At 39.1% G+C, this 143,589-nt stretch overlaps 3 protein-coding genes and 2 long non-coding RNA genes across 6 annotated transcripts; 4 read left to right on the top strand and 1 right to left on the bottom strand.

Moving 5' to 3' along the window:
• Positions 1-8,305: 8,305 nt before the first annotated feature.
• On the top strand, positions 8,306-25,801 carry LOC137254431 (1,5-anhydro-D-fructose reductase-like). The gene is made up of 4 exons (XM_067792090.1): positions 8,306-8,532; positions 8,611-8,753; positions 19,974-20,657; positions 25,686-25,801. Exons 1-4 carry the CDS (start codon positions 8,413-8,415, stop codon positions 25,726-25,728), a joined length of 990 nt encoding a protein of 329 aa, XP_067648191.1. The 5' UTR covers positions 8,306-8,412; the 3' UTR covers positions 25,729-25,801.
• A 6,857-nt stretch (positions 25,802-32,658) lies between these two features.
• ORMDL (Orosomucoid 1-like) lies at positions 32,659-33,441 on the top strand. Its single transcript, XM_067792091.1, has 3 exons — positions 32,659-32,972; positions 33,048-33,199; positions 33,259-33,441. Exons 1-3 carry the CDS (start codon positions 32,796-32,798, stop codon positions 33,392-33,394), a joined length of 465 nt encoding a protein of 154 aa, XP_067648192.1. The 5' UTR covers positions 32,659-32,795; the 3' UTR covers positions 33,395-33,441.
• A 2,941-nt stretch (positions 33,442-36,382) lies between these two features.
• On the top strand, positions 36,383-38,391 carry LOC137252446 (uncharacterized). Its single transcript, XR_010953561.1, has 4 exons — positions 36,383-36,434; positions 36,501-36,635; positions 36,696-36,852; positions 36,912-38,391. It is a non-coding gene; the product is annotated as an uncharacterized lncRNA (long non-coding RNA).
• An 8,826-nt stretch (positions 38,392-47,217) lies between these two features.
• Positions 47,218-50,804, bottom strand: LOC137254633 (uncharacterized). 2 transcript variants are annotated; one of them, XR_010954051.1, is made up of 6 exons: positions 50,742-50,804; positions 50,605-50,674; positions 49,409-49,710; positions 49,156-49,352; positions 48,428-49,069; positions 47,218-48,363 (listed from the first exon to the last, which is right to left on the bottom strand). It is a non-coding gene; the product is annotated as an uncharacterized lncRNA (long non-coding RNA). The 2 variants fall into 2 exon arrangements; XR_010954050.1 differs by having other exon boundaries at positions 47,220-48,363; positions 48,428-49,352.
• A 4,848-nt stretch (positions 50,805-55,652) lies between these two features.
• Positions 55,653-142,791, top strand: Atox1 (Antioxidant 1 copper chaperone). The gene is made up of 3 exons (XM_067792156.1): positions 55,653-56,490; positions 56,545-56,620; positions 140,367-142,791. The coding sequence occupies exons 1-3, from the start codon at positions 56,485-56,487 to the stop codon at positions 140,498-140,500; spliced, it is 216 nt and encodes a 71-aa protein (XP_067648257.1). The 5' UTR covers positions 55,653-56,484; the 3' UTR covers positions 140,501-142,791.
• The last annotated feature ends 798 nt before the right edge of the window (positions 142,792-143,589 follow it).

Below are 143,589 nucleotides of genomic sequence, written 5' to 3'. Positions count from 1 at the left end.
TGGTGGTAAAACGACCAATACTAAACCTATGAAAATTTAACAATAAATTTAATTTGAAAGTAAATTAACTACACAATTCAGTACGATAAACTCGTATACCTTATTGAGCTATGTGCCAAATCCTCATCAGTTCCAATCGCACGTAGTACGTACAAAGGTTCCAGTGATGCAGAAGTACATGCTGAGGCACTAGACAACGCCACATCTTTTAAGGCCATCAGTAATGATAAATTTAATAAATCACTATAGCTTTGCTCTGAATCACCTTACATATACCATGTGATAATCTTGAACTGATGCGATCATATAAACGTTTCGAAAGAAAATCTATAAATTTCTTATCATATTCCATTTCTTTGAGTGCAAGATCACATGCAGCACCAAATCCAAAAACAATAATCAGAAGGCGGAAAAGAAAAATTTTAGCTCGTTCAAAGGATATTCCCAAAAAACCCAAAAATGACCCCGGAGTGCTTCGAAACCGGGGTGGGATCCATGGTATTTTTGCGCTGGCGGCCTTTGGCCGCGGGTATAAAAAATTAACCAAAACTATATCTGCGAAAAACACTTATGTCCACAATTTTTTTTGTGGGTACAAATAACATCAACATTACAACGCACACATGAAAGTTTTAAATTGTAAATTTTCATCTTCTTTTGCAAATATCTCTTGACCAACACTAAACATTTTGCCTCCGCCTTCGGATTATTTTTGTCGAGGTTAATGCGCGTCTTTTAACACCTCTCTCGATATTTGTGGACGCGTATTATCAGTATCATGCTGTCGTATAGAATTACCAAGAATTGAAACGTTGAAAAAATGATTCAGCTGCTATATGTAAATAAATAATAACAATAAATTAAATATATATCATTTAAAAATCAGCTAATTACCTTTATTTTCCGTTAAAAATGCCTTTTTCCTCCAGCTTCACCAGCAAACCAACTTTTTTCTTTTTTTGTTTTGGCTTTGTTAACGAAAATTACATGTGACATTTTTCTTCTTCCATCACTTTTGACAGAAGAAATTGAAAGAACGATTGACAGTTTATGTACGATCGACAACAACAAAATACACAGGAGGGTTGCATTTTCACTTCTGCTTCTACCTGTTAATTGTACCATGGTCTACCCATATGTCCATACAAGCAGCGGAGAGAAAACGCACAAACACATGCATATATCTGAGATGCTCCCAAAAGTAGGTAATGGTTTGTGCAAGTATCGCTCACATGAAAAAGCTATACACGTGCATCTGTAGTTATAATTTTATAGCAGATAACTAACTAGTAAATTCTAGAAATGGAAGCGCCTAGAAGTATGCGAACGAGAAATCGCAGAGTATAAAAGCAGCAGCAGTAGAGGCACCAGTTTGATTTAAGCAAGCTATTGGTTCTGGAATATCAGTGTATTGTGAAGTACTTTAATAAAGGTCATTTTGCATTATTAAATAGTGGTGTTATTTATTCAACAGTTTAGCGATACGAACGTTAGCAGAATATTTGGCATAAGAGGAATACCAGTAAATTCGTTACAATTGATGTCAGAAGAGGAATTGTTGAATAAATTCCGAAGATTTTGAATACCACTTGGACATGGCAAAGTTGAGTGAATTAAAGATCCAGCAACTGAAAAAGGAGTTGGAGAGCCGTGGATTGAATACAATCGGAAATAAGATCGAACTTCAAACACGGCTACGAGCGGTATTGGAGTCGCAAGGAATTGATGTGGACGAGTATGTCTTTTATCCTGATGTGAAAGAATCAACAACAAAAATTGAAGAGAAAAACGAAACATCACAGACAGTTACGAGCACAGACTTGAACACTATTTTTGCTGCAATATCCGCTCAAACAACGACAGCGGCATCTCAACTAGAATCCCAGGAGGACCGTGTAACATCCAATATGGAATCCCAAGAGACACTCATAACATCAAAGATTGAAGCACAAGAAACGCGTATTTCAGAAATGTCGACACAGATTACATCTAAGATGGAAACACAGTTAGAAGAACAGAAGGCATATATTGCTGAGCAGTTGAAAGCACAAGAAACTCGCATATCCTCTCAACTGTCAGAACAGGAAGCAAGGGTATCACCAAAACTGGAAGCGCAGGATGCAAAAATCGATTCCAGAGTACGAGCGGAATCGTTATGAAGCATTGATGGCCGCTGCCGAGAGACGTTATGGAAGCGAGCATAGAAAGCAGATATACCAAATGGAGTTACTGAACCGCTTCCAGAGGCCTGGTGAAACATTGCAAGAGTTTGCGTCGGATGTGGAAAGGCTGGCACATTTAGCGAATGCGGACGCACCCGTTGAATACACCGAAAGGGTAAAAATCCAGAGCTTTATAAATGGCATACGGGACGTGGGAGCAAAGCGAGCGACATACGCAAACCCAAAACCTACATTCACAGAAACGGTATCACATGCTCTGAAAACAACTTCGCTTCTGTGTAAGCCAGTCTTCAAAGCACGCCGTGTAGAAGTAGAAAGGCCAGAGTGGGTAGACGCAATATGGGAAGCACTGAAAAGATCCCAAAAACGGAGTGAGAGAGTTATCAAATGCTTCAAATGCGGGAAGCCCGGTCACATTGCACTTCATTGCGATCTTGATCCTAGTGGTTGCAACAGCATGAGTGGTTTTAATAAGATGTAGAGATCGAGAGCTATCTCCAGCTATTGAATGTCCTGTGATATCTGTGTCGCAACTTGGAAGAAAATCAAGCAGTCTTACCATCAGAGGGAATGTCGATGGCAAGGAGCGTGTACTGACTGTAGATACGGGCGCATCTCATTCCTTAATCCTATCTGACATGGTCAACAGGAGAGTAAAACCGTTACCTGGAGCAACGTTGCGTACGGTGACTGGCGACTATAACCAAGTCCAGGGAGAGGTGATATGTGAAATCTTAATTGGAAAGGTCACAGTTCTACACAAATTGGTTGTGGCGGAGATCGTTGATGAAGTCATATTGGGAGTGGACTTCTTGGTTGACCATGAAATCAAGATCGATATGCAGAGAAGGGTGATGCGTTATGAGAACCAGGATCTGCCACTTAACTTCAGTTTGGAAAAAAGGCTCAGCAGTAATCGAGTGCTGGTGAAAGAGATTCGACAAAAACCACAAAAGTCAAAGGCAGCAGATCGGGCAAGGGTTGATGGAATGAATGGGCCAAACAAATCAGAACCAAAGGTACCTGCGAGAAAAGCACTGGCATTGACAAACCCTAATGGACGCACTAAAACGACTGAAAGAATTGTCCAGAAAGAATGCAAGGGTGGTTTCAAGACAGCGCGCACTACTCTTGTGAAACGTCAAGACGATACTGACGAAGCAAATTCAATCCGTCAAGATCAAGCTCTGCGAAGTAGTTCTTCATTGGCCAAACAACAGAAGGCGAGGGAACAATCCAGGATAATGAGTAGTAAGATGAAACGCAGGTACGATGAGAACAATAATTCGGAAGGTTTCTTGGAGGGAGATTTGGTGCAGTTGGGAAGGCCCGTACAAAGTTGTGAAGAAGATCAGTGACACCATCTACCGCATACAAACGATTGGGAAACCACGAAATAGAAGAGTGGTACATTTGGAGATGCTAGCGGCGTTTAGATCAGGAAATTTGTCTTATCGGGACGATCAGACTTAGGTGGAGGGCAATGTGACGAATACTAGCAACGCTAAGGGGTACTGTCATCTCTAAGCCGATACTAAGCAGTGACTTGTATGCACATCAACAAATGAATCATTATGTCTACCCATATGTCCATACAAGCAGCGGAGAGAAAACGCACAAACACATGCATATATCTGAAATGTTCCCAAAAGTAGGCAATGGTTTGTGCAAGTATCTCTCACATGGGAAAGCTATACACGTGCATCTGTAGTTATAATTTTATAGGAGATAACTAACTAGTAAATTCTAGAAATGGAAGCGCCTAGAAGTATGCGAACGAGAAATCACAGAGTATAAAAGGCAGCAACAGTAGTAGTAGTAGCAGTTTGATTTAAGCAAGCTATTGGTTGTGAAATATCAGAGTATTGTGAAGTACTTTAATAAAGGCCGTTTTGCATTACTGAATAGTGGAGTTATTTATTCAACAGTTTAGCGATACGAACGTTAGCAGAAGATTTGGAATAAGAGGAACTGCAGTAAATTCGTTACAATATGTATAAATGTTCGCGTCAAAGATTATACAAAAATAACTTCAAACCGCATCATACAAACCCCATGGCAGAACGATACAAGGTGGCAGCATGGTAACATACCTACAACATAAATAAAAATTCCATGTACTTTGTTTTTGTAAATTCGATGGACAAATGTCAAAGTCGTACTGCGCCGGAAGTTGATGTATCAAATTAAATTAAAAAAGTTTATAATCAGCTGTCCCATGCTGCCACCTTGAATCGTTCCGCCATGCAAATTCCCATAAATGGTTGCATCGAACATTATTTCCTTAGATGGCATCATACAGCTCTCTCAAACGCATCATACAGCTCTCTAGAACATGTCCACTTCACTCACATGTGTGTGATCGTGCACAGGTTCAAGAGAATGCTGTGCAACAATAACAACAAAAATATGATATTTTGCGGTTTGGCTAGTTGAATTTTTGGTAAGGTGCTAAATATTACCAACTATTCAAATTTGGCTAATTCAAACTACAGTGGGTATTCAAAATAAGGGACCTAAAGTTCATTAGGGGTTTTCTTTTAGCCTATTTGCTTATATTGAATACACTTAGTGCTTTCATTAATTTTTTTTTTATGAGAAAAATTCAATTAAAATCTACTATTTCTTAGCAACATTTTAGGCATACGAATCAATGTTTCTAAATATAACTTGATTCTTCTTCATACTTGTTTTTGAGTTCGAGTTCGATTTCTTTATAGTTTCTACATCCATTTTATGTATCTACATATATTACTAATCTATTATGTATTTTACTAAAACGAATTTAGATTTTAAATTAAATTATTCAAATTTCCTGATATGTCTTGGGATTTTGTTAGAAACGTCCGACGATTATGAAAACTGGCAATTTTGGGTGTTTTGGTTTGTTTAAAATATGGCTTACTGGATTATCAGCAACTGGAGAAGATTTTGAGATGTTTGCCATGATCGTAAAAGCGGGGTTAAGTAAAAGGGAGGGTTGCTTGTGATTCACACAAGTCCGATGTGAGTCGAGAAACGCTTCAAGGAACTATTCACTACTACGTGACCAATCCCCGTTATCTTTCTTCATTAGTCGCTGGACTGTATTTCCTTAGCTGGGATTCCCTTATTCGCGCTGTTTCGCTGGAGCACTCGATGTTCACACAAAAAATTTTCCATATAACCGTTTGGAAACTTTTTAACAAAAACCGATATGACCGTTGCAATAAGCCTCATTGCACGCCACTTCATATAGAAGCACACAACAAACGGCTTCAGAAAAAACTTCCATACGCTATGACTTCTTATCGGAATCAACGGGCACTATAATGTGTGGTGGCTGGGAAAACAGTTTTTCCCGCTCACTACATCAACACATAGAAGTGAAGCGTTTCAAGCAGCCCAGGTAAAGTGACTTAGAAATGCAATGCTTTCGAACATTCTTCGGAACCTGAGAGATCACAGCTTGTTGGATCGGAAATATGTTCTAACCGGCCAACAAACATAACGTAATCGGCATAATCCGTATAAAATATGGGTATAGCCGCTGTCAAACGGAATTCGCTTGTCAGGAAGGCATCGCTCCTACCCTGATGGTCAAACTTGGGGCAAGGCATTGAATTTGCCTGCTCCGAGCATACGTATCCGCCAGATACAACAATTTACGCTGATAAAATGTCGTTCATGGGGCTTAGGCTATATTCTAGAGGTTCGGTATATCGTTTCGAACCACCTTGGCAAAACTTGAACCGGGTCTTGGATATCTCCTAGCCTCCAAAACGGTTTGGTTCAATTGGCTCAATCCTTTTACCGTAAGTGGTAAATTATGAAAAAATTATCGCTGTTACTAAGGTACCATTAGATAGTTTTTCTTTTCAGATATAAGATGACATTGCCAGGGCTTTAAAAATGTCTCTAAACGGGTTATTATGAATAATCTTAATTTCATTGAAGTACTTGCAGCCTTAGCAAGATGGATCGGTTGCATGTTAAATTACAGCAAGATAACACAGCCCATCTGTAGACCTAATGACAAAATACAAGGTGTTAACAAATGCTACGGGACTCAATAGCTTGCGCCATCAAACATTGGAAAACAGACTACTGGATCCCATACCAGTCTCGAAATGATTTTGAAGTTTTCATGAAAATATACGCAAAATAATCTCGAAGTGATCATGAAATTGTTCCCAATTGGTCCCGAAATAGTCTCGAAATGATTCTGAAGTGATCCGAAATGATACCTAAAATAATCCTGAAGTTGTTTCGATTTGCTTCCGATATGATTTCGGAAGCGGTGCCGAAGTATTCTCAAAATAGTCCAAGAATATATGATACAGCTCCATCTCCTTCAAAATTGTATCTGTCCGTCAGTTGAAGATTTTTTATGATCATTTTCGATGCCAAATGCAAAAAAATATGACCATTAGCCAGACAAAAATTAAAAACAACAAGTAAGAAAGGCTAACTTCGGGTGTAACCGAACATTACATACTCAGCTGAGAGCTTTGGAGACAAAATAAGGGAAAATCACCATGTAGGAAAATGAGCCTAGGGTAATCCTGGAATGTGTTTGTATGACATGGGTATCAAATGGAAAGTATTAAAGAGTATTTTAGAAGGGAGTGGACCATAGTTCTATAGGTGGACGCCTTTTCGAGATAACGCCATAAAGGTGGACCAGAGGTGACTCTAGAATGTGTTTTTGCGATATGGGTATCAAATTAAAGGTGTTAATGAGTATTTTAAAAGGGATTGAGCCTTAGTTCTATAGGTGGACGCCTTTTCGAGATATCGCCATAAAGGTGGACCAGGGGTGACTATATAATGTGTTTGTACGATATGGGTATCAAATTAAAGTTTTTAATTAGGGTTTTAAAACAGAGTGGCTCTTAGTTGTATATGTGAAGGCGTTTTCGAGATATTGACCAAAATGCGGACCAGGGTAACCCGAACATCATCTGTCGTGTTATAAACAAATCCAATTACCAGGTTCATCTTTTTTTTCATATTTGGTATAGAATTGTGGAATTTTATTAATTTTTCGTAATTTTCGATATCGAAAAAGTTGGCGTGTTCATAGTAGGATTTCGGCCATTTTTTATACGAAGATAAAGTGAGTTCAGATAAGTACGTGAACTGAGTTTAGTAAAGATATGCCGATTTTTGCTCAAGTTATCGTGTTAACGGCCGAGCGGAAGGACAGACGGCCGACTGTGTATAAAAACTGGGCGTGGCTTCAACCGATTACACCCATTTTCACAGAAAACGGTTATCTTTATAGAATCTATGCCCCTACCAATTTTCACAAGGATTGGTAAATTTTTGTTCCACTTATGGCATTAAAAGTATTCTAGACGAATTAAATGAAATGAATGTATTTTGTTGCCCCATATCATTACTGGAGTTCAATGTAGACATAATTTACTTATGTATATACTGTAAAGATATTCAATTGTTTGTTAAAATTTGACTTTTAATTTTTTTTTTTAATGGGAGTGTTCGTCATCCGATTTTGCTAATTTTTATTTAGCACACATATAGTAATAGGAGTAACGTTGCTGTCTTCAACGACTGCCAAATTACAGCCTGCAAACTTTAAATTACCTTCTTTTAAAAGTGGGCGGTGCCACGTCCATTGTCCAAAATTTTACTAATTTTCTATTCTGCGTCATAAGGACAACCCACCTACCAACCACCAACGATCTGAGATGAGTGCCCAAGAACTTATATACCAAATTTCATTAAGATACCTCAAAATTTACTCAAGTTATCGTGTTTACGGACGGACGGACGGACGGACGGACATGGCTAAATGAATTTCTTTTCTCGCCCAGATCATTTTGATATATAGAAGTCTATATCTATCTCGATTAGATTATGCCGTTACGGATTACCGTTATGCGAACAAAATTAATATACTCTGTGAGCTCTGCTCAGCTGAGTATAAAAATACTGAAAGCAATCCGTAAATATCCTTATGAGTACCTCCCTTTTGAATTGTTCCGTATTTGGCCGACTGGATTTAGAGCTTTTTGCCACTTTGAACGCCGTTTCATAAAATATGAAACATTATAAAATGAAAAAATAAAATCTCTATTGAAATAAATCTGTGTCAAAATTTATGGTTAAAAAAAGAATGTAACAAAGAGTGCGCTTTAAAGAATTTTAATTATATATTAGCATCAAAACACGGCCTAAAAAACAGGTCTTTCGAGCATCAACGGTGTTTACAAAAGATTTGATAATGTACGCTCCTTGTGCAAAGACTTGCGTACGGGATATTTTGCCTGAAATCCCACTTGCCCGAGTTGTCGAATATAGCAATGGGGTAAAAGTGCCTGTCATAGGATTGGGTACTGCGGATGTGAGTAAAAATGATATCGCAACTGAATAATAAAACAATGATTATCTCTACATATGTACAAATATGCATACAAATTAGACTCCTGCAAATGTTGCGAAGCGTGTCGTAATGGATGCTATAGACGTTGGAATTAGACATATTGATTGTTCACCCACATTTTGTAACCAAGAGGAGATTGGCGAAGGTATAAAGCACAAAATCGATGAAGGCATCATAAAGAGGTAATTAAGGCCACTATTATTAATATCAAGACCTGATTGGTGAGCAGCTAAGCATTTGTATTTGGCTGTATGATTCGTAATCGTTTTTCTCATACACCTTACAAGCATGTACTCCCATCTGTATCAGGGAAAAATGTGTTCGGATGAATCTAAGAATTTCGGTCGCATGCTCTGGGGCATACTAGGTGAACTCGGGGTAGTGTGCCGGCCTAACTAACTAAAGATTCTAAACAAGTGTTCGAATAACTAACATTTAATTATTTAGAACTCTTTTCGAAAACGGTGTCGGCCCTCGGCAATGGTTTGGCAAGCCCTTCTCAGCAAAATTATATGGCTCAGCAGATGTGGTTGAGAGTCTTGGCCGGTACGTCTTCTTCCATAATCTAGCCTAGGTTTTTATTCCCTACACTAAGTTCGTATCTGCGGGAGCTGCGTCCCTCATCATTCTACCTTCTTCGATACTCGCCATCGGCATCACGGATAGGACCATAAATCTTCCGGAGAACTTTTCTCTCTAGCACTCCAATAGCTGACGGAAATTATAGCCGTGAAGAAAATAGCAAAAATTCAGGATAGTCAGATGGCGATTAAGGCAGTAACCTCTTCATTAAGAAGTGTTGGAAACAGGGAAGACTAAAGGTTCATTATGGGCATACTAACTGGACACGCCTTCTGGCGCACATGCTTGCAAGTTAGGCCTCGTCAGTAACAGAAGATGTAGGAAGTGCAAGCTGTAGTGAAGAAACACTTGAGCACATTCTCTGTTCGTGTCCTGCGTTGCCAGTTCAAGGCTCCAGCTGATATGGGCGCAAGAATTGCTAGACCTTGAGGCAGTAATTAAGCTAGGTCCTAGAAAGCTTACAGTGTTTGTCAAGAGGACGAAGGTATTCTATAAAAGAAGTCCTGACACCTAATTAGGCTTCTTCCGTTTGGTCGGTCGTCAAACAAATTCTGGTAGCACTATGGACACATTCAGTCTATGTGAGGTCTTTATTTACCAGCCAGGTCAACCTAAACTAACTCCAATAGCTGTCTTATCTTCTCACGATATCGTCCATGATGTCGAGCCATACATCAGGAAAGTTATGATGAGCGACTTGTAGAGCATGGATTTTGTTGAGAGAGGATTTTATTTTCAATTGCTTAGTACAAAGTAGTACTTGTTGGCAAGAGTTCTCCGTTTTATTTCTAAGCTGACATTGTTTCTATTGTTAATGATAGACGAAGCCTTTCATAGTTTCGAATTTATATCCGTCATTAGTAACGTTGCTGCCAAGGCGCGAATTCGTCGATTTTTTCATGTGCTAAATTACCACAAGACCCATTTATCTAATCTAGAGACGGCATAATCTGTGGCCCACTTCTTGAGGCCATTGATATCAATATCAGCATATGCCAAATTGTACGCTTTTATAACAGACTGTACCATCACGGCTAAGTTTGCTGCCAAAATTATGTTGTCCCGCATTAGATACAAAAATCGCTCGAAAGGGCGACTCCATGTCTGAACCTTGTTTGGTTTCAAATGTCTCGGATAGATCCTAAACTGTTCTCTACAGGATTTACGAAGTAGGTCCAGATCATGGGACCACCAGTGAGGTTTACGCTTACCGCGCGGTTTTGGCAATGGACAGGCCTGTTCTAAGGCTTTTGAGAAAGCCGATGTGAAGGTTTCTACCAGACCCTCTAGCTCCATCGTTGATGAGAGGCTTTGTGGGGGTAGTTCTGGTAGTTCTCTTGCTAACAGCTCATTATGTAGTTCCCAGTTTGTATTACGTGGGTTACGTCTCGCAATGGGCTGATCGACGAAGAACTCTAACATTACTTCAATATAGCGGTGGTCTGAAAAGGAATGTTCCTCAAGAACACGCCATTTTTTAACCCACCCATAAACGCTTTCGCTACAAATAGTGAGGTCAATAACCTCTCTACGGTTTTTAGTAATAAAAGTTGGTTCATTACCTACATTGCAAACTACAAGGTTAGTTGTTAAAAGGTACTCAAAAAGTGACTCACCCCGAGTGTTTATGTCGGAACTACCCCACTGCACGTGGTGGGCGTTTGCGTCTGTCCCAATTAACAGATGGCTTGAGTCGGCCACCAGATCCTTTACCGTCTTTTGCGGAGGAGGTTCCTCTGCGTCGTACGCCTTCCCTTGGGGAGCGGGACAGCATCTTATGACTTTGAATTTTGGAGGGTGCCGAAAACGTTTAATGATGAGCCTTATAAACCATAAGCAGTAGGGCGGGTCGATTTAAAAATCGCTCATTGCTCTGTGAAAATCGTATTCTAGGGATCAAAATAAGAAACTTTGCCGAAGGAACCATACCTCTAAAACGAATTCTGATACCCCCCCCCCCCAGGTAGGGGCAAATTTTGAAAAATCCCACTTTGACCCATTTAGAGTGCTCCAATCGAGTCCAAATGTATGACCGACCCCCACTTACTTTGGAGGCCCGACCCACCGATGCCAGTGGCACACCCCTGGAACCCCCCTGGGGGTTCACCATACAAACATTTCAAAAAATCGCCGGTTTTGCACTTTACATGAAAAAATCAGCTAAATAGCTATGTTTTTTCTTTATTTTTATTTATTTATTTATAATAATATTTATTTATATTAATATCTATTTTTTTTCTTAAGAAATTTATTTAGGTTAGGTTAGGTTGGGGTGGCTGCCCGAGGGCACACTTAGGCCAGTAGTACTAGGCCCGTTGTGATACCACGAAAAACACCGTTACCTCTCCTCTTCGAACCATTTTGAGGACCTGATGAAATCTACCAGGTCCTTGACGTCATGCTCCACAACCTGACTCATAGTATCAAGAAATGGAGCTCCCAGAAAGCGCTGCCGTGCTCCGCTTAGCGCTGGGCAGTTGCAAATGAGGTGAACCACCGTTTCCTCCTCCTCATCCTCTTTACAACTCCTACAGCAACGACGATAAGGCGCTCCTAGCCTTTCTGCATGCCTACCTATGAGGCAATGACCCGTTAGTGCCCCTACAAGTGTGGAAATTGTATCCCTTCTTAGGTTGTAAACGTGACGGGACCTTTTAGGATCCCATTTAGGCCAGGTTTCTTTCGACGTTCGACATCCCGGTGTTTGTAGCCATCTTTCGTCGGCTTGACGGTAGATGTGCTCTTTTAGCATTAGCTTGCATGTGGACAGGGGCATGCCTAAGCGTTCTTGTCCAGGAAGAACCTGCTTGGTTGTACCCTGCCTAGCGAGTTCATCTGCAATACAGTTTCCCTCGATATCCCTATGTCCAGGGACCCATGTGAGGTGTACACGGTTCTGTTGAGCCATCTCTTGAAGAGATCGGCGACAGTTTAGTGCTAGTTCAGAATTGAACGAGTGGGAGCCCAGAGATTTTATGGCAGCTTGGCTGTCGCTGAAGATAAAAATTTCTTTGCCGACAATGTATGTCCCTATCCTAGCTGCGGCTTCCATTATGGCTGCAACTTCTGCCTGGAATACACTGCAGTGGTCGGGTAGTCTGAATGAGAGCTGGAGGTCAAGGTCCCTTGAGTATACTCCACCCCCAACTCTCCCGTTTAGCTTGGAGCCGTCCGTGTATATGGAAATGCTGTTGCCCATAGCAAGGCACTTGTCCGACTCCGTCCAGTCATCCCTGCTGGGTATGTTTATCTTAAAGTTGGTTTCCGCAACTGTTGTGGTCGCACAGCGATCCGTGCTAGGAGGGAGAAAACTGTATTTGTTTAGTATACTTGAGTGTCCTGTGGTACTGTTGTTCCAGCACGACAACTCCCTTAGACGCAGGGCAGACGTTGCCGCTGCTCGATGACCAGCCAGATCCAGTGGAAATATGTCAAGAATGACCTGAAGAGCTTCGCTAGGCGTTGTTCTTAGAGCCCCGCTTATGCTTATCATGCTGGATCTGTGGACTTTACCCAACAAGTTTAGGTTTGACGCCTTGCTCAAGGCTGGCCACCATACGACTACCCCATACAGCAGTATGGGTCTGATAATCGCGGTATAAATCCATCTGCATATGTTGGGGGTGAGTCCCCATTTTTTGCCAATGGCTCTTTTACACGTATATAATGCAATGTACGCTTTCTTTTGTCGCTGGATAACGTTGTCCTTCCAGTTCAGCTTTTTGTCTAAAACTACGCCTAAAAATTTGGCTTTATCTGCCAGGCTTAGGCGCACCCCATTTAGTTCCGGTAGGTCCAACGATGGTATTTTGTATCGTTTGGTATATAAGACAAGCTCTACTTTATCGGAGTTGACGCTGAGTCCACATCGGGAAGCCCACAAGGAAACCTCTCGCAATGCTACCTGCATCAAGTCGCACAAAGTTTGAGGAAACTTGCCTCTGTAGATAATCGCTAGGTCATCAGCATATGCCACGACCTTCCCGCTCCCCCAACTAGTATCTCTTAATAGCGAGTTTACCGTTAGGTTCCATAGTAAGGGGGAAAGGACACCACCCTGGGGCGTGCCCCTTGCGACAAATCGTGTTACCTCAACCTTCCCCAGTGAGGAGAGCACTTTCCTTCCCCTGAGCAGTTGATCAATTAGTCCCACTAGGGGTCTATTTACGTCCAGATCAGTTAAAGCAATGTTAACGGCGTCTGGACTTATGTTGTTGAATGCTCCTTCAATGTCTAGGAAGGCCACAAGACAATAATCCTTTTGGAACAAGGATGTTTCTATAGTAGAGACTAGGCTGTGTAGCGCAGTCTCCGTAGATTTACCTTTGGTGTACGCGTGTTGATAGTCCGAAATGAGATTCCTATCAATGCTTGTAGTGAGAAAATCGCTAACTATTCCCTCTAGGGTCTTGAGTACGAAGGATGAAAGACTGATAGGTCTATAGTCCTTCGGCTCGTAATGAGAGGCTTTGCCTGCCTTAGGAATGAATATGACCGTGACGCTCCTCCATGCACACGGAATATAGTTCATAGCCAAACAAGCGGTATATATGTGCCGCAGCCAGTTGGCTGATACCTCCAAGGAGTAGATAAGTTGAGCGGGTACAATCCCGTCTGGTCCAGCAGCCTTAAAAGGTTTAAAACTTTTGACTGCCCTCCTCACTCTCTCCTCAGTGATGGGTATATTCACAGCTTGGTTTGCTGCAGGTACTTCCGGTGCGTTTGTCATATTTCCCGGGAAATGTGTGTCCAGGAGCAGCTCTAGAGTTTCCCCTTCTGTGCTGGTCCAGGTACCATTCGGTCTCCGCAGAAAGCTAATAGCTGTTTGCGTCTTAGAAAGCACGCACCGTAGCCTGGATGTGTCCACGACACTTTCGACTCCAGTGCAGAAGTTTCTCCATGAAGTTCTCTTCGCTTGTCTCAGGACTTTTTTGTAGGTTCTTAGTTTGTCCTTGTATTCTAGCCATTGTGACCCGTTATCAAGGAATTTGGCTTTGTTAAACTGTTCTCTACAGGATTTACGAAGTAGGTCCAGATCATGGGACCACCAGTGAGATTTACGCTTACCGCGCGGTTTTGGCAATGGACAGGCCTGTTCTAAGGCTTTTGAGAAAGCCGATGTGAAGGTTTCTACCAGACCCTCTAGCTCCATCGTTGATGAGAGGCTTTGTGGGGGTAGTTCTGGTAGTTCTCTTGCTAACAGCTCATTATGTAGTTCCCAGTTTGTATTACGTGGGTTACGTCTCGCAATGGGCTGATCGACGAAGAACTCTAACATTACTTCAATATAGCGGTGGTCTGAAAAGGAATGTTCCTCAAGAACACGCCATTTTTTAACCCACCCATAAACGCTTTCGCTACAAATAGTGAGGTCAATAACCTCTCTACGGTTTTTAGTAATAAAAGTTGGTTCATTACCTACATTGCAAACTACAAGGTTAGTTGTTAAAAGGTACTCAAAAAGTGACTCACCCCGAGTGTTTATGTCGGAACTACCCCACTGCACGTGGTGGGCGTTTGCGTCTGTCCCAATTAACAGATGGCTTGAGTCGGCCACCAGATCCTTTACCGTCTTTTGCGGAGGAGGTTCCTCTGCGTCGTACGGCATATAAACGGAGGCTAGCGTTAATTGGGTGCCTCCGCTTGACAAACTGGCCGCTGTGACGTCACCATTGCTATAATTAGGCAAGAGAAAGATATTTAGCTCAGACTTTACTAAAATGCATGTTCTCACTTTACCTTCATCTGCAGCTCGGATGAGCTTAAACCCAGTGGCCCCCAATCCGTAAATCCTTGAGTTGTTCACCCAGGGTTCTTGGATAAGGACCACTTCGACGTCGCCTTTAGAAAGGCGACTGATGAGAGCAGCCGAGGCTGCCTTACTTTTGTGCAGGTTTATCTGGAGCAACCTCAGCATGAGCTTGCTCAGACTCCCCTGCCTCCATCACCGTGATGTTGGGATCCTCTCCGTCGCTATCCAGCAGAGCATCCTCCATCGACAAATTGCCCAGAGCCCCTGCGCAATTTGACGTGGCGGAAACCAGGCTTTCGGCGTCGGAGATTTCCGCTTCCACTTCGGGTGCCTCAATGTCCGTGTCCAAAGAGGCACTCGAAAGGGATGCGCGCTGTGCGTCCCCACGGTATACGTGAATTACGACCTCCCCGAGGCCGTAAAACATTCTTCCTTTGCTCCGTCTAAGGGGCTCGAGAGCTTCCTTATTCAGGGCTAACACGACCTGTCTCCTAGGTCCTTCAGCGTCCCCGACTTGGATGACACTCCAGTCCTGCGTTGGGAGAGCCGGGTTCATCAGTTGCAGCATCCTGAGAATTCTCTCAGGTTCTGCTGGAACCGCTGGAACCCATGCCCTGGCCCTTGGCCGAGCCGGAATGTCCTTCCAGTCAACGACCTCGATAATCGCCCCGGGATAGACTTGTCCCAGCTTTGCGGCTGCTGCCTTGTACAGCGCAACAGACCTTGCGTCCTCGCAAGCGAGTACCTTGATTTGGCCCTGGTACCATCCTGCATCAGAACCTCGCGGCGGACTACCCGGAGACTCCATCAGCACGTCGAGAACGGCGTTGCCGATTTCATTCCGGACGTACGGCCACTGGTCTTTAGGGATTGCACCACGGTCATTCCCTCGGTCCAGGATTCCTATAAGGATCCGGCCCTTGGCTACCTCGGCAAAGCTGGGTTTGGCTACCGCGGGGTGATTCTGGTGCCTTTTCGGCGGTGGTTTGATATCCTCATCGGACCTTTGACGTTTATATGGGGTTGCGCTTGTTGGCAGAGAACCCCGAAAATTCGGCAGTAGAGCTCGCGCCCTTTCCACCGAATTCCTGGCGCTCTCTGACAGCGTTTCCAGCGGAACACCCTCATACCTTGACAGGACTTTTGCAGCCCTTCTTTTGTTCCTGTGGAACGATCCCTTGTGGGAATCTTCTTGAGAAGGGGTCCGACCCGTAGTTGCCCTCGCGGTCGTACCCCCGGATGATGTCTTCATTATGGCTCCTTTCTCCTTTGGCTCAGTGTGACCAGATCGTGGGACCCCTGTCACAGCCGTGGGGAGAACAGTCGCCATACCGGCGTCAGACGGGCGCCCAGCATCAGCAGGCGCGTCAGTGTTCGCCGTTGCCAGCGCAACTACCTTCGCCGCCATACTGGTGCTTGCCCCCGTCCGATCACCTAAGACTGTGTTGACTGAGGTTGCCCTCTTGTCGTCCATGGGGAGCCGACCCGTCGTTTCCAACGCAGTCGCTCCCCCGGTTAAAGTAGCTGTTGCGGCTCCGTTTTCCCTTGGCTCGGAGTGGCCAGGTCCAGAGACCCCTGCCACAGCCGTGGGAAAAAAAGGTTACCGTTCCGGCGCTTGGTCGGTGTCCGACAACAGCAGGCGCGTCAGGGTTCGCCGTTACCAGCGCAACTCCCTTCGCCGCCATACTATTGCCGCCCCCCACCAAGTCGCTCTTCACTTTAGCGTTGGTAGCATTGGCAGCCCTCCCTCGTTCACTAGGGCGTATGGATGCCAATGCTGTTGTCCTTCTCCCTGTGGAGGAGAAAGGATTATCATTTGAAATTTATTTAGTCAGAACACATGTAAATGAAAAAATTAATTTAAGTGAGTTATAGAAAGGAAACTAAAAAAAATTATTGTTTGAAGTCTTTTTTACTTTCAAGTCTGGGCAATTTCGCACGGCTTTCTAATGTCGTCGCCATAACAGCCTTTACATTTTCCGGTATAACCCGCTTGGAAACGCTAGCTAGCAATTGAACATGTCGTTCCGTTCCTTGTATGTGTGATTGAATTTTTGGATCATTAAACGGTGGATCATCTTGATTTAAATATTCTTTCAATGTATCGTACGGAATGCTTCGCGAGAATGGTGATTCAAATACGATATTTACATCATTCAAATTGACCATTTCCGTATAACTTGTGCAATTAAAGATTATATCTGGTTTTTTATAAACTCGTAAGTTCCATTGGCTCGTCAACCTCGGTTCGATAGCGTAGAATTTTCTTGATGGCACAGTCGCGCTTTTCTTTGCTATCATCAAACAACATTGATATCAAGATATTTTCCGAATGCGCATAATATGAATTATCTTTAATTACTTGATTGACAATTTTGCGTAAACGAGGTTCTAGAAACCGTGACCAACCAATGAACTTGAAAAATAATGCACTGCCGTACACGACAGAGCTGTAATACTTGATATTGAAGTACATTGGCACATAACATTTAATTATAAATTCAACTAGAATTCTTAAATTTGCATCTGGATTTTCCGTTGTCACATATAATCGCAATAATCTAGCGGCCTTGGTGAGCCACCGAGAATGTATAAGTTTGATGTTAGCCAGATCCACCGGAACCACGCCGCTAGAAATTGCATGGGCCATGTCGTATAAGTACTTCGAATCAGTGGAAAATTCAATTTTTTCTAGAGCAGGGGGCATATTTTGCAACTCAATTTTCTGGAAGCCGTCCACCACCTGAAAATATATAATAATAAAATAATTAAAAATGGTTGACAATTATAATAAATGAGTGATATCAATAACTTACCGGAAGAGTTTCACAAGTTTCGATTTGACGGCTCAGTTTTCCGGTTGTAGTGTAGAAGGCAAACGAACCAATGCAATGGTCTTTTTAACAGCAATTCGAATCGTCGTATAATTCCACCGTGTGGGCCAGTGTTTGTTGGCTCACCGTCAGTGCATATTCCAATTAATGCATCCAGTGATATATTTTTATCGTTGAAAAAACCATTTAATTTGGTTGTTTTGTATTCAGCGGTTTCATGTTCCAGTCTTACGTAACCAATCAATTAAGAATTGGGTTCTCTCAAAATAACAAGATGAGGTTCTTTTACCATCCTAGTATGATACTTCTCATCAATTTTATCTATCGTTAAAGTATCATCTATTCTGCCATCGAATGAAAACGCTAACAAATTGGTATCATCTAACCGTACCGCACTTCTTGTCTGTATTTCTCTTTTTCTCTGCGAACTTTCGATTTATCCATGATGAGAGGTTTTCCCATGCTTATCTTTAATTTTAAAATCTTGCAAAAGAGCGGTTCTCAATGCTGATGCTACTCTGTCAGGCACACCAAATCTGTCACATACCAAGGCAAAGTTAAAACAATAGTATCGTTCGCTTAAGTAAAAATAATATCTCAAGATATCCAGATGGGTTGGTAAATTAAGATCAGTTAAATCAGTAGACACACCAAAAACAGTAACATCATGCTTGGGTATATGACTCATTGGGTTTTCGATAGTTGTTGATGTAGTTGCTTCATCTTGCGGTGTAGAGGATGGTGGATTCATTGTAAACTTTTTGATTTGGAATGGTCACTTCACTTATTATTTTTTTTGAAATATTTTTTTATCGAAATTAGCACTTCACACTTTGAATTCTTCACAACGACTTAATGCATTCACAAAAACTGTTGCGTTATATGTATATGGTCTACGAGACGAGGTAATAAGAATGAAATGGTAATTTCAATTCTACCTGCTGTGTCTTGTGGTGGCTTAAAAAAACAACACAAGCAATTTTACGATCTGCAATTGTGTCACAGTGATACCTTCATTTTTAAAACGGTTGAATAAAAAACCCACACAACTATGTTTACGACATGCAAATGCATCACAGTGATGCCTTGGTTTTCAAAGGGTTGTAAAAACGCTAATTTCTAATAATTTTTTTTTAATTTCTTTTCTATTAATAAGTTAAATTCATTTTTTCATTTACAAACATATGTTCTGGCTAAATAAATTTCTAAAGAGAAAAATAAACTCCAAAAAGAAAAAACATAGGCATTTCGCTGATTTTTTCATGTAAAGTGCAAAACCGGCGATTTTTTGCAATGTTTGTATGGTGAACCCCCAGGGGGTTCCAGGGGATGTGCCACTGGCATCGGTGGGTCGGGCCTCCAAAGTTAGTGGGGGTCGGTCATACATTTGGACTCGATTGGAGCACTCTAAATGGGTCAAAGTGGGATTTTTCAAAATTTACCCCTTCCCCGGGGGGGGGGGGGGGGGGCATCAGAATTCGTTTTAGAGGTATGGTTCCTTTGGCAAAGTTTCTTATTTTGATCCCTAGAATATGATTTTCACAGAGCAATGGGCGATTTTTTTGCCTCCCCATAAATCGACCCGCCCTAATAAGCAGATACTAAAATAGCTAGTGCCGCCCCCCCCCCCGTGAGTTAGGGGTTAGAATATACCCGCGGTAGGTATACCTGTCATAAGAGGCGACTAAAATACCGTATTCCTTTGTGTAGCGAAGGCCTTTAAGGTAGCCAGCGCAATACATAGCTTCTCCAAACCCAATTATCAACCTCACCTATCTAGGGGATGGGAGGGCGGAATGGCCTAGAAGGTCGCATGTGGTCATAAAAAATCGTTCCCAAGATGGTCGGGCTTGGTACCGGAGCGTACCTAATCTGCATCCGGCAAGGGACCATCAACTCGATAACACTCCCCAAGGCCTTCGGGGAGTGTTCTTATCGCCACAACAACAACTACATTGCTAGTGCAACGAATGAAAGAGTAAACGGTTCCCTGGCTAAAACATGATATGCGAATGGATGAAGATGCTTCAGCCGGTATATGGCAGCACAGGAAGAAACATATCTACCGCTATATAATTGGTGCTCCTTGGCGCAGCAGGAAGCACTTGGACAGATTTCCACGCAACGGCCCAAAGCGCCAAGCCGGTTAAACGCCAATTGATTATGTATTATCGTGATTTGAAGAAAGAAAATTTTATTAGACTAATGAATTTGATTCTTCGTCTTTTTAACAGAGAGGAACTTTATATATCAAGCAAGCTGTGGGACTCGCGACATGAGCCCCGATATGTGCGTCGAACATTAGAGGAAACTTTAAAACAGCTTCAAGTTGCTTACTTAGACAACTATGTCTTGCAAACTCCTATGGCCTTGAAAGAAAGTGTGGAGTTTTTTCCACGCAACACTAGAGGTGAAATCATTTTTTCCGATGTTGACTACTTAGACACCTGGCGTGCAATGGAATCATTAGTTGACCTTGGCCTAGTGCGATCCATCGGTTTAGCCAACTTCAATGCTGAACAAATTATGCGCATAATGGAAATTTCAAGAATACCACCATCAAATTTGCAAGTAGAATGTAACCCATATATAACTCAAATTAAGTTAATGGATTTATGCTGCAAGCATCGAATGGTTTTTATGGCTTATAATGTGACCGGTCGTATCTCAAGAGATGAAAAAATTCTTCCACTTATGAACACTCCGGAAATAAGGTGCTTAGCAAAGAAGTATGGTAGAAATCCGGCAGAGATATTGATCCGTTATCAAACACAGCGCGGCAACGTAGTATTGGTAAAAACTGTCGACAAAGAATATATGATACAAAAGCTGAATATTGAAAAGTTCCATTTAAGTCGTGATGATATGGAGAAGCTTGATGCAATGAACTGTAATGTTCGAAAAGTGAAATTATCATAGTAAGTTACAGTATAAATATGCTGCTGTATGTCGGCTTGTCCCGTCCATGAATAAGAATTGAGCTGAGTAAATGCAATTCCATTACATTACCAATGAGATTCCTCAGTAATTGGAAAAAGTAATCATTTCCTTTTCGCTAGAGCAAAGGAATCCAATCCCCAACACCAAAAGAATTGATTTAATTTCATTTCTTCAAAGAAAAATACCAAAAGTAAATTCTTGCTTTTTTTTAGGCTCGCGTATACGGATTATTCTTTTTTTTTTTTGGTTTTTTTGTAAAAATGAAATTCATGGCTATATAATTGAACCATGATGTAATTCCTGTCCCGGTACTTTCGCAAAGTATTTGAAATTTTTTTTTCAATTCCATTACAATTCCATTACAAGAAATGGAAAACGTATTTCGAATTTCCCATTTAATTCCTCAAATTGGAATTGTGAATGTAATTGAAAAACTACAAGCTAATTTGTGCATAAAAACTAACTCCCGTTGATGTGGGTGACTTTACGAATCAAACTTTTCATTATTTTATAAGGCTTGTTTGTGAGTGACAACTGACAATTTCCTAGCTAAGTAAGGATGTCTCCTCTTCTATCATGGCTTTGTTTGATACTGGCAATTGGCATAACGTAAAACACCATAAATAATCCGGATTTTTTTTGCATACATTTCTAAGATCATATCATCAACTTTTGGTAGCGGTTTAATTTAGGAACGAAATCTCAAAGCCTATGAAAATTAAACCGGTGACTGCACGATTTTGGCAACGGGACCTCTCAATACCCCATTTTTAGTTTATAAAATAAACAGCTGTCTCCACGGTCTTTCTAGTTTCTTCACCTCGCGCAACCTGGCACTATCACCGACAAAATCCACGGCCTCTCTGTTTACGATGTGGAGGGAACAGATGTCGCAATTATTGGACGTTCACGCCGATGGTGTCACGTTACCAACTGTCAGTCACCCAAAGATTTTAGGCGTAACGTTCGATAATACTCTGACCTTCAAGGCGCATGCCACCGAAATTGTATCTAAAGTATAAAGCCGCAACAAAATCTCCAAGTCGCTTGCCGGCAGCACCTGGGGAAAAGATAAAGAAAAGTTGCTAACCACGTACAAAGCAATTGACCGGCCACTCATGAGCTACGCTTCACCAGTTTGGTCGCCTGATCTTAAAAACACATACTGGAAAAGGTTGCCGGCCTGTCAAAATGCTGCAATCAGAACTGCCACCGGATGTCTCCTTATGACCCCTGAAGATCACCTACATAGTGAGGCCAACTCAACATTAAAGAGCACAACGGAATGCTGAACAGGAAGTTTTTGCGAAACTGTTACAAACCGGGAAACCCTAGCAAACGGCAAACGACCCGCCTCCAAGAGGGTTAAGAGAACATCTCCATAAGCACTATGATGAGACACGGCACCTGTCAACACAGCCGTTTGATCCAAACAAGCATAAGGAGCCCTAGGCAAACCCAAACAGAATCGGTAAACGCTTTTGCCAGGACTCGCCCGGTGAACCCTGATATTAATTATTATTGTCTCGAATCAACACCGACATACGTAATGTATTTCCTTCATGCGATATGTCCCCTCAAGACATCAACCATCTTTTCCGCATCTAACACCAATTTCCGTATGATCCGCCTCTGTTGAAACTGCCAGTTTCCTTGGACTCCTGTTAGAAGACTTTGATGACAATTTGTGAGTAGTCGTGCCCATTCAATGGGGCGAGGTCTGTCCTGATCGTCGAAACAAAACTTGATTTCCCCTTTGCGTGCCCAATCCAAAGTATCAATCCTTGGTAAGTGCAAGTCTTCCTAGCACTTTTCTGTCAGTTCACGACGGTAAAATTTATTAACGATCAGATTTTCATGATATGCCAAATGCTGCGAAAAAACCATTAAAACTACATTTTTTGACAGGCCGGAAGAGTTGCCTATATGCTGCTACGTCTGAATTAGAGTTCCTTGCATCCCTACAAGAATTGGTAAAAATCTTTCCGATCCATTCGAAACCAAGCTAGGTTTAGAACGAGATGACTCCTTTCGTACGATTTTATTAACCTCATTCTGGAAAAGATTCTTAAAGGCAGTAAATCCAAACGGCGATGGTATAATCTAACCATACCCATCCTGTGACATGGCAAAGAAACATGGATGTTTGCACATATTGGAAAAAGATGCTCGTGTCATAGAAATATTTGGTTTTTGACCGAGAAGGCTAACTAACTATCTCAAATACACTTATAATATGCTAGCTGTAAAGAGTAATAATAGTTATCTGCAGTATAATCCCATACAATCGCCTTTTGAGTCGCAAAAAAATTGTTTAGCGCTATGCTTGGTTGGCATTAGGTCAAAATTACTGACATCGAAACTGTCATAACGTTACCAGCTCGTCGGTTGGGATCAAAGGTGTTTCCATTATGTTACATTACTGACCCGAAGTCGTTTCATTATTTCCCGTTGTTTACATTTTGTGGCATTATTTATTGATGGACCACTAGTTTGCAAACAAAAAAATATTCCAACATGTTAGCAAATGAAATTTAAATGTCGAATTTGACGAACCGTTGGGCAATTGTCGTTTTCACTTATTGGTCAATTTAATTGACACTTCGTAGTTAAAACGGACGGCAAACTCAATTGACGTCCAACGAAAAGCCGCTTTCACGGATATGACCAAGTTTTGTGTTCAAATTGACCTTGTGTAAACCAAGCATTCGAGTTTTTCAATTTCTTTGGCAATTCCTTTAAAAAATCGGAAATACCTTACAACTTTACCTTTCCAAAGTGTTTGAGCAGAAATACCAAAACACATTCGGAGGCATAAAGGAATTAAAAAGAAGTTCGAAATCGAAACGTTTAAGCTCTTTATGAGCTCATTTAGGACTCCTATTGAATGCTATCTTGTGATGGTCATCCGATATGAGCTTATTTCCATATACGATATGACACTGAATATGACTCATATGTGACACATATTGCCATCATAAACAGCTCATTTTCGGCACATATTTGACTCCGAATGGATTTCATTTTGAACTTTTTGGAAGCAATTGACGAGCGTTGAAAAGCTTATACACATCGACCGCTGAGTGGAATATCATCCTATCTCGGATGCCGTTTCGAAAACCCCTTGGTCTCGCTTTCTTTTTTGGAATTTGATGTTCCAATAAATTTTCGTCAGCTTTTCAAACTTGGTGTAATAGACAAAATAAAGTAGCGTCATATAGGTATTTCTCAAACGTTTTCGGAGATAGGACGCTTTTCAAACGGTATCTTTTTGACATTTGGATAAGGATAAGGAATGGAGAAGCATACTCAAAGCGTTGTTTGGGGAAATGTTCTAAACAGATACTTCGAATGATATCCCTGTAATAAAGAGGGGCAAGTGTCCATATGAATGGCATACCGAGTAGATAATAATGCTTTGAAAATCCACCAGAAAATGTCTTGAGTACTTACACTTCTAGAATCCAATCAATAAAGATACTCAAAAAACATAAAATAAACCAAGTCCATGTCAATGTTCAATAGGAAACAAAAAACGTCCAAAAAAATTTTGTATGTGAATACTTGTTCAAAGTTGTGCTTTGCTAGCTACAGATACCCAGGAAACGGTTAATAATTTTTATCAAAACTGAGTCATAAAAGACTCTTATATTATTATTATTATATTTCTGAGCCTTGTTTTTCTTACATATTTTGGGCTCGTTTTTGATTCTGAAGTTATTGGCGCTCCGAGAATGTTTGAGGAGACTACTTTGCGCAAAGTATTTTTTTTTTAATTACAAACAATTAATTTTTTGTATTCGATCCTCAAATGAAATTTTTTTCGTAAATGACATGTAATCACTTGAATGGAAGGAGCTAATTACTTTCCCTAAGTATTTAGGAATTGACGGTAATTTAATTCCTAAAGTAATCATTACAACCCAGCTCTGTTTAAGATACATGCGTGTATTAAAATTTCGTAATAGCATAAAAACAAGGAAAAATTAAAAAAAAGAGCATTATTCTATCGAATACTGAAGTTTTGTAATACATTTTTTTTACTTAAGTCAAATGATGTATTCTTAATATATTTAATTAACAAGGATGCAAATTAAATAACAGCCAAGCAAACATTCGGAGCCAAAAAAGAGTCATAAAAGACACCTAAATCGGAGCATTTATACTTGTTATGAGCTCATTTAATACCACGAAACGAGTGTATTTCCCTTCTTGCAATGGTCGCCCGATATGAGCCTCTTAGTTCATACATTATGTGAGCAGAAATAGGAGTCCGATCAGACGCATAAACAGCTCATAATTTGCTTATTATATGATTTTTGCTTAGTAATTATGTGCTTTATATTAGAGATTAAAGCTGGAGTCATTGGTGCCGTATGTCGTATCGCTGTATCCGTATCCCTAACGTAATCAGCTGTTTATCATTACGACGGTAAACCAAAACCCAATTGGTTGGCTACGATACGGTTACGACTTTAGCGGCACCAATAATCCATTGCATTGATTCTCATAAGGTTGGTCGAATCAGCTGTTAAAAGGTTACTGATGCGGTTACCGATAAAGCACCAATGTCTCCAGCTTAAGATTGGCCAAAACAGGGCGGTTATTGGACGCATGGCATTCAAAATGGGGAATCATTTTTATTGGCTGGAAAACAGCATTTTAGGAGAAACCCATAAAAGTAGGATATACCGAAGTCAGTTATAATTAAAGACATAGAGGCAGTTTAATGAACTGAAATACTTAAATTGCTAAAATGTCGGTCATTGTGGAGATGTTTTGAGAGAAATCGGAAACAGCGACGCGTTATGACGATGATTTTATTCAATTTTAATATGAAAGAAGTCATAAAAGACTCCAATATGATCATATTTCTGAGGCTCATATTTGGGGCCATATCGGATTCCTAAATTATGAACGCTCCGAGAATGTTTGAGGGGAAATTATTTAGGAAAAATATTTGTCAAGATATGCTAATATATAATTTTTCATTAAATATTTTTCAGTGGCTCAGGACATATCCATCATCCCTTCGAAAATGACTGCTAAAATAATTGTACTTTATATTTATATTTTAAATACTAACATGATGCTTGTACAAATGTTTACTCAACACTTTCAGGTATGCTATATTGTTACATTAAGGCCCATTGCCAGACCGGCAAGTCATTTTTTAGCTCAGAGCTATGAGTAAAAAAGTTAACTTGCCGTTCTGCAGGTAGGCCAACTCGCTAATAAGTATGCTTATATATTTAAATTATTTCATAACGTATTTTCAAAAGTAAGTGGCAAAACATTCCACTGCGTTTAAATCTATCATGGACCATTATGAAATTTTAGAACCGCTTATAGCACTTCTTGGCTTTGGTCACTAGTGACAACAAGTGATTACCCAAAAAACACAAAGTTCAGTTTTGACATACAATTTTGTAGTGACGCCATTAAAAAAATTTGTTGATCAACAAGACTGCGAAAAAGAAAAGAAAACACATTCAAATTATTTATTAAAGTTTACCACTTAAATTTACGGATTCATAGCAGAGCTGTAAAACTGTGCAATCATTTGAAATTTTAAATCATTGATTTAAGAATGCTTGCTCTTCATTCATTCAATTCTTGTTAAGGAATGTGGCTTAAAAGTTAACCCATTCTTCATTCAGCAGTGAAAAAGGAATGCATTCCTAAACTCATTCGAAGAAAGAATGAAGTAATTGAATGAAACACACATAGTGTACAAGTACAAGTGTGTTGACTTATCTGTCAAGCATTCTGACAGGCACTCGCTGGATTCGGCAGACCGAAAATGACAGCGAATTCAAAATGGATACCATAACAGAATGCGCCGAATGATTGAAAAAGTCGAGACGATTGGTAGACAAAAATGTTGTCGTTGAGACCAAAAATGCGACTCTAGACCTGAGATTTCCATCAGGTGAGCGAGGCTGTTTGTATTTTTGACGTTTATCGCTTAGTGAACACACTTGTATAGGTACACTATGGAAACACAAACATTTTTCAACACAGCACAGGCATTCAAATGAATGCAGCCCTTGCTGTGTGCACACACTTTTCTAGTACCAATCAATTATGAAAAATGTCGTACATGCACAAAACCCGCTCAAATATCACATGGTTGCATTTAATTAAAGCCACTTTAAAATAAAACAGAAATTTAATTATTGTCCGTAATGACCAGTTTTTTCGATATTTAAATGGTAACAAAGCACAAAGAAGTTAACTGGAAAAGTATTCTTATTGAAATTTTCCTAAAAATTTAATAATAACAAGTAAGGAAGGTTAAGTTCGGGTGTAACCGAACATTACATACTCAGTTGAGAGCTATGGTGACAACATAAGGGAAAATAACCATGTAGGAAAATGAACCGAGGGTAAACCTGGAATGTGTTTGTATGACATGTGTATCAAATGAAAGGTATTAAAGAGTATTTTATGAGGGAGTGGGCCATAGTTCTATAAGTGGACGCCATTTAGGGATATCGCCATAAAGGTGGACCCGGGCTGACTCTAGAATTTGTTTGCACGATATGAGGATCAAATGAAAGACGTTAATGAGAATTTTAAAAGGCGTGGGCTTAGTTCAATAGGTGGACTCCTTTTCGAGATATCGCCATAAAGGTGGATCAGGGTTGACTATAGAATTTGTTTGTACGATATGGGTATCAAATGAAAGGTGTTAATGAGTATTTTAAAAGGGAGTGATCCTTAGTTCCATAGGTGGACGCCGTTTCGAGATATCGCCGTTTCGAGTGGACCTGGGGAGACCCTAGAGTTTGTTTGTACGATATGGGTATCAAATGAAAGGGGTTAATGAGTATTTTAAAAGGGAGTGGGCCTTAGTTCTATAGGTGGACGCCTTTTCGAGATATCGCCATAAAGGTGGACCAGGGGTGACTCTAGAATGCGTTTGTACAATATGGGTATCAAACGAAAGGTGTTAATGAGTATTTTAAAAGGGCGTGGGGCTTAGTTCTATAGGTGGACGCCTTTTCGAGATATCGCCATAAAGGTGGTCCAGGGGTGACTCTAGACTTTGTTTGCACCATATGGGTATCAAATGAAAGGTGTTAATGAGTATTTTTAAAAGGGAGTGTGCCTTAGTTCTATAGGTGGTCGCCTTTTCGAGATATCGCCATAAAGGTGGACCAGGGGAGACCCTAGAGTTTGTTTGTACAATATGGGTATCAAATGAAAGGTTTTAATGGGAATTTTAAAAGGGCGTGGGGCTTAGTTCTATAGGTGGACGCCTTTTCGAGATATCGTCATAAAGGTGGACCATGGGTTACTCTAGAATGTGTTTGTACGATATGGGTATCAAATTAAAGGTATTAATGACGGTTTTAAAAGGGAGTGGTGGTAGTTGTATATGTGAAGGCGTTTTCCAGATATCGACCAAAATGTGGACCAAGGTGACCCAGAACATCACCTGTTGGATACCGCTAATTTATTTATATATGTAATACCACGAACAGTATTCCTGCCAAGATTTCAAGGGTTTTTTATTTCACCCTGCAGAACTTTTTCATTTTCTTCTACTTAATATGGTAGGTGTCACACCCATTTTACAAAGCTTTTTTCTAAAGTTATATTTTGCGTCAATTAACCAATCCAATTACCATGTTTCACCCCTTTTTTCGTATTTGGTATAGAATTATGGCATTTTTTTCATTTTTCGTAATTTTCGATATCGAAAAAGTGGGGGTGGTCATAGTCGGATTTCGGCCATTTTTTATACCAATACAAAATGAGTTCAGATAAGTACGTGAACTGAGTTTAGTAAAGATATATTGATTTTTGCTCAAGTTATCGTGTTAACGGGCAAGCGGAAGGACAGACGGTCGACTGTGTATGTTGTTGTTGTTGTTGTAGCGATTAGGTTACTCCCCGAAGGCTTTGGGGAGTGTTATCGATGTGATGGTCCTTTGTCGGATACAGATCCGATACGCTCCGGTAACACAGCACCATTAAGGTGCTGGTCCGACCATCTCGGGAACGATTTATATGGCCACATTGAACCTTCAGGCCATCCCTCCCTCCCCACCCCCAAGTTCCATGAGGAGCTTGGGGTCGCCAGAGCCTCGTCTGTTAGTGAAACGGGATTCGCCGCTCGAAGGTGAGGTTGACAATTGGGTTGGAGAAGCTATATATTGCGCTACACAACCCCTTGAATTCCGTCGACTGTGTATAAAAACTGGGAGTGGCTTCAACCGATTTCGCCCTTTTTCACAGAAATAAGTTATCGTCCTAGAATCTAAGCCACTACCAAATTTCACAAGGATTGGTAAATTTTTGTTCGATTTATGGCATTAAAAGTATCCTAGACAAATTAAAGGAAAAGGGCGGAGCCATGCCCATTTTGAAATTTTCTTTTATTTTTGTATTTTGTTGCACCATATCATTACTGGAGTTGAATGTTGACATAATTTACTTATATACTGTAAAAATATTAAATGTTTTGTTAAAATTTGACTTTAAAAAAAAAATTTTTTCAAAAGTGGGCGTGGTCGTTCTCCGATTTTGCTAATTTTTATTAAGCATACATATAGTAATAAGGGTAACGTTCCTGCCAAATTTCATCATGATATCTTCAACGACTGCCAAATTACAGCTTGCAAAAATTTTAAATTACCTTCTTTTAAAAGTGGGCGGTGCCACGCCCATTGCCCAAAATTTTACTAATTTTCTATTCTGCGTCATAATTTCAACTCACCTACCAAGTTTCATCGCTTTATCCGTCTTTGGTAATGAATTATCGCACTTTTTCGGTTTTTCGCAATTTTCGATATCGAAAAAGTGGGCGTGGTTATAGTCCGATATCGTTCATTTTAAATAGGGATCAGAGATGAGTGTTCAGGAACCTACATACCAAATTTACTCAAGTTATCGTGTTAACGGACGGACGGACGGGCGGACATAGCTCAATCAAATTTTTTTTCGATCCTGTTGATTTTGATATATGGAAGTCGAGATCTCGATTCCTTTATACCTGTACAATGAACCGTTATCCAATCATAGTTAATATACTCTGTGAGCTCTGCTCAACTTAGTATAAAAAAAGCAAATGACAAATATTTCAATGTGCCGTATAAAAGGCTTGCATGAAAAAGTACTAATCTATATTTGAACGTCCTCAATTGTTGATTAAACAATTGAAAGTTATATATTATAAAAGCTCTTAAGTTCCTTCATATATTCTTCCTAGCGGTTTATGGTCAAATACTGTATCTATACTGGTTTGTGCGTTTGCAAATTGCAATAGCAATATACTATTTTTCTCAAATTTTTAAGAAAAATATTCTTCTAAACACAATAGTTTGTAATTTCAGTCATTTGAAGTAGGCTGCATAAGTAGTTGTAGCTTTTTTGATAGCAAAGAGAATTAGCTTTGAATACAAATCTGCTCAAGTAGGATATAATTCAACCTAAATAGGCAAAGAGACTAATGGTCTCTCGGGTCCTCTATTTATATTCCGTCAAACACTGTCAAAACATCAGCTGTAAAAAACTGTATTCCGATGGAGCCAGTCAATCTCTTTGTGGGGAGGGAAATTAATAACCTCTGAAGAGTTTCTCCCAATTAAACATTTTTTTTGTGGCACATATGAAGGAAAACTTGGAAGGTGACTCAGGTGAATAGAAAAAGCCTGAATCGCTGTAGGAAGATGCCATGGAAATAGACATATATTTATCGAAATTCTCGGAATTAGAAAGCTCCAACTAAATCGCCGATAGACCTATGTACTTTGATGTATTTAAATTTAAATTACTTAAAGTCAAGTATCTGTTTTTGTTATATTATCGACAAAAAATATCCACAATTTAGCTTATTTGGTCAATGCACAATGTGTTCATTTACAAAATCCATTATACTACAATAGCAAAATAAGTAGGACATATAGAACCATTTTCACATATAGCAAGAAAGCTATAGATTGTCTTTGCGTAGTTTAAGAGAAACTGGAAAGAAAGAAACATTTTCTGGCATATTGCGAAGATTTAAGGCAACTGCAGTTTCACCGTGTGATTCGCGGTTCGAATCTCGGTGAAACCTTTGATAACATTCGAAATTGACTGATGATTATGTGGCGGTCTTCGAAATGTTAAAATCGCAGTAAATGTTTCTTTTCGAAAATGATGATTGAATATTCAATTATTATAAGCCGGTATTAAGCTCATGAATTCTTAAATATTAAACTACTTGAATAATTAGAAGGGGCTATTATTTCTATTGTAATATCTACCTTCGATGGTTAATAAAACAGCAGAAACGTCCGGATTATTTATCTTAATACTTTATTCTTCAGTCGTCAATCCAATCATGAACCGGAAGTCCACCATCTTCTCTTTTCTTCCTTCACAGTGATGTATTTTTGCTTATTCCATTAATTAATTGACATGGTTGCATTACGTTTTCGTAGCGCCACCAGTTCGTCATCCACACTTATGGTGGTGGCTCTTGCGTCAATTGGGGCAGAGTTTGATGGGGCGGCAGCAAAAACATCGTGAACAGCAGGTGTTGAATTGAATTCAACCAAAAGGTCGGTAGTAAAGGCAGTTGGAACGGCAGTGGCGGCAGAATAGACGGTAGTGGCGGCAGCAAAAACATCGTGAACGGCAGGTGTTGAATTGAATTCAACCAAAACATCGGTAGTAAAGACAGTTGGAACGGCAGTGGCGGCAGCAAAAATATCGTGAACAGCAGTTGTTGAATTGAATTCAACCAAAATATCAGTAGTAGACGCAGTTGGAACGGCAGTGGCGGCAGAGCAGACGGTAGCGGCAGCAGAATAGACGGCAGTGGCGGCAGTAGAATCAATAAAACCGGCAGTGTTTCCTCAATAATTTCGTCCGAAATGTTCTCCAATATATTTGTGTTCGGAGTGGCATTCATCGTATTTGCGAAGCTATTATCTCCCACGCCAACTATATTTTGCAGTAATCTGCGTAATTGTATAATGTTGGCAGTAGAAGGGAAATCCACATTATTTTCAGTTAAACCCTTGACAATGTTCTCTGGAGCATCCATTTTACAAAATAGTTTTTTATAATAGTGCGCGAGGTTCGTTAACACACCTGAGATGTAATATCTACCTTCGATGGCTAATAGAACAGCAGAAACGTCCGGATTAATTATCTTAATACTTTATTCTTCAGTCGTCAATCCAATCATGAACCGGAAGTCCACCATCTTCTCTTTTCTTCCTTTACAGTGATGTATTTTTGCTTATTCCATTAATTAGTTGACATGGTTGCATTTATGATCTTATACTGTTTTCACACAGAAACTTAATGATCTCATTTCACCTGATAATGAAATCGTAAATTTTTTGCTTTCACACAGAAGTAACTGCTCGATTAGTATGAAGGATGAGACAGACAATCATGGCGGAACGATACAAGGTGGAAGCATGGTGACATACCTACAAACAAAAAAAATTCCATGTACTTGCAAATTCGATGGACAAATGTCAAAATCGTACTGCGCCGGTAGATGATGTATCAAATCAAATAAAAAAGGTTATAAACAGCTGTTCGATGCGGCCACCTTGTACCGTTCCGCCATGCAGACAATGACATTTGCTTTGACAAATGGCATTTTTAACCACTAACCATGGTTCAATTATGTACAGGTTGGCTCATCTCATCAGCTGATTTTAATTATGTCATTGCATGGTCGAAGGGATTGTCAAAAGGAGATGGCAAACTCAAAATGAAACGAACACATTGGCAACATTTTACTTACACATATAAAAACTGCTAAGTTTTATGTTTCCATTCCATACCATTCGCACCAACACCAATACACAGATTTTGACAATTTGAACAGACATATTTTGTTGCTTTACAGATGAGCCAACCTGTATATAGTTGAACCATGATTTTCATGGTACTCGCAATAGTTTGATTCTAAAAACGATTCTTACAAAAATTTCGATTAAATATCGAGTCGAAATCGAGACCTATCGACTATAGCACAAAACATCTGTTTTCTTCAAAGATATATAAAATTAGTATATCACATATTTGCAATCTGAATTTCTATTCTGGAGAGGCACAAAGTGAAATCTGACTTGTGCAACTATATCCTCCTGTTAAAAATGACATCGATCGCTGGTGGTCATGGTGAACCGAATCCCAATGCTTCTTGGTTGGGTGCCAGAGGAATGTGGTTGGCATATGGACTGGGTTTGTTAGCAGTGCATTTAATCCTATTATCGCTTCCTTTTATCAGCATTCCAATGGCATGGACAATTACAAATTTACTGCACAATTCAGTAAGTAACTTTGGGTTATTATTTGATAGATACTTTTTATATAATTTTAGCAAATTTTTTAAATGTGTATTCTAGGCGCATTTGTATTTTTTGCATATTATTAAAGGAGCCCCTTGGTTAAGCATTGAAAACGATTGTGCACGTCGGCTTACACATTGGGAACAAATCGACAATGGTGAGCAGTTTACTACAACTCGAAGATTTCTTACGGCTGTGCCCATTGTACTGTAAGTTGCTTTGACAGTGACCAAAAAAATATAATTGTTTGTATTTTGTTCATTCATAGATTTCTACTGACATGCATCTATACAAGGAATGATCCGGATCATTTTATTGCCAATTTTATTTCGCTTGTGATAGTAACGTTGCCAAAATTGCCACAATTCCACGGCGTACGCCTTTTCAATATAAACAAATACTAATTGGTTAGTTATTAAAATGCCAATGAATGTTGCAAAATTCTAGTGAATATTAGACGTGTTTTTTCTTTTTTACACGCGTATACGGCTCAGGGTGTAAAGAGCCGTCACTCGGTATTTTTTTGGCATATACTCGATGTATACTGAGAGGTAGTCGCTACCTTTTTTTTGGGCGAGATGTTTATAAATGTCTTCTATACATTTTCGTGGGGTATTGTTGTTTATTGTTCGACTGTATTTAATTAATTTATTTAATTCTCTTTCCAAAAATCACAGTTGCACAAGGGGCCTACACGGCATGGATAAATGCGAGACAATTAAAAATGTCCCTCTCAGAAAACAATCGGCATCAATTTTTTCAATTTCCAGCGAGACACTCGCCACAAAATAACGAGTGACGGCTCTTATTGTATTTATCCTCTTTGTAATAAGAGCCGTCACTCGTTATTTTTTAGGCATTTACTCGATGTAAACTGTGAGGTAGTCGCTACTTTTATTTTATGAGGGACATTTTTGAATTGCCTCCCATGTATCCATTCGGTGTTGACACTTTATGCAAACGGATTTTTGGAAAGAGAATTAAATAATTAATTAAATACAGTCGGAAAAATAAACACAAATACACCATGAAAATGTATACAAGACTTTTATTCTTTGCCGAAACGCGGAGACACAACCCTATATTGTATTTCTGTGTATAACATATAGCTGAATCAGTTGTGATAAATAGTGGCCGCGCATAGAATACATATAATTAGTGCAGAGGGTGAAACATAGACATATATTTCAGTTACATCTGAGTATAAAAGTGCGTGCACACTAAGCGGTGCGACATGTAGCGGCAGCGGCGCTTCATTTTTTTGCCTATTTGATCAACATTGCCGCTCTTGGCCGCGCCGCGCAGTGCTGCTGCCGCAAGGTGTGAATTGTTCCATAAGAATACATGCGAAGAATATTTTGCAGCGCCGTGTAGTGCAGCTCAGTGTGGCCTTAGCTTAATGCCTATTGAAATTTAGTAGTACTAATTTTACGCATTGCAATTTCAGAGGTGTATTTAAAGTTTGTCGCTTAGCAGTCCAAAGTTTAAGCGTAAACGTATATAGATGTGAAAAAAAAACAGTTATTGTTTGTATGGAATCAGTTTTGGTAATTTAATACGTCAGCATGACACTCTTAAAACACACAAAAATATCGGAAGGGTTATAAAAAGAACGGTTTTGGATCCCGGATAACCAAAATTTTGCTTCTGTGAAAAAAGATTTGCAAAAAATTGAAACTTATTTCGCTGTTGTAATTTTGTTATACACAGAAAAAAATGTGTAGAAATGTGTTTCATTGGTTGAATTTTGATCCCAAACCATTGGTGAACCTACTTAATTAGCGCTTAACCGTTTAAACTATTATAGCCGTCCAACAAGGCGCGCCGGTCACTTCTTCGCTCTGCCAACTAGCGCCAATTTGTCACACTAAGCGAGTTTAAATCGTTTGCCACCTGGTTAAAGTTCAAGTTAAGCCTCTGAAAATTCGCATTGATTTTTGACAGTTTTTTGGCCGAAGGGATTTCAGATTTTTTGACATATAAAAATAAAAGTGTACCTCCTTCTTATGCAAGGAAATTTAAAACAACCTTTGGAAAAAAATTGTCAAAAAGTAACACAAATTTTGATAGGCATATAACTTGTATCATGATACAAACACAAAGTAACACCGTTCGATGCCTTACTCAACAATATAGGATAGTGTTGATAATCGCTTAACATACCCAATGAGAGGGAGGCGGCGATAAGCCCTACGAACACCCATGCATTCTTTTAAATGCACTAACTCTCCACGTTGAGCTTCCAAAACCGAAACAGGGGGTGCTCGAGTTGCAGTTGATGCAGTTGTCTTCAATCTACATTTTCAACTGGTATCAGCAACATATATCAATACTAGCAGTGTTTTTTTTACACGCATATACGTTTACGTTTGCGCGTAAAAAACGGCTATTCTCGCTTAGATAACGCTTAGGAGACCCATCTAGCGGCAGTGGTTGAACAACTAGCTACAGCACAGGATGTACCCAAAAGCGGAGACAACCCTCTGATGGCCATAGTGTATAACATATGGCTGAATTGTTGAGGTGAAACAGACACGTATTTCAGTTACATCTGAGTATAATGCGTATTGAAATTTCATAGTACTAATTATAAGGGCCAATTAATGGTGACATAACCATAACCAGATAAAACAGCTGATCGAACATACCTTATGGAAATCAATCCTCGTGTTCCAATGAAACGTGAACCAGATACGGATAGAGATTTAACATGCAAATTCATTGGAACGCGAGGAATGTAATCGATTAATGGTGCCATACCATAACGCTAACGCCGTAACCATACCATAAGGGCCAATTAATGGTGACTTATAACCATAAAGCCATAACCAGATAAAACAGCTGATCGAACGTACCTTATGGAAAGGAATGTAATCGATTAATGGTGCCATACCATAACGCTAACGCCATAGACAATCAATTGGTTTTTGGTTTCTCGCCATATCCATAACCTAAAAATATTTGAGTTGGTGAATTTAATAACTTTTTTTTTAGATTCTCTTCATTGTTTTGGATACGTTATGACTAAGATACTTATTTTTTGTGGAATATGTTTGTAATTTTTTGCGTTTTCATCATTTTTATGAAATTTTCACGATTTTTAGATTAACGCACCATTAATCGATCACATTGAGATGGTTATGGATATGGGTATGGTTACGACTATGGCGTTAGGGTTAAGGAAGTTTAATTTGGCTTTAATGGTGACTTATAACCATAAAACCATAACCAGATAAAACAGCTGATCGAACTTACCTTATGGAAATCAATGTAATCGATTAATGGTGCCATAGCATAATGATAACGCCATAACCATACCATAGCCAACCAATTGAATTTTGGTTTTCTGCCATATCCACAAACAGCTGATTGTTCATTCGCCTATTTTTTTTGCCATTTTGTGTATGTGTGATAATTTTTTTTGTTTGCCGATTTTTTGTTTTGGTAATTAAAAATTCTATTGTTTCGTTTATTTGAAAGACAAATTAATTTCGTTTATTGTTTAAGCAGATCATAATGGATGACTGCAAATTAATTGAATTTGTACGCGATTTCCCATGCCTTTATGACAATGTAAACCGGGATTTTAAGGCCGCAAATAAAGTGCCGCTTTGAAGGATATAGCAGAGACTTTAGGTGTGGATGGTAAGTAATAATGAATAATCTTATAATATGTGCGTACATAGGTATGATTATTCCCAACAGTGGTAGTAGCAGTAAGGCGATGGGGGAATTTACGAGAGCGTTTTAGTAAAGAGATAAGGAGCAGTAAAAACACTTCAGGAAGTGGGTTGTCTGATGGAAGGCAGTGGGTTTTCTGAGAGAGTCTTCAGTTCTTAAGAGCCCACATTATACCCCGACCGTAAGTATAATGGAATTACTTAACATGTTTGATTATGAACAAATTTTCTATTACAACAGAATGCGGCATAGCTCTCAAAATATAAACAGAAGTGTTGAAGGTGGCAAAAATACACCCACCGTTTGCGAGTCACGCCCTGCAACTCCCATTACCTGAGCTGCTATCTATAAATACACAGTTCCCTCCATTCCTGCAGCGCAGCTGTCACCTGCTTTATCTCAGTCGTCTCCGATGCCACAACCGCAGTCTGAGCCATCAACGTCTCGCGTACGAAAACGAGCGGCAGCTTTGCGTGATGAATTGGACGCTGCCATAATGGAGACCATCCAAACTTTTAGGGATGTATGTGCACGTAGAGCTCGCCGCGAGAATTACAGTGCCGATGTTAGTCCGTCATATCAAGTTTGAAGAAGAAAAATAAGGCGGTGGTGATGCAACGGTGCACTGAGATAGTCATGCAAGCTCAGATTGAGGAGAACGACGAAGCAGGGGTTTTGGAATACTTGTATGACAACCAGCAGGGTGATTGCCATTTTTGTAATTTTAAAACTAAAAGGCTGGCACTACAAACGGGTAATTGTTTACTTTAGCTCACAATCACTAAAACACGTCCAAAAATGTCGGGAGGGATGTCAAAAGGCGGGCCTTAACCTCGGGATCAATACGAAGGCGAAAAAAAAAAAATATTGCTTCTATCAAAAGGTGTTCAGAAACAAACAAATAACCCCCGGTTGAGCCAAAATCGAGAGACTGATCCAACGCCGGGCACGCGATCTAAATTATTTCTGCATAATTGTGCTCTACAACAAAATCATCAAAAATACAGCGACATGAAAATTTGAAACCGGTTTTTGAAAATATCTATTGCATGAAATAAACTTTTTAATTTTCGCCTTTGGATTATTTATACCGAGGTCAAAACCCGTCACCCGACACCTCTGCCAATATTTCTGGACGTGTTTTATCAGTTTGGAGCTAATGTAAACAATTGCCAAAAAAGGCAGGCATACAAATATATGTAAGTAAGAAGTTTTTGTATATCCACTTTTTATACATATTTGTATGTCTGCCTCTTTACGCTTTTTAACGCCAGCCTTTCAATAGCAAAACCTATCTTTTTAGTTTATAAAGAAATTGACTGATTTTTTTATTCAATTTCCTTTTAAGTTGTAATGAAATCTGAATACATCCCGTGACATATATTTAATGTCAATATGAATGCGACTGCAAATATGCCACGGGATGTTTAGTTGAGATTCCTAATGAAAGTACAAACTGTATGTATAAATGGATGTATAGTTTTGTTCACAAAAGCAGTAGCAAAAATTATTGCAACACTTTATCGGTTATTTGTTTCTTTAATTTAATTTTATTAATTTTAGAAAAACTTGAATGTATTGTATACGGAAAAATATGTAAACCAATTTCAAAGACGTTTTTAAACAAATTAAAAAATTCCAGAAGTTTTTGTAAATCTTCATAAAAATTTCAAACTTTTTACTTGGATATTTTAGAAAATTTTTTAGTATGGAGTTTTGTAGGCTGATGAATTTTAGTCTAACAAAGTGCAATTTTGAAATCTGCTAAAATTCCCATTGATTTTTGACACACTTCAAAATTGCACTTTGTTAGACTAAAATTTATTAACCTACTGAACTCCATACTCAAAATTTTTTTTAAAATTCCAAGTAAAAATTTTGAATTTTTTATGAAGATTTTCAAAAACTTATTGTATTTTCTAATTTGTTTGAAAACGTTTTTGAAATTGGTTTACATAGTTTTCGTTTTACAATGCATTCAAGTTTTTTCTAAAATTAATAAAATTAAATAAAAGAACTAAATAACTGATAAAATGTTGCAATAATTTTTGTATGTAGATATATTTGAGATTCCTAAGAAAGTACAAAATGTAGATTGAAAATCGAAGTGTGATACATTAATTTCTTTATTTATTAATATATTATATGTTGTATTGCATGTAACATGAAAGTTGACCTATCCTAATATAATAATACGTTAATTCGAGTATAAAACAAGTAAGGAAGGCTAAGTTCGGGTGTAACCGAACATTACATACTCAGTTGAGAGCTGTGGAGACAAAGTAAGGGAAAATCACCACGTTGTAAAAAGAACCTAGGGTAACCCTGGAATGTGTTTGTATGACATGTGTATTAAATGGAAGGTATTAAAGAGTATTTTAAGAGGAAGTGGGCCATAGTTCTATAGATGGACGCCATTTAGGGATATCGCCATAAAGGTGGACCAGGCCTGACTCTAGAATTTGTTTGTACGATATGGGTATCAAATGAAATGTGTTAATGATAATTTTAAAAGGGAGTGGGCCTAAGTTCTATAGGTGGACGCCTTTTCGAAATATCGCCATAAAGGTGGACCAGGGTGACTCTAGAATTTATTTTGTACGATATGGGTATCAAATGAAAGGTATTAATAAGTGTTTTAAAAGGGAGTGGGCCTTAGTTCTATGGGTGGACGGCTTTTCGGGATATCGCCATAAACGTGGACCAGGGGTGACTCTAGAATGCATTTGTACAATATGGGTATCCAATGAAAGGTGCTAATGAATATTTTAAAAGGGCGTGGGCCTTAGTTCTATAGGTGGGCGCCTTTTCGAGATATCGCCATAAAGGTGGACCAGGGGTGACTCTAGAATTTGTTTGTACGATATGGGTATCAAATGAAAGGTGTTAATAAGTATTTTAAAAAGGAGTGGGCCTTAGTTCTATATGTGGACGCCTTTTCGAGATATCGCCATAAACGTGGACCAGGGGTGACTCTAGAATGTGTTTGTCCGATATGGGTATCAAACGAAAGGTGTTAATAAGTGTTTTAAAAAGGAGTGGGCCTTAGTTCTATGGATGGACGCCTTTTCGGGATATCGCCATAAAAGGGGACCAGGGGTGACTCCAGAATGCGTTTGTACAATATGCGTATCCAATGAAAGGTGTTAATGAGTATTTTAAAAGGGCGTGGGCCTTAGTTCTATAGGTGGACGCCTTTTCGAGATATCGCCATAAAGGTGGACCAGGGGTGACTATAGAATTTGTTTGTACGATATGGGTATCAAATGAAAGGTGTTAATGAGTGTTTTAAAAGGGAGTGGGTCTTAGTTCTATATGTGTACGCCTTTTCGAGATATCGCCATAAACGTGGACCAGGGGTGACCTTAGAATGCGTTTGTACAATATGGGTATCAAACGAAAGATGTTAATAAGTGTTTTAAAAGGGAGTGGGCCTTAGTTCTATGGGTGGACGCCTTTTCGGGATATCGCTATAAAGGTGGGCCAGGGGTGACCCTAGAATTTTTTGTACGATATGGGTATCCAATGAAAGGTGTTAATGAGTATTTTAAAATGGAGTGGGCCTTAGTTCTATAAGTGAACGCCTTTTCGAGATATCGCCATAAACGCGGACCAGGGGTGACTCTAGAATTTTTTGTACAATATGGGTATCAAATTAAAGGTGTTAATGAGTATTTTAAAAGGGCGTGGGCCTTAGTTCTATAGGTGGACGCCTTTTCGAGATATCGCCATTAAGGTGGACCAGGGGTTACTCTAGAATTTGTTTGTACGATATGGGTATCAAATGAAAGGTGTTAATGAGTATTTTAAAAGGGAGTGGGCCTTAGTTCTATATGTGTACGCCTTTTCGAGATATCGCCATAAACGTGGACCAGGGGTGACCCTAGAATGCGTTTGTACAATATGGGTATCAAACGAAAGATGTTAATAAGTGTTTTAAAAGGGAGTGGGCCTTAGTTCTATGGGTGGACGCCTTTTCGGGATATCGCCATAAAGGTGGACCAGGGGTGACTCTAGAATGCGTTTGTACAATATGGGTATCAAATGAAAGGTGTTAATGAGTATTTTAAAAGGGCGTGGGCCTTAGTTCTATAGGTGGACGCCTTTTCGAGATATCGCCATTAAGGTGGACCAGGGGTTACTCTAGAATTTGTTTGTACGATATGGTTATCAAATGAAAGGTGTTAATGAGTATTTTAAAAGGGAGTGGGCCTTAGTTCTATATGTGTACGCCTTTTCGAGATATCGCCATAAACGTGGACCAGGGGTGACTCTGGAATGTGTTTGTACGATATGGGTATCAAATTAAAGGTATTAATGAGGGTTTTAAAAGGGAGTGGCCCATAGTTGTATATGTGAAGGCGTTTTCGAGATATCGACCAAAATGGGGACCAGGGTGATCCAGAACATCATCTGTCGGGTACCGCTAATTTATTTATATATGTAATACCACGAACAGTATTCCTTCCAAGATTCCAAGGGCTTTTGATTTCGCCCTGCAAAACTTTTTCATTCTCTTCTACTTAATATGGTAGGTGTCACACCCATTTTACCAAGTTTTTTTCTAAAGTTATATTTGTGTCAACAGACCAATACAATTACCATGTTTCATCCCTTTTTTCGTATTTGGTATATAATTATGGAATTTTTTTTCATTTTTCGTAATTTTCGATATCGAAAAAGTGGGCGTGGTCTTAGTCGGATTCCGGTCATTTTTTACACCAATACAAAGTGAGTTCAGATAAGTACGTGAACTGTGTTTAGTAAAGATATATCGATGTTTGCTCAAGTTATCGTGTTAACGGCCGAGCGGGAGGGCAGACGGTCGACTGTGTATAAAAACTGTGCGTGGCTTCAACCGATTTCGCCCATTTTCGCAGAAAAGAGTTATCGCCATAGAAACTATGCTCTAACCAAATTTCACAAGGATTGGTAAATTTTTGTTCGACTTATGGCATTAAAAGTATCCTAGACAAATTAAATAAAAAGGGCGGAGCCACGCCCATTTTGAAATTTTCTTTTATTTTTGTATTTTCTTGCACCATATCATTACTGGAGTTGAATGTTGACATAATTTACTTATATACTGTAAAGATATTAACTTTTATTTTAAAATTTGAATTAAAAAAATTTTTTTTTTCAAAAGTGGGCGTGGTCGTTCTCCGATTTTGCTAATTTTTATTAAGCATACATATAGTTTTTGTAAATCTTCATAAAAATTTCAAACTTTTTACTTGGATATTTTAGAAAAATTTTTAGTATGGAGTTTTGTAGGCTGATGAATTTTAGTCTAACAAAGTGCAATTTTGAAATCTGCTAAAATTCCCATTGATTTTTGACACACTTCAAAATTGCACTTTGTTAGACTAAAATTTATTAACCTACTGAACTCATTACTCAAAATTTTTTTTAAAATTCCAAGTAAAAATTTTGAATTTTTTATGAAGATTTTCAAAAACTTATTGAATTTTCTAATTTGTTTGAAAACGTTTTTGAAATTGGTTTACATAGTTTTCGTTTTACAATACATTCAAGTTTTTTCTAAAATTAATAAAATTAAATAAAAGAACTAAATAACTGATAAAATGTTGCAATAATTTTTGTATGTAGATATATTTGAGATTCCTAAGAAAGTACAAAATGTAGATTGAAAATCGAAGTGTGATACATTAATTTCTTTATTTATTGATATATTATATGTTGTATTGCATGTAACATGAAAGTTGACCTATCCTAATATAATAATACGTTAATTCGAGTATAAAACAAGTAAGGAAGGCTAAGTTCGGGTGTAACCGAACATTACATACTCAGTTGAGAGCTGTGGAGACAAAGTAAGGGAAAATCACCATGTTGTAAAAAGAACCTAGGGTAACCCTGGAATGTATTGGTATGACATGTGTATTAAATGGAAGGTATTAAAGAGTATTTTAAGAGGAAGTGGGCCATAGTTCTATAGATGGACGCCATTTAGGGATATCGCCATAAAGGTGGACCAGGCCTGACTCTAGAATTTGTTTGTACGATATGGGTATCAAATGAAATGTGTTAATGATAATTTTAAAAGGGAGTGGGCCTAAGTTCTATAGGTGGACGCCTTTTCGAGATATCGCCATAAAGGTGGACCAGGGGTGACTCTAGAACTTATTTTGTACGATATGGGTATCAAATGAAAGGTATTAATAAGTGTTTTAAAAGGGAGTGGGCCTTAGTTCTATGGGTGGGGACGGCTTTTCGGGATATCGCCATAAACGTGGACCTGGGGTGACTCTAGAATGCATTTGTACAATATGGGTATCCAATGAAAGGTGCTAATGAGTATTTTAAAAGGACGTGGGCCTTAGTTCTATAGGTGGACGCCTTTTCGAGATATCGCCATAAAGGTGGACCAGGGGTGACTCTAGAATTTGTTTGTACGATATGGGTATCATATGAAAGGTGTTAATGAGTATTTTAAAAAGGAGTGGGCCTTAGTTCTATATGCGGACGCCTTTTCGAGATATCGCCATAAACGTGGACCAGGGGTGACTCTAGAATGTGTTTGTCCGATATGGATATCAAACGAAAGGTGTTAATAAGTGTTTCAAAAAGGAGTGGGCCTTAGTTCTATGGGTGGACGCCTTTTCGGGATATCGCCATAAAAGGGGACCAGGGGTGACTCTAGAATGCGTTTGTACAATATGGGTATCCAATGAAAGGTGTTAATGAGTATTTTAAAAGGGCGTGGGCCTTAGTTCTATAGGTGGACGCCTTTTCGAGATATCGCCATAAAGGTGGACCATGGGTGACTATAGAATTTGTTTGTACGATATGGGTATCAAATGAAAGGTGTTAATGAGTGTTTTAAAAGGGAGTGGGTCTTAGTTCTATAGGTGGATGCCTTTTCGAGATATCGCCATAAAGGTGGGCCAGGGGTGACTCTAGAATTTTTTGTACGATATGGGTATCAAATGAAAGGTGTTAATGAGTATTTTAAAATGGAGTGGGCCTTAGTTCTATAAGTGAACGCCTTTTCGAGATATCGCCATAAACGTGGACCAGGGGTGACTCTAGAATGCATTTGTACAATATGGGTATCCAATGAAAGGTGCTAATGAGTATTTTAAAAGGACGTGGGCCTTAGTTCTATAGGTGGACGCCTTTTCGAGATATCGCCATAAAGGTGGACCAGGGGTGACTCTAGAATTTGTTTGTACGATATGGGTATCATATGAAAGGTGTTAATGAGTATTTTAAAAAGGAGTGGGCCTTAGTTCTATAGGTGGACGCCTTTTCGAGATATCGCCATAAAGGTGGACCAGGGGTGACTCTAGAATTTATTTGTACGATATGGGTATCAAAAGAAAGGTGTTAATGAGTATTTTAAAAAGGAGTGGGCCTTAGTTCTATGGGTGGACGCCTTTTCGGGATATCGCCATAAACGTGGACCAGGGGTGACTCTAGAATGCGTTTGTACAATATGGGTATCCAATGAAAGGTGTTAATGAGTATTTTAAAAGGGCGTGGGCCTTAGTTCTATAGGTGGACGCCTTTTCGAGATATCGCCATAAAGGTGGACCAGGGGTGACTCTAAAATTTGTTTGTACGATACGGGTATCAAATGAAAGGTGTTGATAAGTGTTTTAAAAAGGAGTGGGCCTTAGTTCTATGGGTGGACGCCTTTTCGGGATATCGCCATAAAAGGGGACCAGGGGTGACTCTAGAATGCGTTTGTACAATATGGGTATCCAATGAAAGGTGTTAATGAGTATTTTAAAAGGGCGTGGGCCTTAGTTCTATAGGTGGACGCCTTTTCGAGATATCGCCATAAAGGTGGACCATGGGTGACTATAGAATTTGTTTGTACGATATGGGTATCAAATGAAAGGTGTTAATGAGTGTTTTAAAAGGGAGTGGGTCTTAGTTCTATAGGTGGATGCCTTTTCGAGATATCGCCATAAAGGTGGGCCAGGGGTGACTCTAGAATTTTTTGTACGATATGGGTATCAAATGAAAGGTGTTAATGAATATTTTAAAATGGAGTGGGCCTTAGTTCTATAAGTGAACGCCGTTTCGAGATATCGCCATAAACGTGGACCAGGGGTGACTCTAGAATGTGTTTGTACGATATGGGTATCAAATTAAAGGTGTTAATGAGTATTTTAAAAGGGCGTGGGCCTTAGTTCTATAGGTGGACGCCTTTTCGAGATATCGCCATAAAGGTGGACCAGGGGTGACTCTAGAATTTGCTTGTACGATATGGGTATCAAATGAAAGGTGTTAATGAGTATTTTAAAAGGGCGTGGGCCTTAGTTCTATAGGTGGACGCCTTTTCGAGATATCGCCATAAAGGTGGACCAGGGGTGACTCTAGAATTTATTTGTACGATATGGGTATCAAAAGAAAGGTGTTAATGAGTATTTTAAAAAGGAGTGGGCCTTAGTTCTATGGGTGGACGCCTTTTCGGGATATCGCCATAAACGTGGACCAGGGGTGACTCTAGAATGCGTTTGTACAATATGGGTATCCAATGAAAGGTGTTAATGAGTATTTTAAAAGGGCGGGGGCCTTAGTTCTATAGGTGGACGCCTTTTCGGGATATCGCCATAAACGTGGACGAGGGGTGACTCTAGAATGCCCTTGTACGATATGGGTATCAAATGAAAGGCGTTAATGAGTATTTTAAAAGGGCGTGGGCCTTAGTTCTATAGGTGGACGCCTTTTCGGGATATCGCCATAAACGTGGACGAGGGGTGACTCTAGAATGCGTTTGTACGATATGGGTATCAAATGAAAGGTGTTAATGAGTATTTTAAAAGGGCGTGGGCCTTAGTTCTATATGTAGACGCCTTTTCGAGATATCGCCATAAACGTGGACCAGGGGTAACCTAGAATGCGTTTGTACAATATGGGTATCAAACGAAAGGTGTTAATAAGTGTTTTAAAAGGGAGTGGGCCTTAGTTCTATGGGTGGACGCCTTTTCGGGATATCGCCATAAACGTGGACCAGGGGTGACTCTAGAATGCGTTTGTACAATATGGGTATCAAATGAAAGGTGTTAATGAGTATTTTAAAAGGGTGTGGGCCTTAGTTCTATAGGTGGACGCCTTTTCGAGATATCGCCATTAAGGTGGACCAGGGGTTACTCTAGAATTTGTTTGTACGATATGGGTATCAAATGAAAGGTGTTAATGAGTATTTTAAAAGGGAGTGGGCCTTAGTTCTAGATGTGTACGCCTTTTCGAGATATCGCCATAAACGTGGACCAGGGGTGACTCTGGAATGTGTTTGTACGATATGGGTATCAAATTAAAGGTATTAATGAGGGTTTTAAAAGGGAGTGGCCCATAGTTTTATATGTGAAGGCGTGGTCTTAGTCGGATTCCGGCCATTTTTTACACCAATACAAAGTGGGTTCAGATAAGTACGTGAACTGAGTTTAGTAAAGATATATCGATTTTTGCTCAAGTTATCGTGTTAACGGCCGAGCGGGAGGGCAGACGGTCGACTGTGTATAAAAACTGGGAGTGGCTTCAACCGATTTCGCCCATTTTCGCAGAAAAGAGTTATCGCCATAGAAACTATGCTCTAACCAAATTTCACAATGATTGGTTAATTTTTGTTCGACTTATGGCATTAAAAGTATCCTAGACAAATTAAATGAAAAAGGGCGGAGCCATGCCCATTTTGAAATTTTCTTTTATTTTTGTATTTTGTTGCACCATATCATTACTTTGAAGTTTTGAGTTGAATGTTGACATAATTTACTTATACACTGTAAGGATATTAACTTTTATTTTAAAATTTGAATTTAAAAATTTTTTTTTTCAAAAGTGGGCGTGGTCGTTCTCCGATTTTGCTAATTTTATTAAGCATACATATAGTAATAAGGGTAACGTTCCTGCCAAATTTCATCATGATATCTTCAACGACTGCCAAATTACAGCTTGCAAAACTTCAAAATTACCTTCTTTTAAAAGTGGGCGGTGCCACGCCCATTGTCCAAAATTTTCTTAGTTTTCAGTTCTGCGTCATAAGTTCAACTCACCTACCAAGTTTCATCGCTTAATCCGTATTTGGTAATGAATTATCGCACTTTTTCGATTTTTCGAAATTTTCGATATCGAAGTGGGCGTGTTTATTGTCCGATATCGTTCATTTTAAATAGCGATCTGAGGTGAGTGCCCAGGAACCTACCTACCAAATTTCATCAAGATACCTCAAAATTTACTCAAGTTATCGTGTTAACGGACGGACGGACGGACATGGCTCAATCGAATTTTTTTTCGATACTGATGATTTTGATATATGGAAGTCTATATCTATCTCGATTCCTTTATACCTGTACAACCAACCGTTATCCAATCAAAGTTAATATACTCTGTGAGCTCTGCTCAACTGAGTATAAAAATATGGTGACTATTAAATTGTGATAATGTAACAAAGAAACACACAAGAACTTAAATTTTTATAATAGTAGATATGTAAACACCTGCTCATATTAATAGTGAAAGTAGTTTTATTCGTAACATATATTGATGTACAGTTGCGAGCACTAAAATAGCAGTGAAAATTATTTTATCAGTTATTTTCTCCTTTTATTTATTTTCGTTAATGGTAGAAATAAGTTCAATGAATTGTATAACCAAACAAATGTAAATTTATTTCAAAAACATTTTCGGGAAAATGCGAAAATTCGAAAGGTGTTAAAAAATCTTCATGCAAGTTTCAAACTTTTATTTAGAGTTTTCAAAATCTTTTTTAGTATGAAGTTTTATAGTCCAATCAATTTTAGTATAACAAAGTGCATGCTTGAAGTCTCTCAAAAATCGCATTGATTTTTCCAATTTTTTTTTTTCAGAGTGTTTTAGATTTGGTTTTATACAAAGAGTAAATATTTATATGGAAGAAAATCTAAAACACTCTTTGAAAAAAAAATTGGCAAAAATCAATGCGGTTTTTGAGAGACTTCAAACATGTTTATAGGTAATCTTTGAGTATGCAGCTTTGTTGCCCATTGGTTAGTAATAGCTCAAACGTAAATTTTTGTTCATGCATTAGGAGATGAAAATTTAACACTTTCTCACTTGCACATTATTATAACAAAATTGAATAAGAAACAAAGTTGCATACAAGAGATTTTTTAAAAGTTCTGCTCAAAAAGTTGCAAAGTTCGTGACGGATTTTTAAAGTTATTTATATGAACTAAATTTGCGTATTTATGAATGTGCAAAAAATGTGTATTTAAAAATTTTTTTTCGTTTTCCTTCAAAATTTTGATTCAATTTTTCGTTTTCCGGCAAAATATTTAATTTGAATTTTGAACTTTCCATTTTATACTAAATATTAGTATGTGTAAACACTTAAGTGCAAAACTAGAATAAGAATGCAAAATACAAACTTTGTGGTATTATATTATGATCTATTTAATATACACGAGGCAGAATTGCAATTTTTACCAGTTTTTTGATTTAGTGAAATTATTTGAACAAACTTTATATATAAACAACCATAATATATGTTTTAAAAATATATGAAGTATTCTTTCAGTATCGTTCTTTACTGTATGTATACAGAAAAAAATGAAATAAATTATATTATTCTATGTTAAGATAATTTGAAAAGCTTATGATTTTGTAGCAGCATTGTGGTTGTGCAGCAGCAATGGTTGTTGCTTTGTTTTGTTGTGTATCTGCCTTCCGCCGAAATGATCTATAAGGAGGTAGTCAAAATGTAAAATAACTTCTAGATAATTGTATATAAGTTGCGTTCTTACCTCCTGAAATATATTACTCGATGTGATTTTGAAATGCTACTGCAAAATCGGTCATAAAGTAGTTGGTAAGGTATTCCCGATACTCGTATGTACTATTTCGGCCCCTTCTTCGAAATGACTGTACTGTCCGCAGCGGACCTCCACAAGTTCTTAGTTCGTTCCTCCATTCTGCACTCGCCCTTCTCCGTCAGTGTAGTTTTCTGGGCAATACCACCGACTAGTATCGTGTAACATAATGAAATGATGCAGCACTAAACATGCGAAACGATTTTTTGTGCATTTTCAGGATAAAACTCCATTTTGGTTTTCATTACTCTCCATCGCGCAGTCAAAATCCCAAATGCGTTTTCTATAAAGCAGGGCCCGCGACAGTCTGTGATTAAAAACTAGCTGTTCCCTTGTCGCATTCATTCCCGGATATGGTTTCATTAGATTGTTTTTAAGCGAAATGCACAATCTCCAAGAAGAATATAATACGATAATGGAAGAGGAGTATCTGGTGGAAGTGGTAATCGATTTTCCAACAGATCTTCCCCAAACCTTGTTGCATGAAAAATGCCTCCATCGCTTTGACTTCCATAAGCTCCTACGCTTACAGCGGTAAACTGGTATTTAGCATCGCATGCTGCCAACAAGACGATGCTGAAAAACTTTTTATAATTAAAAAACAGTGATCCTGACTTCGGAGGGCATTTTATAGCAACGTGATTTCCATCAATAGCACCTACACAATTTGGCATGTTCCACATTTGAGAAAAAGTCAGATGTTATATCTCTTATTGCTGCTCTGTGGGTTCACTTAAATATATTGGGGAAGTGTTTGCCAGATAGCATAGCAAGTCTCCAACACAATCATCCTCACAGTGCTCTTTCCAATTTTGTGGCTCCAAGCTATTTTTTGAAAGGAATACCATGTGCCAAGTACCTAGAAATCATACTAATTAATACAATATACGATGTTAATATCTGGAAATTTTTTACTGAAGTGTAATGGATAAACGTTCTTCCACAAAATTTTTGTTTGAAGCTGGACAGTGATGGAGCCATTAGTTTTAAAAAAGTGTCATAAACCGGCAGGGACATTCTTGTATGCGCAAAAAACCCGCTTTCGTCCATATCTTTAATTCTTAACAAAGTCTTTTGGTGATATCCGGCTTGAGTCCTATTAGCATTAATGGAGCGGGCATGCCATCGTCTTTTTTGTCTTAACTTTCTTCTTTCAGCATATAACGCCATTATGCTGAGGAACAAGTTGTCAATTTCTTCGTCACTGCTCATGTTAGCTTAAACAGAATAAATATATATGTTTTATTTACTTGTTTCTTAATTATCCATTATATATAGTGCGGTTCATAGATGCGATAGCAAGGAATTGCCGGCAGATGAAACCCCAACCCAGGAGATAAGAAAATTATTGCTCTCAATGCCGAGATCAAGCAATTTGTTGACCAACAGACCCCAGCGGGTTAGGGGATCAGAATATACACGCGGTAGGTATGCCTGTCGTAAGAGGCGACTAAAATACCAGATTCAAGGGGCTGTGTAGCGCAACCTTTCAGGTTGCCAGCGCAATATATAGCCTGTCCAAACCCAATTGTCAACCTCACCTATCCGCGGCGAATCCTGTTTCACTAACAGACGAGGCTCTGGCGACCCCAAGCTCCTCATGGAACTTGGGGGTAGGGAGGGAGGGAATGGCCTGAAGGTTTAACGTGGCCACATAAATCGTTCCCGAGATGGTCGGGCTAGCACTTTAATGGTGCTATGGTACCGGTGCGTACCGGATTTGTATCCGGCAAAGGACCATCACATCGATAACACTCCCCAAAGCCTTCGGGGAGCAACCTTATCGCTACAACAACAACAACCAACAGACCAAACGGTAAGAGCACCTCAGGATATGCAACCGCTTTGCTGGTGTTGGTATATATGGTCAACCGTCAATCCCTAATAGACCCTACCAAATATAACGACAGAGTATTAATGCACTTCCCATGGCAGCCGGTTGTAAGCACCAAAAGGTTTTGTGTGGTGCAGTTTCCGTGTTTTTTTTGAAGATACTTACTGTTAAATACACGTCCTTGCACTCAAATATATATAAATCTTCGCCTATATCTAGTGCTATATTTAATTAAATCTGTAAGAATACTTAAACTTTTAATATGTGAACAGCTTACATTGAGATACGTGTAGATATGGGGCTTTATTCATCACATAATTCTTTCACTATGTAGATATGCACCAAATCTGTTGCAATATTAATAAAAATACTATTAAAAATGTTTTCTTTTACTTTATTTTGATTAAAAATTACCAAATTTTGCAATCACTTTTTATAAACAAAACATTCCCAATTCGTGACAGCAATGGTCAGCTGTTTACGGTTATGGCACTATTAATCGATCACAATAGAGACGGTTATGGATATGGGTATGGTTACGACTATGGCGTTAGGGTTAAGGAAGTTTAATTTGGTTTTAAAGGGCGAATTAATGGTGACTTATAACCATAAAGCCATAACCAAATAAAACAGCTGATCGAACCTGCCTTATGGAAATCAATGTAATCGAGTCAGCGTTACGGTATGGCACCATTTATCGATTACATTGATTTCCATAAGGCAGGTTCGATCAGCTGTTTTATCTGGTTATGGCTTTATGGTTATAAGTCACCATTACTTCGCCCTTAATGGTGACTTACAACCATAAAACCATAACCAGATCAAACAGTTGATCGAACCTACCTTATGGAAATCAATGAAATATGTGTTCTTTCTTCGATACGAGTTTTGTTATCGATACTTTCTACAAAATTGCATCACTGGCAGTAGGCTGATGAACAGTGTACGGACTTTTAAAAAGAGAATGATGGTAGACAAAGAATTAAAATAGTAGCAGAAGTTGGTAGATTTTTTTTCAACAATACCTACAGTTTATCGTACAGATTATAGAGATTTATCACGGAAATAACACTATAAAAAAACATGTAAACAAAACAAGAAAATACACGTAAATTTTTATATACATAGCTTATGCCTATATGATACTCGCTTTTTTTCCTGTATTTCGAGCTTGAAATACTGACGAAAATGTCTAATTACAACAACAATTTTCCAATGTACCAAAAATTCTGCCACAAAATAGCCGACTTCGGCATGTTATCGTTCACTTAAAACTTTTTTATTCTCGTTCAAAATTATTCCCAAAAAACTGGTGAAAATAGCGCAGGAAAATATTTACGTGCTCATTTACTACTAGAACAAGAGCCCGCGACTGCCAGGCCTTCGTCATTTTATAAAAGTTGAAATTTCGTCAGTGCATACTTCCAACTGAAGCAGAATAGTTGGTCTATTATAAAACTTGACTCATAGCGGCCTTAACAGATATCGTGTAAAAATTTTACAGAAAAATATACTTTCCTTTCGTCATTCTATAAAGACTGATTTTCATATATGGTCTTCGTCACGATACAAGAAGCAACTAGCATCATTGGCAGACACTTTCCATAGTGGCTTTTATTAGCCAGACACTTTTAATCCTTCTAAACTTCAAAGAACATCGAAGCAATTCTATACTGAAATTCGAATACAAAATCTTTAAACAACTTTTGAAATTTTGTTTGCCGTAAAAAACTTTCAGCTTATGAAAAAGTATAAGTGTACCCCAAGGGTCAATCCTTGGTCCTTTGTTGTTTGTATTGTACATTAATGACCTGCCTCGTGTTCTTAAGTATTGTGACGTCCACATCTATGCTGACGATGTTCAATTGTATACGTGCTGTCCTGTCGATTGTATGAGTTTATGTATAAGTAACTTGAATCAAGACCTTAGTCAAATAGGTATATGGGCTTCCATGAATTGTTTATGTCTAAATCCTAGAAAGTCGAAGTGCATTGTTATCCGTAGAAAACTGCTAGCTACAAATGGCTTAAACAATATTATGTTTGAAAACTCTGTTATAGAATATGTTGACACGGCAATAAATCTTGGCATAGGTTTTAACAAAACATTGTCCTGAAGAAACCATATCTTTAGAACTGTAGGAAAAGTGTACGGTATGCTCCGTACACTGTGGTTGACACAGTATTTCACTCCGCTACATATTCGAATACTTTTGTCCAAAGCGTACTTAATACCTACGCTCCTCTACGGCTGTGAGATTTTTTCTAACTGTGATGCTGTGAGTAAAAAGAAGCTTAATGTTGCCTACAATAACATTGCTAGATACGTTTACGTGCTGAATAGACTTGATCACGTTTCCTGTTCTTCTGCAAAGTTGCTAGACATTTCTTTTGACAACCTTTTAAAGTTTAGAAAACTTATTACCTTGCATAAGATAATCTACACGAAGGAGCCTTATTACCTATATCGAAGGCTTCAATTTCTTCATTCTACGAGGACAATAGTTCTTGCACATGTTAAACACCGTATGCTAATTTCTGAACGCCAATTCTTCGTTACTTCGATCCGTCTTTGGAACTCCCTTCCAGACAGAATAAGACAAATAAGTAATGCACTGCATTTCAAAAAAGAATTAATCTTGTTCTTTAATTGACTCACCTCTCCTTCTTCAACTGACCCTCTTTACTAATCTTCTATCCGTTTTTCTTGCCACCTCCTATTTCCTCAAAGTATAGAACCTAATATTATTACAATACTACCTACCCTTGCAATGTCCCCTTTATTCTTATTTCTGTTCTGTGTCCCTAGGCTAAGCTCTTTAAAATTTATTGTAAACATTAAGTCTTATTTTACAAATTATCTATTGTTTATCTAAGTTATTGAAACATTTTTTGAATTTTCGCCTTTGTTCTGTCACTGTTCTGACTAGCACTATAAAATAATTTTGTCAAATTGTTGTGTTAGGAAAAAATTTAATAAAATACAAATACAAAATATATAGCTTTATGAAAAAGTACAGTTTTGCATTATAAAAAGTGTCTGGCTGGACAAAGCCACTATGGAAAGTGTCTGGCAATGAGGCTAGTTGCTTCTTATATCGTGGCGAAGACCATATATGAAAATCAGTCTTTATAAAATGACGAAGGAAATGTATATTTTTCTGCAAAATTTTTACACGATATCTGTTAAAGCCACTATGACTCAAGTTTTATAATAGACCAGCTATCCTGCTTCACTTGGAAGTATGCACTGACGAAATTTCAACTTTTATAAAATGACGAAGGTCTGACAGTCACGGGCTCTTGGACTATACATTTATTTCTTGTTTGAATTTGTGCACAAATTTTTCAAAATTGGTTAGTTTGGTTCATGTTTTAACTATACATGGTTGGCTCATCATCATGGCAAAGCAACAAAATATGTCTGTTCAAATTGTCAAAATCTGTGTATTGGTGTTGGTGCAAATGGTATGGAATGGAAACATAAAACTTAGCAGTTTTTGTATGTGTAAGTAAAATGTTGCCAATGTGTTGGTTTCATTTTGAGTTTGCCATCTCCTTTTGACAATCCCTTCGACCCTGCAATGACATAAATAAAATCAGCTGATGAGATGAGCCAACCTGTATAATTGAACCACGGTTTGGTTGGTGTCACCTCATAATGTTATTTGGGTGGGCTCGGCAATTAAATACGTTTACCTAATGATTGCAGTATTTGGTTTCAATGCGAATATATTGAAATGTTCGTAGATTTTTGGGCTTTGGTGGTAGAAAATGAAAATGGGCTAAAAAGTTGGTAGATATACCAATAAAGTGGTAAAGTCCATGCGCTACTGATGGATCTAGCAAACGTCCGTCAACCATCGTTAAAAGCCCAACAAAAAATTTGGTCACAAAACCTAATCATGCCCGTGCAAATGTGACTATGAATATAACCTATGGTCGTAAAATGACTAGTCAAATTACGTGGAATGACGAGAGCGTTTTTGCAGAGAGGTTAAACGTCACTATGCCATCACTGGTCACTGTGCTTAGCCTTCACTTTAATGTTGGCCGATCCCGTGATTTTTGAGGAACAATAGCCGTCTTCCAGTGAGTTTTACTGCTCCGGCTCACACTCAATTGTCACGGGAATACTTTGGATTATTAAGAGACTTGAGAAGCAGATGTCGTGAAATTTTCGCACACGTGAAATGTGATAGGCAGATGCCGCCGCTGTTTTTCATTTAACTCATACGGCGAAAGGCTAAGCAGCGACATCTTTTTTTTGAAAAAGTAGGTTTATTAAAGGCAGCGTTGCGAAACTAAAAAGAATTAATTTACAAATTATCTGGCTCACAAATTGAACTAGACTGCTATCTGGATTTATCTGGCTCAAATCGTTGTTGCATTTACATGCAAAATTATTTATCTGGCTCAGGCTTTTGCCACCGGATGATGGCAAATGTTATCTGTGATTGTGACCTCTCAGTCACAGCGGCTTTTAACCGTGACTGTGACTGAAAAAATTCCACGCCAACCGGAATCAGTTTTACATTTTTCCCTGCGGATTGTGTTGGGAAGAATAAAAGCCGAAGTCATTGGTGCCGTATGTCGTATCGCTGTATCCGTATCCCTAACGTAATCAGCTGTTTATCGTTACGACGGTCAACAAAACCCAATTGGTTGGCTACGATACGGTTACGACCTTAGCGGCACCAATAATCGATTGCATTGATTCTCATAAGGTTGGTCGAATCAGCTGTTAAAAGGTTACCGATACGGTTACCGATAAAGCACCAATGTCTCCAGCTAAACTCTGCGTAATTTTTTGGGACATCTACTGTTATTTAGTCGCAGCTTAAAGGCGGTGACACAATGACATTTTTCATATAGATGCGTTTAACACAAGCTTATGCATCCCAATAACATCGCCACAATCAACCAAGATGTTGCGTTTGTAAATATGAAGGAACTTCAGACTTGGCAATTGAAGTTTATTACGCCTTGTCAATTCACATACAAAATTTCGCGAAGCACTGTTGTAAACATTCTCCCTATACAACAAAAATACTTGCTAATATATTTTGTGTCGTATTCGATTGTTATATTGCAGTTTTCAATTGCGAAAAATGTTAGAAAATTTACCAACCAGTGGGAAAATGATTTCACTTGCAAAGTGTGCTAACACTCTTAGCCAAAGCAAATGTCCGGCGCACCACCTAATTTTTATCAGAAATTATCGAAGGTGGTATCGAAAGACGTGTCCCGACCGCCGTTTTTAGAATCGCGTAGCGAAAATTTATATTAATTAGATTAGTTGAGCTGAAAGGCCGCGGTTAATGACGTTTTGGTTTGTTTTATATTCATAAATTTTAATTTTGGTCGATATTTCGACTTCAATCTGAAGTCATCATCAGGGACATATGGACATCGATCGAAAATTTATATTTTTATGTCTGTCAAAAGATATAAGCAAAAAATCGGTTGCATTTTGTATTGATTCCCAAACCTGTGTCGGACCCAGGGGGTAATTTTACGGTTGTTTGTAAATAACTTTCGACAGAAATAAAATTTTTATTTACGCTATCGGATTCTTAAAACGGAGGTCGAGACACGTCTTTTGATACCACCTTTGATAATATTTGATAAAAATTAGGTGGTGCACCGTCTTGTAAAACGTTACCAATTGGTAACGGGAAATAATGCTGTCACAGGCAGTCACGAATATTCCTTGTAAGCTGTCGCTGAAATGTACTGTGATATTTCAGTAGCTGTGACAAAATTACAGGTACACGGATATTTGCCAACTGTAGTTCACTTACCAAATTACTCCAATTGTGTGCCAACTTTGAAAATTCAATTGCAAAATTGTGCAAGTTCAAAAAAATATTTATTTGACAAAGTAGCATAAATTTATTATATTGTACTGAACTGCGTTCGTTTCAAGTATACCTTAAAGTTTGGAGCAATTAAAATCCCTGCTGCAGTCATCAAGAAGCTCTCAACACATGTTGTTGTGTTGAGAACAACACATCAAGTACGGTGGTAAATAATCAATTGTTTTCATTTGTGAAGGGCCTGCCAACGCAGTGAAAAATTATTCAAACTGTTGAATTTGCCGCAATTATACTTGCAAACGTCATCGTCGTCGACACATAGTGCCCGGAGTGCCAACATGCCAGTATGGGGAATTATAGAAATTAAACCAACATCTTTTTTAACTTTTTCATTTAAGGTGCACGAATTTAAAGTGGAAATGACATGTTCAGGGTGTGCTAACAGCGTAGAGCGAGTCTTAAATAAATTGGGTGGTAAGCAGCAAATTAATAATAGTTTTTCTTTACATTAGATTACATACATACGTATAATTGTGAACCCCAGTTTGAAAAATGAGGCGCGGGTGTGAAAGGAAGCCACCCAGTCATATTTCGAAATAAAAGACCCTATCCATTTTTATTTTAATTTCATCAATATAAACTTTCTCAAAGGTTATTCCTATTATCAATTAATTAATTAAAAACTTGTATCAGCCATAATTCCATCTCAATCGGGTGCATCTTTTATTTTACTGTGCTTGGCTCTTTGTTGAAGTAGTTGGCTATGGCCAACTATACAACACTATAGTGGTTGTGTTGTGGCGCTTTCAAGGTTATCTCTTTGTTAGGGCATCTAGAACATTTAAACAAAAGAGAACAATCAAATTTTGATCTTAATTTTAAGTTGATACACGTAAGTACTATAAACACACCTACATATGAGGCGCTCAGCACCAAAATGGCCTTAGGCCCAAAAAATGGTTCTGAGAAAAACGAAGTTAAAGGAAAATAAGTTTTTAAAATATTTTTATTTTTTTATTAATCGTAAATAAAGATTAGTTGTAATATGTGTTTTAGGTTAATCATTAGGTGTTAATTAATTTACATAAAAACTGTTTTAAACAGTTAATACAAAAATTTAAGTGGCTTAGGCCATTTTGGAATCCATTTAAAAAAATATATTGATAGGAACCATTTTGGCTCCATTAATTAAAACATACAAAATGTCTTCAGATAAATAGTAAAAATAATTTTTAGCGTTTTAAATAATACTAATTAATAATAATTATTATTCGTGTTCTTCCTGAATATTTTCGTCTTCGGCTCTCGAATTTGTTCTTAAATTATTATAAAAAGCATGGGAGGTATGAACTCTTTGAGTTCCTGTAAATCCTTAAACTTTGCAGCTTCAATGAATCTTCCTCCACGATAAAGCGGTTCCAATTCCAAATCTACTGGGGTTCCTCCTTGAAATATCAACTTCTTGAAATAAAACTATGTCATCTGAATATTTGTATTGAATGATAAATGACTTCACATTTTCTAAAAACTTCTAAATGTTCTTGATTAAGGATATTAATCTGCCGTCATCTTTACCAAGTGAAATGGTTCCCTTCTTTTTGCCGTGATGATTACACGATCCCAATCATCAGGCGCAAAAATTTCCTTATAATATTGTAACGAATGTTAGCAGCACTGAGCGATGCTATCGTCTCTAAGCCGATGCTAAGCAGTGACGTGAATGCACATCAATAATTCAATCATTATGTATCTACATAAACGAAACAATAACTGCGTCTACATATATGTACCATGTACGTATACGAGCAGCGAAGAGTCGATGCACAAACACATGCATATATCTTATCTGAGTTGTCACAAGAGAGAGCAATAATTTGTACGCGTAGTTGTGGCTGGCGATTTTGTAGCCGAAACTAACTAGTAAATTCTGGAAATCGAAGAGCCTAGAAGTATGCAGCGTAAACTATAAAAGCGGGGCAGGCGAGTAAGAAGTAATTCAGTTTGAGTTGAGCTATCAATCAGTTTGATTAAGCACGCGATCTGGCGGCCAATAGTAGAGTTTCATTTGAATTATCAATCAGTTTGGTTATTAAGCCAGCGAGTAGCAAAGTATAAGTGTTATTGTGAAGTATTTTAATAAAGGCCATTTTTTTCCATTATTCAATATTGGAGTTATTTATTCAACAGTTTAGTGATTCGAACTTAGCAGAGGATTGCAAATGAGAAGATTTGCAGAAAATTCGTTACAATTGGTGTCAGAAGAGGAATTGTTGAATAAATTCCAGAGGACAACAAGGACATGGCAAAGTTCAGTGAATTGAAGATCCAGCAACTGAAGGAGGAGTTGGGGAGCCGTGGATTGAATACAAGCGGCGTTAAACTTGAACTTCAGGCACGGCTACGAGAGGCAATGGAAGCAGAAGGAATTGATGTGGAAGAGTATGTCTTTCATCTTGATGGCGAGGAGACAACAAAAATTGAAGAGAAAAACGAAACATCTCAGACAGTTACCAGCACAGACTTGAACATGATATTGGCTGCAATATCTGCACAAACATCGACAGTAGCATCAATGTCGTCGCAATTGGCATCCCAGCTGGAAGCGCAAGAGGCACGTATAACAGAAATGTCATCACAAATATCCACAAATATGGCATCCCAACTGGAATCGCAAGAGACACGCATAACATCCAAGATGGAAACTCAGCTGGAATCGCAGGAGAACCGTATAACAGCAAAGATTGAATCACAGGAGACACGTATATCCGAAATGTCGTCACAAATAACATCCAGGATTGAAATACAGGAGGCACGTATATCCGAAATGTCGTCACAAATAGCATCCAGGATTGAAGAACAGGAGGCACGTATATCCGAAATGTCGGGACAAATTTCAGCACAGGTATCATCGCAGACCTCTGTACAACTAGAAGCCCGTATGGACGAAAAAATAATGCAGTTTGAGAACAAAATCGAGGCTGAGGTAGATGCTTTAAAAGGTCGTATACAGGAGCTGCAACTAAACCGCCCAGCTGTTTCAGCAAGCAATCCAAAGGTAAAAACACCATCATTTGACGATTCTCTTCCTTTCCAGGTCTTCAAGCTACAGTTTGAGAAGACCGCAGCAGTGAACAACTGGAATGCGGAAGATAAAGTTGCTGCACTGTTCGTGGCATTGAAAGGGCGGAACAGTTATGAAACATTGATGGCTGCTGTAGAACGACGTTATGGAAGCGAGCATAGGAAACAGATATTCCAAATTGAGTTGCAAAACCGTCACCAAAGAGCGAATGAGACTTTGCAGGAGTTTGCCTCGGATGTTGAAAGGTTAGCTCATCTCGCAAATGCGGACGCACCCGTGGAATACACCGAGAGGGTAAAAATCCAGAGTTTCATAAATGGCATACGGGACGTGGAAACGAAGCGAGCTACATACGCAAACCCAAAACTGACATTTGCTGAAACCGTATCACATGCATTAATTCAGGAAACAGCGTCGCTTCTATGTAAGCCAGTTTTCAAAGCACGCTGTGGGGAAGTAGAAAGGCCAGATTGGGTAGACACAATTTTGGAAGCACTGAAGGGATCTCAACAGAAGAATGCCGGAGTTATTAAATGTTTCAAGTGCGGCAACTCAGGTCACATTGCACGTCATTGCGATCTTGGTCCTAATAGTTCCAACAATGTGGGTGGCCGTAAACGCAAAGCTGGCGGAAATGAGCAAGAGCGTGTCGAATGTAAAGATCGAAAACTTGCCCCGGCTATTGAATGCCCTGTGATATCTGTGTCGCAAATTGGCAGAAAATCGAGCAGTCTTACCGTCAGAGGGAATGTGGATGGCAAAGAACGAGTACTGACTGTAGATACGGGCGCATCTCATTCCTTGATCCGACCTGACTTGGTCAACAGGAGAGTAAAACCGTTACCTGGAGCAAAGTTGCGTACGGTCACTGGGAGTTCAGGGAGAAGTGATATGTGAAGTATTGATTGGGAAGGTCATGGTTCTACACAAATTTGTTGTGGCGGAGATTGTTGATGAAGTTATATTGGGAGTGGATTTCTTGGTTGACCATGACATCAAGATCGATATGCAGAGAAGGGTGATGCGTTATGAGAACCAAGATGTGCCACTTAATTTTAGTTTGGAAAAAGGGTTCAGCAGTAATCGGGTACTGGTGGAGAAGACTCGACGAAGGCCACGAAATTCAAAGGTAAAGGTTGATGGAACAAATGGGCCAAACAAATCAAAGCCGAAGGTACCTGTGAGCGAAACACTGGCATTGAAAAGCCCTAACGGACGTACTAAAACGAAGAAAGAATGCAAGGGTGGTTTCAAGCCAAGGCACACTACTGTTGTGAAGCGTCGGAACGATACTGATTATGCAAAGCAAATCCGTCCAGCGCAAGCTCTGCGAAGTAGTTCTTCATGGGCCGAGCAACAGAGTGCGAGGGAACGATCCAGAATAATGAGTAGTAAGGTGGAACACAGGTACGACAAGGAAAATAATTCGGAAGGTTTCCGGGAGGGAGATTTGGTACTGCTATACAACCCTCACCGGCGGAAAGGTGTTCCATCCAAATATCGGTGTAGTTGGGAAGGCCCGTACAGAGTTGTGAAGACGATCAGTGATGTCAACTGCCGCATACAAGCAATTGGGAAATCACGAAATAGAAGAGTAGTACATTTGGCGTTGCTAGCAGCGTTTAGATCGAGAGATTTGTCTGATCGGGACGATCAGACTTAGGTGGAGGGCATTGTAACGAATGTTAGCAGCACTGAGCGATGCTATCGTCTCTAAGCCGATGCTAAGCAGTGACGTGAATGCACATCAATAATTCAATCATTATGTATCTACATAAACGAAACAATAACTGCGTCTACATATATGTACCATGTACGTATACGAGCAGCGAAGAGTCAATGCACAAACACATGCATATATCTTATCTGACATGTCACAAGAGAGAGCAATAATTTGTGCACTTAGTTGTGGCTGGCGATTTTGTAGCCGAAACTAACTAGTAAATTCTGGAAATCGAAGAGCCTAGAAGTATGCAGCGTAAACTATAAAAGCGGGGCAGGCGAGTAAGAAGTAATTCAGTTTGAGTTGAGCTATCAATCAGTTTGATTAAGCACGCGATCTGGCGGCCAATAGTAGAGTTTCATTTGAGTTATCAATCAGTTTGGTTATTAAGCCAGCGAGTAGCAAAGTATAAGTGTTATTGTGAAGTATTTTAATAAAGGCCATTTTTTTCCATTATTCAATATTGGAGTTATTTATTCAACAGGTTAGTGATTCGAACTTAGCAGAGGATTGCAAATAAGATTTGCAGAAAATTCGTTACAATATTTTTTTTTTTTTTTTCAATGAGACCAAAATCTTGATCGCATGGTAGGAATGAGTGGCCAAATACTAAAAATTTGTGGTCCATCTGTTCCACTGGGAAGGTCGAATTATTGACCATGTATGTGCAAATAGTGATCATTTTATGTCCCGGGTTTGGCCACCACTTTGACCACTATACATTATTTGGTTCTTACATTTAACATTGGCTTTTACGTAATAAATAATGCAAGACCCTATATTCTGTGGTCCACGTGAAGCTATTCCCTCATTCCAGGTATACATGAATGACTTGTTCGTGATAAGGTCATGAATACCAACACAATAGGTCCATAGCTGACTTTTGTAGTAAGCTACCCCTGTGGAAATGACTGGTGTCGGCAGCGTTTTCATAAGATCGAATCCTATAACGGCTTTTCTTCCTTGTTAAGTTTCGAGTCCAATTGCATCGCAGTTATAGCTGATTCAGCTCTTCGGTGATGTAAATCTCTTTCGGTCGTAATCCTTTCCTTTTCAGAAGGATCACCTGCGGCTTCGATTTTTACTTTAAAAGAATCAAATTTTTTTCAACTGTCGGAAATTGGAGCTCGAAAATGCAAATTACAGTTTTCTAAAAATTCAATTTTGTAAAGTTCTTCTTCGTTGCGAATGAGAAGTTTTGTAAACTCGGGCTCAGTTGTACATATTTATGTATGTTTGTTTAATAGTGTGTTCAGTTTATACTTATATTTAAGAATTTATGAGCTTAACACCGGCTTATAATAATTGAATTTCACCGGCACACAAATTAATATAGAGACAAAATGTCTAAATTGTGTTGTTAGTGTAGAAATGAGAAAAACTGAATTAAGCAGAAAACAAAGACCAGCAGAATGGCCTAGTGATTCACGGTTCGAATCCCGGTGAAACCTTTGATAACATTACAAAATTGCCTGATGATGATTACGTTGGCGGTTTTCGAAATGGGTCCATCGCAATATGCCAGTAAATGTTTCTTTCTTTTCAGTTTCTCTTAGAAAAACATAATAATTGAAATTCAATTATTATAAGCCGGTGTTACGCTCATGAATTCTTAAATATAAGTTTTCTAAAAAGATTTTGGTGAAAACGAATTTATATACAACCTTGCCCATTTCTACAGTTCCACTATACAACTAGTACATAAACGATATGTTTAAGGTATGTGCGAGAAATTCTCTTTGAATATTCTTATTTCTTGAATAGTGGGAACTATACCTCGAAAATTTATTGATAAATTCTTTCACGATTTCTGTAGCTTCAACGCTGGTCTTATTATGAGGTGTGTGTCTTCCTCTTTGGTCCAATTTTGGTGTAGTTGTGCCACTTCCAGGTGCTGTATGTTTAAGTGCACGTGTAATACGCCCATCGGTTATTTGTAAGATCTGCTTAAAATATATTTTGCAGACATGCATTCCAACATTATTTTCTCCAGGAAGTTTGTAAATTCTTGTACTAGATCTTCGGCTTTTGCCTTCTTTTGACTTCTTATAAGATCTTCTTGTTTCAATCACTGCAATTTGTCCACATAAATAAGATTTTTGCAAATCATGATCACCAATTTTATAAAAATTTTCAAAAATAATTCGCAAATTATTCTCACTGAAATGCTGATGACATTTTAACGGACATGGACATTCAAGTACATTAAGTGTTTTAGCTGGCTTCATAACTCCTTTCACAGTTTTATAAGATTTTCCGGAATTTTTCTGAACTTTACTTACATATGTGTTTTTATACTCAGTTGAGCAGAGCTCACAGAGTATATTAACTTTGATTGGATAACGGTTGGTTGTACAGGTATAAAGGAATCGAGATAGATATAGACTTCCATATATCAAAATCATCAGTATCGAAAAAAAATTCGATTGAGCCATGTCCGTCCGTCCGTTAACACGATAACTTGAGTAAATTTTGAGGTATCTTGATGAAATTTGGTAGGTAGGTTCCTGGGCACTCATCTCAGATCGCTATTTAAAATGAACGATATCGGACAATAACCACGCCCACTTTTTCGATATCGAAAATTTCGAAAAATCGAAAAAGTGCGATAATTCATTACCAAATACGGATTAAGCGATGAAACTTGGTAGGTGAGTTGAACTTATGACGCAGAACTGAAAACTAAGAAAATTTTGGACAATGGGCGTGGCACCGCCCACTTTTAAAAGAAGGTAATTTTGAAGTTTTGCAAGCTTTGCAAGCTTTAATTTGGCAGTCGTTGAAGATATCAAGATGAAATTTGGCAGGAACGTTACTCTTATTACTATATGTATGCTTAATAAAAATTAGCAAAATCGGAGAACGACCACGCCCATTTTTGAAAAACAACATTTTTTTAATTCAAATTTTAAAATAAAAGTTAATATCTTTACAGTATATAAGTAAATTATGTAAACATTGAACTCCAGTAATGATATGGTGCAACAAAATACAAAAATAAAAGAAAATTTCAAAATGGGCGTGGCTCCGCCCTTTTTCATTTAATTTGTCTAGGATACTTTTAATGCCATAAGTCGAACAAAAATTTACCAATCCTTGTGAAATTTGGTTAGAGCATAGCTTATATGGCGATAACTCTTTTCTGCGAAAATGGGCGAAATCGGTTGAAGCCACGCCCAGTTTTTATACACAGTCGACCGTCTGCCCTCCCGCTCGGCCGTTAACACGATAACTTGAGCAAAAATCGATATATCTTTACTAAACTCAGTTCACTTACTTATCTGAACTCACTTTGTATTGGTGTAAAAAATGGCCGGAATCCGACTAAGACCACGCCCACTTTTTCGATATCGAAAATTACGAAAAATGAAAAAAATTCCATAATTATATACCAAATACGAAAAAAGGGATGAAACATGGTAATTGTATTGGTCTATTGACGCAAATATAACTTTAGAAAAAACTTGGTAAAATGGGTGTGACACCTACCATATTAAGTAGAAGAGAATGAAAAAGTTTTGCAGGGCGAAATCAAAAGCCCTTGGAATCTTGGAAGGAATACTGTTCGTGGTATTACATATATAAATAAATTAGCGGTACCCGACAGATGATGTTCTGGATCACCCTGGTCCCCGTTTTGGTCGATATCTTGTAGTGCCAAAGTAAAATACATTAAAATAAATTGTAGATGGCAACCCTCTTTAGAAATGTGCAAGATGCAACCATACATCAGATGCACTTGGCATCACTAAAATTGTTAGAGTCGAACAACTTGGAGAGTTTCTGATTGGCTGAAACTGCCGTAGGTCGACGCCATGATTTTATTTTTGACGCCATCATTAATTTCGTTGCTAAGCAACGAAGAGAAAAAACTGCCGAGCTACAGGTTGGCGTTAGCGGCAGTTTTCAGTTTGAAGGAAACCGGCAGCCGCATAAGTGAGAAAATAAATAAACGTAGAGAAACTAAGCCGTGTAAGGTATAAAAGAATAACAGTATAACATAAAGCTGTGTAAAAGACTAAAGAGAAAAGTGTTACATATAGATAATAAATAAGGAACTAAGGTATACATTTATAAATAAAGTTTAATAAAGAAGGACACAGAAACCATTTTATGGATCCACCGGGAATGTTCTGAGCACACACGCAGAGTTGCTACGCACACACTCACCCTTATTTTTTCTTTATTTTTTAATTTAATAAAAACAGTTTTCAGTTTCTGTGTCCTTCTTTATTAAACTTTATTTATAAAATGTATACCTTAGTTCCTTATTTATTATCTATATGTAAAACTTTTCTCTTTAGTCTTTTACACAGCTTTATGTTATACTGTTATTCTTTTACACCTTACACGGCTTATGCGGCAGTTACCCACCGACGTGTGCCGTACGTAAGGACGTTTGTCGTACGAAGCACGTTTGACCGAACTCTCAAGCCCGTAGGAATCAATGTGTGCGTCTGTGTACATGTACATAACATATTTGTGTGTGTATTGTTTACAGATAAGCACTGTTGCCATTGACCATTTTGCATGTATGCTTATGGAAACATCAACTTTTTCCAATTTAATTTTTGATATTGTAAAAGGCCGGAATACATATTAAATAAGTATAAATAGATTAAATATTTATAATCAGCACTTTTACATAATTATTTCGAATTATTTCCACAATTTTTCAAACTTTAATTAGGCTTTTTTGCATAAAATTGCAAACGGTCAAAAATTAGCGCACAAAAGTTTACTAGGCAACTCTGTCTAGTGAGAGAGTGATCAGCTGACACGTTCTTACGGAAAAAATCAAAATTGTTTTGATTTCTACGTTCCGGGCTACGTACGTACGGGCGTTGCACGTCGGTGAGTTTTCGTTTACATTGCACACTCATAAGATAGGTCGTGTCAGCTGACACGTTTTTTCTACGTACGTTCGTGGGTAACTGCCGCATTAGTTTTTTTACGTTTTTTTATTTTCGCACTTATGCGGCTGCCGGTTCACTTTTTACTGAAAACTGCCGCTAACGCCAACCTGTAGCTCGGCAGTTTTTTCCTCTTCGTTGCTTAGCAACGAAATTAATGACGGCGTCAAAAATAAAATCATGGCGTCGACCAACGGCAGTTTCAGCCAATCAGAAACTCTCCAAGTTGTTCGACTCTAACAATTTTAGTGATGCCAAGTGCATCTGATGTATGGTTGCATCTTGCACATTTCTAAAGAGGGTTGCCATCTACAATTTATTTTAATATATTTTACTTTGGCACTACATCTTCCTCTTTTAGAAAAGAAGAATTTGGTAAGATTAGTAATTAATCTTGCCACATTCTTCTTTAGGCTTTAATATGTTGTTGTAATGTTATGAACGAAGGATTTTGCTAGCATTAGGGTGCTCTAACCCGGGACTCATTCGTTCATCGCAGTGCAACTTCTAAAAAGATGATTAAAAATGAAAGTAATATTTTGAATAAAGTGAAATATATAAAAGTTAGTTTAAAATATTGAATTTAATGTTTGAAGTAAACCGGTTTTTTGTTAATGTAAAATCTACCTAATTAAGTGTATATTTGTTTGTTACATTTTTGTTTAGCCTTCATGGGCGGTTTTAAAATATATTTACATGATTAATAATAGATTATTAGATTAATTAATTTTTTGTACTCGATTTTTGTGTACAGTTTTTTCGTTTTCTTTACCTATCTCACAAATAGTTACATTTGGCCCATCAATATTCTTTACTATGTAGGGACCTTGGTATATATTTTTATGTTTATTCCTAGGTTCTGTTTCTACTAAAACTCTATCATTAATTTTAATTTCTAAAGGCTTAGCAGTTTTATCGTATAAATCTTTATTTCTAATCTTATGCTTATTAATCAAATTTTTTGCCATTTTATGCGATTTTTGCATTCTAAACTTAAGCTCTTTTGCGTAATTTTCTACGTTATAGATCCGATCAATTTGCTCTTTTTGCAATTCATGTGGCATTGTAGTTTTTCTGCCAAATATTAATTCAAAGGGAGTAAATTTATTATCAAAAACCGAACTACTTGTAGTATTATGTAAAAATGTAAAGTATTTTAAATATGTATCCCAATCTGAATACGTTTCATTTAGATATGCACGCAAGTATTCGTTAAAGACTCTATGATTTCTTTCAACAGCACCAACAGTTTCGTGGTGGTAAGCTGTTGAGAAATCATGATCAATCTTTAAAAGTTTTGTCAATTCAGAGAATAATTCGTTTTTATATTCCATTCCTAAATCGGATCTAATAGCTTTCATTGTACTAATGTTAATATAAAGGTTTCGAAAATAGCGCAAGCGATAGTTTTAGCTGATTTATCTGGTACAGCTACTGTTACCAGGTATTTAGAAAAGTCACAAATCATAGTAACAGCGAACTTGTTACCATATTTGGATTCCGGAAGTGGACCTATTGTATCGGCAATTACTATGTCAAAGGGTTTGCAGGGTGTTGGAGTCAAAACAAGATTTTCCTTTGTTTTTGGTTTTACTTTATTTAAAAGGCATTTATTGCAATTTTTGACAAATTTAGCTATGTCACGAGTCATATTTTTCCAATAGTATTTTGTTCTTAATCTTGAATACAATCGTTTTGTACCGCATTGACCGCCTAACAAAGGGTCCTCATGATAAATTGTCATAAGTTTTTGTTTCTGCTCTGTTTCTGTCACAGTTTCTACAGGGTCTGTTAGTATTATTTGTAATGATTTTAAAATTTTATTACCGCTTATTTTAAAATTTGTAATCGAAAATTCTTTGAAAAATATATAATTTTTTGGCCATTCTAACTGCTTAATATTGTGACTGCCGGCTTCTTTTTCAAGCCTCGAAAATAACTCATCTAAATTTGTTTTTCCGTTAGCATTCACAAAATTAAGTAAATTTAGTTTTTTATGTTTTAAATGCGCATAAATTTGTATATTGGAGATCTCATTATTTTTATTAAATTGTATAGTCGACTTTATTCGCGGTATCTTTTTTGAAAAATTGTATGAAAATTTGTCATAAACTTGTACTTTATGCGTTTCGCAAAAAGTGTCAGTAAAATTATCGTCTTTATTTTGTAATTCCTTTTGTTTGGTTTGTGATCGCGTTTGGACTGCTAAAACATGCTTTGTAGATTCTTTTATTTCGTCTATACTAATGCGTGAAAGAGCATCAGCCACAACGTTAGATTTTCCTTTTATATATTCAATCGTAAATTTATATTCTGATAGTTCTAATCGAATTCTAGAAAGTTTAGACGAAGCGTCTTTCATGTTAAAAAGATAAACTAGTGGTCTATGGTCGGATTTTACTGTGAAATTTGTACCATAAACATATGGACGAAAATGCTTTATAGCGAAATGTATTGCTAGGAGTTCTAATTCGATAATTGCTTTTTTCTGTTCTGCTTTATTAAAAGATTTTGACGCGAAACAAATTGGTAAATCGTTATCACCATGCTTTTGGCTTAATATAGCGCCACACCCACTCTTAGAAGCATCTACTGTAATTATAAATTCTTTTGTGAAGTCAGGGTATTGTAGTAGTTGAGGGGACATTAATGCTAGTTTTAGTTTTTCGAAAGCGTTTTCGCACGCTTCGTCCCAAACAAATTCAACTTTTTTTCGGTTTAAACGATTTAAAGGCGCTGCCAGTGACGCAAAATTCGGTATAAATCGCCTGTAATAATTTGCAAAGGCGACAAATCGCCTAACCGCATCTTTGTCTTTGGGCTTAGTATACCTCTTAATAGCGTATATTTTCGAATCATTTGGCAGCAAACCTTTTGATGTGCATTTATGGCCTAGAAAAGTTACTTCGGAACGAAGGAAATTGCATTTGCTTGGATTCAGCTTTAAATTAAACTTTCTGCAGGTTTCGAAAACTTTTTCTAAATTTTTAAGGTGGTGTGTCTCACTACAACCAATGACGATAACGTCGTCAATATACATAAAAGCCTGATTTGCCGAAATGCCTGAAAATGCTATTGACATCATACGAGAAAATGAGTTTGGTGCAATATTTAACCCGAAAGGTAAAACTTTCCAACGAAAAGCTCCTCGATCTGTACTGAAAGAAGTTACATCTCTAGATTTAGGGTGAAGGGGTATTTGGTGAAAACCAGAAAAAAGATCTAAAGGCTCTGCCAAGATTATCGAGTATGTCATCAACGCGTGCTAGTGGAAATTTGTCGGCTATAAGCTTTTTATTGACTGCTCTGAAATCTACGCACATACGGTACGACTTTTTGCCTGTTGGATCTTTTTTCGGTACCAAAATTAAAGGACTGTTATAATTTGAAAAACTAGGTTCGATTAAATCATTCTGTAATAGGTTTTCGACTTGTTTATTTATTTCTTCGCGTTGTGTGTATGGCAAACGGTAATTTTTAATATAGACAGGGGTTTTGTCAGTTAATCTAAGTTTTTGTTCGTAGAAATTATTAAGCGTCATCAAGTCGGTTTTTAATGCAAAAATATCAGAATACTTCAAACATAAATCAAGTAATTTCTTTTTAGCGTAAGAAGGCATTTGTTTTGCCAAAATTGATTTAAGCTCTTCTATACGTTTTGAATCGATAGGTGTATCATTTATGCAATAGACATTGAAGTTTTTAATGTCTTCAGTTTGAATATTGAAATCTTTTACATACTTGACCTCGTCGGTGGTGTTGATAACTTTTATTATTGGGTTTTTTGTATCAACGATACATTTTGCTGTGAAAACACCGTTACTAAGTTCCTGAGAATCAACAAAAACTGGACTTGTCGAATTTTTCAAACTAAAAACACGAAAAACTTCGCATCTTGGTGGAATTACAAGACTATTTGTTGAAGTGCTGTGCAAAATTGAAATATTTACCTTTTCTGTCCCTTGTCCGAATGTAATTGTGTCATTAGCATAATTGATTATGCATTTGTTCGTTTTTAGAAAGTCTTTCCCTATTATGCCGTCCGAAGGGATATTAAAGTTGTCATTGACAACGTGAAGGGTCAGAGGAAAAAATGTATTTGATGCGATTATACTTGTATTAACTGTTCCTAGTGTTGTTACCGTGTCTGTCGTTACGCCTGTTATATTTATTACGTTGCTATCGTCTACTTCTACATCGTTTGCCAAACTAGAAATTTTTATTAGTGAAATGTCTGCCTGTGAATCTACTAGAAAAGAGCATATTTTATGAGAATCGCTACAAGCGACTTCGACGAAATCGGAAAAATTTAAATTTAGACAATATATTGACTGAGAAATATTTAGTCGAATTGCTCCTGCTCCCTCAGTGTTCGCGCCTGAGGGGCTTCGGCATTTAAAGAACGAACGTTGGCTGAATTTCTAGAATTTGAACCCTGATTACTAGAATTTCTGTTATTTCCGGACCGATTATTGTTGTTATGTTGGAATTGATATTGCCTCTATTATAATTGCGATTATTACCTCTGTTATAATTGTGATTATTGCCTCTGTTATAATTGTTATTTCGGAAATTTGTATTAGTGTGTTGCCTAATTGCATTACCGTTAAATCGAAAATTACTATTGTTATTATATCTGAAATTACTGTTACCTCTAGAATTTCCACGGAAATTACTATATCTTATCGGATGTGACCGAAACGCTAACACTTGCCGTTCTTTAACTTCCTGTTCTCGCTCTATAATCATTTTCGCTACTACGTCCTTTGAGTCTTTGAAGGTTGTTGACGCAAGGATCGATTTCACCATATCTGACCTACTATTTAATCTACAAACGCTAATGGTTTGTTCAACCGCCATCTCATGGGCTTTTGCCTTGGTTATACCTTCAATGATTAGACAGCGCTCTAACGAGTCAGAAAGCTCTTCTACCTGCTTTGAAAATTCTTAAAAATTGTTATTCTTAAGGCTGCAATTTTTCCCGCGACAACTTTCGAGTTGTCTGGCCTAATTTCACTACATAGCGCTTCTTTAATTTGGCTGACTGATTCTATGTGCGTTGGTAGTGCTTCGCGAGCTTTGCCTTCGAGCTTGGATTTTAAAAATGCAATAAAAGTAGGAGTTAAATTTTCGTTAGAGAATACTTCCATTAATTCAACTTTATTTATAAATGAGCCAAGTGCTAACGGGTCTCCACTGTAGTTGTCTCGCATAATCGAGGCGCAAGTACTAATGAACGATTTTTTCTCCTCGATTGTGGCCATGGTTGTAACGTTAAGAATCGGAGTTATAATAGAAAAACTTGAATTTGGAGTAACAGGTTGATTAGCAAAACCTAAAAAGTCTGCACTCAGGGATAATTTATAATTATGTTCACTTGTTAAGGTATCAGTTGACGATGCACTCGAAGATGAATCAGAATCTGAATTATTGGAATCTATATCTTGCTCTGAATTTTCGGAACTTGAAACTGGATTGGAATCTTTAGAAATAACCTTCCCGCTTCTTAGGTCCATGCGTGTTGAAACGAATGGACAAAATATTAAAATTTTGTTGCAAGATGTGTGGAATTTGTTTATGAAGATTGAATAGAAATTTAAAGGAAGTTAAGGATTATTCGAGAATGTATTATGCTTGATTAGAGAAGTTATGCAGAATTGCAAGACAAGTGGGTTTTGATAGGGTAAGGCTGAAAGAATTATCCGATAATTTAACGAAAACCTGAATTTTGATTGTAGAACTGATTTAAGTTGAGCGCAAAAGGAAATTATGAAAGTACTTTTAAAGGAAATTTATGAAAATATAAGGGATTTGTGAAAGTATTGTAACGAATTTTCTTGCAAATCCTCTTATTTGCAACCCTCTGCTAAGTTCGTATCGCTAAACTGTTGAATAAATAACTCCAATATGTAATAATGCAAAATGGCCTTTATTCAAGTACTTCACAATAACACTTATACTTTGCAACGAATATCTTGCTTATTAACCACACTGTTTGATAGCTCAATGAAACTCTACTATTCAAAATAACACTGCTATTGCTCGCTAGATATCGTCTTACTCGTAACTGCTTGACAATTCCAATCAAACTGAATTACTTCTTACTCGCCTGTACTGCTTTTATAGTTTACGCTGCATACTTCTAGGCTCTTCGATTTCCAGAAGTTACTAGTTGTTTCGGCTACAAAATCGCCAGCCACAACTACGTGCACAAATTATTGCCCTCTCTTGTGACCACTGAGATAAGATATATGCATGTGTTTGTGCATTGCCGCTCCGCTGCTCGTATACGTACATATGTGTAGACGCAATTATTTATTCGTTTATGTAGATACATAAAGATTGAATTATTGATGTGAATGTTTGTAGTTAACAGTCTCTCGCGCGCACATAGCCGTATAAGTAAATGCATCTGTGTGTGACATCTCTCTGGGCTGCCTTATATATGTGTATACTTGATTTGATTATTAACGTAAATACTGCTTGGCATGGCCTTAGCATCGCCTTAGTGATGGGATAACTTAGGGGTGGTAATATCCGTGACACTGCCCTCCACCTAAGTCTGATCGTCCCGATCAGACAAATCTCTCGATCTAAACGTTGCCAGCCTTTCTAAATGGACCACTTTCATTTTGGTTCGTGGTTTACCGATGGTTTGTATGCGGTACACTACATCGTTGATCCGTTTTACAACTTTGTATGGGCCTTCCCAATTACACTGCAATTTCGGGGACAAACCTTTTTTACGTTGTGGGTTGTATAACAGCACCAAATCTCCTTCCTGAAAACCTTCGGAATTAATTGCTTTATCGTATCTGGCTTTCATCTTGTCACTCATAATCTTTGTTCGTTGCCTTATCAGATCATGTATTTCTCTTAGCTCTTCGTCCAAATCACTAGTGGATTTCCGGACATTTCTCTCCGCATTGGCATCTATCCCAAACTTCAAATCAGCTGGCAGTCTAAGGTCATTGCCAAAAATTACTTTTGCAGGGGTTTGGCCCGTTGTCTCATGCACTGCTGATCGGTAAGCCATCAAGAATAATGGTATGCGGGTATCCCATTCTTTATGGTACTTGTCTACTACTTTCCTTAAGTGCTCCTCCAATGTTCTATTGAATCGTTCTACCATACCATCGGATTGAGGATGCAATGCAGTTGTCCGTGTTTTTCGAATGCCCAATGACTTACACATTTCCTGGAACACAGCTGATTCGAAATTCCTGCCTTGGTCAGAATGTAACTCCATTGGTACACCATACCTTGCAACCCATTCGTTTTTAACCACTTCTGCTACTGTTTCTGCTTCTTGGTTTGGGATTGGGTATACCTCTGGCCATTTACTGAAATAATCCATAACCACCAGTACGTATTTGTTTCCGCGGTTACTAGTAGGAAATGGACCTGCGACATCCATGGCGATCCTTTCAAATGGCGCACCTGAGTTATATTGCTTCATCTGGCCATGACTTCGTGTTCTGGGCCCTTTCGCTCTGCTGCAAACCTCGCAGTTCGCAATCCACTCAGTGACCGACTGACGGCAACCAACCCAATAGAATCTCTGTTTAATCTTCTCGAGCGTCTTCGTGATTCCAAGATGACCTCCGCTTGGACCATTATGCAGCTCGCTGAGCACGTCAGGAATCCTCTTTCTGGGAACAACTATCAGTTTATTCTTGTATTTACCATCCTCACTCTCCCATACTCGATGAAGGCAACCGGATATCAATTCTAAACTGTTCCACTGTGCCCAATATGACTTCGCAATGGGACTCTCTGCTGACATCTCTTCTCTGTTTGGTCTTTCATTTCGTTCGAGCCCTTGCATAACACGTGACAGATCTGCATCTTCTAGCTGGCACTTTCTTAGCTGTTCCTTGTCCCATTCATCTGTACATGTTATATTCATTAGCCGGACATCTATAATGTCTTCTTTAGCCTCGGCTTTTGAACAGTGCTTGCATTCCAAACTACATGGTCTTCGTGACATTGCATCAGCATTTCCATGGGTACTACCTTTTCGATGCTCAATGGAAAAGTCGTAGCTTTGTAGTCGCTCGATCCACCGTGCCAATTGTCCTTCCGGATTACGGAACTGCAGAAGCCATTTCAACGCTGCGTGATCTGTCCTGACACGGAATCGCTGGCCGTAGAGGTATTTGTGAAAATGTTTGACGCACTCTACCAATGCCAACAGCTCTCTCCGCGTAACGCAGTAGTTCCTCTCTGGTTTTCCAATCGAACGGCTGTAATATGCAACTACCTTCTCCTGTCCATCGACCAGTTGTGATAAAACGCCTCCTATAGCATATCCACTCGCATCTGTATCTAGAATAAATGTTGCTCCTGGAATCGGATATGCTAACATTGGGGCAGTGCACAAACGCTCCTTCAATGTTTGGAAAGCCACTTCTTGCTCCTTCTTCCATTCAAAAGCTTTGTTTTTTCTTGTAAGCTCATGGAGGCTATGGGCTACGCTGGAAAAATTTGGTACAAATCGGCGGTAATATGTGCACAGCCCAAGAAAACTTCTCAATTCATGTAGGTTCTGTGGTCTTGGCCAATCCTTTACAGCCTCTATTTTTTCGTTCGCAGTGCAGATGCCCTCTGTCGTTACCTTGTGACCCAAATAATTGACTTCCTTTTTAAACAGCGCACACTTTTTGGGACTTAACTTCAGACCAGCGCCAGCTATTCTCTGGAAAACTTCCTCCAAGTTCTTAAGATGTTCATCAAAGTTCTTGCCCAATACGATGATGTCGTCCAGGTACACCAAGCATGTTTTCCAATGTAGTCCTTTCAGTACCTGGTCAATGAGTCTCTCAAAAGTAGCTGGTGCATTACATAGTCCAAAGGGCATTACTGTAAATTGCCAAAGACCATCTCCGACGCTGAAGGCTGTTTTCTCTTTGTCTTCTTCCTTTACCTCCACTTGCCAGTAGCCGCTTTTCAAGTCCAGTGTGGAAAACCATTTCGTACCAGAGAGCGAGTCCAGAGTGTCGTCAATTCTTGGCAATGGGTAGCTATCCTTTTTCGTAACGTCATTCAACTTCCGGTAGTCCACGCAAAACCTCATTTTTCCATCCTTCTTCTTTACAAGTACTACCGGTGAGCTCCAGGGACTAGCTGATGGTTCGATGACGCCGCTGTCGCTCATTTCTTGTATAATTTGACTCACAACTTGCCGCTTCGCCAGTGGAACACTACGTGGAGCTTGACGGATCGGCCTCGCATCTCCAGTGTCAATTTGATGTTTCACAACGTTGGTGCGGCCTGGTTTAGAACCATCCTGGTCAAATATGTTCGCGTACTTTAGGAGCAGTTGTTTTGCCTTACTCTGATATGCTTCCTCTAGCCCCTGCGTCCATGCCGTGATGTCATTTGAAAGATTAGTATTACTGGCTGAAACGTGTTCCTGGAGCTGTTCACAGTTAACAATTACTTCAGCCTCTTGGCATTTTCCCAAAATAGCTCCTTTAGTCAGTTTGAGTGGTGAATTGAACTCATTGAGTACTCTTACCGGAACACGTCCATCTTGTTTTGTCATAGCCAGGGTTTTTCCTACAAGTATGTTCAGTGTTGATCTGTTTGCTGCTTCGACAACCCACAATTTGTTTGTCCCACAATCTCCATCAACCTTTGCCCAGATGACTGCTTCGGATTTTGGTGGTATTCGCTGACTCTCTTCCACCAGCACTCGTTTACTGCTGTAGCCTCTCTCGTAGCCGAAATTAAGTGGTACATCCATGTTCTTATATCGCATCGTCTTGCTTTGCATGTCGATCTTGATGCCCTGGTCGATTAAGAAGTCCACTCCAATTATGATTTCATCAACAATCTCTGCCACTATAAAATTGTGTACTACCGTGACGTTCCCAATTGCGACTTCACATGATACTTCTCCTAGAACCGTGCTGTCTTCTCCAGTGGCTGTACGCAATCTTGCTCCATGCAATGGTGTTATCTTCTTGTTGACTAAATCCGCTCGAATGATGGAATGAGATGCACCCGTATCTACAGTCAGTAAACGTTCCTTTCCATCCACATGTCCTCCGACAGTAAGATTGTTTGACCTTCTTCCAATTTGTGAGATAGAGATTATGGGGCATTCAATTGAGGGAGCCAGCTGTCGCCCCTTGCGGCTGACTCGCTTTAGTTTAACGATTGAGTGGACTTGGAGATTTGCTCATCTCCTTCAGCTCTGCGTTTACGGCCACCCACATTGTTGGAGCTATTCGGACCGGTGCTGCAATGTCGTGCAATATGACCTGGGTTGCCGCACTTGAAACACTTAATAACTCCGGCATTTTTCTGTTGTGATCCCTTCAGTGCTTCCAAAATTGTGTCTACCCATTCTGGCCTTTCTACTTCTACACGATGAGCCTTATATGCTGGTTTACTTAATAGGGAGGCAGTTTCCTGAGTCAATGCATGTGATACCGTTTCAGCAAATGTGAGCTTTGGGTTTGCGTATGTAGCTCGCTTCGTTTCCACGTCCCGTATGCCATTTATAAAACTCTGGATTTTTACCCTCTCGGTGTATTCCACGGGTGCGTCCGCATTTGCGAGATGAGCCAACCTTTCAACATCCGAGGCAAACTCCTGCAAAGTCTCATTCGCTCTTTGGTGACGGTTTTGCAACTCAATTTGGAATATCTGTTTCCTATGCTCGCTTCCGTAACGTCTCTCGACAGCGGCCATCAATGCTTCATAGTTGTTCCGCTCTCCTTCGGGAATCGTCTGTAGGATTTCGGCTGCTGGCCCCTTCAATGCCACGAACAGTGCAGCAACTTTATCTTCAGCATTCCATTGGTTCACTGCTGCGGTCTTCTCAAACTGTAGCTTAAAGACCTGAAAAGGAACAGAACCGTCAAAGGATGGTGTTTTTACCTTTGGATTACTTGCTGAAACAGCTGGGCGATTTAGTTGTAACTGCTCCATACGACCCTTCAAATCATCGACTTCTGCCTGAAATTGCGCGATTTTTGTATCCTGTGCTTCCAGCTTTGATGATATACGGACTTCCTGCTCTTCAAGTTGTGTAGAGATCTGAGATGATATCTGCGCTGAAATTTGTGCCGAGATTTCTGAAATACGCGTTTCTTGTGCTTCAATCTTTGATGTTATTTCTGACGACATTTCTGCAATATGTGTCTTCTGTTCTTCCAGTTGATTTTCCATCTTGGATGTTATACGTGTCTCCTGTGATTCTAATTGTGATGACATGTTGGTAGATATTTGTGATGACATTTCGGACATTTGTGCCGATATTGCAGCCAATATCATGTTCAGGTCTGTGTTCGCCATTGTCTGCGGTGTTTCATTTTTCTCTTCAATTTTTGCTGTTGTCTCCTCCTCATCAGGATAAAATACATACTCGTCCACATCAATTCCTTCTGCTTCCATTGCCTCTCGTAGCCGTGCCTGAAGTTCAAGTTTAACGCCGCTTGTATTCAATCCACGGCTCTCCAACTCCCTCTTCAGTTGCTGGATCTTCAATTCACTGAACTTTGCCATGTCCTTGTTGTCCTCTGGAATTTATTCAACAATTCCTCTTCTGACACCAATTGTAACGAATTTTCTTGCAAATCCTCTTATTTGCAACCCTCTGCTAAGTTCGTATCGCTAAACTGTTGAATAAATAACTCCAATATGTAATAATGCAAAATGGCCTTTATTCAAGTACTTCACAATAACACTTATACTTTGCAACGAATATCTTGCTTATTAACCACACTGATTGATAGCTCAATGAAACTCTACTATTCAAAATAACACTGCTATTGCTCGCTAGATATCGTCTTACTCGTAACTGCTTGACAATTCCAATCAAACTGAATTACTTCTTACTCGCCTGCACTGCTTTTATAGTTTACGCTGCATACTTCTAGGCTCTTCGATTTCCAGAAGTTACTAGTTGTTTCGGCTACAAAATCGCCAGCCACAACTACGTGCACAAATTATTGCCCTCTCTTGTGACCACTGAGATAAGATATATGCATGTGTTTGTGCATTGCCGCTCCGCTGCTCGTATACGTACATAGGTGTAGACGCAATTATTTATTCGTTTATGTAGATACATAAAGATTGAATTATTGATGTGAATGTTTGTAGTTAACAGTCTCTCGCGCGCACATAGCCGTATAAGCAGGGCATTTTTTAAGTAATACGAACGTGGCCAAATGGCCACGTAGTAGTCCGCCGTGGCCACGTAGTAATCATAATCTGGCCACAACTAAATTTCGAAAATACGTGAACAACACCTAACTGAAATAATGTTAGAAATTTTCTGAACATACATGATTTCCCCAAAATGTCAAAAAATATATAACTTGCTAATTCTAATGAAGGTTTTTGGTGCTAATCGAAGAAATTTATCAACGAATGAATGATAGTTATACCTATATGACACTACTTTATTTTCGAGTATTTTTTCTTGTATTTTATCTTAAATTTTTTGCCGCACTCCCTCCTAATGCGGCTTCAGTACTGGTGTAAGTGTGCAAACTATATTTTAAAAAACTAACGAAATACAAGAAAAATACAACCTAGTTCATTAAAAACGAACGAGCCAGTTTGTTTTTCGATAGGTTTTTTTGACATTCGGCCGTTTTTTCTTTATTTTTTTCTGACAAATGAAAATTTTGTTTTTAGTTTGAAAATTTGGTGCATAAAAACACAATTAAAATCAACATTCGTGTGAAAAAAGTAAACCATTAGAGACCGAAATAATTTTCGCGTGTTATTTGCATTGTTTTTATTGTTAAAAATGTTAATGTAAAAATAAAATGTAATACATAAACAAAAACATGCCAAACTCACTAATTATGGGGGAATAGTGGTATCGCTTTTTCATGATAGAAATTGTTTTTGTGTTTTGAAGTTCCGATAAAGTTTCGTCAGTTTTTTTAGCTTGGAATCCAAGCAAAATTAAAGTAATGTCATATATGCTTTAGAGATGGGAAAGGGGTAAATACCCAAATTGTAAATACCCGGTAAATTGGTTATATATGGTAAAAATGGGTAAAGTCCCAAATATTTACCCAAAATAAGGGTAAAAATAATCTTTTGGAAAATATGGGAAACAAACACACAAATTCAATCCAAAATGTACCCAATTTGTCCTATATTGGCGGGTAGTTATCCATTATGCTATCGGTTGAATTAGTTTTAATCTGTAATCCAGCGTTTTTCAAAAATATTTAGCCAATAATGCATGCCGTTGCAAATATTTAAGTTTACCCAGTAAACATTTTAAGTCGAAAAAGAGTCGGAAAATATCTAAATTGGAGCGTTTACAGTCGGTATGTGCTCATTTGGGAGACCGAAACCAATGTATTTCCTCCTTGTTATGGTCGTCCTATATGAGTCTATTAACGTATATCATTTGAGCCTAAAAAAGAGTCCGACATAAGTCTTAAAAGGCGTTTAAACAGCTCACATTATACTCTAATGGAACTCTCCGGCGTCATTTTTAACTCTAATAAACTCTGATTATCTGACACCTATATGGCCTATTTATTAGGCATCGTCAGCAGTTATTGGGATCATATATAGTTCGACACACCTGGACAGACCGTGACAGTTTTGCGGTCACATTAAAAATGTCGAGAAGCGTCCATGAGCGGAAAAAAGTCGATGCTTATACAATAAAAGAATAGCAAGGGTAAAAGTAATGTACAAATGTAATTCATTTTCAACTCGCTGTGACGAACATAAATAGTTGATAAATGATAATTTTTGCATGCTAGGTTAGGAGCTTTTAGGCCGTTAAATAAAGGGCAAAAATTAAATTTTCTTGTACCCTACTACGCGTTTCGACGCTTTTTTGATTCCTACATTGCCCACTTATTTTGGACTCGTTTCGGATTCTTAAATTATGAGCGCCGTGAGCCTGTTTGAGGGGTAGATTTGTTTGGGTAAATATGTGTCCCTTATAAATATTCTCTTACAGTTCTGGAGTTTAATATGGTTCAAAAGATTCAAAAATGCTATCACCTGAGAGCCTTTTATGACTCCGATTTGATGAAATTATAAACAAACGAAAAATATTAAAATTAATAAACTAGGCAGCTCCGGAATAAAAACTCTGAAATTTTTCTGCGACAATTTATTCTAAATAAATAATAATTTAACTAATACTTATTTCATTTCTATCTTATCCTCATGTGAGTTTTATCACAACAATTTTCTCCCCTATGTTTTTCGCTTCGGATATATGTCAAAAATTCTTCCTAAAAGCCCTGAAGTAGTGTCATTAAAAGGATCAAAATTAGCAGTATATGACGCCAATATATGATATCGGAAGGAGGCCTGTATAAGACTTATGTTACAGGCAAAATATAAGCATATAGCATTCGCTTCAGGCTCCTAAATGAGTTCATAACGAGTGCAAACGATCCAAAGTTTGGACTCCTTTCAGACTAATTGTTGACTCCGAGTGTTTGCTGGGTTGTTTGTTTAAAATCAAAACGAAATTTTTTAAATTTCAAATGACGTATAAATTTAATTGCTGAATTGTAATTCCAAGCAGCCTCGATTCAAACGATTTTTAAATACCCCAAAAAAAGATACAAAAAAGGAATATTCCGGGTATTTTCCCGGTATTTACCCATAAAAATGGTAAATACCCGGTAGAATCCCAACTCTAATGATAGTTCATCAAATATACTGTCGATGAGGATTTATATAGAAAAGAACATAGGTACTCACGACTTCCGTGACATATATAAATTCTACAAATTCTGCACGTGCTCGAGGATTTTGTCAGCATATAATAAAAAAATTTTGGGCAAGTATATAATAAGTTGGATATGAAAAATAACTATTCCTGGGATTACTTGTTTTATTGCAAATGTTTTGGTATGAGTGAGTCACAACCACGGTTGCCACAGCATGTTTTTTTTTGGACCAAAAATGGCAATATTCAAAAGCTGACCGGTATGGTCAGTCATGTCGAGGAGATATTTTTCTTTTGGCCACCTAGTGAAAAATCCTTAAAAAATGCCCTGCGTATAAGTAAATGCATCTGTGTGTGACATCTCTCTGGGCTGCCTTATATATGTGTATACTTGATTTGATTATTAACGTAAATACTGCTTGGCATGGCTTTAGCATCGCCTTAGTGATGGGATAACTTAGGGGTGGTAATATCCGTGACAGTATGTATTTTTGAAAGCTTTTAGATTTTATAATACAGTTGGTTAGCGAATACTTACTGCAGAGAGTTGGAATTCCGAATTTGATATGTATGGTAAAATTATGATATTTAATTGAATTTTTATTATTTAAATGCAAAAATTGGAGAATGGCAAATAATTTTATATAGGGGTTGAAACGGACGCACCGCTTTTATCAAAATTGTATGGTTTTATTTTTATAGATACGGGCGCACCGCATCTTTTCAAAATTGTAATATAAATGTCCTCGGACGCACCGGGATTAAAAAAATTTATGTCATGTTTATACACGGACGCACCGCGTTTAAGTCAAAAAAAGTTATTTGGTTTTCCACGGAACCACCGTTTACGCAAAAAAAAATCTCTTTGGTTTTCTTTACGGAACCACCGCTTTAGGAAAGATTGTAATCATGTTATTAAAAAAATTTAGATATCGCAAATTGAAGGTAAAATTTTTTTTTTTTTTGATCTATAATTAATTAAGATGTGTTTTTAAGTATTATTATGTATTTGAAAAATATTTAATTAATGAATAGTTACATAAAGAAAAGTGAAAAATATTATTTTATAATAAAATGAATAGTAAAAATTTTCTCACACCATACCAATTGCTGTCGGCCTCGATTTGTTGCTTGCTGTACCTGTTGTTCAGCTGCTGCTGTTGTTTGCTGCTGCTGTTTCTGCTGCTGTCGTTGGATGGCGTTGCTGACTTTCCGCTATTTGAAGTACGGTGGTTTGCCGTTATGCTGGTGGCGTGGCTTGTGCCGTTATTAAAGTGGCGTGGCTAGTGCCGTTTTTCCACTAGTTTTTTTTGGTACAGTTTGGTTTTGATATTATAGTTCAGAATTAAATTTTAAATTTTTTGCTTCCCAGTTTCTTTCTAATACTTCTATTATTTCTGCTGCCGATTAGTTTTTATTTTATTATAATGCCGAAATTTTCTTATTATCTCCGTTTTTATTAAGTTTTTGTGTTATACGTATATATATTTTAAATGTCTTTCACCTAAATTTTCCCACTAGCCACTGCCATAAGCCACCGCCACTGCCATGTACCATTTTTGTTAATTTCAAAAAGAATTTTTAAATATGTTAATATTTTTTTATTGATTTTAAATTTTTCGTAGATTTTCCTTAGTTTTACAGATTTATGTAATGGTTTTAAATTTTGACTTTTTGTATCTTCTTTTTAAAAAAATTTTGTAAATGTTTTTTTTTTTTTTTTTTTTTAATTTCTGTATTTGTTTTTCGTAGATTTTCAATTTTTTTTAAATTTTTTTGTAGATTTTAAATATAATGTTTTTGGTTTTTTTTTGTAGTGTTTTTGTAAGTTTTGTATTTTTTTTGTATCTTTTTCCAAATTTTTTAAAAATTTTTTTGTAATGGTTTTTATTATTTTGTTTGTAAGAATTTTTAAATGTTTTGTATTTTTTTTTTGTAAATTGTTTTTAAATTTTTATAGTTTTTTTTGTAGATTTTTGATGTTTTTTTTTTTTTATTTTTTTTGTAGGGTTTTTGTATATTTTGTATTTTTTTGTAATTTTCAAATTTTTATATTTTTTTGTAATAGTTTTTTAGTGTTTTATACTTTTTTTGTAAAATTTTTTTTTGGTTTTAAACTTTTTTTGGTAAATTTTTGATTTTATAACTTTGTATGTGTGTGTATTTTTTTTTGTAAATTTTTCATTTTTTTCATTATTTTTAAAATTTTTTTCTTTCTTTAATTTAAGCACCCACGCCTGTTGGGAGGCTTGCCTCCTTTCGGCCTACCACCATTTTTACAGGGCTTCGGCCCACGGTCACGGTCGCCATGTTACTTTGGCACTACAATCTCGAAAACGCCTTCACATATACAACTATGGGCCACTCCCTTTTAAAACCCTCATTAATACCTTTAATTTGATACCCATATCGTACAAACACATTCTAGAGTCACCCCTGGTCCAAGTTTATGGCGATATCTCGAAAGGCGTACACATATAGAACTAAGGCCCACTCCCTTTTAAAATACTCATTAACACCTTTCATTTGATACCCATATTGTACAAACGCATTCTAGAGTCACCAATGGTCCACGTTTATGGCGATATCCCGAAAAGGCGTCCACCCATAGAACTAAGGCCCACTCCTTTTTAAAATACTCATTAACACCTTTCATTGGATACCCATATTGTACAAACGCATTCTAGAGTCACCCTGGTCCACGTTTATGGCGATATCTCAAAAAGGCGTCAACATATAGAACTAAGGCCCACTCCATTTTAAAATACTCATTAACACCTTTCATTTGATACCCATATCGTACAAACACATTCTAGAGTCACCCCTGGTCCACGTTTATGGCGATATCTCGAAAAGGCATCCACCTATAGAACTAAGGCCCACGCCCTTTTAAAATACTCATTAACACCTTTAATTTAATACCCATATCGTACAAACACATTCTAGAGTCACCCCTGGTCCACGTTTATGGCGATATCTCGAAAAGGCGTTCACTTATAGAACTAAGGCCCACTCCATTTTAAAATACTCATTAACACCTTTCATTTGATACCCATATCGTACAAACAAATTCTAGAGTCACCCCTGGTCCACCTTTATGGCGATATCTCGAAAAGGCGTCCACCTATAGAACTAAAGCCCACACCCTTTTAAAATACTCATTAGCACCTTTCATTGGATACCCATATTGTACAAACGCATTCTAGAGTCACCCCTGGCCCACCTTTATGGCGATATCTCGAAAAGGCATCCACCTATAGAACTAAGGCCCACTCCCTTTTAAAACACTCATTAACACCTTTCATTTGATACCCATATCGTACAAACAAATTCTATTGTCACCCCTGGTCCACCTTTATGGCGATATCTCGAAAAGGCGTCCACCTATAGAACTAAGGCCCACGCCCTTTTAAAATACTCATTAACACCTTTCATTGGATACCCATATTGTACAAACGCATTCTAGAGTCACCCCTGGTCCCCTTTTATGGCGATATCCCGAAAAGGCGTTCACCCATAGAACTAAGGCCCACTCCTTTTTAAAACACTTATTAACACCTTTCGTTTGATACCCATATCGGACAAACACATTCTAGAGTCACCCCTGGTCCACGTTTATGGCGATATCTCGAAAAGGCGTCCACATATAGAACTAAGGCCCACTCGTTTTTAAAATACTCATTAACACCTTTCATTTGATACCCATATCGTACAAACAAATTCTAGAGTCACCCCTGGTCCACCTTTATGGCGATATCTCGAAAAGGCGTCCACCTATAGAACTAAGGCCCACGCCCTTTTAAAATACTCATTAGCACCTTTCATTGGATACCCATATTGTACAAACGCATTCTAGAGTCACCCCTGGTCCACGTTTATGGCGATATCCCGAAAAGGCGTCCACCCATAGAACTAAGGCCCACTCCCTTTTAAAACACTTATTAATACCTTTCATTTGATACCCATATCGTACAAAATAAATTCTAGAGTCACCCCTGGTCCACCTTTATGGCGATATCTCGAAAAGGCGTCCACCTATAGAACTTAGGCCCACTCCCTTTTAAAATTATCATTAACACATTTCATTTGATACCCATATCGTACAAACAAATTCTAGAGTCAGGCCTGGTCCACCTTTATGGCGATATCCCTAAATGGCGTCCATCTATAGAACTATGGCCCACTTCCTCTTAAAATACTCTTTAATACCTTCCATTTAATACACATGTCATACAAACACATTCCAGGGTTACCCTAGGTTCTTTTTACAACATGGTGATTTTCCCTTACTTTGTCTCCACAGCTCTCAACTGAGTATGTAATGTTCGGTTACACCCGAACTTAGCCTTCCTTACTTGTTCCAGTTAGATTTGTTGGCAATCTGTTTTCTAGTAGATATTTTCAATTCATTGCTGCTTTCAACTTCGATATCTGGTTCAGCTGACCTGCTTTCATTTTCTGTTATTCCGGTCTGGGATTCTGTTGCCGCAAGTCCCGATGGCCCAGGCAATGTATCATCGGAAGAGCGCGATGAAATTGATGACCCACTTGGTGTTGGGACGTACTCCGATCCAGAATTTTCAAAGTCTTGTAAACACATCGAGTCAGCATCAGACATGTTTATTCACGTACTATTTTTTTCTTGCTAATACATTTTCAATTCAAAAAACTGATAACAAGGCGAATTTATACCAGGTGGTGTCAGTAGTGCAAAAACAAAACAAACATGTACAACATGGCTAAGTTGATTCATTTTTGGAATATACTCTTGACTAAAACGTAACATGCGTTTTGCCTAACCCCCCCACATATTTTTTTATTTCTACGATTCGATTTGGCCTAAGCGGCTTAGGCCATTATGGCATCCACATTTCTTTGAACTTTAAATAAATAAAAATAAATGTAAGGCGCGATAACCTCCGAAGAGATTTAAGGCCGAGCTTCCCTTCCAATTTGCATAGAGGAAAAACAGCTTTCAGCAGGTAGTATAACCTAGTGTTATACTATGCAGTAAGGAGTTTTTTTTAGTATTTATTTCAAACGGTTCCGGTTAGATCATCATAGTCAGTTTGATTTTTTTTGAAATGAGGGTTAGGCCGTTTTGGCCCTGAGCGCCTCATATGTACAAGAAAATTAAGCCACTACCAAAGCGAGTCACAATTGTATGCAAATATTTACTATGTATTACACAAATATGTATGTATATGCGTAGTATTTACCGTTTTTTATATCGGATGGCAAAAAAATGTTCTTTTCTTATCACCAGACATTAAGCATTCTCATAGAGACAGGGTTAAAGCCTCTAATCTTAATTCCAAGCAAACTTAAAGTCGTAAAAAAAAGGAAATACAATTTTAGCCGCGGTAACAATAGAGATGATTGTACCGTTGTTTCTTACCCTTATACTTAATGTATAAAGATGCCCTTATATAGGGCCTTACTATGCCGCTCGTGAATAAATTGTTTCGCTTATCGGATATTTTGTAATTTTTAAGCAGATAAAATGGTAATAAGGCTTATTTGTTGTTGTAGCAGTGCTTCGACCCATCCAATAGGGGCGCCACTCACAAATTGTCATCAATATCGTCTAACGGGAGTCCAAGGAAACTTGCAGCTTCCACCCCTGTTGAAATGGATGTGGCGAAGCACTGCTACAACAACAAAAAATTTAGGGATTCAAGGGGTTGTGTAGCGCACTATATAGCTTCTCCAACGCAATTGTCAACCTCACCTTCGAGGGGCGAATCCCGTTTCACTAACAGACGAAGCTCTGGCGACCCAAGCTCCTTATGGAACTTGGGGGTGGGGTAGTGAGGGATGACCTGAAGGTTTAATGTGGCCATACAAATCGTTCCCGAGATGGTCGGGCTAGTACCTTAATGGTGCTGTGTTACCGGAGCATACCGGATCCATATCCAGCATAGGACCATCACATCGATAACACTCCCCAAAGCCTTCGAGAGTAACGTTATCGCTACAACAACAACAACAACAAAATATATGCCTCATTACCGTTTTACCTGCTTATAAAAAAACAGATAAGCAATTTCAAAAGGCGTGGACCATAGAGAAAGAGGTGTTAGAGGCACCTCCCGTTAGAGGTTATTGATGACAATCGGTCACGCATATTGGATGGGGCAAAGCATTGCTGCAACAATACAAACAACAGGTTTTAGGGGCGTTGGTTCCACACTGCTATTGAAAATATGGTTGGTGTCATATGATGACACGTTACAAGGGGATTCAAGGGGTTGTGTAGCGCAATATATAGCTTCTCCAACCCAATTGTCAACCTCACCTTCGAGCGGCGAATCCCGTTTCACTAACAGACGAGGCTCTGGCGACCCCAAGCTCCTTATGGAACTTGGTGGTGGGGAGGGAGGGTTGGCCTGAAGGTTTAATGTGGCCATATAAATCGTTCCCGAGATGGTCGGGCCAGCACCTTAATGGTGCTGTGTTGCCGGAGCGTATCGGATCTGTATCCGACAAAGGACCATCACATCGATAACACTCCCCAAAGCCTTCGGGGAATAACCTAATCGCTTCAACAACAACAACAACACGTTACAAGCAGGACATACATTATGTATGTCGGAGTTGATTCTGGATAGGTAAGAGTTTAACCTGTTACAGTATCCAGATACAAGTTGAGCTAGAGTGAAGCGCATCTCCCTGGGGAGGTTGATTTCCTCCACTGCGAGCTCGGGGTATTTGGTTTTGAGAACGTGGTTCGTCGGGCGAATCCTGGCATATAGGTTCGACGCCTTTTTGTGGATATCACTGAGGACCTCTGTGTTTTTCTTCTACATGCGGCGATGATTGCCAAGCCGCAAATTTGCGGTGAAATGGGGGAGCAGATGCCGTCGAGTGTATTGGCTACTGACGATAGGAAAGATATCGGACGATCCGATTCTCCTACGGTAGCTGGTTTTTAAGCTTTAGTAGCGGTACCACCGTGGTGTGGTGCTAGCATGCTCCGCCTACCACACCGATAAACACTCCGCGTAATTTCTACATGACAGTGTAGACAGCCATATACAGTGGGCATACCATCGAACACCATATACCGATTATGTGATCGATCAGCGGAGACGGCCGAATATATCCTCATGGAATGCGATGCTATCTCAAGACGTAGGGCTAAGTTTTTGGACTCACCGTGGTCAGAGCATTCCCACATTCAATCCCTCAAGCCAAGAGAACTACTAGGCTTCATCAAAGAAGTCGGTTTGGATGAGGTGCTGTGAAGGAGATAGGCACAATAGACCAATGATCGCAGTGCGATCCTCAATGAATTATTTATATATCTATCTATTTCTGCCATGAAAAGCTTCTCAGTGCCAATTCATCTGCTTCGAAGGCGCATTTACCCTAGATGCGATACCACCGTTCAGCATAACATAATGCAGTTTCAAACATTTTTTAAGGAAGAGTGAGCACATACCCCACTCTTACAACTATCAATTGTTATCCACAAACGATAGGCATCAGCTTTGTCAACCATTTACATTCAGGATACTCCGCACAATTTAGGGATGTGTTCAACCTTTTCGTTGACCTTCCGCAGAAGAATCTTTGAAAAATGTATGCTTAGGCTAGAATAGCTCAAAAGGCTGATTTGCCCTTGTGGGTAAACCAACAAGGGAAAATTTTATTGTCAACTTTCCAACAAAGAAGACGGCATTTCTCTAAAGAGAATTCTTTATTGTCTACATCGAAGGCTGGGGAGACCGCATTACTCCGAAATGAATGCTTTATTGTCAACTGCAGAGGAGAAGAGTGCATATCTTCTTTAAATATGCTTCATTGCCAACTTCCCCAAATGTGAACTAACTCTCAAAGATACGAGATGAAACCGAATATCCCACTATATTTAGATCACCACTGGCTTTTCCTGCTCCCCGCGGTACAGTTTTATCGACCGTGATAGGGTCGCGCAAGTGACACACGTGTCCACATCGCTCCCTTTCAAATTATCATTATTCAGGATTGGAAAACCTATTGTTTTCTAGTAGATATTTTCAATTCATTGCTGCTTTCAACTTCGATATCTGGTTCAGCTGACCTGCTTTCATTTTCTGTTATTCCGGTCTGGGATTCTGTTGCCGCAAGTCCCGATGGCCCAGGCAATGTATCATCGGAAGAGCGCGATGAAATTGATGACCCACTTGGTGTTGGGACGTACTCCGATCCAGAAATTTCAAAGTCTTGTAAACACATCGAGTCAGCATCAGACATGTTTATTCACGTACTATTTTTTTCTTGCTAATACATTTTCAATTCAAAAAACTGATAACAAGGCGAATTTATACCAGGTGGTGTCAGTAGGGCAAAAACAAAACAAACATGTACAACATGGCTAAGTTGATTCATTTTTGGAATATACTCTTGACTAAAACGTAACATGCGTTTTGCCTAACCCCCCACATATTTTTTTATTTCTACGATTCGATTTGGCCTAAGCGGCTTAGGCCATTATGGCATCCACATTTCTTTGAACTTTAAATAAATAAAAATAAATGTAAGGCGCGATAACCTCCGAAGAGATTTAAGGCCGAGCTTCCCTTCCAATTTGCATAGAGGAAAAACAGCTTTCAGCAGGTAGTATAACCTAGTGTTATACTATGCAGTAAGGAGTTTTTTTAGTATTTATTTCAAACGGTTCCGGTTAGATCATCATAGTCAGTTTGATTTTTTTTGAAATGAGGGTTAGGCCGTTTTGGCCCTGAGCGCCTCATATGTACAAGAAAATTAAGCCACTACCAAAGCGAGTCACAATTGTATGCAAATATTTACTATGTATTACACAAATATGTATGTATATGCGTAGTATTTACCGTTTTTTATATCGGATGGCAAAAAAATGTTCTTTTCTTATCACCAGACATTAAGCATTCTCATAGAGACAGGGTTAAAGCCTCTAATCTTAATTCCAAGCAAACTTAAAGTCGTAAAAAAAAGGAAATACAATTTTAGCCGCGGTAACAATAGAGATGATTGTACCGTTGTTTCTTACCCTTATACTTAATGTATAAAGATGCCCTTATATAGGGCCTTACTATGCCGCTCGTGAATAAATTGTTTCGCTTATCGGATATTTTGTAATTTTTAAGCAGATAAAATGGTAATAAGGCTTATTTGTTGTTGTAGCAGTGCTTCGACCCATCCAATAGGGGCGCCACTCACAAATTGTCATCAATATCGTCTAACGGGAGTCCAAGGAAACTTGCAGCTTCCACCCCTGTTGAAATGGATGTGGCGAAGCACTGCTACAACAACAAAAAATTTAGGGATTCAAGGGGTTGTGTAGCGCACTATATAGCTTCTCCAACGCAATTGTCAACCTCACCTTCGAGGGGCGAATCCCGTTTCACTAACAGACGAAGCTCTGGCGACCCAAGCTCCTTATGGAACTTGGGGGTGGGGTAGTGAGGGATGACCTGAAGGTTTAATGTGGCCATACAAATCGTTCCCGAGATGGTCGGGCTAGTACCTTAATGGTGCTGTGTTACCGGAGCATACCGGATCCATATCCAGCATAGGACCATCACATCGATAACACTCCCCAAAGCCTTCGAGAGTAACGTTATCGCTACAACAACAACAACAACAAAATATATGCCTCATTACCGTTTTACCTGCTTATAAAAAAACAGATAAGCAATTTCAAAAGGCGTGGACCATAGAGAAAGAGGTGTTAGAGGCACCTCCCGTTAGAGGTTATTGATGACAATCGGTCACGCATATTGGATGGGGCAAAGCATTGCTGCAACAATACAAACAACAGGTTTTAGGGGCGTTGGTTCCACACTGCTATTGAAAATATGGTTGGTGTCATATGATGACACGTTACAAGGGGATTCAAGGGGTTGTGTAGCGCAATATATAGCTTCTCCAACCCAATTGTCAACCTCACCTTCGAGCGGCGAATCCCGTTTCACTAACAGACGAGGCTCTGGCGACCCCAAGCTCCTTATGGAACTTGGGGGTGGGGAGGGAGGGTTGGCCTGAAGGTTTAATGTGGCCATATAAATCGTTCCCGAGATGGTCGGGCCAGCACCTTAATGGTGCTGTGTTGCCGGAGCGTATCGGATCTGTATCCGACAAAGGACCATCACATCGATAACACTCCCCAAAGCCTTCGGGGAATAACCTAATCGCTTCAACAACAACAACAACACGTTACAAGCAGGACATACATTATGTATGTCGGAGTTGATTCTGGATAGGTAAGAGTTTAACCTGTTACAGTATCCAGATACAAGTTGAGCTAGAGTGAAGCGCATCTCCCTGGGGAGGTTGATTTCCTCCACTGCGAGCTCGGGGTATTTGGTTTTGAGAACGTGGTTCGTCGGGCGAATCCTGGCAATAGGTTCGACGCCTTTTTGTGGATATCACTGAGGACCTCTGTGTTTTTCTTCTACATGCGGCGATGATTGCCAAGCCGCAAATTTGCGGTGAAATGGGGGAGCAGATGCCGTCGAGTGTATTGGCTACTGACGATAGGAAAGATATCGGACGATCCGATTCTCCTACGGTAGCTGGTTTTTAAGCTTTAGTAGCGGTACCACCGTGGTGTGGTGCTAGCATGCTCCGCCTACCACACCGATAAACACTCCGCGTAATTTCTACATGACAGTGTAGACAGCCATATACAGTGGGCATACCATCGAACACCATATACCGATTATGTGATCGATCAGCGGAGACGGCCGAATATATCCTCATGGAATGCGATGCTATCTCAAGACGTAGGGCTAAGTTTTTGGACTCACCGTGGTCAGAGCATTCCCACATTCAATCCCTCAAGCCAAGAGAACTACTAGGCTTCATCAAAGAAGTCGGTTTGGATGAGGTGCTGTGAAGGAGATAGGCACAATAGACCAATGATCGCAGTGCGATCCTCAATGAATTATTTATATATCTATCTATTTCTGCCATGAAAAGCTTCTCAGTGCCAATTCATCTGCTTCGAAGGCGCATTTACCCTAGATGCGATACCACCGTTCAGCATAACATAATGCAGTTTCAAACATTTTTTAAGGAAGAGTGAGCACATACCCCACTCTTACAACTATCAATTGTTATCCACAAACGATAGGCATCAGCTTTGTCAACCATTTACATTCAGGATACTCCGCACAATTTAGGGATGTGTTCAACCTTTTCGTTGACCTTCCGCAGAAGAATCTTTGAAAAATGTATGCTTAGGCTAGAATAGCTCAAAAGGCTGATTTGCCCTTGTGGGTAAACCAACAAGGGAAAATTTTATTGTCAACTTTCCAACAAAGAAGACGGCATTTCTCTAAAGAGAATTCTTTATTGTCTACATCGAAGACTGGGGAGACCGCATTACTCCGAAATGAATGCTTTATTGTCAACTGCAGAGAAGAGTGCATATCTTCTTTAAATATGCTTCATTGCCAACTTCCCCAAATGTGAACTAACTCTCAAAGATACGAGATGAAACCGAATATCCCACTATATTTAGATCACCACTGGCGTTTCCTGCTCCCCGCGGTACAGTTTTATCGACCGTGATAGGGTCGCGCAAGTGACACACGTGTCCACATCGCTCCCTTTCAAATTATCATTATTCAGGATTGGAAAACCTATTGTTTTCTAGTAGATATTTTCAATTCATTGCTGCTTTCAACTTCGATATCTGGTTCAGCTGACCTGCTTTCATTTTCTGTTATTCCGGTCTGGGATTCTGTTGCCGCAAGTCCCGATGGCCCAGGCAATGTATCATCGGAAGAGCGCGATGAAATTGATGACCCACTTGGTGTTGGGACGTACTCCGATCCAGAAATTTCAAAGTCTTGTAAACACATCGAGTCAGCATCAGACATGTTTATTCACGTACTATTTTTTTCTTGCTAATACATTTTCAATTCAAAAAACTGATAACAAGGCGAATTTATACCAGGTGGTGTCAGTAGGGCAAAAACAAAACAAACATGTACAACATGGCTAAGTTGATTCATTTTTGGAATATACTCTTGACTAAAACGTAACATGCGTTTTGCCTAACCCCCCCACATATTTTTTTATTTCTACGATTCGATTTGGCCTAAGCGGCTTAGGCCATTATGGCATCCACATTTCTTTGAACTTTAAATAAATAAAAATAAATGTAAGGCGCGATAACCTCCGAAGAGATTTAAGGCCGAGCTTCCCTTCCAATTTGCATAGAGGAAAAACAGCTTTCAGCAGGTAGTATAACCTAGTGTTATACTATGCAGTAAGGAGTTTTTTTAGTATTTATTTCAAACGGTTCCGGTTAGATCATCATAGTCAGTTTGATTTTTTTTGAAATGAGGGTTAGGCCGTTTTGGCCCTGAGCGCCTCATATGTACAAGAAAATTAAGCCACTACCAAAGCGAGTCACAATTGTATGCAAATATTTACTATGTATTACACAAATATGTATGTATATGCGTAGTATTTACCGTTTTTTATATCGGATGGCAAAAAAATGTTCTTTTCTTATCACCAGACATTAAGCATTCTCATAGAGACAGGGTTAAAGCCTCTAATCTTAATTCCAAGCAAACTTAAAGTCGTAAAAAAAAGGAAATACAATTTTAGCCGCGGTAACAATAGAGATGATTGTACCGTTGTTTCTTACCCTTATACTTAATGTATAAAGATGCCCTTATATAGGGCCTTACTATGCCGCTCGTGAATAAATTGTTTCGCTTATCGGATATTTTGTAATTTTTAAGCAGATAAAATGGTAATAAGGCTTATTTGTTGTTGTAGCAGTGCTTCGACCCATCCAATAGGGGCGCCACTCACAAATTGTCATCAATATCGTCTAACGGGAGTCCAAGGAAACTTGCAGCTTCCACCCCTGTTGAAATGGATGTGGCGAAGCACTGCTACAACAACAAAAAATTTAGGGATTCAAGGGGTTGTGTAGCGCACTATATAGCTTCTCCAACGCAATTGTCAACCTCACCTTCGAGGGGCGAATCCCGTTTCACTAACAGACGAAGCTCTGGCGACCCAAGCTCCTTATGGAACTTGGGGGTGGGGTAGTGAGGGATGACCTGAAGGTTTAATGTGGCCATACAAATCGTTCCCGAGATGGTCGGGCTAGTACCTTAATGGTGCTGTGTTACCGGAGCATACCGGATCCATATCCAGCATAGGACCATCACATCGATAACACTCCCCAAAGCCTTCGAGAGTAACGTTATCGCTACAACAACAACAACAACAAAATATATGCCTCATTACCGTTTTACCTGCTTATAAAAAAACAGATAAGCAATTTCAAAAGGCGTGGACCATAGAGAAAGAGGTGTTAGAGGCACCTCCCGTTAGAGGTTATTGATGACAATCGGTCACGCATATTGGATGGGGCAAAGCATTGCTGCAACAATACAAACAACAGGTTTTAGGGGCGTTGGTTCCACACTGCTATTGAAAATATGGTTGGTGTCATATGATGACACGTTACAAGGGGATTCAAGGGGTTGTGTAGCGCAATATATAGCTTCTCCAACCCAATTGTCAACCTCACCTTCGAGCGGCGAATCCCGTTTCACTAACAGACGAGGCTCTGGCGACCCCAAGCTCCTTATGGAACTTGGTGGTGGGGAGGGAGGGTTGGCCTGAAGGTTTAATGTGGCCATATAAATCGTTCCCGAGATGGTCGGGCCAGCACCTTAATGGTGCTGTGTTGCCGGAGCGTATCGGATCTGTATCCGACAAAGGACCATCACATCGATAACACTCCCAAAGCCTTCGGGGAATAACCTAATCGCTTCAACAACAACAACAACACGTTACAAGCAGGACATACATTATGTATGTCGGAGTTGATTCTGGATAGGTAAGAGTTTAACCTGTTACAGTATCCAGATACAAGTTGAGCTAGAGTGAAGCGCATCTCCCTGGGGAGGTTGATTTCCTCCACTGCGAGCTCGGGGTATTTGGTTTTGAGAACGTGGTTCGTCGGGCGAATCCTGGCATATAGGTTCGACGCCTTTTTGTGGATATCACTGAGGACCTCTGTGTTTTTCTTCTACATGCGGCGATGATTGCCAAGCCGCAAATTTGCGGTGAAATGGGGGAGCAGATGCCGTCGAGTGTATTGGCTACTGACGATAGGAAAGATATCGGACGATCCGATTCTCCTACGGTAGCTGGTTTTTAAGCTTTAGTAGCGGTACCACCGTGGTGTGGTGCTAGCATGCTTCCGCCTACCACACCGATAAACACTCCGCGTAATTTCTACATGACAGTGTAGACAGCCATATACAGTGGGCATACCATCGAACACCATATACCGATTATGTGATCGATCAGCGGAGACGGCCGAATATATCCTCATGGAATGCGATGCTATCTCAAGACGTAGGGCTAAGTTTTTGGACTCACCGTGGTCAGAGCATTCCCACATTCAATCCCTCAAGCCAAGAGAACTACTAGGCTTCATCAAAGAAGTCGGTTTGGATGAGGTGCTGTGAAGGAGATAGGCACAATAGACCAATGATCGCAGTGCGATCCTCAATGAATTATTTATATATCTATCTATTTCTGCCATGAAAAGCTTCTCAGTGCCAATTCATCTGCTTCGAAGGCGCATTTACCCTAGATGCGATACCACCGTTCAGCATAACATAATGCAGTTTCAAACATTTTTTAAGGAAGAGTGAGCACATACCCCACTCTTACAACTATCAATTGTTATCCACAAACGATAGGCATCAGCTTTGTCAACCATTTACATTCAGGATACTCCGCACAATTTAGGGATGTGTTCAACCTTTTCGTTGACCTTCCGCAGAAGAATCTTTGAAAAATGTATGCTTAGGCTAGAATAGCTCAAAAGGCTGATTTGCCCTTGTGGGTAAACCAACAAGGGAAAATTTTATTGTCAACTTTCCAACAAAGAAGACGGCATTTCTCTAAAGAGAATTCTTTATTGTCTACATCGAAGGCTGGGGAGACCGCATTACTCCGAAATGAATGCTTTATTGTCAACTGCAGAGGAGAAGAGTGCATATCTTCTTTAAATATGCTTCATTGCCAACTTCCCCAAATGTGAACTAACTCTCAAAGATACGAGATGAAACCGAATATCCCACTATATTTAGATCACCACTGGCTTTTCCTGCTCCCCGCGGTACAGTTTTATCGACCGTGATAGGGTCGCGCAAGTGACACACGTGTCCACATCGCTCCCTTTCAAATTATCATTATTCAGGATTGGAAAACCTATTGTTTTCTAGTAGATATTTTCAATTCATTGCTGCTTTCAACTTCGATATCTGGTTCAGCTGACCTGCTTTCATTTTCTGTTATTCCGGTCTGGGATTCTGTTGCCGCAAGTCCCGATGGCCCAGGCAATGTATCATCGGAAGAGCGCGATGAAATTGATGACCCACTTGGTGTTGGGACGTACTCCGATCCAGAAATTTCAAAGTCTTGTAAACACATCGAGTCAGCATCAGACATGTTTATTCACGTACTATTTTTTTCTTGCTAATACATTTTCAATTCAAAAAACTGATAACAAGGCGAATTTATACCAGGTGGTGTCAGTAGGGCAAAAACAAAACAAACATGTACAACATGGCTAAGTTGATTCATTTTTGGAATATACTCTTGACTAAAACGTAACATGCGTTTTGCCTAACCCCCCCACATATTTTTTTATTTCTACGATTCGATTTGGCCTAAGCGGCTTAGGCCATTATGGCATCCACATTTCTTTGAACTTTAAATAAATAAAAATAAATGTAAGGCGCGATAACCTCCGAAGAGATTTAAGGCCGAGCTTCCCTTCCAATTTGCATAGAGGAAAAACAGCTTTCAGCAGGTAGTATAACCTAGTGTTATACTATGCAGTAAGGAGTTTTTTTAGTATTTATTTCAAACGGTTCCGGTTAGATCATCATAGTCAGTTTGATTTTTTTTGAAATGAGGGTTAGGCCGTTTTGGCCCTGAGCGCCTCATATGTACAAGAAAATTAAGCCACTACCAAAGCGAGTCACAATTGTATGCAAATATTTACTATGTATTACACAAATATGTATGTATATGCGTAGTATTTACCGTTTTTTATATCGGATGGCAAAAAAATGTTCTTTTCTTATCACCAGACATTAAGCATTCTCATAGAGACAGGGTTAAAGCCTCTAATCTTAATTCCAAGCAAACTTAAAGTCGTAAAAAAAAGGAAATACAATTTTAGCCGCGGTAACAATAGAGATGATTGTACCGTTGTTTCTTACCCTTATACTTAATGTATAAAGATGCCCTTATATAGGGCCTTACTATGCCGCTCGTGAATAAATTGTTTCGCTTATCGGATATTTTGTAATTTTTAAGCAGATAAAATGGTAATAAGGCTTATTTGTTGTTGTAGCAGTGCTTCGACCCATCCAATAGGGGCGCCACTCACAAATTGTCATCAATATCGTCTAACGGGAGTCCAAGGAAACTTGCAGCTTCCACCCCTGTTGAAATGGATGTGGCGAAGCACTGCTACAACAACAAAAAATTTAGGGATTCAAGGGGTTGTGTAGCGCACTATATAGCTTCTCCAACGCAATTGTCAACCTCACCTTCGAGGGGCGAATCCCGTTTCACTAACAGACGAAGCTCTGGCGACCCAAGCTCCTTATGGAACTTGGGGGTGGGGTAGTGAGGGATGACCTGAAGGTTTAATGTGGCCATACAAATCGTTCCCGAGATGGTCGGGCTAGTACCTTAATGGTGCTGTGTTACCGGAGCATACCGGATCCATATCCAGCATAGGACCATCACATCGATAACACTCCCCAAAGCCTTCGAGAGTAACGTTATCGCTACAACAACAACAACAACAAAATATATGCCTCATTACCGTTTTACCTGCTTATAAAAAAACAGATAAGCAATTTCAAAAGGCGTGGACCATAGAGAAAGAGGTGTTAGAGGCACCTCCCGTTAGAGGTTATTGATGACAATCGGTCACGCATATTGGATGGGGCAAAGCATTGCTGCAACAATACAAACAACAGGTTTTAGGGGCGTTGGTTCCACACTGCTATTGAAAATATGGTTGGTGTCATATGATGACACGTTACAAGGGGATTCAAGGGGTTGTGTAGCGCAATATATAGCTTCTCCAACCCAATTGTCAACCTCACCTTCGAGCGGCGAATCCCGTTTCACTAACAGACGAGGCTCTGGCGACCCCAAGCTCCTTATGGAACTTGGGGGTGGGGAGGGAGGGTTGGCCTGAAGGTTTAATGTGGCCATATAAATCGTTCCCGAGATGGTCGGGCCAGCACCTTAATGGTGCTGTGTTGCCGGAGCGTATCGGATCTGTATCCGACAAAGGACCATCACATCGATAACACTCCCCAAAGCCTTCGGGGAATAACCTAATCGCTTCAACAACAACAACAACACGTTACAAGCAGGACATACATTATGTATGTCGGAGTTGATTCTGGATAGGTAAGAGTTTAACCTGTTACAGTATCCAGATACAAGTTGAGCTAGAGTGAAGCGCATCTCCCTGGGGAGGTTGATTTCCTCCACTGCGAGCTCGGGGTATTTGGTTTTGAGAACGTGGTTCGTCGGGCGAATCCTGGCAATAGGTTCGACGCCTTTTTGTGGATATCACTGAGGACCTCTGTGTTTTTCTTCTACATGCGGCGATGATTGCCAAGCCGCAAATTTGCGGTGAAATGGGGGAGCAGATGCCGTCGAGTGTATTGGCTACTGACGATAGGAAAGATATCGGACGATCCGATTCTCCTACGGTAGCTGGTTTTTAAGCTTTAGTAGCGGTACCACCGTGGTGTGGTGCTAGCATGCTCCGCCTACCACACCGATAAACACTCCGCGTAATTTCTACATGACAGTGTAGACAGCCATATACAGTGGGCATACCATCGAACACCATATACCGATTATGTGATCGATCAGCGGAGACGGCCGAATATATCCTCATGGAATGCGATGCTATCTCAAGACGTAGGGCTAAGTTTTTGGACTCACCGTGGTCAGAGCATTCCCACATTCAATCCCTCAAGCCAAGAGAACTACTAGGCTTCATCAAAGAAGTCGGTTTGGATGAGGTGCTGTGAAGGAGATAGGCACAATAGACCAATGATCGCAGTGCGATCCTCAATGAATTATTTATATATCTATCTATTTCTGCCATGAAAAGCTTCTCAGTGCCAATTCATCTGCTTCGAAGGCGCATTTACCCTAGATGCGATACCACCGTTCAGCATAACATAATGCAGTTTCAAACATTTTTTAAGGAAGAGTGAGCACATACCCCACTCTTACAACTATCAATTGTTATCCACAAACGATAGGCATCAGCTTTGTCAACCATTTACATTCAGGATACTCCGCACAATTTAGGGATGTGTTCAACCTTTTCGTTGACCTTCCGCAGAAGAATCTTTGAAAAATGTATGCTTAGGCTAGAATAGCTCAAAAGGCTGATTTGCCCTTGTGGGTAAACCAACAAGGGAAAATTTTATTGTCAACTTTCCAACAAAGAAGACGGCATTTCTCTAAAGAGAATTCTTTATTGTCTACATCGAAGACTGGGGAGACCGCATTACTCCGAAATGAATGCTTTATTGTCAACTGCAGAGAAGAGTGCATATCTTCTTTAAATATGCTTCATTGCCAACTTCCCCAAATGTGAACTAACTCTCAAAGATACGAGATGAAACCGAATATCCCACTATATTTAGATCACCACTGGCTTTTCCTGCTCCCCGCGGTACAGTTTTATCGACCGTGATAGGGTCGCGCAAGTGACACACGTGTCCACATCGCTCCCTTTCAAATTATCATTATTCAGGATTGGAAAACCTATTGTTTTCTAGTAGATATTTTCAATTCATTGCTGCTTTCAACTTCGATATCTGGTTCAGCTGACCTGCTTTCATTTTCTGTTATTCCGGTCTGGGATTCTGTTGCCGCAAGTCCCGATGGCCCAGGCAATGTATCATCGGAAGAGCGCGATGAAATTGATGACCCACTTGGTGTTGGGACGTACTCCGATCCAGAAATTTCAAAGTCTTGTAAACACATCGAGTCAGCATCAGACATGTTTATTCACGTACTATTTTTTTCTTGCTAATACATTTTCAATTCAAAAAACTGATAACAAGGCGAATTTATACCAGGTGGTGTCAGTAGGGCAAAAACAAAACAAACATGTACAACATGGCTAAGTTGATTCATTTTTGGAATATACTCTTGACTAAAACGTAACATGCGTTTTGCCTAACCCCCCCACATATTTTTTTATTTCTACGATTCGATTTGGCCTAAGCGGCTTAGGCCATTATGGCATCCACATTTCTTTGAACTTTAAATAAATAAAAATAAATGTAAGGCGCGATAACCTCCGAAGAGATTTAAGGCCGAGCTTCCCTTCCAATTTGCATAGAGGAAAAACAGCTTTCAGCAGGTAGTATAACCTAGTGTTATACTATGCAGTAAGGAGTTTTTTTAGTATTTATTTCAAACGGTTCCGGTTAGATCATCATAGTCAGTTTGATTTTTTTTGAAATGAGGGTTAGGCCGTTTTGGCCCTGAGCGCCTCATATGTACAAGAAAATTAAGCCACTACCAAAGCGAGTCACAATTGTATGCAAATATTTACTATGTATTACACAAATATGTATGTATATGCGTAGTATTTACCGTTTTTTATATCGGATGGCAAAAAAATGTTCTTTTCTTATCACCAGACATTAAGCATTCTCATAGAGACAGGGTTAAAGCCTCTAATCTTAATTCCAAGCAAACTTAAAGTCGTAAAAAAAAGGAAATACAATTTTAGCCGCGGTAACAATAGAGATGATTGTACCGTTGTTTCTTACCCTTATACTTAATGTATAAAGATGCCCTTATATAGGGCCTTACTATGCCGCTCGTGAATAAATTGTTTCGCTTATCGGATATTTTGTAATTTTTAAGCAGATAAAATGGTAATAAGGCTTATTTGTTGTTGTAGCAGTGCTTCGACCCATCCAATAGGGGCGCCACTCACAAATTGTCATCAATATCGTCTAACGGGAGTCCAAGGAAACTTGCAGCTTCCACCCCTGTTGAAATGGATGTGGCGAAGCACTGCTACAACAATAAAAAATTTAGGGATTCAAGGGGTTGTGTAGCGCACTATATAGCTTCTCCAACGCAATTGTCAACCTCACCTTCGAGGGGCGAATCCCGTTTCACTAACAGACGAAGCTCTGGCGACCCAAGCTCCTTATGGAACTTGGGGGTGGGGTAGTGAGGGATGACCTGAAGGTTTAATGTGGCCATACAAATCGTTCCCGAGATGGTCGGGCTAGTACCTTAATGGTGCTGTGTTACCGGAGCATACCGGATCCATATCCAGCATAGGACCATCACATCGATAACACTCCCCAAAGCCTTCGAGAGTAACGTTATCGCTACAACAACAACAACAACAAAATATATGCCTCATTACCGTTTTACCTGCTTATAAAAAAACAGATAAGCAATTTCAAAAGGCGTGGACCATAGAGAAAGAGGTGTTAGAGGCACCTCCCGTTAGAGGTTATTGATGACAATCGGTCACGCATATTGGATGGGGCAAAGCATTGCTGCAACAATACAAACAACAGGTTTTAGGGGCGTTGGTTCCACACTGCTATTGAAAATATGGTTGGTGTCATATGATGACACGTTACAAGGGGATTCAAGGGGTTGTGTAGCGCAATATATAGCTTCTCCAACCCAATTGTCAACCTCACCTTCGAGCGGCGAATCCCGTTTCACTAACAGACGAGGCTCTGGCGACCCCAAGCTCCTTATGGAACTTGGGGGTGGGGAGGGAGGGTTGGCCTGAAGGTTTAATGTGGCCATATAAATCGTTCCCGAGATGGTCGGGCCAGCACCTTAATGGTGCTGTGTTGCCGGAGCGTATCGGATCTGTATCCGACAAAGGACCATCACATCGATAACACTCCCCAAAGCCTTCGGGGAATAACCTAATCGCTTCAACAACAACAACAACACGTTACAAGCAGGACATACATTATGTATGTCGGAGTTGATTCTGGATAGGTAAGAGTTTAACCTGTTACAGTATCCAGATACAAGTTGAGCTAGAGTGAAGCGCATCTCCCTGGGGAGGTTGATTTCCTCCACTGCGAGCTCGGGGTATTTGGTTTTGAGAACGTGGTTCGTCGGGCGAATCCTGGCAATAGGTTCGACGCCTTTTTGTGGATATCACTGAGGACCTCTGTGTTTTTCTTCTACATGCGGCGATGATTGCCAAGCCGCAAATTTGCGGTGAAATGGGGGAGCAGATGCCGTCGAGTGTATTGGCTACTGACGATAGGAAAGATATCGGACGATCCGATTCTCCTACGGTAGCTGGTTTTTAAGCTTTAGTAGCGGTACCACCGTGGTGTGGTGCTAGCATGCTCCGCCTACCACACCGATAAACACTCCGCGTAATTTCTACATGACAGTGTAGACAGCCATATACAGTGGGCATACCATCGAACACCATATACCGATTATGTGATCGATCAGCGGAGACGGCCGAATATATCCTCATGGAATGCGATGCTATCTCAAGACGTAGGGCTAAGTTTTTGGACTCACCGTGGTCAGAGCATTCCCACATTCAATCCCTCAAGCCAAGAGAACTACTAGGCTTCATCAAAGAAGTCGGTTTGGATGAGGTGCTGTGAAGGAGATAGGCACAATAGACCAATGATCGCAGTGCGATCCTCAATGAATTATTTATATATCTATCTATTTCTGCCATGAAAAGCTTCTCAGTGCCAATTCATCTGCTTCGAAGGCGCATTTACCCTAGATGCGATACCACCGTTCAGCATAACATAATGCAGTTTCAAACATTTTTTAAGGAAGAGTGAGCACATACCCCACTCTTACAACTATCAATTGTTATCCACAAACGATAGGCATCAGCTTTGTCAACCATTTACATTCAGGATACTCCGCACAATTTAGGGATGTGTTCAACCTTTTCGTTGACCTTCCGCAGAAGAATCTTTGAAAAATGTATGCTTAGGCTAGAATAGCTCAAAAGGCTGATTTGCCCTTGTGGGTAAACCAACAAGGGAAAATTTTATTGTCAACTTTCCAACAAAGAAGACGGCATTTCTCTAAAGAGAATTCTTTATTGTCTACATCGAAGGCTGGGGAGACCGCATTACTCCGAAATGAATGCTTTATTGTCAACTGCAGAGGAGAAGAGTGCATATCTTCTTTAAATATGCTTCATTGCCAACTTCCCCAAATGTGAACTAACTCTCAAAGATACGAGATGAAACCGAATATCCCACTATATTTAGATCACCACTGGCTTTTCCTGCTCCCCGCGGTACAGTTTTATCGACCGTGATAGGGTCGCGCAAGTGACACACGTGTCCACATCGCTCCCTTTCAAATTATCATTATTCAGGATTGGAAAACCTATTGTTTTCTAGTAGATATTTTCAATTCATTGCTGCTTTCAACTTCGATATCTGGTTCAGCTGACCTGCTTTCATTTTCTGTTATTCCGGTCTGGGATTCTGTTGCCGCAAGTCCCGATGGCCCAGGCAATGTATCATCGGAAGAGCGCGATGAAATTGATGACCCACTTGGTGTTGGGACGTACTCCGATCCAGAAATTTCAAAGTCTTGTAAACACATCGAGTCAGCATCAGACATGTTTATTCACGTACTATTTTTTTCTTGCTAATACATTTTCAATTCAAAAAACTGATAACAAGGCGAATTTATACCAGGTGGTGTCAGTAGGGCAAAAACAAAACAAACATGTACAACATGGCTAAGTTGATTCATTTTTGGAATATACTCTTGACTAAAACGTAACATGCGTTTTGCCTAACCCCCCCACATATTTTTTTATTTCTACGATTCGATTTGGCCTAAGCGGCTTAGGCCATTATGGCATCCACATTTCTTTGAACTTTAAATAAATAAAAATAAATGTAAGGCGCGATAACCTCCGAAGAGATTTAAGGCCGAGCTTCCCTTCCAATTTGCATAGAGGAAAAACAGCTTTCAGCAGGTAGTATAACCTAGTGTTATACTATGCAGTAAGGAGTTTTTTTAGTATTTATTTCAAACGGTTCCGGTTAGATCATCATAGTCAGTTTGATTTTTTTTGAAATGAGGGTTAGGCCGTTTTGGCCCTGAGCGCCTCATATGTACAAGAAAATTAAGCCACTACCAAAGCGAGTCACAATTGTATGCAAATATTTACTATGTATTACACAAATATGTATGTATATGCGTAGTATTTACCGTTTTTTATATCGGATGGCAAAAAAATGTTCTTTTCTTATCACCAGACATTAAGCATTCTCATAGAGACAGGGTTAAAGCCTCTAATCTTAATTCCAAGCAAACTTAAAGTCGTAAAAAAAAGGAAATACAATTTTAGCCGCGGTAACAATAGAGATGATTGTACCGTTGTTTCTTACCCTTATACTTAATGTATAAAGATGCCCTTATATAGGGCCTTACTATGCCGCTCGTGAATAAATTGTTTCGCTTATCGGATATTTTGTAATTTTTAAGCAGATAAAATGGTAATAAGGCTTATTTGTTGTTGTAGCAGTGCTTCGACCCATCCAATAGGGGCGCCACTCACAAATTGTCATCAATATCGTCTAACGGGAGTCCAAGGAAACTTGCAGCTTCCACCCCTGTTGAAATGGATGTGGCGAAGCACTGCTACAACAACAAAAAATTTAGGGATTCAAGGGGTTGTGTAGCGCACTATATAGCTTCTCCAACGCAATTGTCAACCTCACCTTCGAGGGGCGAATCCCGTTTCACTAACAGACGAAGCTCTGGCGACCCAAGCTCCTTATGGAACTTGGGGGTGGGGTAGTGAGGGATGACCTGAAGGTTTAATGTGGCCATACAAATCGTTCCCGAGATGGTCGGGCTAGTACCTTAATGGTGCTGTGTTACCGGAGCATACCGGATCCATATCCAGCATAGGACCATCACATCGATAACACTCCCCAAAGCCTTCGAGAGTAACGTTATCGCTACAACAACAACAACAACAAAATATATGCCTCATTACCGTTTTACCTGCTTATAAAAAAACAGATAAGCAATTTCAAAAGGCGTGGACCATAGAGAAAGAGGTGTTAGAGGCACCTCCCGTTAGAGGTTATTGATGACAATCGGTCACGCATATTGGATGGGGCAAAGCATTGCTGCAACAATACAAACAACAGGTTTTAGGGGCGTTGGTTCCACACTGCTATTGAAAATATGGTTGGTGTCATATGATGACACGTTACAAGGGGATTCAAGGGGTTGTGTAGCGCAATATATAGCTTCTCCAACCCAATTGTCAACCTCACCTTCGAGCGGCGAATCCCGTTTCACTAACAGACGAGGCTCTGGCGACCCCAAGCTCCTTATGGAACTTGGGGGTGGGGAGGGAGGGTTGGCCTGAAGGTTTAATGTGGCCATATAAATCGTTCCCGAGATGGTCGGGCCAGCACCTTAATGGTGCTGTGTTGCCGGAGCGTATCGGATCTGTATCCGACAAAGGACCATCACATCGATAACACTCCCCAAAGCCTTCGGGGAATAACCTAATCGCTTCAACAACAACAACAACACGTTACAAGCAGGACATACATTATGTATGTCGGAGTTGATTCTGGATAGGTAAGAGTTTAACCTGTTACAGTATCCAGATACAAGTTGAGCTAGAGTGAAGCGCATCTCCCTGGGGAGGTTGATTTCCTCCACTGCGAGCTCGGGGTATTTGGTTTTGAGAACGTGGTTCGTCGGGCGAATCCTGGCATATAGGTTCGACGCCTTTTTGTGGATATCACTGAGGACCTCTGTGTTTTTCTTCTACATGCGGCGATGATTGCCAAGCCGCAAATTTGCGGTGAAATGGGGGAGCAGATGCCGTCGAGTGTATTGGCTACTGACGATAGGAAAGATATCGGACGATCCGATTCTCCTACGGTAGCTGGTTTTTAAGCTTTAGTAGCGGTACCACCGTGGTGTGGTGCTAGCGTGCTCCGCCTACCACACCGATAAACACTCCGCGTAATTTCTACATGACAGTGTAGACAGCCATATACAGTGGGCATACCATCGAACACCATATACCGATTATGTGATCGATCAGCGGAGACGGCCGAATATATCCTCATGGAATGCGATGCTATCTCAAGACGTAGGGCTAAGTTTTTGGACTCACCGTGGTCAGAGCATTCCCACATTCAATCCCTCAAGCCAAGAGAACTACTAGGCTTCATCAAAGAAGTCGGTTTGGATGAGGTGCTGTGAAGGAGATAGGCACAATAGACCATTGATCGCAGTGCGATCCTCAATAAATTATTTATATATCTATCTATTTCTGCCATGAAAAGCTTCTCAGTGCCAATTCATCTGCTTCGAAGGCGCATTTACCCTAGATGCGATACCACCGTTCAGCATAACATAATGCAGTTTCAAACATTTTTTAAGGAAGAGTGAGCACATACCCCACTCTTACAACTATCAATTGTTATCCACAAACGATAGGCATCAGCTTTGTCAACCATTTACATTCAGGATACTCCGCACAATTTAGGGATGTGTTCAACCTTTTCGTTGACCTTCCGCAGAAGAATCTTTGAAAAATGTATGCTTAGGCTAGAATAGCTCAAAAGGCTGATTTGCCCTTGTGGGTAAACCAACAAGGGAAAATTTTATTGTCAACTTTCCAACAAAGAAGACGGCATTTCTCTAAAGAGAATTCTTTATTGTCTACATCGAAGGCTGGGGAGACCGCATTACTCCGAAATGAATGCTTTATTGTCAACTGCAGAGGAGAAGAGTGCATATCTTCTTTAAATATGCTTCATTGCCAACTTCCCCAAATGTGAACTAACTCTCAAAGATACGAGATGAAACCGAATATCCCACTATATTTAGATCACCACTGGCTTTTCCTGCTCCCCGCGGTACAGTTTTATCGACCGTGATAGGGTCGCGCAAGTGACACACGTGTCCACATCGCTCCCTTTCAAATTATCATTATTCAGGATTGGAAAACCTATTGGTATTTTGTTCGCCTTTTACGACCAGTATACCTATGTAACGACACCCTAAGAGCAACTCACCACATCAACCATACATCAGCTGATGTATGTACTAGTTGACCGAACACGCTCGCACGGGCGAATGCAACCCGGCGTGTGAGTGGCTCGGCCATTATAATTTGGCAGCTGAGAAAGTAAGTTGAACTTACAAAAAACTATATTGGTGAAACGTTGTAAATCAAAAATATTGGAAACTAAATAAAACCTAATATTAAATTGTGAAACACGAAAGTTTTATTTATACGGATATTAATTGTGCGCATAATTGGGCGCATCCACACTTTTATAATCCATCCAAAGTTCACTCTACAAAATCGTAAGTAGAGTAAACATGGCGACCGCGACATCGAAACCACGCCACTGGAAATACAAAATGATGGCATATGATTGTCTTGGTTATGAAGAGAGTCAGTCGCGACACCATTTCACAATTGCATATGAATAGCACAAAGTCACAATTGCATCAATACGCCCATATGAATATCACCATTTCACAAATTTTAAACGCCTCAAATCCACACCGCCAAACATTTTTTTTGGGATTCCAATTTTAGTCCATACGACTACAACATATAGTAAATTGGCATATTTTCAAGCTTCAACATCAAGGTACGAACACCATCAACAGCAAAGTAGGCAGCGAAGGCCAGCAGTAACATCAGCGGCAGCCATCATCATAGCTGCAGGAAGCAGGAAAACAAGTATATGATATATGTATGTATGTAATAATAAAATTTTTCCTAATATTTTTTACATATATGTATACAAAAATTTACAATTTTAATAAGTGCGGTGCGTTCACATTAAATATAATACATCTTTTGATTACAACGGTGCGTCCGTTTATGTAACACATTTTGGATTTTTTTTTTTGATAACAACGGTGCGTTCGTTTATATAAAAGACTTAGATTTTTACTAAAACAGTGCGTGCGTCTAAATTTAAATACCTCAGTTTTCAACAATTTTAAAATTTTCGAACCATTTTATAAATTCCAACATTTGCAGCTCTACATAAAATTTTTTCTCAAGTTTCAACGCATTTTACAAATTTACATTTTCTTCAAATTTTTCATATTTTCAAATTCCTAACTTAAAACTCCTCAACTCATTTTACAAACTCTCATACCTTCAAGCTTCCATTTTTTGAAAATTTCAAGCACATTTTCCAACAACAACACAACAACAACTGAGTCTCCAGGTACGCTATAAATTTGATGAATTGGTGGCGAAAAACCAATTGAATTTTTTTGATATAAACGGTGGTTTGCGAAAAACCAATTAAATTTTTTTTAAATATGCGGTGGTTCCGTTAAAAACCAATTAAAATTTTTTTGAAATATGCGGTGGTTCCGTTAAAAATCACTTACCAATTTTTTTTATATATAAACGGTGGTTCCGTGAAAAGCCAAGTGAATTTTTTTTTTACATAAAGCGGTGCGTCCGTGAAAATATACGAATTTTTCTACAACGCGTGAATATAAATGAACAACGCGTGAATATAATTGAACAAGTTACAACAATTTTGAAATTTTTACCAACTAATACCTATATACTTTTGTGACATTTTAAATTCAATTACTTTTTATAGATTTTTCATACAAGTTTACTGCAGTTTCAATTAATTCTTCTAATAAATTGTTAAATATGTATTTAGCGACTATTCACCTGCAAATCAGTTCCCTTTTATAAAATTTTTTTTTCTTCTCTCTTTTTCCTCAACAATAGCCGTGTTTTTTAACACGCGTATATCCGTTTACGCTTAAACTTTATATTGACTGCTAAGTGACAAACTATAAATACACCTCTGAAATTGCTGCGCATAAATTTTGTCCCACTAAATTTCAATACGCATTATACTCAGATGTAACTGAAATATGTGTCTTTGTTTCACCCTCTACACTAATTCTATGTATTCTATGTGTGTCCACAATTCATCGCAACTGATTCAGCTATATGTTATACCCTATGGCCATCAGAGCGTTGCGTCTCCGCTTTTCGGTACACCCTGTTGCTGTAGCTAGTTGTTTAACCACAGCCGCTAGATGGGTCTCCTAAGCATTATCTAAGCGAAGATAGGCGTTTTTTTACACGCGCAAACGAAACGTATACGCGCGTGTTAAAAAACACGGCTAATTTAACTTCAAATATAAATTCAAAATTCAAACAAGTGCTTTAGTAATTTCATATGTACAACCTTAGAAGTGGTAAGCAAGTGCAAAAGACTTCAGATTCAGAATCCGATTCAGATAAATCAGGCTCAAGCTATGAAAGTTTAACTTCATCTTCGACCGAAAAAGTCACCAAACAGGAAAATAAATTATCGTTGTCAGCAGATTTCCTAGGCTTCGAAGATTCTTCAAGTAAAAATATAACTTCTAATTTAGTTTCAAATCTTAACGATCCAAATAGTGAAATATTAACTTCAACTTCTAACGTAAACCCAGATCTTAACAATCCAATTAGTACAAACGTGACCTCATCTTCTGCTAATTCAGCTCCAGATCCTAACGATCAAATCATGGCAACACCTGAGGAAAAAAGAATTTTTATTAACACATGTGCTAATTCTATTAGAGAAAACTACAGTGGTGATCCTCTTGCACTTGATTCTTTTATAAACAAAATTGCATTACTTGAACAATTCGCTACTGCAGATTTAACCGATACTTTTATAGCGTTCTTAAAATCAAAATTAGAGGGTAAAGCTCGTGAAGCAATACCAACACAAGTAACTTCAGTTAACGAAATTAAAACAGCTCTACGAAATAGGATCAAACCGGACAACTCGAAAGTTGTGGTAGGAAGAATTGCAGCGTTGCACGATTTAGCTGACTCACTTGAGCGGTCTCTTATTATTGAAGGGATCACTCAAGCGAAAGCTCATGAAATGGCAGTCGAACAAACAGTTAACGTGTGTCGTCTAAATGCAAAATCAAATTTAGTAAAAACCATTTTAGCCTCAACAGCATTTACTGATCCGAAAGACGTAGTAGCAAAATTAATTGTAGAACAAAACAACGAAGTAACTGAACGCCAGGTTCTAGTTTTTCGATCACGTGGTAACAGTACATTCAGAAATCCACGTGGTAGTTATCGAGGTTTTTACCCAAACCGCGGCTATACTGGTTATAGAAATAATAGTTCATTTTCATATAATAGTAACTATAACGGTAACAATAATCAGAGATATCGCTATGATAACAGAAATAGATACCAAAATAACAATAATAATAATATACGTCCAAATTCCAATTCAAATACAAACAGCGGCAACAATAGAGGTAACAATTCTAGATCATCCAACGGTAGAGATAGAAACGCAAACGTTCGCGCTTTAAACGCCAGTGCCCCTCAGGAGCGAACAATGAGGGAGGACGAATTAAGCGAGTAAGCGAACTTCCCTCACCTATAGCCATCTATTGTTTAAGTTTAAATTACTCAGATTTCATTGAATTACAACTTAACGAGTCACAAAAATTTTGTTCTTTCCTAGTAGACACTCAAGCGGACATTTTTTAATAAAGATATCATGTTTAGACAGAAATATTTCCTTAAATAGGAACGACATTATTAACATTACCGGTGTCACTTCCAATTCAGTTCCCACTTTAGGTAAAATAACAGCAAATTTAAATTTTTCAAACTTTTCTATTAAACATACTTTACATGTAGTAAATGAAGACTTTAATATTCCATCCGATGGCATACTGGGTAAAGATTTTCTGAAAATTAACAAATGCATTAATAATAGTATTTCCTTTTGGGTAGGTAATGAAAAAGTTGCGATACCAATCATACACGGAACAGAAAGCGACAGTTGTATCATTCCACCAAGATGTGAAATATTCAGACTTTTTGATTCACCCGAGCCACTTTTCGTGGATTCGCAGGAAATTGAAAAAGGTGTTTTCACAGCTAGGTGCATTGTTAATTCCAGTAACCCAATAATCAAAGTCATTAACACCACGGATGATATAAAGCAGGGATGCACCTTAACGTTAAGCTAATCGTTTATCAAAACATTTCCACCGTTTCCGTTGAAACACTTCGAAATATTATCGATAAAGAAATTATCAAGATAAATTGTGTCTCGTTTTTAACCGAAACGAAAAGCTTTCGTTAACGTTAAAAACGTTAACAAAAACGTGATACTTTATGTTTGAATTGTGCTGGCAATGCTATAGCCATGGTGAAGCCGTAAGGTGGTAACAGCGAGCGGACATACACGCACAAACTCCATGTAGTTTGTTTATGTAATTCGTTGGTGGTAATGTCAAAAATACTCTGAGAAATGTTCGTACTGTCAAAATTCATGAGAAAAGTTGCAATCAGCTAGGCTAATGCTTTCACCTTTAATGACTCCGCCATCAATCAGGTTTGCCAGCGTAGTTTGAAATTAATAATCAACATAAACGATTTGATTTCGTTTTGATATGGCAGAAAACGAAATGAAATCATTTCGTTAATTTGACGTTCTTAGCGTTAATAAACGAAACGAAATGACTTTGTTTCGTTTATTAACGTTAATTATCGTAACGAAATGATATCGGTTCGTTGGTTAAGCATGCCTGATATAAAGTATGTGAAAAGTAACAGCATTCGAACAGAAAAACTTTCAAACTACAATGTTTATACAATTAACAAGACAGAAACAGAAGACAAACGTACGAAAAAACTTATTTCAATTTTAAAAAATCAAATACCTTAACATTCTCAAAGTAAACTAATTGACCTTTGCATAGATTATGCCGACATTTTCGCTCTTGACACGGACAAAATGACTTTAAACAACTTCTGCGAGCAAAAACTAAGACTGACAGACAACGAACCGGTATATGTTAAAAACTATAGATTGCCATACTCTCAACGCGAAGAAATAAATCGCCAAGTAAATAAATTGTCAGACAATGATTTGATTGAACCCAGTTATTCGAATTACAATAGTCCTTTGATTGTAGTCCCAAAGAAAGATACAAATGGTCAAAAAGCTTATCGTATGTTCGTAGATTTCCACTAGCTAGAGTTGACGATATTTTAGACAATCTCGGTAGAGCAAAGTATTTTTCCACATTAGATCTTTTTTCAGGATTTCATCAAATCCCCTTGCATCCTGACTCTCGTGACATTACGTCTTTCAGCACTGACCGCGGCGCATTTAGATGGAAAGTGCTTCCATTCGGCTTAAATATAGCACCAAATTCATTCTCACGAATGATGACAATAGCTTTTTCGGGTATACCACCCAATGTCGCATTTTTGTACGTCGACGATATTATCGTCATAGGGTGTAGTGAAGTACACCACATTAAAAATCTTTCAAAAGTCTTCGATACTTGTAGATCTTTCAATCTCAAACTTAACCCAAATAAATGCAACTTTTTACGACCAGAAGCTACATTTTTAGGTCACAAATGTTCAGCCAAAGATTTGTTTCCAGACGACTCTAAAATAAACGCAATTAAAAAGTATACAAAACCGACTGACAAAGACGCGGTACGACGATTTGTCGCGTTTGCAAACTATTACAGACGGTTTATACCAAATTTTGCGTCTCTGGCAGCGCCTCTGAATCGATTAAGCAGAAAAAGAGTTGAATTTGTATGGGATGTTGAGTGCGAAAGAGCATTTTTATCTTTGAAGGCAGCGTTACTTTCACCAAAATTACTTCAATATCCAGATTTTACCAAACAATTCATTATTACCGTTGATGCTTCCACAACTGGATGTGGCGCTATTTTGAGTCAAGAACAACAAGGTAGTGATTTACCAATTTGTTTCGCTTCTAAAGCATTTAATAAAGCCGAACAGAAAAAACCCATTATAGAATTAGAGCTTTTAGCCATTTACTTTGCAATCAAGCAATTTCGACCATACGTGTATGGTACCCATTTTATTTTAAAATCAGACCATAGACCTCTAGTATACTTATTCAACATGAAAGACCCATCTTCAAAACTTTCAAGAATAAGACTGGAACTATCTGAATATAATTTTACTATTGTATACATAAAAGGTAAATCAAACGTTTGTGCTGATGCACTATCGCGTATAACAATCGATGAGATTAAAGAAGCTAACAAACAAATTTTGGCAGTACAGACAAGAGCCATGACAAACAAAGCAAACGACAAAAATTTACATAGGAAAACAGACAAAAACGACGAAAAACAAATTACTTTACATGTCTACGAAAAATTTTCATTTAATATGAATTTGGAGCTTTTAGGCCGATTTAATTAAATAAAACAAGTTTATTTTTTTATTTCCGACGCGTTTCGACACATTTTCGTGTCTTCCTCAGGGAATCTATTTATTAAATACGAAAAACATATATGTTACATATACAATAATTGGTATTAATGTTCAATATTAAATCACTTACATTATTTAAACCAGTGGTTTTTGTCACATTTCTTTAAAAATATAAGTACACATATTAATAACAAACAAATAAGAACAATAATTAAAAATCACACCGACATTTGCTACATTAAAATACCGTCTATTAACATTAGAAACAATATTGCACTTGTCACCTCCAGACATTCTTTGTTATTGACGTCGCATAGGCACAATTAATATTATCAACGTCCTCTTTGAAGTTAATCGTTGTTGGTAGTTTTTGTTGTATGCGCAGTCCCTCTAGTGTCATCCTTCTACGTGTTCTGCTTTCCACATCCAGTATTGTTGCGTTGTCGAAATCAGCTGTGTGTTTCTTTTCCGTAAGGTGTTGGGCCAGTGCTGTGTTGCTTTTGTTGTTTTTTGCATCTAGTTTATGTTCCTTTATTCTCGTTCCTAGTGATCTTTTTGTTGTGCCGATATAAACTTTGTTACATTTCTCTCCTTCTTTACCATGACATCGAATTTCGTAAACTACGTTATGTAGTTGTTCCTTTTCAATTTTGTCCTTTGTTTTTGTATATATGCTTTTTAATGTATGATTAGGTTTGTGCGCATAGCTTGTGTTACTGCTTGGTATGATTTTGTGTAATGTTTTGTTGTCTGTTAGGTGTGGTATGTATGTAACGCTAGTGTATGTTTTTTTGGTATTTTCGCTATTTGCTGTATTCAGATTCTTGTGTTTGTTTTTGTTTATTGCTGTTTGTATTAAATTTTCTATTGTATTGACTGGATAACAATTTTTGCGTAATATGTGTATCACTTTCTCTCTGTTGTGATTTATGAACTCCTGGTCGCTCAAGGTGTAAATTTTCGATATAAAATTGATAATGGTGTTCTTCTTTTGCGTCCATGGGTGGTTTGAATCATAGTTAATTAGTCTTGATGATGCTATGGATTTTGTGTACCAGTTAGTTGTTAGTTTGTTATTGGATTTGTATATTTCTATGTCCAGGAATGCCAGTTTGCTGCCCATTTCTTTTTCTATTGTAAATTGTATCTTTGTGTGTTGTCTATTGAATGTTCTTAGAATTTCGTCCACGTCTTTGACCTTAACTACGGCGAATATATCATCTACATATTTCGTTATGTATTTGATGTATATGTCGGAAGATTTTAGCTCAGCGATGCTGTCGTCAATAATTTTGTCAAGGACAATGTCTGCAATGGTTGGGGATAAAGGATTTCCCATTGGCATTCCGTAAGTTTGCTGATAATAGGTTTCATTGTAAAGGAAGTAGTTATTCTCTCTCAGACAAAATTCAAGTAGTGTTAAAAAGTTTATTTTGTTGATGTTTGTAAAAGTCTTCAAGCTTGACCACTTCTTCATTATTGTGCTTATGGCGAATTGGATCGGTATGTTCGTGAAGAGGGAGACGACGTCCAAAGATATGAGAATTTCATCCTCTTCAATATTTAAATTTTTTATTTTTTCTTTTAGGCTTACGGAATTTTTAATATTCAGCGTTTCAGACACTACGTTTTTTAGAACTTTCCCAACAAATTTGGATAGTTTGGAGCAAGGTACATTGATTGATGATGAGATAGGTCTAAGTGGTGTGTTAATTTTGTGAACTTTTGGCAAGCCATAAAGTCTGGGAGCCGCAGCTGCTGTGCACATCAGATAGCTTTTTTCTTTCAAGGTTATGTTGTTGTTTTTGTAGAGACAGTTTACAATGTTGTTGTTTTTGCGCACTAGATATTGGGTGGGATCATTTCTAATTGTTTTATATGTGGTTTTATCGTTTAACAGGTCTTGCATTTTCTTCTCGTAATCTTCTTTATACATCACCACTGTTTTGTTGCCTTTGTCTGCATTTGTGATAATTATGTTATATTTATGTTGACTAATAAATTTTCGTGTATTCTCGTAGATTTGGAGTATGAATTTATCTTTTGCGTTGTTCTGAATTTTGTTCCTAAAGGTATTAATTTTCTTCGCGAAATTGCATCTAGCCATATCTTTCTCCCTATTGTCTGTTATTGTCTGTATATTTTGCTCAATATCAGCAATTAGATGTAGTGGTGAAAAAGTTTTCCTGGAAACTGGTAGCGCGAATTTGTTACCTAATGATAGTATCCATTTACACTCCGGGGGAATGGTGATTTTAGTATTATTTGTAATCCAATCCTCATTATATCTCAAATCAAATTTTTCAAAATTTCTCTTAATTGAGTTATGTAGTTTTGTCGTGAGGGTACTTTCTGACTTTATTTTTGTATTTTCTAAAAATTGTTGTTGTGTTTCTACAATTGCTTTGTAATCCTTTTCTTCTACTTTTTGGCGCAATTTTTTCTCTATTTCTCTTGTAGTGTCTTTTATTAGTTTTATTTGTATGTTCGTTTCTTTTACCTCTAAGCTTAAGACTTTTTCCAAGAATTTCCTTTCTATCTTCTCCATTTCCTTCTTCGTTTTTTCTAATGTGAAGCCTTTTGTAAATTTACCAGCCTTACCGTTTAAGTGTGATGGTGTGATTCCAAAATCTTTGCATTTTAGCAGAAATTTCAGCCTTTGTTGTTGTTTTGCCAATGATTTTTGGTTTTTGCCGTATTGTTTAATAATGTAACAGGTGTCCATGTCATACTTGTACTTGATGTGTCGGAAGAAGTGTTTCATTTTGAAGTCTTTATGTTTTTCGTACTTTGTTGTTGCGGGTTAAGCTCTCCGCTCTATTTATTATATGATTGAGTTGGGCCAAATATTTGCTTAGCTATTTAATATGAATTTGGAGCTTTTAGGCCGATTTAATTAAATAAAACAAGTTTATTTTTTTATTTCCGACGCGTTTCGACACATTTTCGTGTCTTCCTCAGGGAATCTATTTATTAAATACGAAAAACATATATGTTACATATACAATAATTGGTATTAATGTTCAATATTAAATCACTTACATTATTTAAACCAGTGGTTTTTGTCACATTTCTTTAAAAATATAAGTACACATATTAATAACAAACAAATAAGAACAATAATTAAAAATCACACCGACATTTGCTACATTAAAATACCGTCTATTAACATTAAAAACAATATTGCACTTGTCACCTCCAGACATTCTTTGTTATTGACGTCGCATAGGCACAATTAATATTATCAACGTCCTCTTTGAAGTTAATCGTTGTTGGTAGTTTTTGTTGTATGCGCAGTCCCTCTAGTGTCATCCTTCTACGTGTTCTGCTTTCCACATCCAGTATTGTTGCGTTGTCGAAATCAGCTGTGTGTTTCTTTTCCGTAAGGTGTTGGGCCAGTGCTGTGTTGCTTTTGTTGTTTTTTGCATCTAGTTTATGTTCCTTTATTCTCGTTCCTAGTGATCTTTTTGTTGTGCCGATATAAACTTTGTTACATTTCTCTCCTTCTTTACCATGACATCGAATTTCGTAAACTACGTTATGTAGTTGTTCCTTTTCAATTTTGTCCTTTGTTTTTGTATATATGCTTTTTAATGTATGATTAGGTTTGTGCGCATAGCTTGTGTTACTGCTTGGTATGATTTTGTGTAATGTTTTGTTGTCTGTTAGGTGTGGTATGTATGTAACGCTAGTGTATGTTTTTTTGGTATTTTCGCTATTTGCTGTATTCAGATTCTTGTGTTTGTTTTTGTTTATTGCTGTTTGTATTAAATTTTCTATTGTATTGACTGGATAACAATTTTTGCGTAATATGTGTATCACTTTCTCTCTGTTGTGATTTATGAACTCCTGGTCGCTCAAGGTGTAAATTTTCGATATAAAATTGATAATGGTGTTCTTCTTTTGCGTCCATGGGTGGTTTGAATGATAGTTAATTAGTCTTGATGATGCTATGGATTTTGTGTACCAGTTAGTTGTTAGTTTGTTATTGGATTTGTATATTTCTATGTCCAGGAATGCCAGTTTGCTGCCCATTTCTTTTTCTATTGTAAATTGTATCTTTGTGTGTTGTCTATTGAATGTTCTTAGAATTTCGTCCACGTCTTTGACCTTAACTACGGCGAATATATCATCTACATATTTCGTTATGTATTTGATGTATATGTCGGAAGATTTTAGCTCAGCGATGCTGTCGTCAATAATTTTGTCAAGGACAATGTCTGCAATGGTTGGGGATAAAGGATTTCCCATTGGCATTCCGTAAGTTTGCTGATAATAGGTTTCATTGTAAAGGAAGTAGTTATTCTCTCTCAGACAAAATTCAAGTAGTGTTAAAAAGTTTATTTTGTTGATGTTTGTAAAAGTCTTCAAGCTTGACCACTTCTTCATTATTGTGCTTATGGCGAATTGGATCGGTATGTTCGTGAAGAGGGAGACGACGTCCAAAGATATGAGAATTTCATCCTCTTCAATATTTAAATTTTTTATTTTTTCTTTTAGGCTTACGGAATTTTTAATATTCAGCGTTTCAGACACTACGTTTTTTAGAACTTTCCCAACAAATTTGGATAGTTTGGAGCAAGGTACATTGATTGATGATGAGATAGGTCTAAGTGGTGTGTTAATTTTGTGAACTTTTGGCAAGCCATAAAGTCTGGGAGCCGTAGCTGCTGTGCACATCAGATAGCTTTTTTCTTTCAAGGTTATGTTGTTGTTTTTGTAGAGACAGTTTACAATGTTGTTGTTTTTGCGCACTAGATATTGGGTGGGATCATTTCTAATTGTTTTATATGTGGTTTTATCGTTTAACAGGTCTTGCATTTTCTTCTCGTAATCTTCTTTATACATCACCACTGTTTTGTTGCCTTTGTCTGCATTTGTGATAATTATGTTATATTTATGTTGACTAATAAATTTTCGTGTATTCTCGTAGATTTGGAGTATGAATTTATCTTTTGCGTTGTTCTGAATTTTGTTCCTAAAGGTATTAATTTTCTTCGCGAAATTGCATCTAGCCATATCTTTCTCCCTATTGTCTGTTATTGTCTGTATATTTTGCTCAATATCAGCAATTAGATGTAGTGGTGAAAAAGTTTTCCTGGAAACTGGTAGCGCGAATTTGTTACCTAATGATAGTATCCATTTACACTCCGGGGGAATGGTGATTTTAGTATTATTTGTAATCCAATCTTCATTTAATTTTTCGAAAAAAGTTCCACGAATAAGATCTGTAATTACGTACGATAAAAATAATAAAACAACAAATTTAAGAATTTTTGCGCATATTAAACAAGAAACTCGAGTTAATTAGTTTTGAGCTTGTTACCGAAATAATGACTTTAGAGAAATTACTTTCGAGGCTTGAATCAGAAGCCGGCAAACACAAGATTAAGAAAATTGAATGGCCTAAACACGATATTATGTTCGAACATTATACTATTACAAATTTCAAAAATATTGGAAATAAAATTTTAAAATCATTAGAAATTATATTAACAGATCCAGTGGAGATAGGAGCAGATGAAGATACAAAATTAAAACTTATGAAAATTTACCATAATGATCCCATTTCTGGTGGACATTGCGGAATGAAAAGACTTTACGCAAAATTGCGAAAAAAATTTTATTGGAAGAACATGACTCGTGATATATCGAAATATATCAAAAATTGTAAAGATTGCCTTTTAAACACGGTTAAACCTAAAACAAAAGAAAAACTTGTTTTAACACCAACTCCTTGTAAACCATTCGATATATTAGTAATTGACACAATAGGACCCCTACCTGAGTCCAAATATGGTAACAAGTTCGCACTTACCATGATTTGCGACATGACAAACAATCGCTTCAGCAATTTTTGAAGGATTCATTTTAACTTACGGCACAATGAATGCCATAAAATCAGATTTAGGTACTGAATTTAAAAATGAATTATTCGAAGAATTAACAAAGCTTTTAAATATTCAACATAATTTTTCAACTGCATACCATCATGAAACTGTTTGCACGATTGAACGTAATCATAGAGTTTTTAATGAATACTTACGTGCATATCTAAAAGACACTTTTGCTGATTGGGATGTTTATTTAATACTGTTTTCACACAGAAACTTAATGATCTCATTTCACTTGCTAATGAAATCGTAAATTTTCTGCTTTCACACAGAAGTAACTGCTCGATTAGTATGAAGGATGAGACAGACAATCATGGCGGAACGATACAAGGTGGGAGCATGGTGACATACCTACAAAAAAAAAATTCCATGTACTTGTAAATTCGATGGACAAATGTCAAAATCGTACTGCGCCGGTAGTTGATGTATCAAATCAAATAAAAAAGGTTATAACCAGCTGTTCGATGCGGCCACCTTGTATCGTTCCGCCATGCAGACAATGACATTTGCTTTGACAAATGACATTTTTAAGCACTGAACACACCAAAAACTAAGAAGCGGAATGCTGCCAACAGAGTTGCATTGTGCTTTTGACTTCATTAGGCATTCGATTAGCTACTAATGAAATACTAATAGATTCGAATTTTGTAGGGAAGATTGAGCTCAATAAGCGTCTTAATGTAGAAAACTGCCTTTATTATTCAATAAGCCGTCTGTGTGAAAACAGTATGAAATACTTTACTTTCCTACACAATACTACGAGTAGCAGTAGCGAGTTTTTGACAACCAATTTTCGCCTTACGAGTTAGTCTTTGGGAAAAAGGCAACTTTTCCTAATGAATTAACAAAAGAAAAAATTGACCCGATCTATAATGTCGAAAACTATGCCAAAGAAGTCAAGTTTAGGATGCAGAAAACGCACAAAATGGCACAAAACCTAATTAATAAAAATAAGGTACAAAGTAAAAATATGTACGATAAAACGGCACGACCTTTAATTGTAAAAATCGGAGATAAAGTACTTTTACAGAAAGAACCACATCATAAACACGGGAATATATATCAAGTTCCGTTCACTATAACTAAAATTAACGAACCTAATGTAACTATTTTTGATGAAGTTACAAGAAAAGAAAAGATTGTACACAAAAATAGAATTAATAAAGTAAATCAATAACTACTTGTTTATACTAAACTCGTATATACAACAAAAAAAATTTCCTTTACAAACAGCCAAGAAGGCAGAACAAAAATCATACAAATCTAAATTTAAACAAAAAAAAAAAAAACCGAAAATTTTTATATATCACATATGCCAATTGGCATCGCAAAACCTCCCTAGTTTCAAAATCATAAGATAAAAATGTTAAACTATACATTTAAATGAAATTATTACAAAACGAAAAAAACATTTTATTATAAGTTAATAATACTTTAAACGTTATAAACAAAAAAATATACTTTAACTAATAGTTTAACTAGTAGTACAAAATACAAAAAAAATAAATAAAAAATAACAAAAAAAAGAACTTAATTCTTGAATAAAAATTTTTATATACATATATCATGCAACTACTATTTGCATATTGCAATGCAAAAATTTCAATAACATTGTACAAATAAATTAAATTATCTTAAATTTAAACTATTTCTCATATTAAATAAGTCGATAAAACTATGTATTAATTGGAACATAGGCTGATGTATGTTTGAGTCCAATATACAACATATTTTAGATTGAATAATATCGGGCAAGAAGAAGCCAGCAGAATTGATCACTCTACTGACTTCTTCTTCCCAAAGGAGGGTGATGTAACGACACCCTAAGAGCAACTCACCACATCAACCATACATCAGCTGATGTATGTACTAGTTGACCGAACACGCTCGCACGGGCGAATGCAACCCGGCGTGTGAGTGGCTCGGCCATTATAATTTGGCAGCTGAGAAAGTAAGTTGAACTTACAAAAAACTATATTGGTGAAAGGTTGTAAATCAAAAATATTGGAAACCAAATAAAACCTAATATTAAATTGTGAAACACGAAAGTTTTATTTATACGGATATTAATTGAGCGCATCCACACTTTTATAATACATCCAAAGTTCACTCTACAAAATCGTAAGTAGAGTACACACCTAGCTCGGGCATATTCTACAATCCCATACCCGCAGGCGGAGTTGAAAAGTACAGACGCAAACAGTTAATGTACAATATTTCAGTTGCAGCTAAATTGAAGATACCCACATTCTTTGTGGCGGCCACCGTAGTGTGATGGGTAGCGTGCTCCGCCTATCACACCGTATGCCCTGGGTTCAACTCCCGGGCAAAGCAACATCAAAAATTTTAGAAATAAGATTTTTCAATTAGAAGAAAAATTTTCTAAGCGGGGTCGCCCCTCGGCAGTGTTTGGCAAGCAGTCCGGGTGTATTTCTGCCATGAAAAGCTCTCAGTGAAAACTCATCTGCTTTGCAGATGCCGTTCGGAGTCGGCATAAAACATGTAGGTCCCGTCCGGCCAATTTTTTTTTTTTTTTATTTTATTTTTTTTTTATTTTATTTATTTAGTCTAGTAACAAATGTTTAGTACAGACACTTATGACTAAATTACAGAGACCAGCTTATATTAAGCAATGGAGAACATTAACAAGAAGAATTTATATTATTACAGATTAAGTAATTTTTTAGTTTAAGTTGAAAAGCGTATTTTGAGTCGGAGAAATCAATATCCAAAACACTAGAGAAGCAATTAATTTCTGATAGGGCTCTGTTAATAGGCGCTTTTGAGTTATAAACAGTTCTACTCAGCCCTATGAAAAAGATTTCAAAGTGGCGGAGGTTTCTACAGGGAGTATTTAAGCATAGTCTTTCAAGAAGCAGCGCGCAGTCAATTTTGCCCGTGAAAAGATCGAAAATGAACAACGAGGCCAAAAGAATTCTGCGATTGTTAAGGGATAATAAGGATATTAGTTGGCATCGAGACTCATAAGACGGGATCGGTTCAGAGAAACGTAATGAAGTAAGCGCGAAGCGCATAAAGATTTTTTGAACCCGCTCCAGGCGGTTGATGTGAACTGTGTGGTAGGGCCGCCAAATGAAAGCCGCATACTCAAGTTTGGACCGCACAAAGGACGTATATAAAACTTTGAGTGTGTAGGGGTCAGAGAAGTTTGCGGAATGGCGTCTGACAAAAGCAAGCATTGAAAGCGCCTTAGAAATTGTGAAGCTGACGTGAGTGTTAAAATTAAACTTTGAGTCGAAGTATACCCCCAAGTCTTTAACTTCAAGATTCGTTCGAAGAAAGGTTTCTGCAATATGATAGGAGGTATGAAGTGGCCTCAGCATTTTACCATACGTCACAGTGTGGCACTTACTTATATTAAGGAAAAGACGGTTCTTAACACACCAGATATAAAGCTTATTAATCTCAGATTGAAGAACAACGACATCATTATAACAACTGATCTCAGAATAGATCTTGAGATCATCAGCATAAAGCAGAAATTTGGTAGATGAGAAGCAAGAGCTAATGTCATTAATGAACAAGATAAATAGTAAAGGGCCCAGAATACTGCCCTGGGGCACTCCAGAGGTGGCCCAAAATGGTTTCGAATAAACACCGTCAATATTTACAACATTACTTCTGTTGTGCAGGTAAGATTTAATCCACTGTAGGAACGTAGAGTGGAACCCATAACAAGCTAATTTCGCAATTAAAATTTTATGAGAAATTTTATCGAATGCTTTGGAGAAGTCAAGGTATATTGTATCAACCTGAAAACCCCGCCTAAATGCCGCGTAGCAATCCTCAGAAAAGACAGCGAGGTTCGTTAATGTGGATCTGGCCGGGACAGAAATCAAGAGGAGCACGACGCAAATTGGAAGAGAAGCTCGGCCTTAGATCTCTTCGGAGGTTATCGCGCCTTACATTTATTTTTATTTTTTTATTTACATTCTTTATAAGGACGGCAGCGTAGCTCGCGCTTATTTATGGGAAAGTTAAAAAAAAGCTTGAAATATGCCTGCATAAACAGCGACAAATGTAGAACTTACATCTTTTATGGGTCCTTTGAGAAAAGCAAAAAGTAGATTTACTTATTGGAGCTAATTTTATGGGCATTTTACTTGTTCAATCAAATAGGTTTAGTTGCGTAAAAAATACTATGTAAATCTATCGACTAGAGTTAGGTTTTTATTTACCATGCATCTCGTTTAGGGGAAAAATTGAAATTTCTAAGGTCATGTGCAAGGCCTACGATATTAGACTCACAAAGTGGCTCATATCTCCGAAGAGCGAAGACTTAAGGCTCACGATGGCAGCCTTGCCATATAGTTTTTTCCAAGTCGTCAGACGCCGCCCAAAAAATCGTCAAAAATCGACATTTATGGCAACAACCAATAACAACCAAAGTTGAGTTAGGACGAAGTTGGGTTATTACCAGGGGACGTACGATTGTATTCGCCGCAAATCAAAATGAGATCGCCGGATTTCATTCAACAATATTAACTTTAAAAGCCCTTTTCTGAAAATTGTCTTTGATTGTTATTTTTTATTGCCACATACAACATATAAAATCGTTTTCAATTCATTTCGTTTTATTTTATAAATAACAAAAACGTCTTAAAAGATAAATTTTGTATTACATACAAAAGGTGCTTGTTTTCAGTCATTTTAACAATTATTATTTTTTCTTTGAGCTCGAATCGAAACTCCGATATCATTTTAGTTTCTTAGTTATACATTTTCGCGTTCATTTTTTTTCCATATTTATTTGCAGTTCAATATTATGACAGGAAAGGTTATCAAATTTTAAATAATCTTGTATCAGTTTCCAGACGTTTTCGGCTTTTTGTTTTGTCTAAATTTATTTTAGAAAAAACTCGTTCTACATTCGCTGATTCATTAGACCTGCAACGAATGCACATAAATTAGAAAAAGCGTAGGTAGAGCTAGCTATTTTGATAGTAGAAGTAATTTGTCAAAAAAAAATCTGGAGGAACCTTAGAAATGTCTGCAAAATAGAGGAACTGCGGCATTTGTGGTATAGCGTTTAGTCTTTGGGTAATTTTGGCCTAACCAAAAGTCCAATTCACCTCTTTTCGTCACATTTTGTTTGGTGAAATATCATCTATAGCGTACTTTATCAAAAGTTGTATACCACCAACAGTTTACAATTTATAAGACGAAATTCGGGTGAGCCCGAAATGCCGCTTCCCCAAAAATTGGCGGGTAATGTAGTACTCAAACGTAGGCTAATTTGATATAATATACCATTTAACCCGAATAATAACCAGATCAGTTTTACTAAAGAAAATATTAAATAACTTGTTTTAAAATTTTTCCAATGTTATTAATAAAAGATAAATAGCTTCTCAAAAGGTAAAATAAAATGCCTCCTTGACTCGTTGATATTAAAAATGAAGTAAGTTATTGGAAATATCAAAATTGTTTAAAAACTTCAATTTGTGCAAGACTCGCAAATAAAAATTCGATTTTTTTTGGGAATACAGACGTTATGAACCCAAACCATATCGCACTGTAAACAAGCACTCCATTCTGATATATATCGTCCTTCCATAACTTTTCACAAAAGGAGCAAATTGCTCTGTCTGGAGGCATATCAACAAAATCCCCTTGTTTCGATTCTGCGTAGACGACGGTTACTTCGGAGTCACTGGTTAATTCTTCACATTGAGCTTTTCTAGCTTTCGCTGCTGGTTTTTTGAAGGTTCCTCTTCTTTTTTAATTTTTGGCTTAACTTTTTCCCGGATCTTCCGAATGCTTTCTTCCAACTGATTCTTATATGGTGATTTTGTTAATACTGTCGCTTTTGAGTTTCTTCCTCTTTCTGTAGCAACTGGCTTTCTAATTTATGCCAATGATAAAATCTGCCATGGTGAAACGACTCCTTTACTGGTTGATGCTACAGGTTCTGGAGAAGTCACTCGATTTGTATTAGATGTCGGTGAAGTAAAAGTACGTTCAGTCTCGGAAGTTGCATTATTTTGCTCGGGAACTTCAGAGTTTTCGGCATTTACGTCCTCATATATATCATTTGCAGCAATATAGTCTGCATCAGTAAAAATAATTCGATCGAATGGGTATATACCAGTACATCTGAAACCGTTAACTGCAACCTGGCCCGTCTGAACCTTATAATACGCTTTGGAAAAGAGACCAACTAAATCGAATTGCGTAACTTTTCGTCCATTTTCTCTCATAAAACACTTTAATTCGTTACTGTAATAAGCCTTGAGTGGGCTCATGAATGCTCTGTCAAGCGGTTGCATTTTATGAGTGGAATGCGGAGGCAATGATATCATCATCACTCCGTTTTCACGAGCTAAGTTGGATCACTTCAATATTTATTACTGTAGTGTCCATCTAAAATCAACATTATTGGATCTATTTCTTGGTGTTTGAATATTTAAAATAAATCTTACATAGAAGGCAGGCTTAAATCGTCATTTTTCATTACAAAATAGTCCAAGCGTCATTCTAGTTGAAAATCGTCAAAATGACGACGGCGTGGTCAATCTGTCAACGCTGCACGATGGGCATACTAACACTGCCTTCTGGCGTCACATGCTTATACGTTAGGCCTCGTCAGTAACATCAAATGTCGAGGAGTGATTAAGAAAAATTTTCAAAAAGCACTTGTTACTTGTCGTGTAACTTGAACTCAGGAACTGAAATTCATTTTGGATGAAAGGTTGCCAATCTTTATTTAAAAAGTTTTGAAACAGCTGATTATAAAGATGAAACCATTTAAAGCAGAGACCCAAACTCTTATTCCTTTTATAGTCAACTTTTGGAAAACTATGAAATGTTTCATCCAAATGAGACGAATTGTTTCATATATAATCCTTCTTGTTTCAACAGAAAGCGGTGTATAAAATTTCAAGGAAATATCTCAATTGGATCAAACTTTAAAGCGAAATAACAGGTGCAAGTTTACTAAGAAAAGTATAAGTATAGTACTACGAGAGTTGGGGGTCAGAATATACCCGCGGTAAGTATGCCTGTCGTAAGAGACGACTAAAATACCAGATTAAAAGGGTTGCCTAGCGCAACCCTTTCAGGTTGCCAGCGCAATATATAGCTTCTCCAAACCCAATTGTCAACCTCACCTATCCTTGGCGAATCCTGCTTCATTAACAGCCGAGGCTCTGGCGACCCCCGAACTGCTCATGGCCAAGAAGGTCGCACGTGGTTGTTGTTGTTGTTGTAGCAATGCTTCGCCCCACCTAACAGCCACGACCGATCACAAATTGTCATCAATATCCTCTAACGGGAGTCCAAGGAAACCTGCCGTTTCAACAGGGATGGACCATAAGGAAAGGGGTGTTAAAAGCGTTGGTTCCACATTACAATTAAAGAGATGGTTGGTGTCATGTGGGGACACATTGCAAACGGGGCATACATTTTGTATGTCGGGGTTGATTCTGGATAGGTAAGAGTTTAACCTGTTACAGTATCCAGGACGAAGTTGAGCAAGAGTGACACGCGTTTCCCTGGGGAGTATGCGTTCCTCTTGCGCGAGTTTTGGATACTTTTCTTTAAGTACTGGATTCACCGGGCAATTCCCGGCATAAAGGTCCGACGCCTGTTTATGGAGTTCACCAAGGACCTGCTTGTGTTTTTCCGCTTCATACGGCTGGGTTCTCAGGTGCCGTATTTCCTCAAAATGCTTACGGAGATGACTCCTTAAGCCCCTTGGCGGTGCTGGTTCATCAATCAGATGTCTGTTGGGATGCTCAGGTTTCTGGATATTCAACAGGAACTTTTTGGTCAGCATCTCATTTCTCTCCCTGATGGGGAATATTCTCGCCTCATTATGCAGATGGTGTTCTGGGGACATAAGAAGACAGCCCGTGGCGATTCTGAGAGCAGTATTTTGGCAGGCCTGTAGTTTCTTCCAGTGGGTAATTTTTAGGCTTGGCGACCATATGGGTGACGCGTAGCACGTAATCGGCTGGCTAATTGCTTTGTATGTAGTCATGAGCGTTTCTTTACCTTTCCCCAGGTACTGCCAGCGAGGGATTTGATGATTTTGTTACGGCTCTGAATTCTCGGAACAATTGCGGCTGCGTGCTCACCAAAATGTAGATCCTGATCAAACGTCACACCCAAGATTTTGGGGTGTAGGACAGTCGGTAGCGTAGTGCCATCGACGTGGATGTTCAAAATGGTCGACATTTGGGACGTCCATGTTGTAAATAAGGTCGCGGAAGATTTAGTCGGTGATAATGCCAGGTTTCGCGAGGCGAAAAAACTCGAGAGATCAGGGAGGTAGCCGTTTATTTTATTGCATAGCGCATCGATCTTTGGGCCTGGGCCTGTGGCCATTATTGTGCAGTCATCGGCGTAGGAAACGATTGTGACTCCTTCCGGTGGTGAAGGTAGCTTAGATATGTAGAAATTAAACAAAAGTGGGGATAGGACACCACCCTGTGGCACCCCTTTTTTTATTCTCCTTGGTTTTGATGTTTCGTTTCTAAATTGCACCGATGCCTGCCGACCACCCAGATAATATGCGGTCCACCTATTAAGGGGGAAGGGTAGACCAATCCAGGCCTTGCAGTAACGAGCCATGGTTGACCGTATCAAAAGCTTTTGATAGGTCTAGCGCTACGAGTACTGTTCTATGGTGGGGGTATTGATTTAAACCGAAATTTATCTGGGTGCTAATGGCATTTAGCGCGGTGGTAGTGTTATGGAGTTTTCTGAAGCCATGCTGATGAGAGGCTAGCTGCAAATTTGCTTGGAAATAAGGGATCAAAATGGCTTCAAGCGTCTTTGCTACTGGCGATAGGAGAGATATCGGATGCTACGACTCACCTACATATGTTAGCTGGTTTCCCAGGCTTTAGTAGCGGGACCACCTTGGCCATTTTCCATTTCTCGGGTATGACAAAGGTGGAAAGAGACAGGTTGAAGACATGCGCTAAATATTTGAAACCCTCTTTCCCTTGGCTTTTAAGCATCGGCATGGCTATGCCGTCTGGGCCCACTGCTTTGGATGGTTTAGCGCGACCAATGACGTCCTCAACCTCTTTAGCGGTGATGGTGATTGGTGACGCGCTGAATTTGTGTTTATGTGCGTGTCTATTGGCTCTCCGTCTATCTTTGTCGACCGTAGAATGTATTATATATTGTCGGCAGAAAGCGCTCGCGCATTTTTTCGCATCCGACAGCACTTTGTCGCCAAAGGCGATGGAAACTTTGTTGTTGTTGTTGTAGCGATAAGGTTGCTTCCCGAACGCTTTGGGGAGTGTTATCGATGTGATGGTCCTTTGCCGGATACAGATCCGGTACGCTCCGGTACCACAGCACCATTAAGGTGCTAGCCCGACCATCTCGGGAACGATTTATGTGGCCACATTAAACCTTCAGGCCATTCCCCCCTCCACCCCCAAGTTCCATGAGGAGGAGGAGGACAACAGGTGGCAGGAGGGATGTAGATGTTGATGATTTCTAGGTTTGCATCGCCTGACCGGACAGATAGGCCTTGACGTTCTAAGACATTGTCCCTGCGGTCGAAGCCAGGATCAAATCTAATCTAATATATATTATAAATGGGAAAGTTTGGATGTTAAGATGTTTGGATGTTTGGATGTTTGGATGTTTAGATGTTTGGATGTTTGGATGTTTGGATGTTTGTCCAGACGTTTGTCTTTGTGACTCAATAACGCAAGAACGGCTGGACCGATTTGGATGAAATTTTGCACACATATAGCCAATAGTCTAGAAGGATCTACTAGCTATATATTTTTCAAAAGGGGCGTGGTCCCCGCCCCCTAGGAACAGTTATAATTTAATTATTATATTTTTTCGTCTTTGCGACTGAATCACGCCAGAATGGCTACACGGATTTTGATGAAATTTGGGATACAGACAGTAGTCTACTAGCGAAATTTTTTTCCAACATGGAAAGAGGGGTGGGGGTCCCACGACCCTTCGAGAAATTATTTTTCATAATTTTTACACATTATAACTTTACGTATACTGGCCTTCACCAATATCACAGACTCAAGGGGTCAAATAAGTCGAGGGCTTACAAAGTAAGCAGTGACACCCTCCGCCCGCCCCCCTTTATCTCCCCCTCTGGTGTAAAATCCATAAATTGTTATAACTCAATCTAAATTTTCTCCTAAATCAATAGTTTTTGGTATCTGGTACATACAGAACGAGATCTAGACAATTTTGGAGGAACGATCAGTGGTCCTCTCCTCTACTCCCGCCATCCGCCCTCCATCAATTGTTTTTATTAGCACGCTTTTATTAGCTTTACCTGTATGTTTCTATCTAACTTTTTATTCGCTCCAATGCGCCTGCTGCCTTATTAACATGGTTTTATAATTAGCTTCACCTTATTTGTAATCCCGTAAGGGTCATATCGAGACCCTTCCGGGATCATTTCTGGATGGTTTTCGGGATCGGTCCGGGATTACGCCGGGGTAATTTCGGGACTTTTTCGGGACTATTTCGGGATCATTTGGGGACCCTTCCGGCATCATTTCTGGATGGTTTTCGGGATCCGTGCGGGATCTCGTCGGGGTCATATGGGGACTTTCGGGATCATTTGGGGGCTCTTCCGGCATCATTTCTGGATGGTTTTCGGGATCCGTCCGGGATATCGTCGGGGTCATTTGGGGCCTTTTTCGGGATCATTTGGGGGCTCTTCCGGCATCATTTCTGGATGGTTTTCGGGATCCGTCCGGGATCTCGTCGGGGTCATTTGGGGACTTTTTCGGGATCATTTTGGGGCTCATCCGGCATCATTTCTGGATGGTTTTCGGGATCCGTCCGAGATCCCGTCGGGGTCATTTCGGGACTTTTTCGCGACTAATACGGGATCATTTGATAACCCTTTCGGCATCATTTCTGGATGGTTTTCGGGATCCGTCCGGGATCCCGTCGGGGTCATTTCGGGACTTTTTCGCGACTAATACGGGATCATTTGGGAACCCTTTCGGCATCATTTCTGGATGGTTTTCGGGATCCGTCCGGGATCCCATTAGGGTAATTTCGGGACTATTAGGGGATCATTTGGGAACCTTTCCGGCATCATTTCTGGATAATTTTCGGGATCCGTCCGGGATGCCGACAAGGTCATTTCGGGACTATTTCGGGATCATTTGGGATACCTACCGGCATCATTTCTGGATGGTTTTTGGAATTCGTCCGGGATCCCGTCTTGGTCCTTTCGGGACTTTTTTTCGACTAATACGGGATCATTTGCGGACCCTTTCGGCATCATTTCTGGATAGTTGTCGGGATCCCGTCACGGTCATTTCGGGACTATTAGGGGATCATTTGAGGACCTTTCCGGCATCATTTCTGTATTGTTTTCGGAATCCTTTCGGGATCCCGTCAGGGTCATTTTGGGACTTTTTCGGGGCTAATACGGGATCATTTGGGGATCCTCTAGGGGTCGTTTCGTGACTTTTTCTGTTTTATTTCGGGATCATTTGGGGACCCTTCCGGCATAATTTCTTGATGGTTTGCCGGATCCATCAGGGTTATTTCGGGACCATTTTGGGATCATTTTGGGACCCTTCCGAGATCATTTCTGGATCCGTCCGGGATGCCGTAGGAGCCATTTCGGGATTTTTTGTTACTTTTCCGGGATAGTTTTTGGACCCTTCCGGGATCATTTCTGGATCTGTGCGGGATCCCATCTGGGTCATTTCCGGACTATTTCGGGATCATTTTGGGATCCTTCCGGAATCATTTCTGTATGGTTTTCGCGATCCGTCGTTGATTCCCTCGGAGCCATTTCGGAACCTTTTCTGGAGTATGTCGCGGTCATTTGGGGACTTTTTCGGGATCATTTGGGGCTCTTCCGGCATCATTTCTGGATGGTTTTCGGGATCCGTGCGGGACCTCGTCGGGGTCATTTGGGGACTTTTTCGGGATCATTTGGGGGCTCTTCCGGCATCATTTCTGGATGGTTTTCGGGATCCGCCCGGGATATCGTCGGGGTCATTTGGGGACTTTTTCGGGATCATTTGGGGGCTCTTCCGGCATCATTTCTGGATGGTTTTCGGGATCCGTCCGGGATCCCATCAGGGTAATTTCGGGACTATTAGGGGATCATTTGTGGACCTTTCCGGCATCATTTCTGGATAATTTTCGGTATCCGTCCGGATGCCGACGAGGTCATTTCGGGATTATTTCGGGATCATTTGGGATACCTACCGGCATCATTTCTGGATGGTTTTTGGGATTCGTCCGGGATCCCGTCGGGGTCATTTCGGGACTTTTTCTCGACTAATACGGGATCATTTGCGGACCCTTTCGGCATAATTTCTCGATAGTTGTCGGGATCCGTTCGGGATCCCGTCACGGTCATTTCGGAACTATTAGGGGATCATTTGAGGACCTTTCCGACATCATTTCTGGATAGTTTTTGGAATCCTTTCGGGATCCCGTCAGGGTCATTTCGGGGCTTTTTCGGGATCATTTAAGGATGGCTTTCAGGATTCGTCCGGGAACCCGTCAGGGTAATTTCTGGACTTTTCCGAGACTATTTCGGGATCGTTTTGGGACCTTCCCAAGATCATTTCTGGATGGATTTCGGGATTTGTCCGGGATGCCCTCAGGGTCATTTTGGGACTATTAGGTGAGCATTTGAGGACCGTTCCGGCATCACTTCTGGATGGTTTTCGGTATCCGTTCAGATTCCCGTCGGAATAATTGCGGGACTTTTTCGGGATCATTGGGGTCCCTTCCGACATCATTTCTGGATGGTTTTTGGGATTCGTCCGGCATACCGTCGGGGTCATTTCGGGACTTTTTCTCGACTAATACGGGATCATTTGCGGGCCCTTTCGGTATCATTTCTGGATAGTTGTCGGGATCCGTTCGGGATCCCGTCAGGGTCTTTTCGGAACTATTGGGAGATCATTTGAGGACCTTTCCGGCATCATTTCTGGTTAGTTTTCGGGATCCTTTCCGGGTCCCATCAGGGTCATTTCGGGACTTTTTCGGCATTATTTAAGATTGGTTTTCAGGATTCGTCCGGGATCCGTCAGGGTAATTTCTGGACTTTTCCCAGACTATTTCGGGATAATTTTGGGACCCTCCCAAGATCATTCCTGGTTGGTTTTTGGGATTCGTCCGGCATCCCGTCGGGTTCTTTTCCGGACTTTTTCTCGACTAATACGGGATCATTCGCGGGCCCTTTCGGCATCATTTCTAGATAGTTGTCGGGATCCGTTCGGGATCCCGTCAGGGTCTTTTCGGAACTATTAGGTGAACATTTGAGGACATTTCCGGCATCATTTCTGGATAGTTTTCGGGATCCTTTCGGGGTCCAGTCAGGGTCATTTCGGGACTTTTTCGGGATCATTTAGAGATGGCTTTCAGGATTCGTCCGGGAACCCGTCAGGGTAATTTCTGAACTTTTCCGAGACTATTTCGGGATATTTTTGGGACCTTCCCAAGATGATTTCTGGATGGATTTTGGGACAGTCCGGGATGCCGTCAGGGTCATTTTGGTATTAGGTGATCATTTCAGGACCTTTCCGGCATCACTTCTGGATGGTTTTCGGTATCCGATCAGGATCCCCTCGGAATCATTGCGGGACTTTTTCGGGATCATTTGGGGTCCCTCCCAAGATCATTTCTGGATGGATTTCGGGATCTGTCCGGAATCCCGTCAGGTTCATTTAGGGGTGCGTTCGAGATCCCGTCAGGGTCATTTCGGGAATTCTTCGAGACTATATCGGGATCATTTCTGGATGGTTTATGGGATCCGTCCATGACCCCTTAAGGGTCATTTCGGGACTATTAGGTGATCATTTGAGGACCTTTCCGGCATCACTTCTGGATGATTTTCGGTATCCGTTCGGGATCCCGTCGGAATCAATGCGGGACTTTTACGGAATCATTTGGGATTCCTTCCGGCATCATTTATGGATTGTTTTCGGGATTTGTCCGGGATCCCGTCGGGGTTATTTCGGGACCTTTTCGGGGCTAATACGGGATCATTTGGGGATCCTCTAGGGGTCGTTTCGTGACTTTTTCTGTATTATTTCGGGATCATTTTGGGACCCTTTCGGCATAATTTCTTGATGGTTTGCCGGGTCCATCAGGGTCATTTCGGGACCATTTTGGGATCATTTGGGGACCCTTCCGAGATCATTTCTGGATCCGTCCGGGATGCCGTAGGAGCCATTTCGGGATTTTTTGTTACTTTTCCGGGGTAGTTTTTGCACCCTTCCGGGATCATTTCTGGATCTGTGCGAGATCCCATCTGGGTCAATTCCGGACTATTTCGGGATCATTTTGGAATCCTTCCGGAATCATTTCTGTATGGTTTTCGCGATCCATCGTGGATCCCCTCGGAGCCATTTCGGAACTTTTTCTAGAGTTAGTCGGGATAATTTAGGGACCCTTCCTGGATATTTTCTGGATGGTTTTTGAGATCCGCCCGGGAGCCCGTCAGGGTCATTTCGGAACCTTTTCGGGATCATTTTGGAACACCTTCAGGGATCATTTCTGTGTGGTTCTCTGGATACGTCTAGAATCGTGTCGCTCTCATTTCGGGTTTTTTTGGGACTATTCGGGGAACTTTTGGAGACCCTTTCGGGGCATTTCTGGATGGTTTTCGGGATCTGTCCGCGATAGCGTTGGGGTCATTTCGTAGCTTTTTCTGGATAATTTCGGGATCATTTGGGATCCTATCAGGTTATCAGCTCATTTAGTTCTTTTTTTTACTCAATTACAAAAATAAAATGCATTAGACAGAAAACAAAATTCTAAACAGATAATAAGCAGGCTAACGCGAATAGCCCATATATTTAAAATTTTCCTTGCGGACGGGGCCGCGGGTAAAGGCTAGTATATATTATAAATGGCAAAGTTTGGATGTTTGGATGCTTAGATGTTTGGATGTTTGTCCAGACGTTTGTCTTTGTGACTCAATCACGCAAGAACGGCTGGACCGATTTGGATGAAATTTTGCACACATATAGTCAATAGTCTAGAAGGATCTACTAGCTATATATTTTTCGAAAGGGGCGTGGTCTCCGCCCCTAGGAACAGTTATAATTTAATTATTATATTTTTTCGTCTTTGCGACTGAATCACGCCAGAATGGCTACACGGATTTTGATGAAATTTGGGACACAGACAGTAGTCTACTAGCGAAATTTTTTTCGAACATGGAAAGAGGGGTGGGGGTCCCACGACCCCTTCGAGAAATTATTTTTCATTATTTTTACACATTATAACTTTACGTATACTGGCCTTCACCAATATCACAGACTCAAGGGGTCAAATAAATCGAGGGCTTACAAATTAAGCAGTGACACCCTCCGCCCGCCCCCCTTTATCCCCCCTCTGGTGTAAAATCTATAAATTGTTATAACTCAATATAAATGTTCTCCTAAATCAATAGTTTTTTTATCTAGTACATACAGAACGAGATCTAGACAATTTTGGAGGAACGATCAGTGGTCCTCTCCTCTACTCCCGCCATCCGCCCTCCTTCAATTGGTTTTATTAGCACGCTTTTATTAGCTTTACCTGTATGTTTCTATGTAACTTTTTATTCGCTCCAATGCGCCTGCTGCCTTATTAACATGGTTTTATAATTAGCTTCACCTTATTTGTAATCCCGTAAGGGTCATATCGAGACCCTTCCGGTATCATTTCTGGATGGTTTTCGTGGATCGGTCCGGGATTACGCCGGGATTATTTTGGGACATTTTCGGGACTATTCCGGAATCATTTCAGGACTATTTCGCGATCATTTGGGGACCCTTCCGGCATCATTTCTGGATGGTTTTCGGGATCCGCCGGGATCCCGTCGGGGTACTTTCGGGATCATTTGCGTACTTTCGAGAGATAAATTCTTGATGGTTTCCGGGATCATTACGGGACTTTTTCGGGGTTATTTTGGGTCCCTTTACGCATCATTTCTGGATGGTCCTCGGGATTCGTCCGGCATCCCGTCGGGGTAATTTCGGCACTTTTTCGCGACTAATACGGGATAATTCGGCATCATTTTTGGATGGTTTTCGGGATCCGTCCGGGATCTCGTCGGGGCCATTTGGGGACTTTTTCGGGATCATTTGGGGGCTCTTCCGGCATCATTTCTGGATGGTTTTCGGGATCCGTCCGGGATCTCGTCGGGGTCATTTGGGGACTTTTTCGGGATCATTTGGGGGCTCTTCCGGCATCATTTCTGGATAGTTTTCGGGATCCGTGCGGGATCTCGTCGGGGTCATTTGGGCTCTTTTTCGGGATAATTTGGGGGCTCTTCGGCATCATTTCTGGATGGTTTTCGGGATCCGTCCGGGATCTCGTCAGGGTCATTTGGGGACTTTTTCTCGACTAATACGGGATCATTTGGGGACCCTTTCGACATCATTTCTGGATAGTTTTCGGGATCCGGACGGGGTCATTTCGGGACTATTTCGGGATAATTTGGGGTACCTACCGGCATCATTTCTGGATGGTTCTCGGTATCCGTCCGGGATCTCGTCGGGGTCATTTGGGGACCTTTTCGGGATCATTTGGGGCTCTTCCGGCATCATTTCTGGATGGTTTTCGGGATCCGTCCGGGATGCCGTTGTGGACATTTCGGGACTTTTTCGCGTCTAATACGGGATCATTTGGGAACCCTTTCGGCATCATTTCAGGATGGTTTTCGGGATCCGTCCGTGATCCCATCAGGGTAATTTCGGGACTATTAAGGGATCATTTGTGGACCTTTCCGGCATTATTTCTGGATAATTTTCGGTATCCGTCCGGGATGCCGACGAGGTTATTTCGGGATTATTTCGGGATCATTTGGGATACCTACCGGCATCATTTCTGGATGGTTTTTGGGATTCGTCCGGGATCCCGTCAGGGTCATTTCGGGGCTTTTTCGGGATCATTTCAGGATGGCTTTCAGGATTCGTCCGGGAACCCGTCAGGGTAATTTCTGGACTTTTCCGAGACTATTTCGGGATCATTTTGGGACCTTCCCAAGATCATTTCTGGATGGATTTCGGGATTTGTCCGGGATGCCGTCAGGGTCATTTTGGGACTATTAGGTGAGCATTTGAGGACCTTTCCGGCATCACTTCTGGATGGTTTTCGGTATCCGTTCAGGATCCCGTCGGAATAATTGCGGGACTTTTTCGGGATCATTGGGGTCCCTTCCGACATCATTTCTGGATGGTTTTTGGGATTCGTCCGGCATCCCGTCGGGGTCATTTCGGGGCTTTTTCTCGACTAATACGGGATCATTTGCGGGCCCTTTCGGTATCATTTCTGGATAGTTGTCGGGATCCGTTCGGGATCCCGTCAAGGTCTTTTCGGAACTATTGGGATATCATTTGAGGACCTTTCCGGCATCATTTCTGGTTAGTTTTCGGGATCCTTTCCGGGTCCCATCAGGGTCATTTCGGGACTTTTTCGGCATCATTTAAGATTGGTTTTCAGGATTCGTCCGGGATCCCGTCAGGGTAATTTCTGGACTTTTACGAGACTATTTCCGGATAATTTTGGGACCCTCCCAAGATCATTTCTGGATGGATTTCGGGATCTGTCCGGGATGCCGTCAGGGTCATTTTGGGACTATTAGGTGATCATTTGAGGACCTTTTCTGCATCACTTCTGGATGGTTTTCGGTATCCGTTCAGGATCCCGTCGGAATAATTGCGGGATTTTTTCGGGATCATTTGGTGTCCCTTCCGGCATCATTTCTGGATGGTTTTTGGGATTCGTCCGGCGTCCCGTCGGAGTCATTTCGGGACTTTTCCTCGACTAATACGGGATTATTTGCGGCCCCTTTCGGCATCATTTCTAGATAGTTGTCGGGATCCGTTCGGGATCCCGTCAGGGTCTTTTCGGACTATTAGGAGATCATTTGAGGACCTTTCCGGCATCATTTCTGGATAGTTTCCGGGATCCTTTCGGGGTCCAGTCAGGGTCATTTCGGGACTTTTTCGGGATCATTTAGAGATGGCTTTCAGGATTCGTCCGGGAACCCGTCAGGGTAATTTCTGAACTTTTCCGAGACTATTTCGGGATAATTTTGGGACCTTCCCAAGATCATTTCTGGATGGATTTCGGGATCAGTCCGGGATGCCGTCAGGGTCATTTTGGTATTAGGTGATCATTTGAGGACCTTTCCGGCATCACTTCTGGATGGTTTTCGGTATCCGATCAGGATCCCCTCGGAATCATTGCGGGACTTTTTCGGGATCATTTGGGGTTCCTCCCAAGATCATTTCTGGATGGATTTCGGGATCTGTCCGGGATCCCGTCAGGGTCATTTAGGGGTGCGTTCGAGATCCCGTCAGGGTCATTTCGGGACTTCGGGACTATATCGGGATCATTTCTGGATGGTTTATGGGATCCGTCCATGACCCCTTAAGGGTAATTTCGGGACTATTAGGTGATCATTTGAGGACCTTTCCGGCATCACTTCTGGATGATTTTCGGTATCCGTTCGGGATCCCGTCGGAATCAATGCGGGACTTTTAGGAATCATTTGGGATTCCTTCCGGAATCATTTCTGGATGGTTTTCGGGATTTGTCCGGGATCCCGTCGGGGTTATTTCGGGACCTTTTCGGGGCTAATACGGGATCATTTGGGGATCCTCTAGGGGTCGTTTCGTGACTTTTTCTGTATTATTTCGGGATAATTTTGGGACCGTTTCGGCATAATTTCTTGATGGTTTGCCGGATCCATCAGGGTCATTTCGGGACCATTTTGGGATCATTTGGGGACCCTTCCGAGATCATTTCTGGATCCGTCCGGGAGCCATTTCGGGATTTTTTGTTACTTTTCCGGTATAGTTTTTGCACCCTTCCGGGATCATTTCTGGATCTGTGCGGGATCCCATCTGGGTCATTTCCGGACTATTTCGGGATCATTTTGGGATCCTTCCGGAATCATTTCTGTATGGTTTTCGCGATCCGTCGTGGATCCCCTCGGAGCCATTTCGGAACTTTTTCTGGAGTATGTCGGGATAATTTAGGGACCCTTCCTGGATATTTTCTGGATGGTTTTTGAGATCCGCCCGGGAGCCCGTCAGGGTCATTTCGGAACCTTTTCGGGATCATTTTGGAACACCTCAGGGATCATTTCTGTGTGGTTCTCTGGATACGTCTAGAATCGTGTCGCTGTCATTTCGGGTTTTTTGGGACCATTCGGGGAACTTTTGGAGACCCTTTCGGGGCATTTCTGGATTTCGGGATCCGTCCGCGATAGCGCTGGGGTCATTTCGTAGCTTTTTCTGGATAATTTCGGGATCATTTGGGATCCTATCAGGTTATCAGCTCATTTAGTTCTTTTTTTTACTCAATTACAAAAATAAAATGCATTAGACAGAAAACAAAATTTTAAACAGATAATAAGCAGGCAACGCGAATAGCCCATATATTTAAATTTTTCTTTGCGGACGGGGCCGCGGGTAAAGGCTAGTATATAATATTGCACAGAGTGGTGTATGATAAACGCGAGGCCGCCTCCATTTCCGCCCTCGCGGTCTTTCCTGTGGACATTATACCCAGAGCAGGTCTGCAATGCAGATCTTGCTGTGAGTTTAGTCTCTTGAATCGCAGCAATGCGGATGTTGTGCCGCTTCATGAAATCGACTATCTCCGTAATCTTCCCAGTTAGTCCATTACAGTTTAACTGCAGAATTCTGAAGTGCATAAGGGGAGGCGCCGCCACTTTGGGGGTAAGTGACGCGTGACTACGCCTGGGTTGTGGAAGGCCAGGACGCAATTGCTGTTGTGGCCCTGGGACTGGGCGTCCTTGCGCAAGCATTGGGGTACCCGGATGATTTGGGTTTGCGGCCTGGCAACGTGGCGCGATGAAACCCGTCGGGGGGTTGCCGTCGCGGAGACCAGAACATCTAGGAAAGTGGCACCACCCAAGGCAGGAGCTGCATTGGGCGGATGTCGCAAACCTATATATTCTGTGCTGGCAAACGGTGCAAACGGAGGTAGGGACTAAGAGTATGTTTCCCTGACCTACACGATTGCTGGCGGAAAAGAGGGGGGGGGGGGGGGGGGGGGCGGGGGAGAAGACGGGGGCAGGGGCTGATGCTCAGAATTGCTACCGACTCTACTACGAAGGTAGTAGTTATGAGTGGTAGCAGCTGTTTGAGTTGTTGGCGCCGTGGGGCGCGAGCAGCAGCGGGTACTTGTTGTGGCTTGCTGAGCAACGGGGCTGCTGGAAGGTAGTGGGGGGGGGGGGCGCTTAGGCGTAGACTACGGGACGCCCTTGGGCGTGAACAGCAAGGAGCCACAAAAGATTTATAAAAGTTACGTGGACGTCGGGTTTTGGGATCAAGCCCAGAACAACCTGTCCGATGCAACCATCCCTTGCACGAGACACACTGAACAGAGTATGACCGTCCTAAAAAGATTCTTTTCCGGCAGATGCAGCAAAACCATTTCTCAGGACCGGGGTCAAGAGACGGACCCGGATTGGATTCGATGCCTTCCCGGAGTAAGAGAATATGGAGCAGTCCTGCTGCAAGGAGCTGCTGGGGGGATGACAATTTGTGGGAGGGACGCAACAAATTAAATGGGGTCACACTGAAATGACAGTCCTTGGTCGGGAAAAATCCCGAGTCGCTCCGGTACATAGAACCGACTGCCTTGGGAAGCGTCGCACGTGGTCATAACAAATCGTTCCCGAGATGGTCGGGCTAGTACCTTTATGGTACTTGTTACCGGAACGTACCGGATCTGTATCCGGCAAAGGACCATCAACATCGATAACACTCCCCAAGGCCTTCGGGGAGTGTCCTTATCGCTACAACAACAACAGTTGGATTTAGTAGTTCTATAAAAAAATTCTGATACTAGTAGCAAAAACTGTTAAATGACCATATAAGTTTCAAATCAGACATTTAGAAAATATTCGTTTCATTTGGATGAGCTATTAAAAAGGTCCCCGGTTCAAAGTGAGTAAAGTAAGTCCTATTCAAACTTGATTTTATATGTGCAATAATACTTATTATTAGGTAATAATATGGCATACTATTCCTTATTCTACCTTACTCATAAACATATAATTGGGCAATTCACAAGAGCGTCGTCCAATCGATTCGTGTAAAATTTTAAGATTTGAGTTGTTTCCATGGGTTAGAATATAAAATTTTATTGAATCTTACAACATACGGCGAATAGGAGACCTTGCGAATTGCCTAAATATATTTTTTATTTATTGTACTCAATGTATTATCTTATTGTAATATGTAAGCCTGATTTTGAGTTGGCTATAAACCTTATATAAGAGGGTCTAGTATAGCAAGTAGTTTCTTATAATTAGACCTTACTCAAGCGTTATTTTATTTGGTCCATAAGCCTTATAATAAAGTTGTTATACTCTAATCAATTACTTATAATAATTCCTTATGTAAGCTTTATTTTATATGGCATATAAGCCTTACACATATATAAAATTATCTTAAACATAAACCTTATGCCTGCTGACATAAGTACAGAAATATAAATGAATACGACATACAACTTATAATATTCCTTAAAACTTACACTTTTTTCTTTATGTTTAGCAGATAAAGTTGAGAAGGTAAGTATTGACCTCGACTCAAAAACTGTGCTGGTAACATCGACCCTGACATCAGATGAGCTATTGGAAACAATTAAGAAGACTGGCAAAGCGACACAGTATGTTGGGGTGAAAGAATGAAATGAACTTTTTTGCAAGTTTCGCAAAATTGCCAAGCTGAAAATGGAAGTTTAATAGGGGGATTGTGCAAAATGGATTAATTATTCTGGATTTGTGCATCAAACAAAATTTAAGTGTAGCTAAAAATGGCAAGTTATACATATATACATACGGAGTCAATATAAAAATAATTACATTTTAGGCAGACAAAAATTATAATTATTTATATAAAATAAATCGTAGTTAAAAAATTAATAAATTTCAAAAAGTAAAGAATTTAGAAACAACTCCATTTGTTGTTACAACTCGAGTATATGTATGTAATTAACCCATGTGACAAAAAAAAAAATTATATATATACTTTTTTCGCGAAACGCTGCAAGTTGTAGGTCTAGACGGGCATACATAATCTTTCACAATTTCCAATCGATTCTCAAAATCTGGAGTTAGTTGCCGAAGACCCCTTGTTCAAAGGTTGAAGCATGCATTCGCATATAACTGCGAACAAAAACTTAGACAGCGCCGAAAAGGGGACGGTTTTCTGCTTTAATGCTTAATTTATCTTTAAACGGTTAGCTAAATTTTAAATTTTTTTGTCATCTTTTAATTTTTTTAACTGTTTTAAATGTTTGAGTTCCCAGGTATCCCTATAGCAATATCATGTCGAATCATGCATCCTTTTTATTTTTCGAACTTTTTCCATAAAAGTCCACATATAAAAGTAAAATCTGTATTTTTATTTTTTGAGTCCGATAGAACTAGTGAAATTCGGACTTAAAAATAAAAGTCCGGAAATAAAAGTTAAATCCTGACTTTTATATTTTAAGGCCAAAATAAAAGTCCGGCTTGATAACAAAGAAACGACTTATCCTAAATAAAAAAATGTGTTTAATTCGGATAAGCCGTTTCTTTGTTATCAAGCCGGACTTTTATTTTGGCCTTAAAAAATAAAAGTCCGGATTTAACTTTTATTTCCTGGCTTTTATTTTTAAAAGTCCGAGTTTAACTAGTTCTATCGGACTCAGGTAATAAAAATCCGAAAATAATTTTTATCTTGATCCAAATATATTAAAAGTCCAAAATTAATAGTTTGCAAGGAATTATATTATAAAAGGAATAACATTTTCCGCCCCTGGACACAACGGCTTAAACTTATCGAGATAAATACACACTTTCATACATCAAAATGGTCAGAGTGAAAAAAGAAAATCATTAAGCCATGTCAGTCCTCCTGTGAGCGCAATAGCTGGACTAACATTTTGTGACATGTGGTTGAAATTTAGTATTTACTATCACTTATCTCACATTGCTATTTAATTTAAGCGAAATCGGACGATAACTTCGTCCACTTTGTATATACGTATATGTATTTAATTTGGAAAACACCAAAAACATGATTATTCTGACCATGATTATTATTATCCTAATTAAAATTTTATAAAAAGGGGCGTGACACCGCCCACTTCTGACAAAATTTGGTTTCAAATAATATTGGCCATCAATCAAAAACCGTTTGAGTTGTTATCACAAAACTTGCTGAACTGGTTGACCACTTTTGTGTAAACGGTTTTAAAAAGATTTTAGGCGAATGCAGTAGACCCCTAACTACAGATTTTGGCGGTGTATTCGAAATATAAAATAAGTATGCACTTCTTGTATACTCGACTTGACACACAACTTGAGAGAGTTTATTTTCTCTGTCACACAGTGTTACCGATATCCCCCCTTCAAGACATTTAAAACCCCCCATTAAAACCCCACAAATGTTTAATATACATACATACAATACAAATATTATAATATATGACCCGGTCTATGAAAAGGACGCTTATGACTCAAAAAAGAAATTGCGAGAAACAGCTGTTAACAGCTGTTCTTTTTTTTTTGCGAGAAACAGTTGTTAACAGCTGTTTTTTTTCGAGTCATAAGGCACCTTTTCATAGACCGGGTCACATTAATGAAAAGTAAATTCACGCAAATACAATAACGCATGAAATATTACATTTTATTCCAACGTTTTACTCTCGCATAAAATAATAATATAATACTAATTAAAGTTAAAGAAATATCTATTTACAACACACAAAATATGAACAATCCGCAACACAACAACAATCCGGGTATTCATATAAGCTTATAAATGCCTCGTAACTTTATAAAAATTTACGAGCTTTACGATGCGTTTACAAATTTATTTGAATTGTTCTAAAATAAAATAAAATTTAAATCAATTATTGTAATTGTCAATTCTTAAGTACAATGTTGTAGCTAATCGTTAAAAATATACCGTTCAAAAATAATAAAATTTAAAACTATTAAGTGAAAGCAAGAAATTTTATTTTCCAATCAGAGATAAAGGTATAGGAGTACTGAAAGGTTTGATTGTTTACTTTTTCCCAGTATTCGTTCCGTTGGTGCTCCTTTATGTTTCTAAACCCCTTGGCGAAATTGAGATTGTCCTAACGCCTTATGGTGTTTTCTTTTCTGGATTAAATGTTGCCCTCATGCTGCACTCTTAAATTCTAACTTTTGAACTGGGTCGCCTGGCGCTATTTATATGTAATGGGACCCCTTTTGTTATTCAGTGCCAAATATTTTGTGAAAGGCACACAAACTCACAAGGGAGCTGGTGCCTTGACATAAAAAAATTGATAGTTTTATAAAAAAGGAGAAAAATGCAAAAACTTAATAACAAATTGCACAATTAAAAAGCCAATTAGTCAAAATGTATCCAAAACAAATAATAAAATATCCAAACAATTAATAAATACACTAACTCAAATATTTATAGGTTATGGATATGGCGAAAAACTAAAAAAACAATTGTCTGAAGGTATATTATTAGGCTTATCCGGTCTAAGTTTTTTTTAAATGCGAAATAAAATTACATTATTCCACTTTTCTAACCCAACGTTTCGCTAATAACTTTTTAGCATCATCAGGGGTATGTGTTTATTTGTTAAATCTGTTACAAACAACAAAATACAAAAAATGTTAAATTACATACAAAATATATTGGGTTTGATAAATCCGTATGAAAAATCAACTAAAAACAGATAATAATACATAAAAAACCAACTTACAATATTGCACTCTGCCGAGAGGTTTTC

This window comes from Eurosta solidaginis, chromosome 5 (genome assembly GCF_040869045.1).
Source record: "Eurosta solidaginis isolate ZX-2024a chromosome 5, ASM4086904v1, whole genome shotgun sequence".
Classification (NCBI taxonomy): Eukaryota; Metazoa; Arthropoda; class Insecta; order Diptera; family Tephritidae; genus Eurosta; species Eurosta solidaginis.
The sequence above is the reverse complement of the archived record's forward strand: the minus strand, read 5'-3'. Positions and strand labels throughout refer to the sequence as shown.

Excerpts from the sequence above, each read along its gene's own strand:
- LOC137254431 (XM_067792090.1), top strand. The coding sequence starts at position 8,413 with ATGTACGCTCCTTGTGCAAAGACTTGCGTACGGGATATTTTGCCTGAA. Across the intron at positions 8,533-8,610 it reads TAGGATTGGGTACTGCGGAT|ACTCCTGCAAATGTTGCGAA; the intron begins GTGAGTAAAAAT and ends CATACAAATTAG. Across the intron at positions 8,754-19,973 it reads GATGAAGGCATCATAAAGAG|AGAGGAACTTTATATATCAA; the intron begins GTAATTAAGGCC and ends TCTTTTTAACAG.
- ORMDL (XM_067792091.1), top strand. The coding sequence starts at position 32,796 with ATGACATCGATCGCTGGTGGTCATGGTGAACCGAATCCCAATGCTTCT. Across the intron at positions 32,973-33,047 it reads CAAATTTACTGCACAATTCA|GCGCATTTGTATTTTTTGCA; the intron begins GTAAGTAACTTT and ends TGTGTATTCTAG. Across the intron at positions 33,200-33,258 it reads ACGGCTGTGCCCATTGTACT|ATTTCTACTGACATGCATCT; the intron begins GTAAGTTGCTTT and ends GTTCATTCATAG.
- Atox1 (XM_067792156.1), top strand. Across the intron at positions 56,621-140,366 it reads AGTCTTAAATAAATTGGGTG|ATAAAGTTGAGAAGGTAAGT; the intron begins GTAAGCAGCAAA and ends TATGTTTAGCAG.